The following is a 144,179-nucleotide window of genomic DNA, read 5'->3' as shown; positions in this document are numbered from 1 at the left end:
TTCAAAGGTTGTTTTGGATGTCAAGGCTGTGTTACCGGCCGTTCGTCTCACATAAGGTGGGACGTACGGGTTGAGTGGAGTACTCTTTTTATAAGTTTTATCTTTTTCTCCACCAGTGGGTAACACTACCTTCTCTTTTGTCTTACCCGATTCGGCCAACTTATCCGAATCTGATGAGACTGGACTCGTAACAGAAATTTTCACACTTGAAACAGGCGAACTCGTTTCGCCACTACTAACACTTGGTTCTTTACTCATAACCTTGATTGGAACTGTCTGAGGAACTTCAAAATCAACAGATTTCTGAACACTAGGGTTAAAAGTGTAATTGTGGTTATAAGGTGGTGGAACCTCGTGATAACCAATTCCTCCCCTCTTCGCAGAGGAATCTTGACCACTAACCAGGTGATCAAGAATAGCTGAGGAATTTCTGAACTGCTCAAGTTTTCGGTTCAGTTCCACCACTTTCACCTGGTGGTCAGCAATCTGCTTTTCTCGTTCAGCAATCAGTTTAGTCTTTTCTTCTAAAACCTCATAACTTAGATCAATTACTTCAATTTTTTCAGCAAGTTTTGTTTTTAAGCTTTTAACATCTTTTTCACACGCTTTTATCTTAACTTTGTAACTGTTTTCTCTTGCTTTCATAAAGTGATGATCTTCTTTAAGAGTTTTAAATTCAGCATCTAAACGAACATACTGATCAGTTATGGTAGCAAGTTGCTCAGACAAATTCTCACATTTAGTACAAATAGGTTTAGAACTTACCTCGGAGAGTTGATCATTGTTATCTGCCATGAAAGCTTTTTCCTTACCAGTAGCTTTCTCTTCTCCGGTAATCTTCTCACATTCTTCATTCTCAACCTTAGCCATATTTGCCTGCTCACTAGTTTCATTCGAATGCAGGTTCCAGTTGTATTCACCTGCTTCTCTGGACATCATGGCATTGACTTCTTTACTACTCCCAGTGTGTTGTGCAGACCGGCCTAGACCACGTTCAACTCGCTCGTTTCTGCACTCTTTGGCAAAGTGCCCGTTTTGTTGACAGTTATAGCACCTCACCTTAGACTTGTCGAACCCTGGCCTGCCACCCACAAACTTTCTCCCCGTCTTTCTCATAAACTTCTTCACTCTCCTCACTATCATGGCCATCTGCCATTGTAAATCCATTTCCTCCAGATCATCAGCATCGATCTGGTCATAGTCTTCATCCAGCATCGCTGGATCAACAACCTTTCCTTGAATATAGTTTTCATATGAAGCAATAAACGAAGCATAGAGGCCAAACTGCTCTTCAGCAGATTTGACGCTCATTGGCATCTTAGAGTAATTATTGCTTGAGGAACTTGAAGATCCACTAATCTTGCTTGCTGTCTGTTGAGTACCATTTGTTCCACCCGCAACAAAGCAAACATCCCCATTTGAGTTTACTGACACATGCCCCTCCTGTGAAGAATTGGCACTCGACTCGCCCTTCGAGTAGTAGGCGGAAGAATCAGTCTTTGAACTTGAATTGGAGTTTACTTTAGCACCGCACATGCCTGGATCTTGAACCTGATCCATAGATGTTTCTTTTCTTACCATATTAAGCTCAAAAGTTCTGAGCTTGTTGACAGTGGTTTCAAGATCATAAGTAGGGAAGTCCTTGTCTTCCCTCATCAGTACAGTATACATCTCCCATTTTGGTGGGAGGGCATCGAGAAGCTTTTCCACAATCTCTTCTTCTCGGTACGAAATGGAGTAGTTACTCAATTCAGTCATTAGATGATAATATCGAGTGATAATATCATCAAGAGATTCGTTCTTCAAGTACTTAAAGACTAAAAATTGAGTTTTGAGCAACTTTATCTTTGAAGCCCGAATACCTACATTCCCTTCAAATCTGTTCTCAAGAGCTTCCCAAAGCTCTCTAGCTGATGTATACTTTCTGAATGTATGGAGGATCTCCTGTGGAAGAGCCATTGTGATTGCAGCATGGGCCTTGCTCTCGGCCTCATACATCTTTTTCTCCTCCTCTTCCATTTTACTGTATTTCTTGATTTGGTCTCGACCCTCATACTCCATGACTGGTGGAATATATCCATCTTGGATGCATACCCACATTTTCGCATCCTGGTACTTAACGTATTGTATGAACCGATCCTTCCACGCGACAAAGTCGGTTCCCTTCAGCAACCTTGGGGCCTTTGTAGCTGACCCCGCTTCAACTTCCATCTTTACAAGCTCCGAAATGTTGATCGACGACATCCTTCTTAAAGACTAAGAAACCCGAAAAATTCTGAGTAGGCGAAGTTAAAAAATTTCCTCTGAACAGTACTGTAGGCGAAGTTAAGGATAACTTCGCTTAAGTAATAACTTCGCTGGATCTTTCTTAAATTCGCGTGACTGGGCGAAGTTGAGAATAACTTCGCTTAGGGTAAGCGAACTTAGAAAGTAGGCGAACTTGAAGAACAATTCGCTGAGCTAGGCGAACTTGATGAGAACTTCGCTGAGTTAGGCGAAGTTGAGGAGGTAGGCAAAGTTGTAAATAACTTCGCTTCTCCTTATATCTTCGCCGAAACCCTACGTATCCTGACGGCAACTTCGCCTGATGAACAGCAACTTCGCCTGACGAACTCAAACTTTCTGCAGATCTGAAAATCGGATTTTAACGAGGTTTTTGACGGTTTAGAGGCTTGAACACACTGGTAGGAGTCTAGAACAGTTTGCCGGACAACTTCGCTTGTTCATAACTTCGCTTGTTCAACAAGTTCGCCTAGGCGAACTTGTTAACAACTTCGCTTGGTTAACAAGTTCGCCTAAGCGAACTTGTCAACAACTTCGCTTTAAACAAACAAATACATAAACAATATTACAGACTCGATTACAGACACTAGACATATGAACTACTGACATTTATGCACCAACAGACTCCCCCTTGGAAGTAGCTTCATATCTTGATCTTTCAGCTCTTGTCTTGTAATCCTGTATCTTCACGCGTGCACTCATTCTCTAAAACACACCGACACAACTCGTTGATACTTTCTTGCTTCGTCCTTCCAAGCTGGAATATAAAAGATTTTCTTCTCGTTAAGCACCTTCAGATCAGCTTGCGATAAGTTAACAAGATGCATCGGATCGTAAACTCTAAGAATCTCTTGTTCATCCTCATCTTCCATCACTGCCTCCGCTGTCTCACAATCAACGAACCACCACTTTAGGTCTTTGAGCACATCCTTGGGCATAACCTTCATCGGTACTTCTTTAAGGCACCGGATTGGTTTATACTTCATAACCATCCAAGGCTTTCCATCAGCTCTCAAACCTCTATCCTTGTCTTCAACAAGTTTCCCTTTCTGTGGTTTCAACAGCTCAAACTTCTTTTCCTTTATGCTCTCTTTCCATACGATTTTCCCTATGACTCTAGCCATATTATCATCACTTCGATTGATCAACCCCAATCTGGCTAAGTCTTTAACCTCACATTCAGGCAGTGTGTTTAACGATCTCAACATTCTTCTAAAGTACTGAACTCCATCATATCGTTTAATCACGAAGAGCCGCAACTGCTCATCATAAATCCAGCATATAATCCCTTTCTTTGCTTCAGCATAGCCCTTAATGTTGTAACTCTTTTTGAACATGGTAAGGACTGCCAGTTTCTTTGTTTTGACGAACCATTGAGCGTATCCTTCCTTCCACCTCGGCTGCTCTTCCCATTCAGTATCTTCAACTTCCGTCTGATCACCCATATCGACCTTCTCAACCTCTGGAATGTCATGTTCGACGTTTTCCTCTACTATCTCTCCTTCCTCAATCTCATTCTCAATCTCAATCTGCTCACCGATCTTCTCAATCACATCACTCGGCAGCACATCTTCATCAAACAACACATCATCGCTGAACATATCATCGTCAAGTTCTTTCAACGCATCAATAACGTCATCATCAACCAACACCACATCATCACCACCAGAACCACCAGCCGCGTCGGCAGACTCCCCCTCAGCTGTGGAAGTACCAAGAGCTTGAGAAGTTCTTGGCAGCTCACCACCTGCATCTTTCGATGCATTGGGATCATCATCTCGGTCATTTCTTCTTTTCGTCCTTAGCTCGTCGCCATTACAGCTCATCTCCCCCTGAGATGCCAAGAACTCCTTCAAGGCATCTATAATTTTCCCATGCTCAACCAAAAGGGATGACTGTAATTGATTTGCTTCTACTAGGCGTTGAATAGTCTTCGATTGCTCTGCCACGATCCGCTCTAGTGAAGCTATTCTCTCTGAGTCTGACATAGGCGTAGGCGAGACACCAGAAGCAGGCGTAACCGCAGGTGGTACCATACCTGATAACCCTGCAGTAGTGACGACCGTTGACTCTACAAATCGTGCAGCTACCACCGACTGAGTAAGCGTTAGAGGTGGTAGAGACACAATCTCCGGAGTCGACGTCTGGATGGTAGTGGTAGATGGAATGCCAGCAGATGATGTAGCCACCACGGAAAAAACCGCAATGCTTGTACTTGTAACCTGTACAGAAGTAGGAACGATAGACATACCAGACAGTGAGGCCGGAGCAAAACGTACCATCCTTGAAGTCTCTCCAGCTCCGATACCAGCACCTGTCCTTTCCCGTCTTGAACGTCGTATCAGCTTATGTATATCTTCTTCCTCTTCTGACTCATCATCATCCTCCGTTCTCTTTCTCTTCCCAAACGTTCTCTCTCGAGACACCATCAACCGTCTCCCCTCATTCATGATCTCATCCAAATCTGAGTCAGCCATCGACATTGCTGCTCTAGTAACACTCACACCCGAACCTTGTGCAGCAGAGACCTGCACCTCTTCATGTGTATCAACTTGATCCATATCGAAATAACCTTGACCTCCAAAGACAGCATCAAGATCTATATCCTCTGCAGCCGACACAACAGGCACAGCGGATGCAGCTTGAGTTGCTCTTGCCTGTCGCGGTTGAGGATCTCTGAACTCGTCCCCACCAGCAGGAACATACTCTGGGTTGATTAAAAACCCAAACAGTGGAGTATGCCTTGGACGACGTTCAGGATTGCTCCTCGCACTCGAAGTGCGGCATTGAGTAAAGATACGTTTGCTCACAGATTCCACGTATCTGATCGGTCGTCTCTGAGGTAGATTCGGAGCCACATGGTTCAATATCATCTGGATGAAACGTGGATACATAATGAACCGCTCCCGAGCCATCGCCCTTCTCTGCCTGTCAATCTCGTAAAAGACCATCTGACTGAAACTATAGCGTTTATTGTAAGCCAGTGCAGTCATTGCGGACTGCATGGTCGCACCCATACCGTAAGTGCCCGCCTTCCTTCCTGACATGCAAACTATCATGACGTGCATAAGGAAGCGCCACTGATCAAGTAGAAAACCCTTCCGTCTCTGTGTATCGCCTAATGGACCAGAATAGCCCATTCGGAGAAACGCTCCATCACGAAACGGAGCCACAAACTCAGTTGGGTCGTCCCTCGTCTCTTCTCCAAACCGTAACGCCACCCGAATCTGTTCAGAATTGAACCGAACCTGTTGATTGTTCACAGTCGCTCGCATGACCGGGGGCTCAACACGACAATCGTATTCTACCGTCTGCCAAAAGTCTTCGATATTTGGTAAGGATATCGGCAGAGTGTTCGTGATAGCATGAAAAATCCTCGAGCGTATGAGGAAAGTAATAATCTCGCGGTAATCCTCAACGCCGCTCGCTTCCGGGTCAAGGGTGATGTACATATTGTGACCCGGGAAAAATTGCCGTTGGTTATCACCATCGTCTCCTCCTGCACCTCCAGCACCAGCTACTGCAGCCATATCTGCAACAAACGAACCAAGTTAGATAAACGTTAATTAATAACACAAGTTTGCTAGTTACCATGAGCGAAGTTGTGATAAACCCTGTATAGGCGAAGTTAAAGATGAGGCGAAGTTGGGAACAACTTCGCTTCAGCTTTAAGTTCGTCTCATTAATATTAAGTAAAAATGATCTAAGCGAAGTTAATGTTAACTTCGCCTCATCACAACATCGCCTCAGGCGAATTTAAGTTTCAGGCGAAGTTAAGCTTCAGGCGAAGTTACGGATAACTTCGCCTGAATCTGAAACGGCGACTGTAAGGATTATGGAACAACGTGCAGTTGATGTTTTCGTGATTAAGGAAACCGGAAAACATGATGTTAAGGTTATCTAGACGATCAAAGTGGTTCTTAACACGTAAAAACAAGTTTTGAAAATCGGTTTTTAAATTCCGATGGTCCGAGGTTTCGAAATCGGTCCAAACGACCCCTGATTAGCATGAACGAACATGGAATATATGATAAATCGACATCTCGAACCTTGAATCTGAATGAAATCTGGGAAAAATAACTCGGAATCGAAATAAACAATAACTTCGCTGTTTTGAAAAGTGATGAACAGTTTGACTGTTGAACATCCTTATATAGGGTCTGTGTTATACAGGCGAAGTTACGGATAACTTCGCCTAGGCGAAGTTATTCACAACTTCGCCTGTTTAACAACATCGCCTATATTTACAAAATCAAACCTTATAATTTGAACATTTTTCAATTAACTCTTTAAAACTTCCTTTTAAGAAATAAATGACATGATCAATTCTAAGTAACCAGTTAAAAAATCATAAAACTATCTAAGTACAAAAACTTAAAAAGTTTAAAGTATAAGGGATCAAATTTCAGTCTAGTTAGGGACTACCACGTTTTTAGAAAAGATCCGAACAGGAATCATACTAATTACGTGACTGTCACATAGATCCAGGTTTAGCTGTATTATGACATATAGAGACAGGTTGTAAGCAGGTATAACTTAAAGTGGTTTTCATCGTTTCTGTGATACGAGTTAGGTTCGATTAAGCCTCAAAATTTATGTGGGCAACAACTCAGAGATTTTGATGCCTCCTATCTATTCTCAAAGCGTATTTGGCTTTCCCCAAGTCACCCCGAATTGACCTCGACCCATAGTGTCTGATTAAGTTGTAAGTATTCTTGATCTGCTTCCCGTTCTTCTCTCTTACTCAATGATTGTGAAGTCTTGATTTTGTCATCTCTAATATGTTTCAATAACTCCAAATATTTTTTTTTTACGTAACTCGAATTAACATAGACTTCAAAGTAGAAATTAACTGCAAGTCCCGAATCTGGATCACTGCAGTATCTTGAGACGCTATCTTCACGGGAATCAGAACACACATGGGCTCGTGTATGACTGGGTAATCGCTTTTCTGCCTATCATTCGGAAAGATATATATGAAGAAATGCAAAACTCTTAAGGAGTTTCCACGTAAAATCAAGTAAATTTAGTTTGTATCACATCTACTTTTACGCACCATTAAGAAGTTACCATGACATACAATGACTGTTCTAAATCCTTTTAAGCCTAATAACTTCACTAGTTAAGCACACAGAATCAGTATAACTATCATTTTCCAAGGTTGGATCAATTTTCTATTAAACGTAGCAAATGAACTTCTTACGAAGTAGTAGACTTGAAAAGTAATTTCATTTCCCATTTCTTTCAAAATTTTAACACTAATCGCCTCGACCAAAACAAAGTCTTCAGGTAAACGGCTATCCCGAAGATCCAATGGATCAGCTGGACCAACCACATACTAGTATGTGTCCTTCTAACTAAGTATGATCGACTAATTTTAAGCGAAAGAAAGAAAAACTCATCATAAACCGCCCCGATCACTATCAGTAATCTGGTTAATGGCTATCCTCAAAATCTACAAGTAGAAAATGAGGACCAAAACATATCCGAAGACAAGTCCTTCAAACTTATGTAACCGACATATTTTTAAGCGATTAGTGACGTTTTTTTTTTAAATATCACAAGAAAAGCATGGTTACTCGGGATTGATCATCCCATTCAGTTCAATAAGGTTTTGAAATCTGGATTTGTCAAACGCTTTAGTATATAAATCAGCGAAATTATCAAGCGTATCCACCTTTTCAAGCACAATCAATTTCTTCTCAGCACAATCCCGTATAAAATGATGACGTATGTCAATATGTTTAGTTTTACTATGTTTCACGGGATTGTTAGTTACTGAGATAGCAGCTGTGTTATCAATGCAAATAGGAGTAAGTAAGAAATTCAGACCATAGTCGCGCAACTGTTGTTGAATCCAAAGAACCTGAGAGCAGCAGTTGGATGCTGCCATGTATTCTGCCTCACAGGTTGAAATTGCGACTGAAGTCTGCTTCTTGCATTGCCACGACACCAATATGCCACCAAGAAACTGACATCCTCCGGTTGTTGACTTCCGACTCTGATTGCACCCTCCATAATCAGAATCTGTGTAAGCGACCAGCTCCAAGTCTCCTCCTCTCGGGTACCACAACCCCTGCTTCGGCTTGCCCTTGAGATACCGTACTATCCTCTTTGCACCTTTCAAATGAGATTCTTTTGGATTTGCCTGAAAACGTGCACAAAGACAAACAGCAAACATTATATCAGGCCTAGATGCAGTTAAGTACATTAAAGAACCTATTATTGCCCGATATTGAGTTGGGTCCACATCTGCATCACCGTCTACTTCAGCACCCAATTTGTGATTGACGCAGATTGGAGTATCATATGGAGAACTGTCCTCCATCTTGAAGCGCTTGAGCACATCATGAACATACTTCGTCTGATGAATGAACATCCCGTCCTTCTTCTGATCAACCTGCAATCCTAGAAAGAAAGTTAGTTCACCCATAGCACTCATTTCAAACCTTTTCTTCATGACGGCTTCAAACTCCTGACACATGGAGACTTTTGACGCAGCAAATATAATGTCATCCACGTAGACCTGTACCAGCAGGAAGTCGCTTCCATCTCTTTTGAAGAACAACGTGCTATCAATTTTCCCTCTTTCAAAACCATTCTCGAGCAAGTAATCCGATAAAGCTTAATACCAGGCACGAGGTGCCTGATGTAATCCATACAACGCCTTGCTCAACCTTACACGTGATCTGGAAAGTCTGGGTCAGGAAAACCCGGAGGTTGCTCAACATACACAACCTCATCAACTTTCCCATTCAAAAACGCACTCTTCACATCTAGCTGAAACACCTTCATCTTTTCATAAGCAGCAAACGCTAAAAACAATCTTATGGCTTCCAACCTGGCGACTGGAGCGAACACTTCGTTATAATCAATCCCCTCTTGTTGATTAAAACCTTTAACGACTAGCCTCGCCTTGTTTCTTATAATAATCCCCTTATCATCTCTCTTGCACTTAAACACCCATTTTGTGCCTATCGCATGCACATTCTTTGGTTTTTCAACCAAAGTCCAAACTTCCATCTTCTCGAATTGAGCCAACTCTTCTTGCATGGCTTCGACCCACGAGCTGTCCTTTAAAGCCATTTGATAATTCTTCGATTCAATCTGGCTTATAAAGCAGGTGTACAAGCATTCATTGATTATTCCTGTCTCCTTAATGCTTGTATAAACACAGGTGTGCTCATTCAAGCTACTTCTTGTTTGTACACCGGAGGACACATCACCAATCACATTATCCAAAGGGTGATCTTTATGAATTCTCGTGGTCAGAACAGAACCGACATGCAAATTATCTTCCAAATTAGAAGAGATCTCGTCAATGGTTGTTTCATGCTGAGAGTGAAAAGGATTGATAAATTCTTCTTCAGCTGAGGCAGCAGGGGTACCGATAGTGTTTGATGAGGAAGGTTGACATTTATCAATCAGCTGTCTTTGCAATAGATTTTCTTCCTCATCGAGTATCATCTTCGTCGCAACTCTTTCTTCTTCTTCAGAAATTTCCAAATCTGGTATGTTAAAAGACTTAAAAAGCTTAACATAGTCGAAAAGCTCAGCAGGTCCATTGCTTGGTTTTGGCTGTTGGTAACTTGTGATGTCGGTGTTACACACCACCTCCACCTTGCAGGTCGAAGTATTGAAGACACGTCTGTTGGGAGTACCAACAACATAACCGACTAAGATTCCTTCATCGGCTACTTCGCCAAATTTAGAATTTGTCTTCAAGATCGAACAAGGGGACCCGAATGGTTCAAGACCACTCAAGTTGGGCTTCCTTCCATGCATAAGCTCGTAACACGTTTTACCAAGTCTCTTAACGGTTAACACTCTATTCAGAACATAGCAGGCTGTAGCAACTGCTTCAGCCCAGAACATCACAGGAAGCTTCGAATCTGCCAGCATAGTTCTGGCTCCTTCAATTAAAGTCCGGTTCTTCCTTTCAGCCACTCCATTCTGTTGCGGAGTATACGGAGCGCTGTATTGGTGTTCAATTCCTTTCTGAAGACAGAAGATCTCCATCTCAAAATTCTTGAACTCCGTTCCATTGTCACTCCTGATGAACTTAACTGTTTTACCCATGACGTTCTCAACTTTGGTAATCAAATTCTTCACCATTTGAGCCGTCTCATCTTTCGATTTCAGAAAATATACCCACGAATATCGCGAGTAGTCATCAGTGATCACCAAGCAGTAAGAAGTACCTCCTAGACTTTTTGCATACACGGGACCGAAAAGATCCATATGAAGCAGTTCTAGAGTACTGGCAATAGAGTTGACCTTCTTGGTGAGATGGGATTTCTTGTGTTGCTTTCCCTTCTTGCATGCAATACATTTTTCTTCAAAGTTAAAACTTTTCAAGGGAACGCCCATCACAAGTCCATTCCTGACAATGTGGTTCATCTTCCGAAGATGAATGTGCCCCATCCGACTGTGCCACAGTTCGGATTCCGATTCGCTTGCTTTCGTCATTAAACATGATTCTTCCGTGGCCATTTCAGTAGACCTCATATCCATTACATAAGTATTTGTATCACGTGGAGCTTTCATCACTATCCACTCGTCTGGTATCTGAAAACCAGGCTTCAACACCATCGCCTCATTCTTCGTGAAATGAACAGTGTACTCCTTATCACAAATCTGCGACACACTCAGCAGATTGTGCTTCAACTCTTCTACAAAGTTCACATTCTCAAGAGTCATTTTTCCATTGGAAACCGTTCCTCTTCCAGTAATTCTGCCTCCACTTTCACCGGCAAAGCTAACTCTCGCTCCTTGAACAGGTTTTAAGTCGTGCAACAAGTATTTGTTACCCGTCATGTGCCGGGAACAGCCGCTATCTACAATCCAAAGACTGTGGGCAGCCCTGTTCAACTGTTCCTGCACAATAAAGCAAAGGATTAGAATCTAGGGACCCAAGACCAATTGGTCTTGGATCTATACATCCCGTACTTCTGCTTTCCAAAGTTAGCATCTGGATAATTCCTGTCAGTCCTATTAGGAAATCTCCTTGGAAATTGAGTGTGAGGCCTTCCAAACCTATGTATATTGAAAGTATTATATCTCGTGGTTTGGTTATTAGCATTGTTAAACTGAGGTTTGTTTCTGTGAAAACCTGAATTAGTTACATTTCGGAACTTTGAAGGGTTTTTAAAATTACCATTAGGCTTATTCTCAGTTTTAATAGGCCTCACACCTCTGAATTTCGGCGTCAGAGAGCAATCTGCAACAAGATGTCCTAACTTATTACACCTAAAACAACACCTATGCTCCTTTTTCTTTTCAAAGGTTGTTTTGGATGTCAAGGCTGTGTTACCGGCCGTTCGTCTCACATAAGGTGGGACGTACGGGTTGAGTGGAGTACTCTTTTTATAAGTTTTATCTTTTTCTCCACCAGTGGGTAACACTACCTTCTCTTTTGTCTTACCCGATTCGGCCAACTTATCCGAATCTGATGAGACTGGACTCGTAACAGAAATTTTCACACTTGAAACAGGCGAACTCGTTTCGCCACTACTAACACTTGGTTCTTTACTCATAACCTTGATTGGAACTGTCTGAGGAACTTCAAAATCAACAGATTTCTGAACACTAGGGTTAAAAGTGTAATTGTGGTTATAAGGTGGTGGAACCTCGTGATAACCAATTCCTCCCCTCTTCGCAGAGGAATCTTGACCACTAACCAGGTGATCAAGAATAGCTGAGGAATTTCTGAACTGCTCAAGTTTTCGGTTCAGTTCCACCACTTTCACCTGGTGGTCAGCAATCTGCTTTTCTCGTTCAGCAATCAGTTTAGTCTTTTCTTCTAAAACCTCATAACTTAGATCAATTACTTCAATTTTTTCAGCAAGTTTTGTTTTTAAGCTTTTAACATCTTTTTCACACGCTTTTATCTTAACTTTGTAACTGTTTTCTCTTGCTTTCATAAAGTGATGATCTTCTTTAAGAGTTTTAAATTCAGCATCTAAACGAACATACTGATCAGTTATGGTAGCAAGTTGCTCAGACAAATTCTCACATTTAGTACAAATAGGTTTAGAACTTACCTCGGAGAGTTGATCATTGTTATCTGCCATGAAAGCTTTTTCCTTACCAGTAGCTTTCTCTTCTCCGGTAATCTTCTCACATTCTTCATTCTCAACCTTAGCCATATTTGCCTGCTCACTAGTTTCATTCGAATGCAGGTTCCAGTTGTATTCACCTGCTTCTCTGGACATCATGGCATTGACTTCTTTACTACTCCCAGTGTGTTGTGCAGACCGGCCTAGACCACGTTCAACTCGCTCGTTTCTGCACTCTTTGGCAAAGTGCCCGTTTTGTTGACAGTTATAGCACCTCACCTTAGACTTGTCGAACCCTGGCCTGCCACCCACAAACTTTCTCCCCGTCTTTCTCATAAACTTCTTCACTCTCCTCACTATCATGGCCATCTGCCATTGTAAATCCATTTCCTCCAGATCATCAGCATCGATCTGGTCATAGTCTTCATCCAGCATCGCTGGATCAACAACCTTTCCTTGAATATAGTTTTCATATGAAGCAATAAACGAAGCATAGAGGCCAAACTGCTCTTCAGCAGATTTTGACGCTCATTGGCATCTTAGAGTAATTATTGCTTGAGGAACTTGAAGATCCACTAATCTTGCTTGCTGTCTGTTGAGTACCATTTGTTCCACCCGCAACAAAGCAAACATCCCCATTTGAGTTTACTGACACATGCCCCTCCTGTGAAGAATTGGCACTCGACTCGCCCTTCGAGTAGTAGGCGGAAGAATCAGTCTTTGAACTTGAATTGGAGTTTTACTTTAGCACCGCACATGCCTGGATCTTGAACCTGATCCATAGATGTTTCTTTTCTTACCATATTAAGCTCAAAAGTTCTGAGCTTGTTGACAGTGGTTTCAAGATCATAAGTAGGGAAGTCCTTGTCTTCCCTCATCAGTACAGTATACATCTCCCATTTTGGTGGGAGGGCATCGAGAAGCTTTTCCACAATCTCTTCTTCTCGGTACGAAATGGAGTAGTTACTCAATTCAGTCATTAGATGATAATATCGAGTGATAATATCATCAAGAGATTCGTTCTTCAAGTACTTAAAGACTAAAAATTGAGTTTTGAGCAACTTTATCTTTGAAGCCCCGAATACCTACATTCCCTTCAAATCTGTTCTCAAGAGCTTCCCAAAGCTCTCTAGCTGATGTATACTTTCTGAATGTATGGAGGATCTCCTGTGGAAGAGCCATTGTGATTGCAGCATGGGCCTTGCTCTCGGCCTCATACATCTTTTTCTCCTCCTCTTCCATTTTACTGTATTTCTTGATTTGGTCTCGACCCTCATACTCCATGACTGGTGGAATATATCCATCTTGGATGCATACCCACATTTTCGCATCCTGGTACTTAACGTATTGTATGAACCGATCCTTCCACGCGACAAAGTCGGTTTCCCTTCAGCAACCTTGGGGCCTTTGTAGCTGACCCCGCTTCAACTTCCATCTTTACAAGCTCCGAAATGTTTGATCGACGACATCCTTCTTAAAGACTAAGAAACCCGAAAAATTCTGAGTAGGCGAAGTTAAAAAATTTCCTCTGAACAGTACTGTAGGCGAAGTTAAGGATAACTTCGCTTAAGTAATAACTTCGCTGGATCTTTCTTAAATTCGCGTGACTGGGCGAAGTTGAGAATAACTTCGCTTAGGGTAAGCGAACTTAGAAAGTAGGCGAACTTGAAGAACAATTCGCTGAGCTAGGCGAACTTGATGAGAACTTCGCTGAGTTAGGCGAAGTTGAGGAGGTAGGCAAAGTTTGTAAATAACTTCGCTTCTCCTTATATCTTCGCCGAAACCCTACGTATCCTGACGGCAACTTCGCCTGATGAACAGCAACTTCGCCTGACGAACTCAAACTTTCTGCAGATCTGAAAATCGGATTTTAACGAGGTTTTTGACGGTTTAGAGGCTTGAACACACTGGTAGGAGTCTAGAACAGTTTGCCGGACAACTTCGCTTGTTCATAACTTCGCTTGTTCAACAAGTTCGCCTAGGCGAACTTGTTAACAACTTCGCTTGGTTAACAAGTTCGCCTAAGCGAACTTGTCAACAACTTCGCTTTAAACAAACAAATACATAAACAATATTACAGACTCGATTACAGACACTAGACATATGAACTACTGACATTTATGCACCAACAGACTCCCCCTTGGAAGTAGCTTCATATCTTGATCTTTCAGCTCTTGTCTTGTAATCCTGTATCTTCACGCGTGCACTCATTCTCTAAAACACACCGACACAACTCGTTGATACTTTCTTGCTTCGTCCTTCCAAGCTGGAATATAAAAGATTTTCTTCTCGTTAAGCACCTTCAGATCAGCTTGCGATAAGTTAACAAGATGCATCGGATCGTAAACTCTAAGAATCTCTTGTTCATCCTCATCTTCCATCACTGCCTCCGCTGTCTCACAATCAACGAACCACCACTTTAGGTCTTTGAGCACATCCTTGGGCATAACCTTCATCGGTACTTCTTTAAGGCACCGGATTGGTTTATACTTCATAACCATCCAAGGCTTTCCATCAGCTCTCAAACCTCTATCCTTGTCTTCAACAAGTTTCCCTTTCTGTGGTTTCAACAGCTCAAACTTCTTTTCCTTTATGCTCTCTTTCCATACGATTTTCCCTATGACTCTAGCCATATTATCATCACTTCGATTGATCAACCCCAATCTGGCTAAGTCTTTAACCTCACATTCAGGCAGTGTGTTTAACGATCTCAACATTCTTCTAAAGTACTGAACTCCATCATATCGTTTAATCACGAAGAGCCGCAACTGCTCATCATAAATCCAGCATATAATCCCTTTCTTTGCTTCAGCATAGCCCTTAATGTTGTAACTCTTTTTGAACATGGTAAGGACTGCCAGTTTCTTTGTTTTGACGAACCATTGAGCGTATCCTTCCTTCCACCTCGGCTGCTCTTCCCATTCAGTATCTTCAACTTCCGTCTGATCACCCATATCGACCTTCTCAACCTCTGGAATGTCATGTTCGACGTTTTCCTCTACTATCTCTCCTTCCTCAATCTCATTCTCAATCTCAATCTGCTCACCGATCTTCTCAATCACATCACTCGGCAGCACATCTTCATCAAACAACACATCATCGCTGAACATATCATCGTCAAGTTCTTTCAACGCATCAATAACGTCATCATCAACCAACACCACATCATCACCACCAGAACCACCAGCCGCGTCGGCAGACTCCCCCTCAGCTGTGGAAGTACCAAGAGCTTGAGAAGTTCTTGGCAGCTCACCACCTGCATCTTTCGATGCATTGGGATCATCATCTCGGTCATTTCTTCTTTTCGTCCTTAGCTCGTCGCCATTACAGCTCATCTCCCCCTGAGATGCCAAGAACTCCTTCAAGGCATCTATAATTTTCCCATGCTCAACCAAAAGGGATGACTGTAATTGATTTGCTTCTACTAGGCGTTGAATAGTCTTCGATTGCTCTGCCACGATCCGCTCTAGTGAAGCTATTCTCTCTGAGTCTGACATAGGCGTAGGCGAGACACCAGAAGCAGGCGTAACCGCAGGTGGTACCATACCTGATAACCCTGCAGTAGTGACGACCGTTGACTCTACAAATCGTGCAGCTACCACCGACTGAGTAAGCGTTAGAGGTGGTAGAGACACAATCTCCGGAGTCGACGTCTGGATGGTAGTGGTAGATGGAATGCCAGCAGATGATGTAGCCACCACGGAAAAAACCGCAATGCTTGTACTTGTAACCTGTACAGAAGTAGGAACGATAGACATACCAGACAGTGAGGCCGGAGCAAAACGTACCATCCTTGAAGTCTCTCCAGCTCCGATACCAGCACCTGTCCTTTCCCGTCTTGAACGTCGTATCAGCTTATGTATATCTTCTTCCTCTTCTGACTCATCATCATCCTCCGTTCTCTTTCTCTTCCCAAACGTTCTCTCTCGAGACACCATCAACCGTCTCCCCTCATTCATGATCTCATCCAAATCTGAGTCAGCCATCGACATTGCTGCTCTAGTAACACTCACACCCGAACCTTGTGCAGCAGAGACCTGCACCTCTTCATGTGTATCAACTTGATCCATATCGAAATAACCTTGACCTCCAAAGACAGCATCAAGATCTATATCCTCTGCAGCCGACACAACAGGCACAGCGGATGCAGCTTGAGTTGCTCTTGCCTGTCGCGGTTGAGGATCTCTGAACTCGTCCCCACCAGCAGGAACATACTCTGGGTTGATTAAAAACCCAAACAGTGGAGTATGCCTTGGACGACGTTCAGGATTGCTCCTCGCACTCGAAGTGCGGCATTGAGTAAAGATACGTTTGCTCACAGATTCCACGTATCTGATCGGTCGTCTCTGAGGTAGATTCGGAGCCACATGGTTCAATATCATCTGGATGAAACGTGGATACATAATGAACCGCTCCCGAGCCATCGCCCTTCTCTGCCTGTCAATCTCGTAAAAGACCATCTGACTGAAACTATAGCGTTTATTGTAAGCCAGTGCAGTCATTGCGGACTGCATGGTCGCACCCATACCGTAAGTGCCCGCCTTCCTTCCTGACATGCAAACTATCATGACGTGCATAAGGAAGCGCCACTGATCAAGTAGAAAACCCTTCCGTCTCTGTGTATCGCCTAATGGACCAGAATAGCCCATTCGGAGAAACGCTCCATCACGAAACGGAGCCACAAACTCAGTTGGGTCGTCCCTCGTCTCTTCTCCAAACCGTAACGCCACCCGAATCTGTTCAGAATTGAACCGAACCTGTTGATTGTTCACAGTCGCTCGCATGACCGGGGGCTCAACACGACAATCGTATTCTACCGTCTGCCAAAAGTCTTCGATATTTGGTAAGGATATCGGCAGAGTGTTCGTGATAGCATGAAAAATCCTCGAGCGTATGAGGAAAGTAATAATCTCGCGGTAATCCTCAACGCCGCTCGCTTCCGGGTCAAGGGTGATGTACATATTGTGACCCGGGAAAAATTGCCGTTGGTTATCACCATCGTCTCCTCCTGCACCTCCAGCACCAGCTACTGCAGCCATATCTGCAACAAACGAACCAAGTTAGATAAACGTTAATTAATAACACAAGTTTGCTAGTTACCATGAGCGAAGTTGTGATAAACCCTGTATAGGCGAAGTTAAAGATGAGGCGAAGTTGGGAACAACTTCGCTTCAGCTTTAAGTTCGTCTCATTAATATTAAGTAAAAATGATCTAAGCGAAGTTAATGTTAACTTCGCCTCATCACAACATCGCCTCAGGCGAATTTAAGTTTCAGGCGAAGTTAAGCTTCAGGCGAAGTTACGGATAACTTCGCCTGAATCTGAAACGGCGACTGTAAGGATTATGGAACAACGTGCAGTTGATGTTTTCGTGATTAAGGAAACCGGAAAACATGATGTTAAGGTTATCTAGACGATCAAAGTGGTTCTTAACACGTAAAAACAAGTTTTGAAAATCGGTTTTTAAATTCCGATGGTCCGAGGTTTCGAAATCGGTCCAAACGACCCCTGATTAGCATGAACGAACATGGAATATATGATAAATCGACATCTCGAACCTTGAATCTGAATGAAATCTGGGAAAAATAACTCGGAATCGAAATAAACAATAACTTCGCTGTTTTGAAAAGTGATGAACAGTTTGACTGTTGAACATCCTTATATAGGGTCTGTGTTATACAGGCGAAGTTACGGATAACTTCGCCTAGGCGAAGTTATTCACAACTTCGCCTGTTTAACAACATCGCCTATATTTACAAAATCAAACCTTATAATTTGAACATTTTTCAATTAACTCTTTAAAACTTCCTTTTAAGAAATAAATGACATGATCAATTCTAAGTAACCAGTTAAAAAATCATAAAACTATCTAAGTACAAAAACTTAAAAAGTTTAAAGTATAAGGGATCAAATTTCAGTCTAGTTAGGGACTACCACGTTTTTAGAAAAGATCCGAACAGGAATCATACTAATTACGTGACTGTCACATAGATCCAGGTTTAGCTGTATTATGACATATAGAGACAGGTTGTAAGCAGGTATAACTTAAAGTGGTTTTCATCGTTTCTGTGATACGAGTTAGGTTCGATTAAGCCTCAAAATTTATGTGGGCAACAACTCAGAGATTTTGATGCCTCCTATCTATTCTCAAAGCGTATTTGGCTTTCCCCAAGTCACCCCGAATTGACCTCGACCCATAGTGTCTGATTAAGTTGTAAGTATTCTTGATCTGCTTCCCGTTCTTCTCTCTTACTCAATGATTGTGAAGTCTTGATTTTGTCATCTCTAATATGTTTCAATAACTCCAAATATTTTTTTTTTACGTAACTCGAATTAACATAGACTTCAAAGTAGAAATTAACTGCAAGTCCCGAATCTGGATCACTGCAGTATCTTGAGACGCTATCTTCACGGGAATCAGAACACACATGGGCTCGTGTATGACTGGGTAATCGCTTTTCTGCCTATCATTCGGAAAGATATATATGAAGAAATGCAAAACTCTTAAGGAGTTTCCACGTAAAATCAAGTAAATTTAGTTTGTATCACATCTACTTTTACGCACCATTAAGAAGTTACCATGACATACAATGACTGTTCTAAATCCTTTTAAGCCTAATAACTTCACTAGTTAAGCACACAGAATCAGTATAACTATCATTTTCCAAGGTTGGATCAATTTTCTATTAAACGTAGCAATGAACTTCTTACGAAGTAGTAGACTTGAAAAGTAATTTCATTTCCCATTTCTTTCAAAATTTTAACACTAATCGCCTCGACCAAAACAAAGTCTTCAGGTAAACGGCTATCCCGAAGATCCAATGGATCAGCTGGACCAACCACATACTAGTATGTGTCCTTCTAACTAAGTATGATCGACTAATTTTAAGCGAAAGAAAGAAAAACTCATCATAAACCGCCCCGATCACTATCAGTAATCTGGTTAATGGCTATCCTCAAAATCTACAAGTAGAAAATGAGGACCAAAACATATCCGAAGACAAGTCCTTCAAACTTATGTAACCGACATATTTTTAAGCGATTAGTGACGTTTTTTTTTTAAATATCACAAGAAAAGCATGGTTACTCGGGATTGATCATCCCATTCAGTTCAATAAGGTTTTGAAATCTGGATTTGTCAAACGCTTTAGTATATAAATCAGCGAAATTATCAAGCGTATCCACCTTTTCAAGCACAATCAATTTCTTCTCAGCACAATCCCGTATAAAATGATGACGTATGTCAATATGTTTAGTTTTACTATGTTTCACGGGATTGTTAGTTACTGAGATAGCAGCTGTGTTATCAATGCAAATAGGAGTAAGTAAGAAATTCAGACCATAGTCGCGCAACTGTTGTTGAATCCAAAGAACCTGAGAGCAGCAGTTGGATGCTGCCATGTATTCTGCCTCACAGGTTGAAATTGCGACTGAAGTCTGCTTCTTGCATTGCCACGACACCAATATGCCACCAAGAAACTGACATCCTCCGGTTGTTGACTTCCGACTCTGATTGCACCCTCCATAATCAGAATCTGTGTAAGCGACCAGCTCCAAGTCTCCTCCTCTCGGGTACCACAACCCCTGCTTCGGCTTGCCCTTGAGATACCGTACTATCCTCTTTGCACCTTTCAAATGAGATTCTTTTGGATTTGCCTGAAAACGTGCACAAAGACAAACAGCAAACATTATATCAGGCCTAGATGCAGTTAAGTACATTAAAGAACCTATTATTGCCCGATATTGAGTTGGGTCCACATCTGCATCACCGTCTACTTCAGCACCCAATTTGTGATTGACGCAGATTGGAGTATCATATGGAGAACTGTCCTCCATCTTGAAGCGCTTGAGCACATCATGAACATACTTCGTCTGATGAATGAACATCCCGTCCTTCTTCTGATCAACCTGCAATCCTAGAAAGAAAGTTAGTTCACCCATAGCACTCATTTCAAACCTTTTCTTCATGACGGCTTCAAACTCCTGACACATGGAGACTTTTGACGCAGCAAATATAATGTCATCCACGTAGACCTGTACCAGCAGGAAGTCGCTTCCATCTCTTTTGAAGAACAACGTGCTATCAATTTTCCCTCTTTCAAAACCATTCTCGAGCAAGTAATCCGATAAAGCTTAATACCAGGCACGAGGTGCCTGATGTAATCCATACAACGCCTTGCTCAACCTTACACGTGATCTGGAAAGTCTGGGTCAGGAAAACCCGGAGGTTGCTCAACATACACAACCTCATCAACTTTCCCATTCAAAAACGCACTCTTCACATCTAGCTGAAACACCTTCATCTTTTCATAAGCAGCAAACGCTAAAAACAATCTTATGGCTTCCAACCTGGCGACTGGAGCGAACACTTCGTTATAATCAATCCCCTCTTGTTGATTAAAACCTTTAACGACTAGCCTCGCCTTGTTTCTTATAATAATCCCCTTATCATCTCTCTTGCACTTAAACACCCATTTTGTGCCTATCGCATGCACATTCTTTGGTTTTTCAACCAAAGTCCAAACTTCCATCTTCTCGAATTGAGCCAACTCTTCTTGCATGGCTTCGACCCACGAGCTGTCCTTTAAAGCCATTTGATAATTCTTCGATTCAATCTGGCTTATAAAGCAGGTGTACAAGCATTCATTGATTATTCCTGTCTCCTTAATGCTTGTATAAACACAGGTGTGCTCATTCAAGCTACTTCTTGTTTGTACACCGGAGGACACATCACCAATCACATTATCCAAAGGGTGATCTTTATGAATTCTCGTGGTCAGAACAGAACCGACATGCAAATTATCTTCCAAATTAGAAGAGATCTCGTCAATGGTTGTTTCATGCTGAGAGTGAAAAGGATTGATAAATTCTTCTTCAGCTGAGGCAGCAGGGGTACCGATAGTGTTTGATGAGGAAGGTTGACATTTATCAATCAGCTGTCTTTGCAATAGATTTTCTTCCTCATCGAGTATCATCTTCGTCGCAACTCTTTCTTCTTCTTCAGAAATTTCCAAATCTGGTATGTTAAAAGACTTAAAAAGCTTAACATAGTCGAAAAGCTCAGCAGGTCCATTGCTTGGTTTTGGCTGTTGGTAACTTGTGATGTCGGTGTTACACACCACCTCCACCTTGCAGGTCGAAGTATTGAAGACACGTCTGTTGGGAGTACCAACAACATAACCGACTAAGATTCCTTCATCGGCTACTTCGCCAAATTTAGAATTTGTCTTCAAGATCGAACAAGGGGACCCGAATGGTTCAAGACCACTCAAGTTGGGCTTCCTTCCATGCATAAGCTCGTAACACGTTTTACCAAGTCTCTTAACGGTTAACACTCTATTCAGAACATAGCAGGCTGTAGCAACTGCTTCAGCCCAGAACATCACAGGAAGCTTCGAATCTGCCAGCATAGTTCTGGCTCCTTCAATTAAAGTCCGGTTCTTCCTTTCAGCCACTCCATTCTGTTGCGGAGTATACGGAGCGCTGTATTGGTGTTCAATTCCTTTCTGAAGACAGAAGATCTCCATCTCAAAATTCTTGAACTCCGTTCCATTGTCACTCCTGATGAACTTAACTGTTTTACCCATGACGTTCTCAACTTTGGTAATCAAATTCTTCACCATTTGAGCCGTCTCATCTTTCGATTTCAGAAAATATACCCACGAATATCGCGAGTAGTCATCAGTGATCACCAAGCAGTAAGAAGTACCTCCTAGACTTTTTGCATACACGGGACCGAAAAGATCCATATGAAGCAGTTCTAGAGTACTGGCAATAGAGTTGACCTTCTTGGTGAGATGGGATTTCTTGTGTTGCTTTCCCTTCTTGCATGCAATACATTTTTCTTCAAAGTTAAAACTTTTCAAGGGAACGCCCATCACAAGTCCATTCCTGACAATGTGGTTCATCTTCCGAAGATGAATGTGCCCCATCCGACTGTGCCACAGTTCGGATTCCGATTCGCTTGCTTTCGTCATTAAACATGATTCTTCCGTGGCCATTTCAGTAGACCTCATATCCATTACATAAGTATTTGTATCACGTGGAGCTTTCATCACTATCCACTCGTCTGGTATCTGAAAACCAGGCTTCAACACCATCGCCTCATTCTTCGTGAAATGAACAGTGTACTCCTTATCACAAATCTGCGACACACTCAGCAGATTGTGCTTCAACTCTTCTACAAAGTTCACATTCTCAAGAGTCATTTTTCCATTGGAAACCGTTCCTCTTCCAGTAATTCTGCCTCCACTTTCACCGGCAAAGCTAACTCTCGCTCCTTGAACAGGTTTTAAGTCGTGCAACAAGTATTTGTTACCCGTCATGTGCCGGGAACAGCCGCTATCTACAATCCAAAGACTGTGGGCAGCCCTGTTCAACTGTTCCTGCACAATAAAGCAAAGGATTAGAATCTAGGGACCCAAGACCAATTGGTCTTGGATCTATACATCCCGTACTTCTGCTTTCCAAAGTTAGCATCTGGATAATTCCTGTCAGTCCTATTAGGAAATCTCCTTGGAAATTGAGTGTGAGGCCTTCCAAACCTATGTATATTGAAAGTATTATATCTCGTGGTTTGGTTATTAGCATTGTTAAACTGAGGTTTGTTTCTGTGAAAACCTGAATTAGTTACATTTCGGAACTTTGAAGGGTTTTAAAATTACCATTAGGCTTATTCTCAGTTTTAATAGGCCTCACACCTCTGAATTTCGGCGTCAGAGAGCAATCTGCAACAAGATGTCCTAACTTATTACACCTAAAACAACACCTATGCTCCTTTTTCTTTTCAAAGGTTGTTTTGGATGTCAAGGCTGTGTTACCGGCCGTTCGTCTCACATAAGGTGGGACGTACGGGTTGAGTGGAGTACTCTTTTTATAAGTTTTATCTTTTTCTCCACCAGTGGGTAACACTACCTTCTCTTTTGTCTTACCCGATTCGGCCAACTTATCCGAATCTGATGAGACTGGACTCGTAACAGAAATTTTCACACTTGAAACAGGCGAACTCGTTTCGCCACTACTAACACTTGGTTCTTTACTCATAACCTTGATTGGAACTGTCTGAGGAACTTCAAAATCAACAGATTTCTGAACACTAGGGTTAAAAGTGTAATTGTGGTTATAAGGTGGTGGAACCTCGTGATAACCAATTCCTCCCCTCTTCGCAGAGGAATCTTGACCACTAACCAGGTGATCAAGAATAGCTGAGGAATTTCTGAACTGCTCAAGTTTTCGGTTCAGTTCCACCACTTTCACCTGGTGGTCAGCAATCTGCTTTTCTCGTTCAGCAATCAGTTTAGTCTTTTCTTCTAAAACCTCATAACTTAGATCAATTACTTCAATTTTTTCAGCAAGTTTTGTTTTTAAGCTTTTAACATCTTTTTCACACGCTTTTATCTTAACTTTGTAACTGTTTTCTCTTGCTTTCATAAAGTGATGATCTTCTTTAAGAGTTTTAAATTCAGCATCTAAACGAACATACTGATCAGTTATGGTAGCAAGTTGCTCAGACAAATTCTCACATTTAGTACAAATAGGTTTAGAACTTACCTCGGAGAGTTGATCATTGTTATCTGCCATGAAAGCTTTTTCCTTACCAGTAGCTTTCTCTTCTCCGGTAATCTTCTCACATTCTTCATTCTCAACCTTAGCCATATTTGCCTGCTCACTAGTTTCATTCGAATGCAGGTTCCAGTTGTATTCACCTGCTTCTCTGGACATCATGGCATTGACTTCTTTACTACTCCCAGTGTGTTGTGCAGACCGGCCTAGACCACGTTCAACTCGCTCGTTTCTGCACTCTTTGGCAAAGTGCCCGTTTTGTTGACAGTTATAGCACCTCACCTTAGACTTGTCGAACCCTGGCCTGCCACCCACAAACTTTCTCCCCGTCTTTCTCATAAACTTCTTCACTCTCCTCACTATCATGGCCATCTGCCATTGTAAATCCATTTCCTCCAGATCATCAGCATCGATCTGGTCATAGTCTTCATCCAGCATCGCTGGATCAACAACCTTTCCTTGAATATAGTTTTCATATGAAGCAATAAACGAAGCATAGAGGCCAAACTGCTCTTCAGCAGATTTGACGCTCATTGGCATCTTAGAGTAATTATTGCTTGAGGAACTTGAAGATCCACTAATCTTGCTTGCTGTCTGTTGAGTACCATTTGTTCCACCCGCAACAAAGCAAACATCCCCATTTGAGTTTACTGACACATGCCCCTCCTGTGAAGAATTGGCACTCGACTCGCCCTTCGAGTAGTAGGCGGAAGAATCAGTCTTTGAACTTGAATTGGAGTTTACTTTAGCACCGCACATGCCTGGATCTTGAACCTGATCCATAGATGTTTCTTTTCTTACCATATTAAGCTCAAAAGTTCTGAGCTTGTTGACAGTGGTTTCAAGATCATAAGTAGGGAAGTCCTTGTCTTCCCTCATCAGTACAGTATACATCTCCCATTTTGGTGGGAGGGCATCGAGAAGCTTTTCCACAATCTCTTCTTCTCGGTACGAAATGGAGTAGTTACTCAATTCAGTCATTAGATGATAATATCGAGTGATAATATCATCAAGAGATTCGTTCTTCAAGTACTTAAAGACTAAAAATTGAGTTTTGAGCAACTTTATCTTTGAAGCCCGAATACCTACATTCCCTTCAAATCTGTTCTCAAGAGCTTCCCAAAGCTCTCTAGCTGATGTATACTTTCTGAATGTATGGAGGATCTCCTGTGGAAGAGCCATTGTGATTGCAGCATGGGCCTTGCTCTCGGCCTCATACATCTTTTTCTCCTCCTCTTCCATTTTACTGTATTTCTTGATTTGGTCTCGACCCTCATACTCCATGACTGGTGGAATATATCCATCTTGGATGCATACCCACATTTTCGCATCCTGGTACTTAACGTATTGTATGAACCGATCCTTCCACGCGACAAAGTCGGTTCCCTTCAGCAACCTTGGGGCCTTTGTAGCTGACCCCGCTTCAACTTCCATCTTTACAAGCTCCGAAATGTTGATCGACGACATCCTTCTTAAAGACTAAGAAACCCGAAAAATTCTGAGTAGGCGAAGTTAAAAAATTTCCTCTGAACAGTACTGTAGGCGAAGTTAAGGATAACTTCGCTTAAGTAATAACTTCGCTGGATCTTTCTTAAATTCGCGTGACTGGGCGAAGTTGAGAATAACTTCGCTTAGGGTAAGCGAACTTAGAAAGTAGGCGAACTTGAAGAACAATTCGCTGAGCTAGGCGAACTTGATGAGAACTTCGCTGAGTTAGGCGAAGTTGAGGAGGTAGGCAAAGTTGTAAATAACTTCGCTTCTCCTTATATCTTCGCCGAAACCCTACGTATCCTGACGGCAACTTCGCCTGATGAACAGCAACTTCGCCTGACGAACTCAAACTTTCTGCAGATCTGAAAATCGGATTTTAACGAGGTTTTTGACGGTTTAGAGGCTTGAACACACTGGTAGGAGTCTAGAACAGTTTGCCGGACAACTTCGCTTGTTCATAACTTCGCTTGTTCAACAAGTTCGCCTAGGCGAACTTGTTAACAACTTCGCTTGGTTAACAAGTTCGCCTAAGCGAACTTGTCAACAACTTCGCTTTAAACAAACAAATACATAAACAATATTACAGACTCGATTACAGACACTAGACATATGAACTACTGACATTTATGCACCAACAGACTCCCCCTTGGAAGTAGCTTCATATCTTGATCTTTCAGCTCTTGTCTTGTAATCCTGTATCTTCACGCGTGCACTCATTCTCTAAAACACACCGACACAACTCGTTGATACTTTCTTGCTTCGTCCTTCCAAGCTGGAATATAAAAGATTTTCTTCTCGTTAAGCACCTTCAGATCAGCTTGCGATAAGTTAACAAGATGCATCGGATCGTAAACTCTAAGAATCTCTTGTTCATCCTCATCTTCCATCACTGCCTCCGCTGTCTCACAATCAACGAACCACCACTTTAGGTCTTTGAGCACATCCTTGGGCATAACCTTCATCGGTACTTCTTTAAGGCACCGGATTGGTTTATACTTCATAACCATCCAAGGCTTTCCATCAGCTCTCAAACCTCTATCCTTGTCTTCAACAAGTTTCCCTTTCTGTGGTTTCAACAGCTCAAACTTCTTTTCCTTTATGCTCTCTTTCCATACGATTTTCCCTATGACTCTAGCCATATTATCATCACTTCGATTGATCAACCCCAATCTGGCTAAGTCTTTACCTCACATTCAGGCAGTGTGTTTAACGATCTCAACATTCTTCTAAAGTATGTTCATGATGTGCTCAAGCGCTTCAAGATGGAGGACAGTTCTCCATATGATACTCCAATCTGCGTCAATCACAAATTGGGTGCTGAAGTAGATGGTGATGCAGATGCCTAAGCGAACTTGTCAACAACTTCGCTTTAAACAAACAAATACATAAACAATATTACAGACTCGATTACAGACACTAGACATATGAACTACTGACATTTATGCACCAACAGGCACATGAGTATATCTATAACAAATGGGTTGATTCGTTGTCTCATCATGACATAACGAATGACGAACACCATTCGTGACTTCTATAAGACGAATGAGGGGTTCATTCGTTACAAGACACGCGAATGTATCTTATTCGCTATGACTGCGTAACGAATGATTAGTCATTCGCTATTCATAACGAATGAATATTAGAACTTATCAAATCTTTGACTCCAATTGTCAAACTCAAAATTGATATGAACAAGAACAGTCAACAGACACCGGATTTGCAACTAACCTTCAAATCACGATGGTGCGTTTGATTGATATATATATAACCGGTTCTTTATTTGATTAATTAACCTATCAGATGTTAACGAATTTCAACGAGAACGTTGCGTTTGATTTTTTTTACCATTTATATATAGATGTAGGAATACTAAACGAGCTGAGCAAGTTTTTCGTTATTGATTGTACCTTAAACGAATCGGTTTCACGAACACGATCTAAGCTTGGTGTATGTCTTGCTCATCACGACGCTCTAACACCCACAAGCTCGGGTCTTTTCCTTCGGATCTTGGTCCGAGATGAAGGAAGGTGTTTGTGTGTGTTTTTAAGAGTGTATGGAAGCTTAGAGATAAGAATGAGGGTTTTTAGGGTTTTAGGGTGGTTTAAGGGGTTTATATACCCTTAAGCCCATGGACATAAGGCCCATCACCATCCCTTATTCCATCCGTTAATGTCCAACCCCACACTCAAATATTTCATTTATCTAAACTAAATAATGACACGTTAACAAATAAACGAAATTTCTTTTATTTATTTTTTATCAAAAGTAGCATGTTACAAAATCCCAAAACATCCCCGATCAACTTCACTGTAATCACAATCTCTTTTCCTTGAAAAATCGCCACAATGTGATTCTCTCCATAAACATATCGTGTTGTCTCCCAGAACGGTATAATGATACTATAATACACCGAGATATTTGTCGAAATAGCACGATGTATCCGTGATTGACGTAAGTATATAATTATATCACCAAGCATCTCTCTAAAAAGAATTTTTGACCCAAGATCCCCGGCAGATTATTCTTCATCTTATTCTTGTTGTGGTTTGATGTTAGATTGTCGCTATCTAGTCAAAAACAATTAAATCAAGTTTCTAATCACCTAAGAAAGCAAGGATAAGCAGGGTGTCGAACCATGAGGAGCATGTGATCAATGTAACATGGAGGAGCATGTGATCAATGTGACATGTAACCAATTTCTAATATTATGAAGTAACAAATTATATATATTGCTTATCACACAAGCAAACAAATTTTGGTTCTAATATTAAGCAAGCAATTAAACAACTTACAAACAATTAATAAAGACAAATCGCACCCGGGTTTCAAGTAAGCAAACATACAGTAATCTCATGTTCACTTAATATATTAATTGTCAAAGATCAAATCAGATTGACTAACTAGGCAAACCTTAGGTATCAACAATCGCTAACACACAACACCATGGTCGATATGTCTTCAATTATAATGAGGAACGCCATTAGGATTGATCAAGATATGTTTGGTAGCCCTGAAATTCACCCAAAATCTCCTAACAGCTGTTGAAGTCGTAATAACGGTTTAGGGTTCGTAAAATAGAAGATATAGGTCAAAACCCGTTTTTTATCGTTTATTAAGCCGATTGCGTATCGTGATAGCCATACGCACATGTTGTGTGTTACCGAGACCAAAGATAACCTCATATTTAGATTCCTCTCGTCGAGATACCTAAAATTCATATATTTTGGGTCTCGTAACTCATTTTCTAGCCCACGATATGCTCATTTTAATTCTTGGTCGCTTTTTGTCAACCCATCTTGTTTTCTTTTAGCATCGGCTTCAAGTTTCTCATCCAAACTCTTCCCAAATCATTCTATAACATCCATCTTCACTTTGTTATGCTTCATATATCTCAGATATGTTTAATCATCATCCTAACGGCTTCGGATTAACTCGTTTAAGCATCAAATACCTGTAATCATAAAAGAACTCAAAGTAATCGTGTTCGCCATATCTAAACTATTAAAATAAATGAAATAACACACAAATATATATACATGATTTTACTCAACCATCACATCCCCACACTTATCTTTGCTTTCGCTCAAGCAAACTCTAAAGTAAACATCAACTTCTATCATAGGTATGTCAATTATCACCATTAATACTAGTAAGGTTTAAGGTCATACCTAGTTTTCCAAACTGACACTTTCTAAATTAATAGCCCATAAATATATTTAAATGATGCTATAAAAAACAATAGATCCGGCCTGATGAGTGTACTTTGTTTCCGGTTAAGGCATACATGTTCATACCCCCCTCACACTATCAACACTTCTCTCAGTTTAATATCTAGACTAGCAAAAGATGTCATAGTATATGTCTCTGCCCTCAAATACCAAATATGAACCACAACTTAATAAGCTTGCAGTTCAGTCATATATCCACCCATAACCCACCGGTTTCATAAAGACTCGGACTAAGGGTTTTGCTGAGTCTTAGTTTTGGGTGCATAGTAGGCATATTTAGTGACTAAGGTGGAAGAACCTAGTTTTACAAATACATAAATAGACAATCAAATACAAACAAACTGCTATTTACATTGACGAAACATAAACTGATAACTTTTTTTTTACCAAACTGATAAACAATACACTGAAACATTATATACTGTTGGAAAAATTAGAAAATAGTGAATGGAAATTAATTTTTTAAAACTATTATTGTTAGACTTTTCATATGGTGAAACTCTTAAGTAGAGTTACTTAAGGAAGTTGATTAGTTTATTAGAGTTTATGACTCTAACTAATTTATAATTAAGAGAGATTCTTCATAATCTATGACTCTTGTATATATGGTAGGCTAGGTGCCTCATTTGAAAATGCTAGAAAACGTATTAGCTTGAAAATACAAGGAAAAATGTATGCATACATAAAAAGTTCTTGATGAAGAAGAAAGTCTTGAACATCCATATGTTGGAAACCTATAGAGATGAGTTTCTCTATTCGATTCCTCTACCTTTCATTCTTTTTATTTTTTTTTCTTTTTGTAAAATTGTTGGGAAAATAGAAATAGTGAATGGAAATTAAATTTTTGAAATTATTATTATTAGACTTTTCAAATGGTGTGTAAGCCCCCAGTCCCGGTGCCCTACTTTAACGTTGGATATACTCATAAAACAGTTCTAAATATCAGAGTTAATTAAAACTTTTTGTGGAAATAATAAAGTCAACCATATATTACATAACACTCTAAAACTTGTCTTAACATCTTTCTTATTTGTCTTACAAAATAAAACATAATTAAATATAACATCATATCATTCTCTTCAAGATGTCAGTATCTTCAGTCCATTGTCATGCGTTCTTATTCAAGCGAGCTGCCTTAGCCTATTCACCTGCGTGCATACTAAAAGTCAGCTACGATGAGTGAGTTCTAGTTAATCAGGCAACATACAATACATTCACATACTTACATATATACGCATCCGAAGATACATATGACATACTTAGCATGTCACCTTTCTTTCATAATTTCATTCTTACATAATTATTTATGTGTTTTAAAGAGCAATTAGCCATACAACCTTCGTAGATATTATTAGGGTATGTTCCCTACGTTCGCAGATATTATTAGGGTTTGTTCCCTACATTCGCAGACATTATTAAGGTTTGTTTCCTACATTCGAAGATATTATCAGGGTATGTTCCCTACATACTCGTACAACCATACATTCATACAATTATATAAATTCATCATTACTCATATCCTCTCACATACATATAACATTCATAAAGCATACACTTACCATTTAAGGTAAGTGTATTACTCTCACATAGAGTATGCACACAGCCCCGAAAACATAACAAGGAAATGGGGCTAAAATATCACCTTCGTCTTGTTCTTCTCTGAGTTAACTGTAATACCGCTTCTTAGCTGTGCACGACTAACTGTATATTAATTATAAGCATTCATTAACTACTTCTAACTATATCATAGGTAGATTAGTAGAACCCTCAACGAACGTGGGTCCATGGGCAGCGCCCCTGGTAGCAAGGTTCTAGGGGCGGCAGCCCCTAGCAGGGTCCAAGGGGCAGAGCCCCTAGCAGGGGTTAAGCGTTACCTCATCAGAAAAACTGAAGTTCAATTATTTAATCAAATCGAATCTTCATTTTAAACGTTACCTTACATTATTAATTTTTTACTTATTCTTATCTTAACCATCATATAAGTCCATATCTATCGTTTACATACGTATACGCCATATATCTTTCGTTTATTTGGAAAATCACTTAGGCCCGTATAAGTTTTAGGGGCGTATAAGTCCCCCCAGCGCATAAATTATGTGCCACATAAGTTATGTGTCCGTATATGTCACTCTTAATCATCATCCAATGTATAAGTTACACCACGTATAACTTATACGTACATACTTATGCGCCCAAACATATGCGCATGTATAACATATACGACGCATATGTTCAGTGCCGACCTTCTTCTTCGCATTTTTAGGGTTTTTCCTCGATTCCGGCACTGTCAGCCGCCGTTAGCCACCATGGTTGGCTAGATTTTGATTGTTCATAACCTAGGTAGCTTCGGGGTGTCCAGATCCAAGCTAAGGTGGCCCTTAAGCTCGTTTTTGGTTAATTAAACACCCGAATAAAGCTAGATCTAGATTCAAACAACTCATTCGGCATCACGGGGCTGAGGTGTCATGTTCTTAAATATTGGTTCAGTTGATATAAATAATTTTTTACCTTCGGTTAGTCTTGGATCGTTGAATAGAATAGTGTAGAGAGTGTTTGGCTTAAGTGTGTGTTTTTTATGGTGTAGGCTAAGGTGTAGAATGATGGACATGGAAAAGATTTAAGGTTTAAGGATTATTTATACTTCTTAAGCCCATGGACCTTAGACTCATCTTCATTCTAAGTCCATGATCTAATTCCATCTATTTTATCCTACCATCATTTTATCTTTATTATTATTTCTATTAACTCACATTAAGTCTTCCGACAAATTAATATTTTAATATTATTCATGGAAATTTCGGGATGTTACATGGTAAAACTCTTAAGTAGAGTTACTTAAGGAACTTCATTAGTTTATTAGATTTTATGACTCTAAATAATTTATAATTAAGTGAGATTCTTCATAATCTATGACTCTTGTATATATGGTAGGCTATGTGCCTCATTTGAAAATTCTAGGAAAAGTATTTGCTTGAAATTACAAGGAAAAATACATGCATACATGAAGAGTTCTTGGTGAAGAAGAAAGTCTTGAAGACCCATTTGTTGAGAACCTATAGAGATGAGTTTCTCTATTCGATTCCTCTACCTTTTATTCTTTTTTTCACAAGTTCTAACACTAAAATTTACTTGATGTAACCTCGGGCATGTGGACGTCTCTGGCAGTACAAATTGCTTCTGCCATTGTACCCTGGGAGACAGACGAGTTGTCATATGTAGAGGCGCGAAATCTGTTTTAAGGGAAACATGTTGAACACGTGCCTCAGCCTCAACAGTCAATTTTTGTTTTGTTCATTCTTGCAGCCAAAGAGACTACTAGAAGCCATTGTTGTGGTAAAAATTGGAAATTTTATTTTTAAGTTCTTATCAGGGAGAATACAAAGAAAATGTTGCTGAATAACAAGTTTAAGACTTTTATCATATGAAGTTTTTTAGTTGAATCATTTAACGTATTTTTTATGTTTTTCATTGCTTATTTGTATTTTGTATTACAGTATTTTTACTACTTATTTTATCATGTTAATAACGAGAGTATCGTTATTATTTGTATTAATTTTGATATAGAAAGTGACCAATATTCCTACAATCTTAAAAACATATTTTTGTGAGATTGTTAAGGGAATCTTAAACCTTTTTTACTAAGGATATTGGGGACACTGAAAATATTAAAATTATTTTGTGATTGTCGCGACAATCCTGCATATTTGTCTTTGAAAGTGCGTATGTAGTATAAATAGTTGTGTATGGATTTATAGAGATGTGGTAAAATCCTAAATCCTATACCGTGATACAAGATGTGGATTTGTAGAGATGTGGTATATTATTAAATCATATACCATGATACAAGATGAATGGTTTATGATTCAATCATTCGATTTAAGACGGTTTTACAATCGTTATTTTTCTAACGTGTGTGTTAGACCGGGTTTATTGGTGTAAACCTATGTTCTTTGTGAACATTAAATTCTCGAACGGGCATGTTAGACATGGATTATTCTATAAGCAACATGCATGTTAGAAATTCTTACAAGTTATAAATTGTATGGTTTAAAATGTTTGTCCAAGCGTCTCGTTTCTTAAAACGAGTGTTATTAGTAGTTTATTTTATATAAACTAATAAGCCTTATGATGATTTTTGTAATCATTTATTTCTTAATGAGCGTGTTAGATTTGGTTTATTTTATATAAACCAATAAGTTTTATAACGGTTTATGTAATTATTTATTTCCAACGAGTGTGTTAGAAAATAGTGCACGGAGACGTCCATTGGATGCATTTTAGTGAAATATAAATATAGACTTCCATGTTTGTGTTACAGTGAAAAGTACATATGAGACTTCCATGTGTGTCAATTAAGATTCATCCCATTATGTCACCAATTATCATAGTCTTAATCAAGTGTTAATGTAAGCTTTAACTAGGTGTTAATGGAGTGACATTGGGGATACAATAGAAAATTGAAAAGTTAAAGGGTTTTGGCTCAATTTTATTTGTCTAATGTGTGTTAGATGTGGTGTTGAAAAAAAGGTTATGTTTTAGGTAAACAGTTTATGGACCTATAATAGTCACTCTTACTATCTAACTTAAAATATGATTTTATAAAGTTTTTTTAGTGCAATTTAAAAGTTGGGAGTTTTTTCTTTCTTTTTGTAAATGTGAGTTATAACACTAGTTAAGATTTTAAAAACCATTGCATTAATTTGGGAATAGGAATTGATAGACTATTTATATCACATATGGCGGGGATCTTCCTAGTTATTTATACTACACGGGTTCTTTTCTTTGGACAACGTCATATTTGTTCAACAACATGAAACGGGGGTGTAACCTCTCGAAAAATATCATACATATTTTGGGTCAAAATTTTCAACTTTAAAAATAGGACCCAAAAATATTTTAAATATGGTAAGATTATAAGTTGGAAGAATTCAATAATTATTAAAATAAGGAAGATAAGTTACATCTCACATGAAAAGTGGGATAAACTTGGAAGCTATTTATAAGGGATGGAGTTTTCATAGTAATATTCTTTTATGTTTAGCATGCACCCAGTGGTCCTAATAGAGGGTGCTCCGCACCCGACGCGCACTCGCACGGGCTCGGACAAGGACGATGACGATTTCGAAGGAGAAGGCGACGACGATAGGCGTAAAGTGGCGCTTCGATGGCGCACTTTGACATCGCCTCGAGCCGCCTTTATGTTTATAGAAAGCGAAAACGAGATTTCTTGACTCATCACGATACGCGATGGATCAAGAGCCAACGTCATCGCGTATCGCGATTACATGGTGTAACACCCTTGGCAAACACAACATCGTCCCACTCTTAGGCTATCCCACATCGGCCGTGGACAAGAGATATCCTTGGTTCATAAGTAATGTCCTGCCTTTTAACATCACCAACGCGTTTTGGGCTTAGTTGGTTGTGGAGCACATGAAAACTCCACTGTTAAGCGTGCTTAGGTGGAAGTAGTACTAGGATGGGTGACCACCTGGGAAGTCTCTACCAGGGCAACCAAAAACAAAGCCGTGAGTTCCCGGATGGGCAACCCATCGGGGGCAAAGCGGACAATATTCGTCATACGAGAGGCCGGGGTGTTACAGGTGGTATTAGAGCCACTCTTGTGCCATTCGGGATGATGGGACATGCCTCATTGAGGACGATGAGTCCAAAGGGGGGTTGTTTGTAACACCATTGGCAAACACAACATCGTCCCACTCTTAGGCTATCCCACATCGGCCATGGATAAGAGAGATCCTTGGTACATACGTAATGTCCTGCCTCTTAACATCACCAACGCGTTTTGGGATTAGTTGGTTGTGGAGCGCATGAAAGCTCCACTGTTAAGCGTGCTTAGGTGGAAGTAGTACTAGGATGGGTGACCACCTGGGAAGTCTCTACCAGGGCAGCCAAAAACAAAGCCGTGAGTTCCCGGATGGGCAACCCATCGGGGGCAAAGCGGACAATATTGGTCATACGAGAGGCTGGGGTGTTACACGTGGTCTGACAAACGGTTACACGTGTCCACGTGGCACATGTGGCAAAGCTAGTTGTGACGCGACCAAGCTAGTCGTGATACGCTATGACCTACGATTGGTCCATCGCGTATCGTGATGCCTTAAAATAATAATAAATATGATGATGACCCATCGCTATACGCGATGGATCCAAGGCAAAGACCTATCGCGTATCGCGATGGGTCATCTGATCAGCGCCTATAAGCGGGGCCATCAACCCATTCATTTCATCATCACTCAGTCCTCTCTCACTACAAAACACTATCTCACTCTACCTCGAAAAGCGTGCCACCGAGCCGACAATCGTACCTGGTAATCCGAACTGAAACCCGACATTACCTCGAAGTGTGTGCTGCCACAAGACAAGCTGACACCCCGCCTCGAAGTGTGTGCCGATGAAGATCGACGACCAACGTGCCTCGATATATGTGCAAGAAAGTGTTTATCAAGATTCTCGAGAAACGTGTAGCGTTAAGGTGTTGCCCGAAAGTCTAAGAAAATATAAGACGAACAAGGTAGGGATAATACCCGAATAAAATATTAAAAAGGCTTATACCCTAGTCGAGGGTATACTCGATACCTCGAGAATAAACAGTAAGAATATAACAAAAAATTTATAAATAAGATATATGAATATATAAAGTTTCTTAAATAATAAGTAAAGAAATAAAGTATACGTTTCCTCGAAAAGAAGAAACATAGTGTTTAGAAAAGTAAACAAGAATAACTAAAGGTTTGAACTTAATAAATAAAGAAAAGATGTTTTGAACTAAATGTTCAAATAGAAAATATAATCGAGGTAAAGATTATACAAAATAGACTAAAGGTCTAAATCTAGATTATTGATCTAGTAATAACAAAGTGTTATCCTCGTACTATAGGTCCGAGATAGCAAAGACAATTCGATCAGTGAAGTGAAGTTGATCCTTTCAAAGGTGAATACGCCCCAAACTTCTAGAACTTGTTAAATCAAGTCAAATTAAATTGATTTCATGATATTACGTATATCTAAAACATTATGAACAAAATTAATCGCTGGCCCTCAGGTTGTCGTGTACGTTTGTTTGAATCCTTACATGTGTGGTTAGACGGTGGGCACACCGCGCCACACCTGATTATTTGCCTCCACCATGACGGGCCGGACCTAAATTATGTCCGAGAGAGGGTAATCATGTGTATACTGATGGTAGCTAAGTAACCTCGAACGCTGCGGTGTTTGCTGAGCGATTTCGAGTATAGCTTAAGTTTGTAATTGTGTTTTAAGTTTTAACTTGATTATTTCTAAGCCACGAGCCGAGACCAAAGTTATGTCTCGAGGTTAAGTAAATAAATTATTTTATGTGTCAGTTTATTCACCAACATGTGTTGCCGACGTATTTTCAAGCTGTTTTACAGGTAACGAAGGATAGGCACTTAGGAAAACGAAGTGATCACTAGGCGATCTGATTGCTCAGATCATTTTGTTAAATATTAAACTTGAATGGTGGTTTTGTATAAACAAGTAATCTTTTGTTAACATTATACGGGTATTTTATAATCTCGTATTTTGATATGTAAATATTAATATTTTAATCCACGCAAATATTTCGGCATTTAACCCGTAACTCTGATTTATTTACAAAAACGATACCAACTGCGAGTCACACGCCCAGGCCTAAGATGGGGGTGTGACAGGTTGGTATCAGAGCCATCGATCTTAGAAAATTAGGTATTAATTAATAATACCTAAGCTTCGATCCAAGTGAATAAGAATTTTTATTGTTATTTGCTTTATTTAAATAGGGATAAGATAGGTTGGTAACCCTTTCTATCCCTCCTCAATCTAAACCACCCATAGATGTCATTCAAGAAAGTGATAGAAGGATTTATGCGTGATGCAAGGAATGCTGGACGCCCTGAACCAATACTCTCAAAAGACAACATGAGTGAAGATTAATATGAAGACTTCTTTAACCAAGATCATCCGATTGACCGACCCACACCAGTATACTATCCTGGCACTAAAAAACTACGGATTAACCTACCAAACGATCCTCCGATGCAAGAATATCATCCCATAAATATCCCAGGTTATCAACCCTCTGATATCTCGATGTATCACCCATCCAATATCCCGACATACCACTCGTCCAATGAATTGCTAGCCAATAAACAAATCAAAGTTGAACCTACGTCTCACTCTTCCGATTGGATGCGATGCCATTCCGACCAAAGACGATGGCATTTTGGAACACCTGTCCATAACCCCGCCGACACTCACTCCAACTCCTACAATGAACCTTCTCAAAGGCCAAAGATGAGAGTCATTCACCCGTATGAAATGTATCACCTATACCCTATAGTGATTGATACAGAAAAGGCCATGGAAGAAGAGGAAGACCCAGAAGAAGAGGAAGATCTAGAAGGAAATCTCTAGTAAGTACACCAAGAGAAGAACCTTCGTTCAACTCAAAATGTGATTGTCCGTCCGAATAGGGATGTCAATATCCATTCTTCCACGTGTCTCCATGTTATGATCCTGAAGACCCTTATGTACAATCCATTCAAGGAATCAAGATCATATTTCCACCCGACTTTCCTCCATTCCAAGGTATGATTCTGACAATCTCTGAGCAAGCAAACGAAATCCGTCAACAAGAGGCAACAGCAGAAGCATTCTTCAATCATCCCTCTGAAGCAAATTCCGCACCTTATCCTAAACATCACTATGACATCGTAATGATAGGATATCGTTCTCCACCGCTGCAATATGGATATCCAAACATCATGCCACAATCCCAGGAGAAACATCTGGATAAGGCTCTGCATAAGACTGACGAGCTGAGAAAGAAGGTTGCTAAAGAAGGAGGTAAGAAGAAGAAGAAGATGGGAGATAAATCTCCACAAATGTAACAAGATGAAAAAGATGGTCAAGAAGTTCATGAAAGATTAGGAACTCCTACGGTGTTGTCAAAGAAAATGTATCTGTTGTTCTTGTAATTTTGTGTTGTTATGTGAAAATAAGAACGTTAATCGTTCTTGTTATGTGAAAATAAGAAGTAATGATATGTATATATAAGTTGTGTGTTATATGTGTAATAATATATATATGTATATATATATATCTTTTACTGATATATAGATATATAAAGATAAATAAAAGTGTATGCTTAAGAAAAGAATATAATTATTTCATAATGTCGAACCAAGGATCTCATAATGCGAAAGCTTCTCAAAGAAGAGAAGGCAACCGTGCTCAAAATGAAAATAATCAACAACTTCCCGAGCAATACATGAAACAAATACAAGAAATGATAACTAAAGCCGTAAGAGCTAAATCTCATCTTAGAACCGAATCTAGGCAAATTCATCACACCGACCAATCTCAAAAATCCATAAAATCCAAGTCACGCCCTAACCCGTCTCATCACGAGGAAAGTGTGCATGAATAAAATGCTGGAGGTGAATTTAATCGAAAATTTAAGAAACTCAAAATTGAAGGTTGTTCATTCAAAGACTTCAAGAATTTTGGCCCTAAAGAATTCTATGGCGACAAGGGGGCCATTGCAACGCTAAGGTGCCTGGAGGAGATGGAATCAATCGTGATAATCAGCAAATGCGCCGAACAAGAAAAGATTCAGTAAACGGTGCAAATGTTCAAAGGAGAAGCTTTAGAGTGGTGGAACACTCTAATCATGAGCAAGGGGAGAGAAATGTTGTATCAACTTATGTGGGAAGAATTCAAGGAGATGGTGCTGGAAAAATTTAGCCCAATGCACGAAACCGACCAAATCTAATCTAATTTCCTTAATCACAAGGTGGTTGGAACTAATCTTCGTGAATACAATACCAAATTCCACGAGTACTGTAGACTCGGACCCCAGCTGGAATCCAGCAAGGTGACCTGATACATCTGGGGACTTCCATGAGAAATTCGCGACATGGTAAGGTCTCACTTACCCCAAACCGCTGATTCCGCCATGGAATTGGCCGGTTACTAGATGACCGGTTTAATCCATAACAAGGAGGAAGACAAGAAGGTGGTGCCATCAAGCGACCACAAGAAGTTGGGAAGCACCTGATTCAAGGGCAAAGGTGTAGAGCAACGAAAATCTGGATCCAACTCCAACTACACTCAATGCAAAATCTGAAAGAAGTATCACAAGGGTTGTTGCCACTTCTCTATTCTACATCAAAAGTCTGTGACTCGTGTCACAAACTAGGTCACGCAATGGCCGACTGCTGGAAGAAGTCGATGACCTACTACAATTGTAAAGAGATGGGACAACTCAGTTTCGAGTGCAGGCGGAAGTGGTTAAAATAATGAACCAAAGAAAGGAAATGCAAGAGTCTTCGTCCTAGACACAAAGAAAGCGGCCAACATGCCGGAAACCATCACCGGTACGTTCTTAGTTAACGACGCGTATGCTAGAGTTTTATCGATTCAGGTGCCAACTTAAGTTTTATAGATTATAATTTTTGTAGTCTATTAAACGAAGCTCTAAAGATATTAAATAAAACTTTAAGCGTCGAGACCGCTATTTGCGAAGTCGTTAAAATTTTCGAAGCCTTAGAAAACGGGAAAATCTTGTTAGCTAATTACGTCTTACCTATCCAACTGTTGCCCATGACTCTTGTTGGTTTTGATATAGTACTTGGTATGGACTGGTTATCCAAAAATCATGTCCGTATCATTTGCAATAGCAAAACTATAGAACTTCGAGCCCCGGACAAACGAACCATTCGAATTGAAGGGGACAAAGACGTTGGCCAAGTTAGCATAATATCTATGATTAGAGATAATAAATGTTTAAATAAAGGATGCTTAGCATTCATGGCCTACGTCACCGAAGAATCCAAACCAAAGGAGATAAAGGATATGCCTATTGTCTCCGAACTTTCCGACGTCTTTCCCGACGAGCTACCAGGTATTCAACCCGATCGAGAAGTAGAATTTAGAATTGACCTTATGCCTGGAACTACACCAATCGCCAAATCCCCGAATCATTTAGCACCAACCGAGATGAAGGAATTGAAGAAACAATTAGATGATCTACTCAATAAAGGTTTCATTAGCCAAGTTAATCACCATGGGGAGAGCTAATTCTCTTTGTCAAGAAGAATGATGGATCAATGCAAATCTGCATCGACTATCGAGACCTGAACAAGGTAACTATCAAGAACCGATACCCACTACCCCGAATTAACGATCTGTTCGACCAACTACAAGGAGCAAGCTACTTCTCTATAACAGATTTACGTTCCGGCTATCATCAACTAAAAGTCCAATCCGTAGACATCCCAAAAACCGCGTTTCGAACAAGGTGTGGACAATATGAGTTCACGGTCATGCTGATTGGTCTCACTAATTCCCTAGCCGCATTTATGGAAATGATGAATCGAATCTGTAAACCTTACTTGGATAAATTTGTTATAGTTTTTATCGACGACATACTTATTTACTCTAAGTCAAAGGAAGATCATGATATGCATCTCAGAATCTTGCTTGAATTACTTAGAAACGAGAAGTTGTACGCCAAATTCTCGAAGTGCGAATTTTGGCTTCACGAACTGCAATTCTTGGTTACATCATAAACCTGAATGTAATTCAAGTCGATCCCGCAAAGATAAAAGCCATCTCAAAATGGGAAATTCCAAAATCGCCAACCGAGATCCGAAGTTTCTTAGGTTTGGCCGGCTACAATCGAATATTCATGGAAAATTTCTCTCGAATAGTCGTTCCTCTAACCTCGTTAACCCGTAAGAATATCAAGTATGAATGGGGAACCAAACAACAAGAAGCGTTCGATTTACTTGAACAAAAACTCACCAATGCACCTATACTGGCCTTGCCAGAAGGTACTGAGGATTTTGTTGTCTTTAGCGACACGTCCCATTCCGGCTTGGGATGCGTACTAATGCAACGAAAGAAAGTAATCTCTTACGCTTCTCGACAACTCAAGGTACATGAAAAGAACTACACAACTCACGATCTAGAGTTAGGCGCCATAATATTTGCCTTAATGTTATGGAGGCACTATCTCTATGGAGTTAAATTCATTGTGTACACCGATCATAAAAGTTTGAAACACATCTTTGAACAAAAGTAAATCAACATGAGACAACGAAGATGGATGGAAACGTTGAATGATTACGACTGTGAAATCGTTTATCACGAAGGGAAGGACAACGTTGTGGCCGACACCCTGAGTCGTAAAGAACATGAAAAACCAAAAAGAGTTCGAGTGCTACGACTAGAACTCCAAGTAGATCTAGTCGAACAAATCAAGTTAGCTCAACACCAAGAAATCGAAGAAAACAAGACTTTCGAAGAAAAGCGTAAAGGCACCATTGACTAGTTAGTCAAAGGTGATGACGGTATACTCAAACTTGGAAACAGGATTTGAGTACCGATCGTTGGAGAGTTACGTGAAAAGATAATGAGCGAAGCCCACAAATCCAAATACATGATGCACCCCGGTAGTGACAAAATGTACCAAAATCTCAAGCCAATCTACTGGTGGAATGGAATGAAAAAATATATCGATTTGCCTGTTGCAAAATGTTTAACGTGTTTGAAAGTCATGACCGAACATCAAAAGCACTCGGGATTGCTTCAGCAACCCGAACTTCCCGTTTGGAAGTGGGAAATGATAACCATGGACTTCATCACGAAACTCCCAAAAACCACTCGTCAACATAATGCAATTTGGGTTATAGTTGATAGGTTAACAAAATCCGCACATTTTATACCTATCAACGATACCTATCCCATGGATAGATTAGCATGAATCTATGTAAACAACATCGTTGCATTACATGGAGTGCCTCTGTACATCATTTTTTATCGAGACAGCCGATTCACGTCTCACTTCTGGAAAAGTTAACAAGCGTTGGGAATCCGATTGAACCTTTGCACTGCTTATCATCCTCAAACTGATGGGCAAACGCTTAAAGATTTGCAGCTGAAGCAATTTGTTGACCAGGTTGAGAAAAGAACACGAGAGTTAGTTGTGATGGTGTCTGTGACAATTGACTTTGAGCAGGCTTAAACATAGAAAAATTATTTTGAGACTGCGGAGTGTACTGCCATTGAGAAGACTATAACATTGAAAAGTTGTCTTGCAAGATGAGGGCATTGTTAGAAGCAACACTATAGTTGGCTGCATTGTAGGAGTTTGCATGATTTATGGCACGCTCGCTTGTCATCCATGTCGCAAGCCTTGATGATTGCCATGACTTCTGACATAGTTAACCTATTGAGATCCTTCGTCTTCTTAATAACTGCAATCCCAGCTTTGTGGCAGGGAATTGACCAGTTTATTATTTGTCTCAACTTTGGTAACAATTCAAATCCCGAAATATCTGGGATTTGAATTTTAACCAAGATTGAGTCAATCTTCAAACCAATAAAACCTTTATCCTTCTCCGACGAAAGTATCACCGGAAAAACAACCACTGAGAACACTAAAACAATCAGAATAATACAATACTTGAATCTATGATATCACAACCGACCCTAGAATAGGACAATAGGTTCTGATACCAATTGTAAGTCCTTAGAACGGAACTTTTAATGTGATATCACACAATCTCGTGATTATGCGGAAACTAACACGAGATGATTTAATATTATGTAAACACACACTCGAAGAACACAAAGAATATGCTTCAAAACACACGTATATTAAAGGTCAAGTGCTTAAGCACAACCGATTACACAAACACACCGATATATATCTTGTCTATGTTATGAACGGCCAACCTATAATAAACCTAAATACATTTATATAGGCACTACACACAAGCCCAAATCAACCCAAAAGCCCACCGAGATCCAATAGATCTCGGTTTACAATATAAGCCCAATATTAAATACAAGCCATACTAATACTAGCCTAACATAAAATTTTAATCTAAATAAAATTAAATGAATTTTTGTAAAATTCTGAGGTTGTTATTTACAATATTAACCTAACCCTACACAAAGTGAACAGAAAATAAAAGACATGTAAATTAATTATGCAACATAACAAGAATCATTCAAAGCATATCAAAGGTATGGCGTACATGAGCACTGATGTATAAAATGGCTATGAAATTGAACGAAGATGAAATTGACAACCAACGATGACCGGTGATGATAAACTAGTTGAGCTCTGATTTTGATTTAGAAATTGTAAAATATTACACTAAGTTAAAATTACTCTCGGCTATAAAAATTACTCTCAATAACAATTACTCACAACTAAAATTGCTCTTAGTTATAAAAACTATGTCCATTTAAAATTACTCTATGTTATGAAAATTGCTCCCGGTTATGAAAATTACGCTTAGTTAAAATTACTCTTAGTTATTAAAATTATCCCTAGTTATTAAAATAACTATAAGTTATGAAAATTACTCTCAATCAGTAAACTCACTAGGCGGTCCCTAGACGGCCGACCCCGTTGTAGGGAGTATTCGGAGTATTCGGGGAATACTCGGACATGATAAATATATCATAAAATAATTATTGGATATTATATATATGTTAAGACAAGCATAATTCACGTCAAAATAAGCATAATTCATATGAAAAAAAAAACCATAAGTCAAAAAATTCATGTTTTGTTGTTATTTTTAATTTTTTACTAAACAAAAGTAAAACAACAAATATGGTGGCCAAGTTGACCTTGGAAGCCAAGTAATCCAGAGTACTCCGACTTTTGACCGAGTTAGACCTTGGTGAGTAATGGTGGCCGAGTTGAGAAAGGCGGCAAAGTTGATGTCCGAAGACCTTGGAATTCGACTTTTGCAACACTACTCTCAATGATGAATCATGCGTGAAATTAAAATCACACTAAATATTACAAATGGCAAAATTTGTATTCTGAATCTAAATTGACATTCAATATTGAACGTTGTCTTCAACTGATCAATTAATCTAGTTAACAAGATTAAATTAGTCCAGTTAATCAATCAAGTTTATTGAATCAAATTGCAAACTGATTCAGGAAATTTTGCTAGGTAGTTTTGGATCGAAGTTTGTTTGATACATTCGATTTGATTCACGCAAATGTTTTATTAGGACGAAAACGGAATCTGATGTATTTACAATTTTTCCACAACGTGTTTTTAAAAGCAATGGTATGGGTTAAATATTACGTAATGTATGATAAGTCATTATTGTATTGGATTATTTACCATCATAAATAATGCATTAAATGAATTGATTAGCCGAAGATTACACCGGAAGTAGAAAAGATAAAGATTGCGCCGAAAGCAGATGTAGAAAAGATTCACTTAACGCGTGACCTATATACGTTACTTATTATATTTAATGATTACATTTCATATTTTAAAAAAACAAAATACGTTAAAAATGCATTTTGGTATGTAAAACGAGGCATATCTGGTTAACACAACTTTTAAACAGATGAATAAAAATTAAATGAGGTGAAAATTGTCTAAGGTATCATAATTTTTTTTAGTTATTTAATTTTGTAATATTTTATTATCATGTTAATGTAACCGTTCTTATCTCAAAAAATTCATCATTGTTCTTTTAATATAATATTTTATTCTCGGTTAATATAACTGATCTTATCTGGAAACAGCTTGTCATTGTCTTTTTCTAATGATAAGCAAACGTTACGCCATTTTTCGTGTTGTAACTATGAAAAATAAAACCTACTCACGATATATCTGTCAAACACTTTATATATACATATATAGGGAAAGGTTCAAATACAAAGGAAAACAAAAATAAGAAGTGGGAAAAAGATTTGTGGCCACATAAATACTCCTCAACAAAAAATTCAAAAACAAATAATAAAAAATCATAACTCAAAATATAAAAAAACGAAAAAATATTTAAAAAATCAAATGTTTCCTCCGTCATTCTCATTCCAAAAAACAACACTATGAAAAGACGCAATGCCGAGATCAAAGATAGGGAAAGTTAACATACAAATATTTAAAAACTCAAATATTTATCAACTTTCACAAAAAAAAATCATAATTAACATAAATATATTTTGGGGAAAGTTAACTTACAAATTAATTAACGTACTACTGTGGTAATCAAGTAGTGTAATTATATAATTACATCGTAGTGTAATTACACTACTTGATTCTCACAATTAACACGTAATTTGTATTTGATCCAAGTCCTCTCTCTCTCTCTCTCTCTCTCTCTCTCTCTCTCTCTATATATATATATATATATATATATATATATATATATATCCTAATAATTTTAAAGGCAAATGCATTAGTAGAAAAGTAAAAAAAAAGTTTCTTAGCCAAATTTGTTCTATTCTTTAATCTTTATACATAATCTCTATAGTTGTTTAAAATAAATGTGCTCAAGCAAAATATTTAAAATAATAATTCATTATTTTATTAAATTATTAAATTTTGATAAAATAACATCCTTTCTTTATAATACTATAAAAGATGAGAGTCATTACTTTAAATATGTCTCACATACATTCTTTCAAACAGATATGAGAAAAAAAAATAGATAAAAGAATAAGTTTTTCATATTTTCAAATATATAATGACTAAATTATATTAAATGACTTTTTGTAAAATTCTTAGGTTTATTATATTAACCCTACACAAAGTTAACAGAAAAACAAAGTACATAGTATATGGTACATTAATTATGTAGTATAACCTGAATCATTCAAAGAATATCGAAGATGAGCACCGATGTGTGAAAATGGTTGTGAAATGGCTATGCAATAAACAAAGATGAAATTGACAAGCCGACGATGATCGATGATGATAAACTAGTTGTAATACACCAACAATTAAAGATTTTGGTGCATAATTAGTAGAATATTACACTAAGCTAAAATTACTCTCAGTTATAAAAATTACTTTCAGTTATAAAAATTACACGCAGTAATGAAAATTACGTTTAGTTAAAATTACTCTCATTTATTTAAATTATCCCCGGTTATTAAAATAAGTATAAGTTATGAAAAATACTCTCAATCATGAATCATGCTTAAAATTAAAATCACACTAAATATTTCAAATGATCTAACTTGTATTCTGAAGCAAAACTGAACATTCAGTATTATTTGATGTCTTCAGTTGATCAATTAGTCTAGTTAACAAGATTCAATTAGTCTAGTTAATCAATCAGGTTTATTGAATCAAATTGTGAACTATTCCAGGATATTTTGCTAGGTAGTTTTGGATCGAGGTTTGATTTGATACATTCGATTTGATTCACGCAGATGTTTAATTAGGACGAAAACGGAATCTGATGTATTTATAATTTTTCCACAACGTGCTTTTAAAATCAATGGGGTAGGTTAAATTTTACGTAATGTATGATAAGTCATTATTGTATTAGATTATTTACCATCATAAATAATGTATTAATGAATTGATTAGCCGAAGATTACACCGAAAGTAGTGGTAAAAAGATAAAGATTGCGCCGAAAGCAGATGTAGAAAAGATTCACTTAACGCGTGACCAATATACGTTACTTATTTTATTTAATGATTACATTTCATATTTTTTTAAAAGAATACGTCAAAAATGCATTTTGGCATGTAAAACGAGGCATATCTTGTGAACACAACTTTTATACAGATGGATAAAAATTGAACGATGTGAAAATTGTCTAAGGTATCATAATTTTTTTTAACTATTTAATTTTGTAATATTTTATTATCATTTTAATGTAACCGTTCTTATCTCAAAAAATTCATCATTGTTCTTTTAATATAATATTTTATTCTCGGTTAAGTAACTGATCTTATCTGGAAACAGCTGTCATTGTCTTTTTCTCATGATAAGCAAACGTTAGGCCACTTTTCGTGTTGTAACTATGAAAATAAAACCTACTCACGATATATATGTCAAACACTTTATATATACATATATAGGGAAAGGTTAAAATACAAAGGAAAACAAAAATAAGAAGTGAGAAACGAATTTGTGGCCACACAAATACTCCTCAACAAAAAATTCAAAAACAAATAATAAAAAATTATAACTCAAGATATAAAAAAACGAAATAATATTTAAAAACTCAAATGTTTCCTCTGTCATTCTCATTCCAAAAAGAAAACACTACAAAAAGACACAATGCTGAGATCAAAGATAGAGGAAAGTTAACATACAAGTATTTAAAAACTCAAATATTTATCAACTTTCAAAAAAATCATAATTAACATAAATATATTTAGGGGAAAGTTAACGTACTAACTGTGATAATCAAGTAGTTCAATTATGTAATTACATCGTAGTGTAATTACACTACTTGGTTCTCACAATTAACACGTTAATTTAATTTGTATTTAATCCAAGTCATCTCTCTCTCTCTCTCTATATATATATATAGGATTAGGATCATGTGAGAACTATTTTGAAATTAAAAACTTTGAGAAATATTTTAGACCATAAAAAACACTCTTCTTAACAAAAAATAAAAAAAAAGTAAAAAAACCAAAAAAAATTATTTTTCATTCCAGTTTTATAAAAAAAATGAAAAAAAAATATTGGTTTAACAAAATTATACACATATGTATAACACTTATTTTTTAAATTTTATACACGTTTTTTATACACATACGTACAATTTAAGGTAAATGATAATGTACATATGTGTACATTACGTAACTAGAGATTTTATGAAATTATACACATGTGTATAATACAAAGTTTTTTTTTATCAAACCATAATGAAATATAAGAATTTTGGTTTTTTTATTTTTTAAATTTTTTTTTTTCGTTTTATGATTTTTTTAAATATTTTTTAAATGTTTTTTATGGCTCAAAATGGTTCTTAAAATTCTTAATTTTCAAAAGGTTCTCTTAAGATTCTTACCACATATATATATATATATATATATATATATATCAATCAATCAATCATACCCAGTGAAGTCCCACCAACAGCAAAGCTATAGGTAGGGTCTGGGGAGGGTGGGATGTAGGCACACCATACCTCTATCCAAAGGGATAAAGAGGTGGCTTCCAGAGAGACCCTCAGCTCTAAAGTCCATATGTATGAAGTAATACAAAGGAAATCAAAGTTTAAAAGTAATAATAATAATAATATTAATGATAATAATAATAATAATAATAATAATAATCATCATAATACTAATAATAATATATATGAAAAGAATATACTAATACTATGTATATGGGAAGAATAATACTAATAGTAATACTAATACTAATACTATAAATGTGACCAAAATAAGGTAAATAGAAGCCCTAAGGAATTCATTTCTCACTAAAAATCCTTAACTTTAATTCTACTTCTCCATGAATTCATATCCTCAACTATGTCCTCAGAAATGTTTAAGTCTATCAAATCATGCTTAATCCTCTCATCTCACGTCAGTTTAGGTCGTCCTCTACCCCTCCTCTCTTCTATATATATATCATAATCATTTAAAAGGCCAATGCATTGGTAGAAAAGTAAAAAAACGTTTCTTAGCCAAATTTGTTCCATACTTTAATCTTTATACTTAATCTTTATAGTTGTTTAAAATAAATGTGCTCAAGCAAAAATATTTAAAATAATAATTCATTATTGTATTAAATTATTAAATTTTGATAAAATAACATCATTTTTTTATAATATTATAAAGCGTGAGAGTCATTACTTAAATCTGTCTCACATACATTCTTTCAAACAGATATGAGAAAAAAATTTAGATAAAAGAATAAGAGTTTCATATTTTTGAATATATAATTAAATTATATTATATGACTTTATTTTTAAAATTCTTAGGTTTATTATATTAACCCTACATAAAGTTAACAGAAAAACAAAGTACATGTATATTAATTATGTAATATAACCTGAATCATTCAAAGAATATCGAAGATGAGCACCGATATGTGAAAATGGTTGTGAAATGGCTACGCAATAAACAAAGATGAAATTGACAAGCCGACGATGATCGATGATGATAAACTAGTTGTAATCAATCAACAATTAACAACGGTGTCTAATTATGAACATTGCTGAAATACACTCAGTTGAGCTCTGATTTTGGTGCATAATTTGTAGAATATTACACTAAGTTAAGATTACTCTCAGTTATAAAAATTACTCTCAATTATGAAAACTACGTTTAGTTTAAATTACTCTCATTTATTTAAATTATCCCCGGTTATTAAAATAAGTATAAGTTATGAAAATTACTCTCAATGATGAATCATGCTTGAAATTAAAATCATACTAAATATTTCAAATGATCTAATTTGTATTCTGAAGCAAAATTGAACATTCAGTATTATTTGATGTCTTCAATTGATCAATTAGTCCAATTAACAAGATTCAATTAGTCTAGTTAATCAATCAGGTTTATTGAATCAAATTGTGAACTATTCCAGGATATTTTGCTAGGTAGTTTTGGATCGAGTTTTGATTTGATACAATCGATTTGATTCATGCAGATGTTTAATTAGGATGAAAACGGAATCTGATGTATTTATAATTTTTCCACATCGTGTTTTTAAAATCAATGGCGTAGGTTAAATTTTACGTAATGTATGATAAGTCATTATTGTATTGGATTATTTACCATCATAAATAATGCATTAAATGAATTGATTAGCCGAAGATTACACCGAAAGTAGTGGTAGAAAAGATAAAGATTGCGCCGAAAGCATATGTAGAAAAGATTCACTTAACGCGCGACCCATATACGTTACTTATTTTATTTAATGATTACATTTCATATTTTAAAAAAAACGTCAAAAATGCATTTTGGCATGTAAAACGAGACATATCTTGTGAACACAACTTTTATACAGATGGATAAAAATTGAACGATGTGAAAATTGTCTAAGTTATCATAATTTTTTTTAACTATTTAATTTTGTAATATTTTATTATCATTTAAATGTAACAGTTCTTATCTCAAAAAATTCATCATTGTTCTTTTAATATAATATTTTATTCTCGGTTAAGTAACTGATCTTATCTGGAAACGGCTGTCGTTGTCTTTTTCTAATGATAAGCAAACGTTACGCCACTTTTCGTGTTGTAACTATGAAAAATAAAACCTTCTCACGATATATCTGCCAAACACTTTATATATACATATATATGAAAAAGTTAAAATATAAAGGAAAACAAAAAATGAGAAGTGGGAAAAGGATTTGTGACCACACAAAATACCACTCAACAAAAAGTTCAAAAAAAAAATCATAACTCAATATATAAAAATAAAAAAAACTCAAATGTTTCCTCTGTCCTTCTCGTTCCAAAAAAAACGACGAAAAAACACAATGCCAAGATCAAAGACACAATAACGAGAATGAACAAAAGACATAATTATAACTAAAAAAGACACAATAGATAGCAAAATATTATACAATGATAAACAAAATATAACACAATATCAAGAAAAAAAATACACAATGTTAAGGGAAAAAACACAATTAATTACGAAAATAAAAACAAAACACAATGAGAAATAAAATTATAAAATGATTTTTTCACTATATAACAGGTGATGTAAGTTTTTTTATTGTTAAATAGTTTGACATTGCAAAATAGTTTTTTAAAATTTGACAAAATTAGTAAAAATTGAAAAAAAAAATTTAATTGTGGATTTTGCTAAAAAACTGAAAATTGCAAAAAAAAAATACGATTTTTTTCAATTTTTCAGATTTATTTATTTATTTATTTTTGTAATTTTCCATTTTTTTTATCTTTTGTAATTTAAAAACTATTTTTCTCAATTTTTAAAATATATTTTGCAATGTCAATATATTTAAAAATAAAAAAAACCTACATAACTTGTTATTCAGGTAAAATATATTGGATTAGAACAAAATGAAAACTTTAATTACCTGACTAAAACAAAAGATTTTACAAGTAATATGATTGAAACAATTTTAAAAACTTGGTTATTATTATACAGCGTAATCCCAATAAAATAAAATAAAATGCATTATTTAGTCTTAAAATAAACATTAATTATGCGATATAACTTGTAAATCTGAAAGACCCACCAAGTATCCAGCCAGCTATAAATACACTTACCCTTTCACCTCTGCAACACCATCACTCTCTCTCTTTCAAACAACCATTTGTTAAGATGCTCTCAAGAGCCAACAGCAGCAGTGTCATCTGGATGGATGATGAAACACAAACCCAACCAAACAACACAAACACCACCACACACACAAACACAAACACTAACCAAGACATCAGTTCAGTCTCAACTTTCAAATCAATGCTTGAAACTGATGAAGAACCACCAGAAGACCAAAACAACAACTGGTTCTTACCCAATTCCGCTTTTCCAAACCTTGACCCGACCCAGACCCAGACCCATTCCCTTAACGAAACCTTTGATCTCGGGGTTTCTGATTTCGACCCACCACAGTCGCAAATTGACGGGTACCCGTTTTCGGAACCCGGGTCGTTTGTGGTAAGCCGGCCGAAGTTTCTTAAGCCGTTGGATGATTTGGTGTCCACCGGAGCCACACCGCCGACTTTGTTTCAAAAGAGAGCTGCTTTGAGGCGAAATGGAGATGGGGTGAATGATGTGGATGATTTGAATTTTGATGGGTCGGGTTTGAATTACGATTCGGATGAGCTTGATGGCAGCTTTGAGCAAAATGTGGTGAAGGTAAATAATGGTGGTGGGGGTAGCAGTAGTACTGTGAATGGTGGTGGTGGGAATGATCAAAAGGGGAAGAAAAAGGGGCCGCCGGCGAAGAATTTGATGGCGGAAAGGCGGAGGAGAAAGAAGTTGAATGATCGCCTTTACATGCTCCGCTCTGTTGTTCCCAGAATCAGTAAGGTAAGAGGAAGAAGCTTAAGGTTTAAATTTTGAATCTTTAGGTAGATTTTAGTGGTTTAAAATAATGAATTTGGGTCTAAATTATTTTATTGATTGTAATTAATTGATTATTATACGTTTGGGCTAGGGCTGTTCAAAATGTTTGAGGCTCGTGGTTCGCTTGAATCTAAACGAGCCAGCTTGGCTTAGCCAGGGGTCGGCTCGGCTCATTGGCTTGTTTAGATCAAACCCAAAATTTTAACACGTATATGTAAATAATAATGGCATACCAAAATATAAATAAATAAAAATAATGCATATATTATGCAACTCAATCCTTAAAGCATTATAAAAAAAACAAAAACAATTTAATGTTTTAATTCTATTTTTTATAAATGTATGTTACAAAATATTATTTTTCTTTTATATATTAATATCTTAAAATAAATTTAAAAAATTTGACAAGCTTGGCTTGATGAGGTAGCCAGCTCGTTTAAGTTCGAGCTCGAGCCCTAGCTCGGCGCGACTCGGATCGATTACAACCCTAATTTGGGCTAAAGTATTTTAGTTTCATATTTATTAATTCTAATAAATTACCTAAAATGAAAATTTTATAAATCAGGGTTCGGGTTGTTCGGTTTTTATTAAATGCAAAACCAAAACCGAATGATAAGTTCAGTTTTTACACAAACATAAAATCAAACCGTCGGTTTCTGTTTCGGTTCGGTTTTTAGTTTTTTATGGTTTTATGTACACCCGTGGATTTTTTATAAACTTCATGAAAAGCCTTTAATGTTTGTTTGTTTGTTTGTTTATTTCAGATGGACAGAGCTTCAATTCTTGGAGACGCAATCGAGTACATGAAAGAGCTTCTTCAAAAGATCAATGACTTAAACCATGAACTTGAAACAACCCCACCTAGCTCAATGTTAACACCAACTGCCCCCGCCACAATGGCGGCCCCCGGAGCCGGTTTCTACCCTCTAACACCAACTCCCACCAGTCTCCCTTCAAGGATCAAAGAAGAACTTTGCCCCACTGCGATCCCCAGCCCAACTGGCCAGCCTGCAATAGTATTTACACTCCATACCTTAATTATATTTGTAGAATTATGCTAATTTATTTGAAGTTAAAAACTATTTGTAAATTTCCGGGCTTTAATGATAAGCCTTTTAACTAGGTTGTAAACGGGCCAAGCCGAGCCCGAGCTTGGCTTGTTTCAAGTCATATTTCTAAAGCTCGTGCTTGGCTCGTTTTTTACTTCATTTATATCTTATTATTTATTTATGTGTATTTATAACTATTCTTATATATATATTCTAATTAATTTTTGTACATAACGTTAAACATATTTAATTATTTTTATCATTGTAGTATATAATAATAATAATAATAATAATAATAATAATAATAATGTAAACATATATTTATCATTTCTGTTGTCGTCTTTAGGTTGAGGTGAGCCAGAGAGAAGGAAGAGCAGTGAACATCCATATGGTTTGCAGTAGGAGGCCTGGTTTGCTGATGTCAACCATTAAGGGGCTAGAGGATATTGGTTTGGATCTTCAACAAGCTGTTGTCAGTTGCTTCGATGGTTTTGTTCTTGATGTTTTTCGCGCTGAGGTTATAATTTATATTGTCTTTGATTTATTTGTACAATTCGTTTTGATCCATTTTGTGATTTTGACTGCGGATTTTTTGGTTGTGTAGCAATGCAAAGAAGGTCAAGATGTTCATCCTGATGAGATAAGAGCTATGTTGCTAGAGTGTGCGGGTTACCATGGTGTTGCTTGAGTCGATTGCCGAAGTGGTTTAGTCGTTAGTGGTTTGGTTCTTTGGTTTTTAAGTTTGGTTGAGTAGGTTAATGCAATCCTGATGAACTAGCTGAAGGGTTTTGGAATGTGGATTTAGAGGTTTATTGTTATTTAAATTTGGTATTTTTTAATCACAATTTATTTGTTGATTAAAATTTGTGGTTGATTAATGATTATGCTGAATATATTTATGATTTTTATCTATATTTTGATGATTTTTAAGCAAAATAAATAATTGCTAATCTAAATTAAATTTAAAGAGAAGTGATGAGTGTTCGATTTCAAGGTTAAAATCACTTGATAATAGCTATAATTTCCAAAAACTTTTTAAACACGTCTTTTATAAACCAAGTCTTACAAAATACTTTTACGCTTATAAAACATGTGTCCAATTTTACATAAGATACAAAGTTAAAAATTGATCACTAAGAGAAGTGCTATAAAATCAAATTAGTTTTTTAAGACAGAATTTTATAAAACGTAAGTTAGAACAAAATGGTTGTTCTATAAGAGAGAATCTAATCATTTAGAAACTGACTGTATTTTTGTTTTAAAAATATTACTTCGAAGAAATGATCAACTAACGTTTCTTTGAGTACAAAGATATGGAGACGATGAACGTTGCTTGGCTGTTAAACTTATTGAATTTGAAGTAAAACCCACTAATGCAGTTATGCTTCTTGTCAATTGTCATTTAAGTCAATAGTGTTGTTTTGTATAAGAGAACAGATTATTCAAACACAGTAACATGATGCATAATAAAGTAATTTATCTGATACATTTGTTTATACTTTCACAGTTCCACTTGTTAGTTGTTAAGTTATGTTATAAGGTACAAAATCACAAACAGAAAGATACTTAAAACAGAACATACAAAATCAAAAATCCTAAAATCAACATCTAATTTGTTCGTTGCACTTTATGGAATCGCTCGCAGTACATCAACTGCAGTGATGTGTTTTCATCACTAAGTCGTGCATTACACGATTAAACAAAGCTAACAAGTCTCAAAACATAACTTTATTGATTTCTTAACCAAATAAACTACACATACACGTGATTAAACTAGCAACAAGACAAGAGTTCTCCAACCGACTCTTGAAATTCACATACAACTTCTAACATACGTGCATGCAAAAACTGGGGAACACATACTGTACAGAATAAAACGCTTACCCTCGCCAATAGTTATATTACATTTTTCATATATATATATAATCCAAAATATTATATTACCCGAGAATCTTGTCCATCCAGAAGTTACTTATTTCAGTTCTCAATTGCCGCTCCCTATAACATCAAACCTACAAAACCCATAACCATAATTAAAATCATAAAACACACTTTTAAACACAAAATGCAATAATCAGATGAACTTTTTACCTAATTATTCCTGGTCTTTTTCAGCTATTGATGACGTGTCATCATCTCTTGAACTTAGAGTCCCGGGATTCATCCTCTGAACCTCCTCTCTGGTATAAATAAAGATCTTCCTAACCATGCCACAGAATTCCCTGCCCCACAGACACGCGCACATTAGAACATATATTGTTTTATTCAAAAAATAAATATATTATTGTAAAAGACTAAAAACTGAAAATACTTACGGCCAGGGATCATCTCCAACAAGCATCATGTCACCTTCATCATCCGTATACACAACAAGCCAGTTTCTGCTGTGGCTCTTTAGTTCACCACCAAACTCAAATAAAGCATCTAGCTCAGCGATCAATTCATCATAGTTGTTAAACTTAGTGAGGTCCACAGATCTACCAAGGGCAATCCCTTGCTTATGAACCTGAAAAGGTTAACCATCAAAGTTAGCACAGCAATTATAGTCAATGGATGTAAAAAAACTGACTTGTCAGTAGTAAACGAGTCGAACATTCAGTGAACTGTTCGCAAAACATTCGACTGAAAGTTCGTTTATGAACAATAAAACCTTTTCATTTGGTTGAACAAACAAACATGACCAAATGCCTCATATGTTCATTTATGTTCGTCATATTCTGTTTCCGAACAGATTTGTCCATCAGTAATGGAGATCACATTAGTAGGAATATAGGCTGATACGTCTCAAGCTTGTGTTTCAAAATTTGCTTATGTTCATTCTATTACATTCATTTATTTTTGTTAGATTACGTTTGTTTAAGTTCTTTCGTTAATATATTCATTTAAAATTTTTTTGCCACATTACTACTTAGTCTGGTTTTAGTAACTTTTTAGACCCAACAGATTATTTTTAACATTACTTTTAATTGGTTTTAGTACGGTTATGTCCGTTCATCTTCGTTTACGTTTGTGAACCGTTCATTTATACTGTTAAAGAACGAACTTAACGAATGAACATGAACAAGAAACCCCTGTTCGTTTAACTGTCTGCATTCGTTCGTTTGTTCGGTTAGAGTTAAAAGAATGAAGATGAGCATGCTCCAGTTCGTGTTCGTTTACAAGCGTACTTGCCGGGCAGGTTACACGTGTTAAAACTGTAAATACTTTGCACGGTTGCTGACCTGGTTGCCCAGAAAGTAAGTCAACAGTCAATATGACTACGAAGTAGTAAGTACTATGACTTATTTTTTAATTAACAATTTGATTTCTTTAGTGAGGAGATTTAAAAGCTTTATTTGTTAATGATACACCATCGGCTCATTTGGCCCATTTCATTTTAAACTATTTTACCAAACTTGACCCGTCAATGCATTTATTAGTAAAGGGGTCAAAATTGTAACTGTAAAATAGAATTACCTTTGTGCAACTTCTTGTTGAACCACTGTGAGCTTTAACGTTAACATCCTTTACAACTGACTGGAAACTTTGGTAATCTTTCTCTTGCTCTTCATCCATTACCAAATTGTTAACAGCTTTCAAGTGCATTGACTGTTCCAACCTTAAGTCAGAGTCAAAGGAGAGATTTTGTTGAGACTGCAAACTGTTGCTTACATCAGATGCATTTGTGTTACCAGCAAGCGGTACACCAAATATTTTGCAGTTTCCATCTTTGGGTTTCACGGGTTCATCATGTTTAACCAGTTTTGTCATCAGGTCACTGGTATAAAGTGGTGGTGGCATCAGCCAGTTCCCGTGTTGCTGACTAGGATGAAGGGCGTAATCGTCGTAAGCACTGTACCTACCATCTCTTGTTGTCTGGTATGATATTTCACTTGATTGAATACCGGTTTTTGTACCACTGCCTAATAGACTAAGGGAGAGATTGGAGGGTAAAATGGACCACGGATTTGTTTGGCCACTGGTTGGTGTAGAATCATTGGTTGTGCCAAAACCCGACAATAGATCTGTGAAGGAGGATCCAATAGTCCTAATGGGCATAAGTTTATCCGGCTCGTAACCCGACCCATAATGTTGAGAAACAGAAAACGGGCTAAGTTTTTCATCATTTGTTACAGAAGGTGTCCATTGAAAGGATCGGTCACAAGAATCTGGCTCTTTACATTCCATGAAAGTGGTTCGCAAGGTCGATTTTTCTTGACCTTGACCTTGCAAGACCCTTGAGAATGCACTTGCGGGTGAAGGGTCCGCTGCAGCCATTTTTGATTGTCCTGCATAGAGTCAACTTGTTGAAAATAATTTTCATACTTCAAGATTACTCAACTAATGAAATTGTTATGGTAAAATATTGTTCTCTGAGGGATAATGTGTCTTAAAATCATCTACTGAAGAGAGTAGAGAGAGAAGGTATGATTTCAATTCATTGTAAGTGTTTCATAAATAGAGATCTAGGTACACATATAAAAAAAGAATGATCTCAAAAGTGTTAGTAAGTCAACATAACTAACTCACAAACTAAGTCCACCCTTCTCTACTTTATAGGCCATCTAGTAGTTTCATTTATACCAAATTTAGCCAAAAACACGCGTACATAGAAAATGCTTATAAAAATAATGGAAAGACGATAATACCTTTGTATCGATCTATCAATGATTTGATGTACAAAAAACTAGGGTGTTTTGTCTTTTTACAATATTATAACATGTTGATTGAATTCGGCATAAACGAGACAGGATACATAAAGTAGTTTGAATAAACAGGTGGCCATAATGAATTTTTTGAATATTTTGATAACCTTCAATTCTCCAAATACATTATCCCTTTTTAATCATGACTAGTGCGTTACTTATTTATAACAAAAAATACAACTGACAAAAAAGTACCTTCTCTAGTAAGAAGAGAGGAATCAGGAGATGTAGGCAAAATGTTTGCCGGGGTCGTTTTTGCCTATGCACGGGAAGTGTATTAATTGTAGGAGGCATAAGAGCAGGTTCTATTTTCCAAGGTGAAACCCTGTCTGGACGGGGTATTGAGGAAGTTTCATCCCAACGTACCTTCAACCGATACAAAATATTTTATAGTTTGTGACACTCATCACAAAATAAGGTACAATTTGATAAGAATATTAGTAGTACCTTCAAACATCTCCATTTAGATTCAGGCCACATTTTCGAAGCACGCTCTTCAATCCCAACAATGGTTCCAGTAAATCTAAATATTAAACAAATTATAATGCATTAATACCAAAATGAAGAGATGCAATCCATAAGATGTTTTTTGGAATAATTCTAGTCAACTATACCTTTGCTCAGGTGCCTCTTCACCTTCAAACCTCATGTTGAATCTCATGCCTATAGAATAATTGTTCTTGACAGATTCCATGTATTGATCATATGGAACAATGAACTCTGCAGGACTAGTCCTGTGGAATTAAAGAAAATTGTTATTAAATACCGGGACTAGGCCTGTAAATGAACCGAACGTTCATTGAACATTTCATGAACTGTTCGACAGAAAGTTCTTATGTTTGTTTATTTAATAAACGAACGAACATGAACAAAAATATTTTGTTCATTCGGTTAAACGAATAAACATAAACACATTGTTTGTTCACTTACGCTCGTTCACTAAATTCGTTTATGTTTGTTCGTTTACTTTATTCGTTTACGTTCACTAATATAATCATTTAAATTTTTTTGCCTCATTGCATATTAGTCTAGTTTTAATAGCATTTTAGGCCCAACACATTGCTCTTCACATTGCTTTAAACTAGGTTTAGCTCATTTATGTTCGTTCATCTTTGTTCAGTTAGGTTCGTTCGTAAACCGTTAGTTTATACTTTCAATGAACGAACATAAACGAACACAAACATGTTCATTTTCTTAACAAACGAACACAAACAACAAAACTTTGTCTGTTTAAATGTTAGTGTTCAATCGTTTGTTCGGTTAAACTGTTAAAGTCAAACAAACACAAACATGCCGCGTTCGTTTACACGTTAAATGGGACGGTTGAATGATAAAAATGTTGAAATGCCTCTTAAAAAAACATAAAACGATTATCTCCAACTTTTACATACCTGGGTTTGTAATAAACCGTAAAGAATGTTCCGGTTTGATTGGCGTGCCAGGCTGTCGCAAGGACTCCAAGGTGCATGCTATGACTCGATATAACAGATGAAGGAACGTTTGTTTGCTGTCTCATTGCACGTCTTACTCCAACTCGAAGTTCACCATTCTCGCCTCTGCATATTATCATGAAAGTGAAAATAAACTTATAAATACATGGATTCTTAAAATTAAAAGTGAAATTAATTATTATTATTATTATTATTACTACTACTATTACTATTATTATTACTACTACTACTATTACTATTACTATTACCTTAGAAAAATAAAAGCATCACCAGCTACAAGTCTTTTGGAACTAACAAAGACACTCCAACCACTTTGAAGCAGATGCCTCCGCGGTTGACCTGCCATTTACAAACAATTATAAATGTTTATTTCTTACAACTAAACAAGTTTCCATCTAATCAATCAATAACCATTTCAACGTACCTCGGAAGATGTGCCTAAAGCGCCATTCATTTCCGTGTAAATCCTTAGCCACCAATTCCTGAGTTGGAGGTTGCCTAGACATGTCCTGCACAAAAAGAACAAGAAAACATCCATCACCAACAACACAAATTAAGATTGAGCAAAAACACTAAATAATAAAACTATAACCAAAATAACCAGCTAGTCATCCGGTTATAATTTTTTTGTAACCAATTTTGTTGGTTTGGTTATGGTTATATGTGAATAAATAACCGAACTATGACCAACATAAGAACGTACCTTTATACTTACTTTTTATAACTAAACATTTGAAAAAATTTTGTTATATCGTTTCATGGTAATATATTAGTTGTGATTTATTCTCATATATAATTAAAATGTATTACTAAAATTATTTTAAAATTAGCTTCAATCCACCCATGTTCAAAGACAACAGTTAACTGATGGTTAATGAAACTAACCAAACCAATTATTCTAATAACCAAGTTAACCGAACCGTTTACAACCGAAAATGATTTGTTACGAAAACCTATAAAATGAAACATCTGTTATAGCCCATAACCAAACCGCGTTTACAAATTAAACTAACTCGGGAAAGAAAAGTAATCTTTTCAAGTAAGCTACAAACCAATGGAGGAAGACATTCATCAGCATGTCTTCTCAAAACTGAAAATCCACCATGAGTGCTAGTATCTGAAGCAGTCAACGTCTTGCAGAAAGAATGCACACGAAACTGTGGTTCTGGTGGCAGCGCTTCTTTCTTCTCAACTGCATATTCGTCTTGCTGCCATAACAAAAACGATGATTAAACCATCAACGATCTAAACAACATATAAACAGATCATCCGAACTCGTCAAGTTCATGATACTCACATTAGGTTCAGGCATCAGAGTAATTTGTGCAAACACCTCATCTGTATCCGGTTCCGCCTAAACACGCACAAAACAAAAACTCAATCAAACTAACAACCATAACACAGAATCTACCTCAATTTTCAATGATTGTACTTTCAACTGTGATAGAACACGATAGTTAATTGTGTATAGGGGTATTATTGTACTTTGGTATAAAGATTGTCAGGGTGACCAATAACCGAACCAAAAACCAACATAACCAAACCAAAATTAACCGAAAATTGGTTATCGGTTATCTTTTGTACCCTCGGTTAACCGAAAATAACCGAACCATTCATATTTTCATATAGTATTTATACCTCTATTTCATATATTTAACTCTCCATTTCATGTATTTATACCTTCATTTCACGTATATATGCATTCATTTATGTACTTCGAAGTAAAAGTTTTAGCCTAAATTAAACGTTGGTTATTAATCGAAATTAACCAAACCGATTAACCGTAAACCGATTGGTTAATTCAGTTGAGCCTAATAACCAGACCAAGCTGTGCACACCCCAATAGTTTGTTGATATTTTCTTGTATAGATTCTCTACCTTCAACTCGACGTTAAGAACTCGGCAGAGTATCTTCGCCGGAAGGTTATACACCGGCATCTGTTGATCAGCCACCTGATTCGTAGACGCCTCGACCTATCAAAACCAATAATCAACAAAAAAGTATATATAAAATCTCAAATAAATTCACAAAAAATATATATATAATAACTTAATCTGATTAACAACAACAAACCTGCTCGATATGTCCTTGAGGAAAGTAAAACACTAGGTCGTCTTTACGAGGCACGGTAACGAGTGGACCAGCACAAGCTCGCCATAGATCCTTATATAGAGCCATATCCTCATCAGCTACACACACACACACACATATATATATATATATATTATTAATTAAGCAACAATTCAGATTCAAGTGAAATCAAACAGATAATAATATCATAACCGTAACGGAATATACCTTTACTGTGACCGGAGACGGAAACTCCGTTAACTTTGGTTGAAGCAACTTCAGAAGACGTCATAATATTAATTATTCGATGTAATAAGACTCTCAAATCATCAGCTTAGCAAGCAAGAGATTAAGTGTGAGAGAAACAAGGATTATTCTTGTGTTGCTAAATCGGACACAAAGACAATTGGCGAATCAATCTATAAGCAGAAGAAGAATATAATCTTAATATTATTATTTGTTTATGAGGATTACAGATTTGACGAATTTAGAGAGAGAGAGAAAGAGGCTTTTGGAGAGACAAAGGGGTCAAAACTGGTAGTGCAATTATTTCATTTTCATTCGCAGGTCCTCATTCTGAGACAACTGTGTGTGTATGGTCACCGGTTATTGCCGGTTATTCAACTTTTCTACGGGGTCTACTCTTTTTACACCCTAATTGTTCTTGACATACAACGCGTTAGGTTTTTTATCAATGACGAAACTTGAACAAAAATGTCGTCAACCGGACTCAAAGTATATATAAACTTTCATAAATGAGGGGGAGCTGGATTCAAATTTTTGGTCTAAAACAAATAAATTTACACTACGTATAAAAATTTTCAGACATAAATAGGTATATTTACACTACTGCGCAAAAGAACAAGGGGGCATTCGTCGTTGTTTGTTATGTAATTTTAACCATGAGAACATTTTGTTGAAAAAATCATAAACCTTATGTATCCTACTACCTAATGAGATTATATAAGAAGATTAGAGGCGGAAAAAGTTAGTGAAACCCATGACAATTTTTGATATTATAACATGTTATTAGAGCCGGGGTTTTAAAAAGAGCAACATCTGTAGATTCCGTAATAGAAAAAATTGTTTGCTCATATCTTACATTTTATAGACCCTGTCAATTTTTGTTTGTTATAAGTGGAATTTAGTTAATTTATTGAGTAGGTGTGAGTGTGTGACTGTTTGCTTTGTATATGGATTAAACTAGAGGGGCTAATTATGGTTACCAACAAAACTTATTTGGGCACATTTATATATAAACAAAAGTTAAAGGTTTTGTTGTATTTATAATTTCAATAAACCGGCCAGTAACAGTGACCCCCGGTTTCCAGACCGCAGTGCTGTGTGCCTTTGGAAGGACCGAGAGTGCAACTTGGAAACTTGTGTGCAATGATAAATTATGCTAATTTAATATTTCTTATATAATGAAATATAATACTTTATACAATTCTTTATTTGTTTGTATTTAAAAGGTGGGCAAATGTTTCTCTCTTACCTACTACCTAGGGCGTTCTAGTCGCCTCTTATTCGGGTACCCGAGTTGATCAAGCACACCAGCCTGCCCAAGGCGAGTTGGGTAGCGGTAAAGTAAACTCAAAATCAATTTAATTGCAATTATAAAAATAAAATAATTAATCCCATTCTTTATACTATAAATGCTCATTTAAATACTTACAGAAAAAAAAGCTGTTTCCTTCTCCCACAACAGTGGTAATACTTGTGCCAGTTACTGTCCCAGTGTCCCACCAGCTTGTAGGGGTTAGAAAACTCGAACTATTAACCAAAATAAACCATAACTAAACAACACCAACGGGTATTGTCAAATAAATTTAATAACTGGCCATTCGGTTTTGAGAGATGTTTGGAATTGAGTTTGAAAAACGTTTATTGGCTTATTGGTGTTTTTAAAAATCGAATAAGTTAAAATGTGCTTGGCAATCAAAAAAATCTTTTTTATTTTAGTTTTTTGAAATGGTTAAAAAGCAGTTTTCTAAAAGCCCAAAATCATCATTTTTGAAAATGACTTTTTGAAAAACTAATAAGCATTTTCCAGACTCAATCCCAAACATACTCTTTGTTACGATTAATGGGTCTTCGATACCGACTTTAATCGAAACCGAACTATACTTGTATGTTTGTGTTCCCATCTTTTACATATTTATCTTTTATACCTCATTTTTCAGCTCCAAAAAATTAAATATACTTCGCAAGTTGCAACTATATGATGTTTGGAACAGCAAAACCAAGTTTGGAGTCGATATATTTAGCTTCAAAAATTCATAATTGAGCTTTGAACACCATAGCCAAATCATTTTCAATTGCACAATTGAAAAAATAACAATCAAATGGCTTGGACAATTATCCGAACTTAACCAAAACTGACTCGTAATCGACGCTTAAATGACCATTTAGCCATGGTGCTGGTTAAGCTATCCTCCATAGCCGAAGCTCGATTATGGTGAAGTCACCATAACCGGACCAACTTTGTGCACCCCTACCAACGTATATAGTCACACCACCTCCAAAATCGTAATCGTCTCTTGGCCCGTTTGCATCACCACCACACCCCGACACCTTCGAACCTACTTTAGTCCTCACTGGTCACTTTTTTTTTGTAGTCTCTCCCCCCCCCCTCTCTTCTAATTAATAATTTTCTCAGTATCGTAAACTTATTTGTTTTCGTCCGAAAATTTTTATACGCAATGTAATTTTATCTGTTTTCGTTCAAAAATTCAAGTCCCCCATCCCACCCCGTCTAGAGTTTTCGTTCAAGCTTCGACACTGCCCACAAGCCCAAGTTGAGACGTTCCATAATCACCTATTGTATTTCTTTACACTAGACGGGTGCCCGCGCGATGCAGCAGGTGTTTGAACATGTTAATCACGTACAAATATAAGTGTTTATTGTTCGGTTAAAACTTTGAAATCGTTTAAATCGGTCATTGGTTTGACTTCTTTTTTATTTTTCTTTTTTACTTTCGGTTTGTTGGTCGGTTTCAAAATTTTCAAAACGTAGTGAATGGTTGGTTCGCGGTTTATATCGGCAACCGGCCATATGAAACCAGAAAAGACTGTAAATTAACCTAATTGCAATATGATTTCTTTTGTAATATTGGTTGTTATTATTTCGCGTCCTAGATCTTCCATTAATATTTACCATTTATGTGGCTAAAATTATCAATTTTTATTTATGATCATCTCAAGTATCATATTATGTTGGTTTTTAGTTAAAATTGACGGTACATTTAAATTATTAATTCTTTTAAACTAAATTTATTATTAAAGTTTAAACTGTGAAACCAAGCTGGAACCATGTCGTTAGTAACGATTCGGTTTCAACTTTCAATGGTTGAGTTTGGTTTTGGACGACAAAAAATCAGTATTAACGGTTGGACTCACAAGTTTAACTTAAAAAACATCAAAACCGACACTGAACACCCCTACGTAACATATTAATTTATTTAAAATGAAAAAAATTACAACAATATCGTATCCAAATTAAAGAGAATATAATACTCGTTTTTATGGTGCAATTTGTTTATAAAAATATTAACGTATGAAAAAGCTATAGTCGTTTAAAATAACGGGTGGGAAGTTAATTTACAAGTTAAATTAAAAACATAATATGGTTAAAGATGAGGGACCAAACTTGTAAGTTGAATGGATTGTGTTTAAAAGACATGTTTACCCTTACTAACACATGTACCTTATGCTTTAAGTGTTGTAAATTACTTAAAAATAGATGTCTTAATTTGCCATTGTTTGGTGTATTATATATAATATAGATATTATTAGACTATTAGTTAATTCCATTATAGAATAATAAGCATATTTCCTTTATGGTGGGTTACTTAATCCACGTTTCCTTCTAAATTCTAATCATATACATGAAACTCTTGCATGTTAGGTACTAGTTGATTGCTTACGGCATGTGTAAATCATCTATATCATAATAATAAGTGAAGAAAATTGGTTCAAAGTCTTGTCCTTCTTGTGTGATTATTTTTTGAGTCTCTTTGACCCAATCAACGTGTTACTATCAGTTGGTTTGTGGAATGACACCCTCAAAGCGGACTTTGATGTACGGGAGGTTAGAGTCGTTTTTTGTTTTTGTTTTTTTTTTCTTAGGGTCATGAGACTGATAGTTTTGTGGTTTTTAATGGTTGTGCTTTTTAGATAAATTATTGTGGATGCTTAGTTTTTAAAAGAAGATTAACTTCGATAATCTTTTATCAGTTTATTTGTTATATATTCATATTTACAAGTTTTAAGATTTCTTAATAACTATATATATACTTATATTTTACATCAAAATCGACTAACTATATTTCCTATTGGATTTCCTAAATACATGTAAACTTATAAATTTACATGTAATAACTAATAACGATGATTTGCTTGATTATCTTTTTTCAATTAACAATGAGAGGATATTGATCTTTACTTCCAAAGTCCCATATTAGCTCATATAAACTTAAAAAACTTGTAATATAGAATTTAGTTATTACAAGTAATGTATTACATTTTCATTATGCATTCTTGTTACGTAACTGTCACACATTTCTCTTTACGCTATTTTAATTATCTTTTATGCACCAGACAAAAACGTGTTATACGGTTATTATAGTTCTTAAAATATTTATCGGTTATTCCACATCATATATACACTTCATAACTAATAAAAAGGGTGGTTCATTAAAGACTAGAAAATTTATGGCTTTAAAAGACACTTAGTTAAAGTCGAAGGACAATTAAAAACAACTATTTGAGTGTCTAACCATGATACCAGTCGGTAGATACGTGACATCAAGGGACCATATGTTTGTCACAACTTGGTGACGTGGACTTATTACGGAATCTAAACGGAGTTGAATTCCACTTTATATTTTATTATTACAATTAAATTAATAAATGGCGGACTTGAAAACGGAATTCAAAGTAATTTTACTCAAATAATTTCAGTAGAAACAACATACTTTAGCAACAACGAATGAGCATCCGCCATGTGTGTTGCACGAGTGGTGCATTTTCGTGGAGGGTCCCACCTTATTGCCGCCCCCTGTACTAGCCGCGTTTTTGGACGGCTTTTTCTTTGACCATCATTCTCTCCGAACTCAGGTCAATCAGTTACCTTGTACGGATGCTCCAATGACGAAAGATCACCGTCAGCTGGCCCTAACTAAATGTACGGAGCCTTAAACGCCTCTAAGTCATCTCCAGTTCCGGGAAAACCCAACCGTTCTAATGCCACTTCTGGTAAAACCCGGACGCCCTTAAGATCGAATTGGATATTAGTCTTTATTCATTGAGTCACTCATATCCATCCAAAGTGTTGTTTACAAGGATTGAACCTAGGTCTACATTGAGAACCTAAACTTTCTGCCACTACATCACATTACAAATGATTAAATTCTTTAATTCAAACATGGTTCATGATTTTGTTTTGGTTAAAAAGATTAATCCTAACTTATTTATATTTACAAATTATAAACTCTATAAACTCTGATAACCCAAACAAACATATTTAACTTATATGTTTAAACTTCCCAAACAAATAGACAGATAAAAATCAAATTATAAATGTGTTAACTTGGTCATAAACATGTTAACTTGTCATCATGTTTTATTAAACATGTTGATAGGTTGATCTATTTATTTAAACGCAATAATGATTAAACAGTTCAAGCATAATGAGCCAAGCTTCTTCGAACTCGAGCCGAACACAAGCCTCAAATACTCCTTTAGTTACCGAGCCTGAGTTTGAGCCTTGTGTATTCTTTAGTTTAGCACTTTTGGAGTTTGGACTGCTTTATATCAATTTCACATCGCACAAACCGTGTTGGAGCCGAGCTTTTGTTCGTTTAAGGTACTACACTAACTCAAGCCGAGCTTAAGCTCATTTAAAGTTTTCCTAAAATGATACAAAAATAATTAAGAATGTATATAAATTAATTAACATATACTACCTCCGTCCCAATTTAAATGTCCTAGTTTGACATTTTCGGTTTTTCTTATTTAATTTTGACCGACAATATTTTTGTTGTGTTATATAATACTTGATGTAAAATATATGAATGGATTGGGTTTTAAATGTATTTTACATTGATATAATTTTCATCAAGTATTATATGACACGAACAAAAATAATTTCAGTCAAGGTTGCAAAAGAAAGACTTGAAAAGTCAAACTATGACATTTAAATTGGGACGGAGGGAGTAATAAACAAGCCGAGCCCGGACTTAAAATAACAAATCATGAACTAAACCCAAACTTAAAAAACACAACTCACAAGCCGAGCTCAAGCTCTAGTAAGTCAAAATGAAGTAAACTCATACTCAGCTCAACTTGTTTCAGCCATAGTTAGGTATTTAATCAAACGAGTTAGTAGGTGATCATGAAATTAAATATTGTTGCCAATTTGCCACCCTGTTGATGTTCACTCTATATTATTATTTATAATTTATAAGTAGGAAGCGGTTAACCAACAAAGTTTAAACAAAATATGTTCGAAGCATGCGAATTGAAGAGAAAAACCAAGCAGTGAGATTTTGGTTAATAAGTTAAAACTAAGTGTATAATTAATTAAACTATATCACGAAAATCAAGTGGAGTAATGTATTTACTCCGTGCAAATTTACAAGTAGAGTAATAAAAAGACTCTACTTGGTGTTTGTGATACAATATAATTATGTTATACAATAAATTTCACTTATTTACCATTTTTCTACCCAGTCCATTTTCTTTTAGTTGGTATTCTTCGAACGAAAGTGTTAATTTGTATACGATCATTTTTAATATTCATTTTTCAATTGAGTTTATGCACAAAAACAAGGATTAACTTTGCTTCTCGCAGGTGGTGAGGCTAGGTAAGGGGAGGGTTGGGTGTTGAAAAAGAAATATAAAAATCGTTTTTGGGTGATAATGTGATAATGTTTTTTGGTGTTTTTAAAATTTCTTATTGGGTGTTTTTAAATAATTGTGTTTTCATGGTATGGCGGCTAAGTGGCTAATTAGACCGTTCCAACGTTTTTGGTGGCCCTAAGCAAACTAATAAGTTGAGGCATTTAAATTTTTTTTTTTTAATATAAACCCTCCTCCTTTATCCAGACTTGGAGACCGGCAATTATAAACTAAAAAGGTTTATAGTTGACGGAGTTACAAAGTTTTTTTTTAAATAGGTTTAGATGAAATATATAAATAAAATTTATAAAGATCATTTAGTGTGTGTGTAAATATGAAAATATGTTTAGATAAAATTTATTTTTTTAGCTTTAATCGTTGCAAATTGTTTAATAAAAAGATTATAATCAATTTCTTTTAAAACTCCTTTTCAATTGACAAAATAGCTAAACCATTTAACTTTTCTTGTGACATTGTAGATCTTAAATAATTTTTTAACAATTTTAATTTGAAAAAGCCACGTTCATCGGAAGCAACTATTACTAGAACACTTAACATAATTCTATAGGCAATGAATGCATACGAAAAACAATTAAAAATTTTAATATAATTTAATATATCAACTTGTGTGTTAGATTCTACATGTATATAATATCTCGAAGTAATTTTAATTCTTGAAATAGATCTAAAACCATCAATATCTACTTTATCATCATGGTTCAATAAATTTCCTAGATGAACGTACCTTTTTTTTAAAGTTTCTTCGTTAAAAGAGTTTTAACTTTTATATACTACCTAGATCTCGCGCTGTAGTTATTATGTTTGATTTCTTGTTTTTTATAAACTATGTCTACTCCCATGGCACTAAATTCAGGTTTTTTTTATTATTTGAGCCTCTCTATTTAACTCAAATTAGTCCAATCCAATATATATATATATATATATAAATTTTTGGGGGCCTTATTTTTTAATGGCCCTAAGCCCTTATGCTTGGTTAGGATGAAAGTCCAACCAAGCTAACTATACATATTTTTTTCTTTATGTTTTTATGCTTCCTTGTTATGGATGCTTTCACTACGTACATGTTTCTCACGAAATTGTATTATAATATTTAGGTGAACTTTACTTCCCATTGAGGGATAAGGGATTAGTGTTTTATGAATTTAAGCTTTTTAAATAAAATCTGAAATTGAAAACAAATGTAATAAATTGGCGTCTAAAGTTATGCGGGTCCTTATTTAACTGAATATTTAAGTACTCTTATTTCGATGTTTATATTTGAAATATGTTTTATAAACCGCACTTTCAATGATCAACACTAAAGCGAAAATTTAGTGATTAAATCTTTCTCTTGTATCCTTTGTTAGTGGAACACATGCTTCACTTTTTTTAGTTTGGCTGTAAGACGAGTACACCATTGGGTGGGTTATTCATCGCTAATATTCCAATGAACACTATATCTAAGTTATTTGTAGTGGCGGTCTAAGGTTTTTGGAGGCCTCAATCAAACTAAAAAGTTGGGGGCCCTTTCTCAAAAACTTTTTGATATAACCCTCGTGTTTCCCCAAGCTTAATACCGACAACATTATTATTAGTAATAATTTTAGCTATTCAACAAACTTCTAATTTGTAATGTTCAAGTTTTTTACTAAAAAGCAAAGAGAATATTAACAATGCTCTAATCACTAACTAGCAAATAACAAGCAATTCACATAATTGAATTGAAATTAGATTTAGACACTAATCTTTAAAGTTTGACATAATTAATTTAAGGGCTGTAAAATAGTGTAAACCCCTTCGCAATTTGGCAACTGGACGTTTGATCCACACAACACAATAAGTATAATTTAATTTGAAGGCAATTGGAAATACATATTTTATAATGACAGTTTTCAATTCCAGTATTAATATTAACTAGTATTTAAACCCGCCACATTAATGCGACGGGGTTGTTAATTTTTTTTAAGAGATTTAAGACTTTCGTTTTAGCACCTTGTACTTGCTACTCAAAAATTAAACACGATCGTATTAATTTCTAGTGGAACTTCATTTCATATCTATCATCTAATGTGAAGGGGAATTAAACCGCTCACAGTTTTTAACCATAATTACCAAAACATTCGAAATACAAATAACATTACTGTGACATCTGACCCGATCCGACCCGACCCAGGTACCCGTTTCTCTGACCCGATCTCTTTCTTTTATGATTTAATATTTATTTATACTTATATTTTACTTTTAATAATAATAATATACTTTTCCTTCCCGCCTCTTTCTCTCTCTTTCTTTCCGCCGTCCCGTCCCTCTCCTTCTCTCTTTCCGCCTTCTTTTCCCTTTTGTCGCCGTCCCGCCCTTAAGCCTTGTTTCCCTCTTTTTCTTCTAACTCTTTGCTTGTCCTTTGTTCCTTCCCGCCTAAGGTTGACTGCGCAGCTCCACGCGCCAGACTCCCTTGCAAGGAATCCTGCGTGAAGACCACCTGTTTCAGCGATACGCGAGACGAACTCTTCTCGCAGCGCGCTAAGAATTGTAATTCTTCTCGCAGCGCGCTAAGAACGGAAGTTCTTCCCGCGACGCGCTAAGGATTTGTAGTTCTTCTCGCAGCGCGCTAAGAATCGTAGTTCATCCCTCGACGCGCGAAGAATTATAGTTCTTCCCGCGGCGCGCTAGGAATTTTAGTTCCTCCCGCGGCGCGCTAAGAAATGTGACTCTTCCCGCGGCGCGCTTAGAAATGGTAGTTCTTTCAGCGACGCGTTAAGGATAGTTCTGTCTGCCTTCGCGCTCGCGCTCTCTTGACCTTCTGTGTCTGCCTTCGCGCCTTAGCCTTCTCGCGCTGAACCCTTTGAGTTTCTTCTCGCCGTTTGCTTTTGTAATGTCTTTTCTTCTGAGCTGTTGACCTAACCTATCTAATGTCTGAATAGTTACTTTCGGCGCAGCATGCGTACCAACCCCATTGGTTGGTAGAAAAAGTGACTGACATTATCTTTTGAGATCTGCTTTTCCATGCTTTAACCAGTAACTTTATCTGTCCTCTCCCATGCCTTTTTCTGAATCCTGTCAGCCTTTTTCTCTTTTTCCCTGCTACCATATCTTTTGATATCTTTACTTTTCAGAACTTTTTACTGTTGATATCTTTTCTTTTACTTTTGGAGATCTTTTCTAGGGTTTGTGTCCCCTAGGGTTTGCCTATATATAGTACTATTTTCTTAACACTTCACACACTACACTTATTCTCTTCCTCCCTTTTTGCTCTCTGCCGTTGTTCTTCAGCCGCCTCCCTCCTCTCTTGCCTCCGTTTTCTCCTCTCCTCTGCCCTGTTTTCCGGTAATATATTATATATAATAACTTATTAATTATGCTAACTTATAATCAAGACTTAAAACAAATCATTAAAACAATAATCTTGTTTATAGGTTAACTTGTGCTTGTTTAAAGTTGGTTCTTGCTTTATCTATCATCGCATCTTTCTCAAGTGAGTAATCTCGTACCTAATCCCTTTTTGCTTTTAATGTTTTGGGATGTTCATGTGTTCATACAAACTTAGAGTCTTAACTTGTTTATGAGCTTTAGTCGCGCAGTATCCCATGTGTTGAGGACGTTTACTTGGCTGTTTATTTGTATGTGTATCATTAACCGCTTTGTTCGGCCTATTCCGCAGTTTTCATGGATCCATTAGATGAACACGGGAGACCTATCGTTTACGGTTTTCTTTGTTTACACTTGCACAGATGTTTTCTCGTTTTTGTGCTCAATTGGGAGCACGGATTGAACTATGAACTATGAGCTATGATCTATCTAGGCTTGATCACAATCTGATTGCACCCTTGTTAAACACCAGACATACACGTGTTGCGCGCAGATTTATTGCTATCTATGTATTGTATTAAACTTGATTTCTCACCAACACGCAAGTGTTTGACGTTTATTTTAACACATGTTCAGGTTTGCAGTAGCCGTTTTGGAGCTTGTGGACACATAGGACGTTTTTACTTTTGGACCTAGATTAAAATGTATCAAGACAAGTTATTGCTGTTCGAATATTTTGATTTATAATATATTGATTTATGTTGATTTATATTATGTGTTTGCTTTGCGCGTGCGCGAATGAATGTATTTATTAAATATTGACACCCAATAGTGTCACGAGTAATGAAACAATATGTGGCGCCCCGATGTATAATCCGCCTTTGGTCGGGGTGTTACAGATTGGTATCAGAGCTCGTTGACTTTAGGATAGGTGGTTAGACGTAACGGCCTAGAATACCTAAGAGTCCCTTCTCGCGCATGAGAGAAATCTCATGTTTGCGCGCTTATTGTTAATTACTCGTTATTTATGAATATGCTCGCGCTTGCGCAGTATATGATTTTATGTTTTATTTCGCGATATTTCGATTTTTGCTGAATTTCGATTTTTATTGATTTTACTTACATATTCGTTTGTTGGGATTGAAAATCCGAAAAGTCATGGTGATACATGAATAGTTGATTTTCAATTTCCATTTACGATTATGTTCTGAGGTTGGAGACTTGAAAAGTCATGGTGATACATGAATTGTCAACCTCCAATACTCATTTTCTTGTATGTTTTATATTGAGGATTGAAAAGTCATGGTGATACATGAATCGTCAATCTCCAATACTCGTTTGCTCGTATATTTTAAATTGGGAATTCGGAAAGTCATGGTGATACATGAATTGTCGATTCTTGATTCGAATTTGTTACCTTTATTAAGTCTGCATTTAGGATCATTTATTTTACTTTAACTGTTGACTGTAACTGACTCCGTGAAACCAAGCTTTATAAGATTAAAACTTTGCGCTAAAACCAAGATATTAACTAAAATTAAAATTTTTATAGAATGCCTCCGCTATCTCGCCGATTTCAGAGAAGAGAAGCCTCGCGCATGCGTAGACAGCAACGTTCCCAGGAAATGGCCGCCGCGATAGCCCAAGCCTTGAGCCAAAACAATACCTCCAGTTACAACATTAAATCCTTTAACGCGGGTAACCCTCCAAAGTTCACAGGTCTTGAAGGAGCCACCGTGATGCTCCAGTGGCTTGAGAAGATTGAAAACACTTTCCTCCATACCCAATGCCCCTCAGACAGACGAACCCTATATGCTTCCAGTGTCCTGGAATCCAGAGCGCTTACATGGTGGAATGGAGTAGCTCATGCGCGTGGCGCAGAGGCTGCTTCTAGCATGACATGGGAGGAATTCAAGGAAATTCTTACGCGAGAATTCTGCCCTCCCAACGAAGTTAAGCGCCTGGAGGAGGAATTTTGGAATCTTAAGCAGTACAGTGGTGAAGCGCGCGAGTACGCGACGCGCTTCCATGAACTAAGCCTGCTGGTCCCTCACCTTGTTACCCCTTCACGCCGAGCAATCGAGAAATTCCTTGGGGGTCTCCCCATGGAAATTCAAGATTCTGTATGGGCCAGAAACCCAGTTACCCTCTCTGACGCCATTGAGTTGGCCGCTGTGCTCAGCGACAACCATGTCAGAGCAGGAACCCTGTTCCTGCGGGGAACTGAGAAGACCAAACTCACCAAGACTGCCCCTGAACCAACAGAAACCAAACCTGAACCCTCAAACCGTAACAACCTCAAGCGCAGGCGCAAGGCCTATGCGCTTACCAACCCGCCCATTGCCCAGCAACCCATTTATCAACCTCCAGTTTACGCGCCTAACCCACTGACAGCCTACCCAACTCCCCCTGTAGTTCACAACTATGCCCTAACCAATCCAGCACTCCCTGCCCCACCAACTAAGAAACCTTACACAGGAAATCAACCCTTTTGCCCAACCTGTAGACTTCACCACCCAACCCAAACCCCGTGTCGTCAATGTAACCGATGTGGCCGCGTTGGTCACTCTGCTGAGTTCTGTAAAATCCTTCCCGCCAACCCAATTGCGCAAACACCACCAGTCTACCCGCAGAACCCACAATCAATCTACCAAAACCCACGACCCAGGTCGTGCTATAACTGCGGTGATCCCAGTCATTTCCGGAACGCGTGCCCGAGACTACAAGTGCAAATCACACAAGCAAATCCGGTGAACCAGATTTCAATCCAAGTGACGCGTGGACGAGCTTTTAACATAACCGCGCACCAAGCGCAAGCGAATAATGACGTAGTTAATGGTACATTTTTGCTTAACGGATTTTATGCTTCTATACTTTTTGATACTGGCGCCGATCGAAGTTTTATCTCTCGCGCCTTCGAGCAGAAGCTTGCGCGACCGCGCAACGATTTAAAAGAAAATTTTTCAGTTGAATTGGCTAATGGTGAAACTGTTTTAATAAACTCAGTGATTAAAGATTGTACGCTTAACCTTAACGAAAACGATTTTCTGATCGACCTCATCCCCATGCCTCTTGGAAGCTTTGATGTTATCATTGGTATGGACTGGCTCTCGAAGAATCGCGCCGAAGTTATTTGCGCCAAGAAATTGATTCGCATACCTCGAGAAAATGGTGATCTTCATATTTACGGCGAAAAACCCTCCAGTGGTCTTAAACTTATGTCTTGCGCCGAAGCCCAAAGACTCATGCGGAAGAAGTGTGTTGCATTCTTAGCCCATGTGGTTAAACCTGCTGAAGAGAAGAAGCTTCGCGATATCCCTGTTGTGCGTGATTTCCCTGAAGTTTTTCCTGATGATCTTCCTGGTATCCCTCCCGCTCGTGAAGTCGAGTTCCGTATTGATCTTGTCCCTGGTGCTTCCCCCGTGGCTAAATCTCCTTACCGTCTTGCGCCCGCTGAGATGCAAGAATTGGCAAGTCAACTTCAAGAGTTGACCGCTAAAGGATTCATTCGCCCTAGCTCTTCGCCCTGGGGTGCTCCGGTGTTGTTCGTTAAAAAGAAAGATGGATCGTTTCGCATGTGTATTGATTACCGCGAGTTGAACAAACTCACCATTAAAAACCGGTATCCCTTACCGCGTATTGACGACCTCTTTGATCAACTCCAAGGTGCCTCTTGTTTCTCGAAGATTGATCTCCGCTCTGGCTATCACCAGTTGCGCATCCGCGATGAAGATGTTCCGAAGACTGCTTTTCGAACTCGTTATGGCCATTTTGAATTCTTGGTCATGTCCTTCGGTTTAACCAACGCACCCGCCGTTTTCATGGATCTAATGAACCGGGTGTGTAGGCCTTTCTTGGATAAATTCGTGATTGTGTTTATCGATGATGTTCTGGTGTATTCTAAGACCAAGGCCGAGCACGAGCAACATCTTCGGTTGGTGTTGCAAAAGCTTAGAGCTGAACAACTCTATGCTAAGCTTTCCAAGTGTGAATTTTGGTCTGATGAAGTACAGTTTCTTGGTCATGTTGTAAACAAGATGGGTATTCATGTCGACCCATCCAAAATTGAAGCAATCAAGAACTGGATTACGCCATCCTCTCCTTCTGAGATCCGTTCCTTTCTGGGCTTAGCTGGTTATTACCGGCGCTTCATTTCGAACTTCTCGAAGATCGCTTTGCCTTTAACAGCTCTAACGCACAAAGGTAAACCATATATTTGGGGCTCGAAGCAAGAAAAAGCCTTTCTAACGATCAAGCGTTTGTTGTGTGAAGCTCCTGTTCTTGCGCTACCTGAGGGTAATGATGATTTTGTCGTGTATTGCGATGCATCCAACCAAGGTCTCGGTTGTGTTCTTATGCAACGAGGCAAGGTTATCGCTTACGCATCAAGGCAACTTAAGGTTCATGAAAAGAATTATACAACTCACGATCTCGAACTAGGTGCAGTTGTTTTTGCCTTGAAGATCTGGAGACACTACCTTTATGGTACTAAGTGTATCCTCTACACTGACCATAAAAGCCTTCAGCATACCTTTGATCAAAAGGAACTTAACATGAGGCAACGCCGATGGAACGAACTCATCAGCGATTACGATTGTGAGATCCGGTATCATCCTGGTAAGGCTAATGTGGTAGCCGATGCGCTCAGCCGAAAACCCTGCCAGCTCAACTGTATTTTGCCGCGCACGCAGCTTCACTTTGCGCCGATTCAGAGCAATCTTGAATCACGCATTCGCGACGCGCAGCGCGCATCCATCAGTAATGGTAACCTTCGCGCCGAGTTAGCGTGTGGCGCGGAAGCGCATTTTGTCCCTAATCTGAGTGGAATTCTCTGCTATCTCAATCGCATCTGGATTCCCTTTGATGAGAATCTTCGCGCTGATATCCTGAGTGAAGCGCACAAATCTCGGTATTCCATTCATCCCGGCGCCGATAAGATGTACAAGGATTTGCGCATTACTTATTGGTGGCCCGGTATGAAAAAGGATATTGCTGTGTTCGTAGCTAGATGTCTGACTTGTTCTAAAGTAAAAGCTGAACACCAACGCCCATCTGGTTTACTCGAACAACCTGAAATTCCTACGTGGAAATGGGAATGTGTAGCGATGGACTTTATTACCAAGTTACCTTTGACAGCAAGCAAACATGATAGCATTTGGGTAATAGTGGATCGATTGACTAAGTCTGCTCACTTTCTGCCCATTCGTGAAAACTACCGTGTTGAGCATCTCGCGCAGCTTTATGTCAAGGAAATTGTCTGCCGCCATGGTACTCCTTTGAGCATCATATCCGATCGCGATGGCCGTTTTATATCTCGCTTTTGGAAATCTCTCCAATCTGCGCTAGGAACTCGCTTGGACATGAGTACGGCATATCATCCTCAGACTGACGGTCAGTCTGAGCGAACTATTCAGACTCTTGAGGATATGCTCCGATCTTGTGTTCTTGATTTTGGAGGTAATTGGGATTCGCACCTGCCTTTGATCGAGTTCTCTTATAACAACAGCTATCATTCCAGTATTGGTATGGCCCCATTTGAAGCACTTTACGGTCGTAAGGGCCGCTCCCCGATTTGTTGGAGCGAAGTGGGTGAAACTCAAATCACAGGACCCGAACTTGTTCAAGAGACAACCGATAAAATCGCCAAGATCCGTGATCATCTGCTGACTGCCAGAAGCCGACAGAAGAGTTACGCAGATCGTAGGCGGAAGCCTCTCGAATTTCAAGTTGGTGATCTTGTTCTCCTCAAAGTGTCGCCTTGGAAAGGTGTTGTCCGCTTTGGGAAGAAAGGTAAGCTTGCTCCTCGATATGTTGGACCATTCAAGATTCTCGCGCGTGTGGGAAAAGTTGCCTACAGACTTGACCTGCCGCCCGCGCTCAGTAATGTGCATCCAACGTTCCATGTATCCAATCTCAAGAAGTGTTTAGCTGACGAGAACCTTCACATTCCACTTGATGAAGTTCAAGTTGATGCAACTATGCATTTCGTTGAGAAGCCTGTTGAGATTATGGATCGCGAGGTTAAGCAAACCAAGCGCAGTCGTATCCCTATCGTGAAAGTTCGCTGGGAGTCCAAGCGCGGAGCCGAGTTTACATGGGAAAGGGAAGATCAAATGAAGATCAAGTACCCGCACCTGTTCTCTGCGCAACCTACTTCGAGATAAATTTCGGGACGAAATTTCTTAAAGTAGGGGAGACTGTGACATCTGACCCGATCCGACCCGACCCAGGTACCCGTTTCTCTGACCCGATCTCTTTCTTTTATGATTTAATATTTATTTATACTTATATTTTACTTTTAATAATAATAATATACTTTTCCTTCCCGCCTCTTTCTCTCTCTTTCTTTCCGCCGTCCCGTCCCTCTCCTTCTCTCTTTCCGCCTTCTTTTCCCTTTTGTCGCCGTCCCGCCCTTAAGCCTTGTTTCCCTCTTTTTCTTCTAACTCTTTGCTTGTCCTTTGTTCCTTCCCGCCTAAGGTTGACTGCGCAGCTCCACGTGCCAGACTCCCTTGCAAGGAATCCTGCGTGAAGACCACCTGTTTCAGCGATACGCGAGACGAACTCTTCTCGCAGCGCGCTAAGAATTGTAATTCTTCTCGCAGCGCGCTAAGAACGGAAGTTCTTCCCGCGACGCGCTAAGGATTTGTAGTTCTTCTCGCAGCGCGCTAAGAATCGTAGTTCATCCCTCGACGCGCGAAGAATTATAGTTCTTCCCGCGGCGCGCTAGGAATTTTAGTTCCTCCCGCGGCGCGCTAAGAAATGTGACTCTTCCCGCGGCGCGCTTAGAAATGGTAGTTCTTTCAGCGACGCGTTAAGGATAGTTCTGTCTGCCTTCGCGCTCGCGCTCTCTTGACCTTCTGTGTCTGCCTTCGCGCCTTAGCCTTCTCGCGCTGAACCCTTTGAGTTTCTTCTCGCCGTTTGCTTTTGTAATGTCTTTTCTTCTGAGCTGTTGACCTAACCTATCTAATGTCTGAATAGTTACTTTCGGCGCAGCATGCGTACCAACCCCATTGGTTGGTAGAAAAAGTGACTGACATTATCTTTTGAGATCTGCTTTTCCATGCTTTAACCAGTAACTTTATCTGTCCTCTCCCATGCCTTTTTCTGAATCCTGTCAGCCTTTTTCTCTTTTTCCCTGCTACCATATCTTTTGATATCTTTACTTTTCAGAACTTTTTACTGTTGATATCTTTTCTTTTACTTTTGGAGATCTTTTCTAGGGTTTGTGTCCCCTAGGGTTTGCCTATATATAGTACTATTTTCTTAACACTTCACACACTACACTTATTCTCTTCCTCCCTTTTTGCTCTCTGCCGTTGTTCTTCAGCCGCCTCCCTCCTCTCTTGCCTCCGTTTTCTCCTCTCCTCTGCCCTGTTTTCCGGTAATATATTATATATAATAACTTATTAATTATGCTAACTTATAATCAAGACTTAAAACAAATCATTAAAACAATAATCTTGTTTATAGGTTAACTTGTGCTTGTTTAAAGTTGGTTCTTGCTTTATCTATCATCGCATCTTTCTCAAGTGAGTAATCTCGTACCTAATCCCTTTTTGCTTTTAATGTTTTGGGATGTTCATGTGTTCATACAAACTTAGAGTCTTAACTTGTTTATGAGCTTTAGTCACGCAGTATCCCATGTGTTGAGGACGTTTACTTGGCTGTTTATTTGTATGTGTATCATTAACCGCTTTGTTCGGCCTATTCCGCAGTTTTCATGGATCCATTAGATGAACACGGGAGACCTATCGTTTACGGTTTTCTTTGTTTACACTTGCACAGATGTTTTCTCGTTTTTGTGCTCAATTGGGAGCACGGATTGAACTATGAACTATGAGCTATGATCTATCTAGGCTTGATCACAATCTGATTGCACCCTTGTTAAACACCAGACATACACGTGTTGCGCGCAGATTTATTGCTATCTATGTATTGTATTAAACTTGATTTCTCACCAACACGCAAGTGTTTGACGTTTATTTTAACACATGTTCAGGTTTGCAGTAGCCGTTTTGGAGCTTGTGGACACATAGGACGTTTTTACTTTTGGACCTAGATTAAAATGTATCAAGACAAGTTATTGCTGTTCGAATATTTTGATTTATAATATATTGATTTATGTTGATTTATATTATGTGTTTGCTTTGCGCGTGCGCGAATGAATGTATTTATTAAATATTGACACCCAATAGTGTCACGAGTAATGAAACAATATGTGGCGCCCCGATGTATAATCCGCCTTTGGTCGGGGTGTTACAATTACGTCCACACAGTCGTTTCTAATTTAAGGGCCAAAAACTTTACAAAAATATATTAAGGCACATAAACTTTACAAAAGCAAGTTTAGTCATTGCCTAATTAGAGGGTGGCCATATTTGTCATTAGCAAAAAGAGAGTTTCCCCTGTTTCAGTTGGTGCTCTTTTGATGTTTCGGTGTTGCCTGCAATTGTCAAGAGTTATTTTTCTAATCAACAGCAGAAACAGAAAAAGTAACAGGAGAATAGGACCCGGGGTATCAGGTTCATGCATTTTCAAGGTGGTGTTTTTGGGATTAGGTGTTACTGGTGTGATTTGAGGGGTATTTGAATCATTTTGTGTTTTGACCGGCTAGTTGAATGCTATGTTTGTAACTTTGTTGGCTAGTTGAATGCTATTTTTGTAACTTTGTTGACAATGATACCGCCATCTGGTTTTATTGTCATTGTCGGGTCAAGGAGCTTGAGTTAGCCGATGTGTGATGCGAAATTTGGTTCATCAACTCTTCATAGCTACCAAACCAAATAATTTGTGTACACAAATAAAAATTGCAAGCAAATTGATAGGCAAATACACGTATCTCATGTGCGTATTTTATATAAATAAACGTGCACTAGTCATTTGATAGCGGTTCTGGGTATGTGACAAAAGGTAATAAAGTTCAATGTATCAAAATAGGCTCAGGTTCACACCATGCCAGCAACATGATATAATGCCTGTAACATAACTATTATGACAACCATACACGAATGACACTTAAAAAAGTAAAAAAGTTAGGTCGAAATTTCGAGAACTTAACCGAAATTAATTACCAGTCTTTTTAAAACTCAGTCTAGGACAAACCACACAATGTTTAACACAATGAATTTTCCAAGAACTATCGTGTTACTGAATTGTTATTGCTCCACTTGTAAGAAAATCCAATAATTGTGAAGAGGACTTGTCTTTTTTTTTTCCTTTTATAATAAGGAATTATATCAGCTATTTCGTAAATAGTTTCTTACTTGATCTCTTTATAGTTTATCCTTTTAAGATTAAGTAACCTGCAACAAACACACAAAAACACAATCAATTTTTTCTTCTTCAAATCTTTACATAAATACTTCCTATCAATTTGAAACAAAGATTTATTGACCTGAAACATCCCGAGGATCCATAAACCGATCTAAAGAGGCAAAATCACAAACATAACCATCATACTTCCAAAAAGGTCGTTCCGAGTCAAAGTCATCGCCGGCGAAGAGAGGCGGGAAGAGGCCATCGAACCACCGCTACCTAGGGTTTCCAAACACAACCCGACAACAATAGGCCAACAGCTTCTCCCGCTCGACTCCCAACACACTGCAGCACCACGAACCCTGCAAAACACCGCCACCACACAACCGGCCACTGAACCCACACCGTCAGCGCACCACCTAAGGTTTTCAAATCGACCATATTCCCATTGCCTCCACACAACCAGCCTTTTACCATGACGAAACCCTAATAAAATCAGGTGGTACTAAAGCCGATGGTGGGAGATGCGAGAACGGTGTTGTCACACCCCGACCAAAGGCGGCGTAACATGCCGGGGTGCAACATGATTGGACAAATACACAAGACACTATTTAAAGTGCCAATATTTAAACAACTCATTTATTTCATAAATCAATAAACAAACACATCTCGTTTATATAAACAAATTTGGAAACAAGTAGTAATCATATTGTTTGTTTTACTAATACCCTAATAGTCTTGGTAACGTTTTTCATCAAGTCCTCGAGTCAACAAAGGTCAAACCTGTAACATGCATAAAATAATATTCTGTCAACACGTATGTTGGTGAGCAATTTCACAGTTTGAGTATATATATAATATGAGCGAAATCCACAAACGTATATGAGACTATAAATAAAAGTATCAATCGTGGCATATAAAACATATGTAAATGAGGATCCTTTCTACTCGGTAACAACCGACATACTCGGATAATGAGGCCCTATTCTACTAGCACAAGGCTAAGTAGTTAGGGGAGCGTATGATCATACTTAATGAGGCTCAACAACAACATAAAAATAAACACTTGCGCACGTAAAGCATATGAGGCATATAACACACAAAAGAGCAAGTATTCCAAGTATCATATATCCTAAAGTTTGTGGTTTGAGAAAAGTGTATAATAAATCATTCTTGTTTTAAATAAGTATGCATGTTACCCCCAAAACATAAAAGGGAAAACGGGGGATGAAATGTACTCACATCGATTGACGAATCGAGAAATAATAAATGATCGAATGTAGAAAGCTTGCGAACGAAACGAACGAATCCAACTTGAAAGCTAAATGAAAACGAATAAATAATATATATTAATGAACTTGAACTTTAGTTGAAACTTCATTTGAAACATTGAACGAGAAGGTTCGGTTGTTAATCGGGTTACCGGTTAGTTTGTTAATGATTAGGGACTCGAACATAATTGATAATTAGAATAAAAATAATATCATATGATTGAGCTTTTAAATGGCTAAACCAATATTGAATAGAAACAAGACGGGTTTAAATCCGGAGTTCGGTTTTATAAAAATGAATTGATAATAGGGTTTATAATAATATTATTAATGGTAAAGATAGAAATGATAATAATGATTTTAAAATATGTTATATATATAGATATATAAGATAATGATGATAATAATAATAACAATAATTATTATTAATATTACTAATATAGTATAATAATTATAACAATAATTATTATTAATGATACTAATAATAATAGTTAAAAAATAAAAATCTTGGTATTAATTTGAAGTGTTGTTAATAAAAATAGTAATAATAGTAAATAATATTGATAATAAATAATGATACCATACTCGATGTCGGTTCGAGTTCTAAACGAGTCCACAAAATAAATATAATAATATTATTGCTAATAATAAATGATAAGAAATATAATTTTTAATAAATAATAATAATATGCTCCTTTAATAATATTAATAACAACTTTAATATTTATAATAATAATGATAATAATAATAGTTTTGTTAAAAGATAATAGTAATAATAATAATAATCACAATAATAATGATAATAATAATCTTGTTAATAATAATAATGATAAAACTAATAATTATCTTAATAATAATTAAAATAATAATAATCTAGTTAATAAAAATGATGATAATAATAATAATTAGTTAATGATAATGATAATAATAATAATAATCTAGTTAATAATAATAATAATGATAATAATAATAATTAGTTATGAGGTTTATAATAATAATCCCAACAAAATACTCTCCAAAGTCGGTTTAGGGGGAAAACGAACTCGCGACTCGATTACTAGTTAAGAGTTAAACACAAAAATGATTGAAGCTATAAATCTCCTTACCATGATGTTTGGCAGAGAACAAACATCGGAGCCGAGCAACGGTCGTCGGAGAATGTTCCCACCAGAGAGAGATAGGCGGTGGGAGAGAGTGAGGTAGAGAGAGAGAGACCGAGATAGAGAGAGAGAGAGACGAAGAGAGAGAGAGAACCGGTGCATCGGGGCCACTTCCGGTCGCCGGAAAACGACAGAGGAGAAGACGGGGTGGCCGGCGTGATGGGGTTACCGGGGAAACGAGTAGGGAAAGGGGAAGTGGTGGTCAGTGGTGACCGGAGAAAGGGGAGACGGGGTTGTGTTGGGCTCGCTGGAGGTCGAGGGGTTTGGGAGTGGGGTTACCGGAGAACGAGAACGGAAAAGGGGGAGTGGCCGGAGGTTGGGCTGGGTTAAAGGGAGGCGGGGTTGGCCGGAAATGGCATCGCCGGAGTTGGTGGCCGGAGGGGTGGCTGCGGCGGCGGCGGGAAGGAGTGGGGAAGAAGATGGGTGGTTAATATGTTAGGTTTAGGATTTTATCTATTTATATATAAAAGTTACATTTTGGCCCCTCAAGTTCTAATAATGGTTTAATACAAGTTTAAAGGTTTCTAAAGCTTGTAACGAGTTTACGAAAATCATTTTAAACCCCTTATGTTTTTCTTAACGACTCAATAGTGTGACCAACATCGATTTATTGGTGATCTAGATATATAATAATATTATATAATAATTAAATAAGGTTCTAAAAGATGTTGGGTCGGTTTTACAATATGAAAGTTTACAAAACAAATATTAATCGAGACTCAAATTTGACAAATGTCACAAGTGTGGTGGTGATGGTCGCAGTTCGTAGTCGAAGACGGTGATGGTAGACGGCTGCGATGACATCAACAAAGAATAAAGAAAGCGATGGTGTGATAATTATGAAGTATATAGACAGTTGCAGAGAATGAGAAATGGTCAAATACGTAAAAGGAAAAATACGTGGATGTCAAATAAGGCAACACATATCTATGGTTAAAACACGTGTAAAGAGAAAAGGAGGTTACAAAATTGACAGCAGTATGTACAACCATTTATACATCATGTACAACAAAAGTAGCGGAAACTACAACCTTCAAAGCACGTTTCATGTTAATAAAGTTCAAAATTAATATATATATAAATTGCAATTTAATTTGATGGATGATTAATTGCATTTTCCATTAAATGCACTTTCCATTTCAGCAAAGGCAATTCATATTTCTTGACTTCTTGGCACAATTCTAGTTAAAACATCAATCGCAGAAAAAAAAAACAATTAATTTTTTTAAAAAATAGCTTAAAAAATGGGGCCTTTGTTGTTTGGAGGCCTCAAGCCCTAGCTTGACCCACTAAAGCTATTGGACCGGACCTGGTTATTTGTACGAATGCATCTTGTACTTACGTAATTGTATATTCGATAGTTATTTATAACATGGGTGGTTGACAGTGACGGACCCAGAAATTTTCTTTACAAGGGTCGGAAATTTTAAGGGTGGTTGCATATCATCATGTTAATATTTTTTTTTGTTTTGCCAGCCCGGGTCAGGTCGTGTCACATAATAAAAAGACGAACAAAATTCAATTGTAAATACATAATAAAATCACGTCAATTGTGAGGCGCAATACACTTTGATTGGCTTAATTATTTTATTGTAAATTTAACTACCAATTTACCGATCGAATTGATTTCAAAAACTAAACTACTAATAGTTTCTATATATTTTTCAAACATAAAAATAACACCTATATAACTTCGACAAAAGTAAATAACAAAGGAAGTGTATTTAACGTTTTTGAAAGTGAAATTGTGTATATGATAATATGAATGACATAATAATTACATAAATGCTAAGAAATAGATAGTATAAATAGATATAGAAAAGATAGGTGTAAATTTGGAAACTTATAGGGGCTAAACTGAAACTTAAAGATTAATTCATCCTTTTTTTAACATAGGAGGCCGTCATTCCCCTGGTTATTTTCCGATCGTCAAATGTACAGACGCATGTTCGACCGTCCCTCTCACTCGTTCAACTCCTGTGGTTTCGCTGGTGGCCGCTCGACGCCTCTGGCAACTGTCACAATATTTTTGGATATCATTTCTTTTCCTTTTCCTGTTTCAGTATTTCACAGGGGTCGACGCCAAAATCGTACAACGGTCGGTCGGAATTTTATCTAATATATAACACTAATTTATTTTTTCCAACAGGGTTGGCCGACCCCCGTAGCTTAGGCATAGGTCAGCCAATGGTGGTTGATGGGTGCCCGAGATGCCCCTTAACTTTCACGACAAATTGCTTGCAATTTTTTTCTCTGTTTTATGTATTTAGATACCATAAGTAGATATTAGGATACTCCTGGGTCTACTTTTTTTAGAAACCTCGTAATTTATCTTCAAAATCAGACAGTGTTTATGGACATGTACAATTAGTTAGAGCATTTACATCCCTTCACATATCTCAAAGCTCAAAATTACACTAAAACCACTATTTTTTCTAGAGAGAATTACATATATCTCCTTATTAAGTAACCTAATTACTTATATATCCAACTCAAAACTTAAAATTACATATATCAATTTTTTTTATAAAAATATACATTAACACAAAAATACCCTTTTTAAACTTATAATAAAATACTTTTCATCTTTGTTAATTCTCATCAAAAACCCTCATCTTCATCACTTCTACACATCTTCGGTAAAATCTCCCATCGGAGACATCTCCAGACCACCATGTACTGGACAAGGATGGGGCTAGCTAAGCCCGCGGAACTTAAAACTTGGATAACGCTTTATCCAAAGTTGAATCCTCACTTTAGGATTGTATCCCCGAGAAATACAATCCCCCTGTGAATCTCTAGCGAGATTCCTCCGTGGCCACCCGGCCGATAGAGTATTATGTACGTCATTTTGCACCTATCCTCCCGACCCTCTCTCATTCGTCGGCCACCATCAACATGCTGACTAAATGAAACCCTTGCCGCGTCTGTCGGTTATCGTTGGAAAGTCTTATGCCACCGTTGTGACCCTGCGTTTGAAAGTCGTACTTCACCGGAACAGCAGTTTCGGGTCACCGACTATTGAATATGCAACATCCAATCCATCATGGAACTCGTTTATGCTTTTATATGAGCACAGGACTATCTCCGTTGTCGAATCCACGTCCACCCTCATCACTGCGGAGTGGCGAAAACCTAGCAGCCATTTAGTTCATGGATCGGCCACCGCCGACGCTATGTTGCATCGTCTCTCTCTCTCTCTCTCTCTCTCTCTATCTGTGTCTCTCCTTGCTTTCTACGAATTTTGTCACACCCCAACCAAAGGCGGCGGAACATGCTGGGGTGCAACGTGATTGGACAAATACACAAGACGCTATTAAAGAGACAATATTTAATCAACTCATTTTATTTCATAGAAACAATAAACAACACATTTGTTCATACAAAACAAATCAAATACAAGTAAACAAATATATATTGTTCGTTTTGCTAATATCCTAATAGTCTTGATGTAACACCGTGAAAATTTCGAGTTCAAGTTATCAACTTTCCAAAGTCTAGGGACTAAAATTTGCCAAAATCCAAACTTGAGGGTTTAAATTGAAAATTCTATTTTCTTGACCCATAGCGGTACGCGCCGGGTCAAAAGAGACACCCATCGCGGTACGCGATGGGATGTCTGACAGGTTGTGACACGTGTGCCACGTGGCACACGGTGGCACTACGTGCTACCACGTGGCAACACTGCTGCCACTTGGCGCGGTGCCTGTCACGTGTCGCCACGTGGCAAGCCTACATATTGACTCAGCAAGCCTACATCGCGGTACGCGACAGGTTTGCGAAGAGGTGGGCGCGGTACGCGATAGGACAACAGAATTGGTCTATAAATAGTGGCCAAGGGCTGCTCATTTTCACTCATCCAAACACAGTTCTCACCTCTCTCTACTCTCTCACTAGAAATCCAATAATCATATAAACGATTTCCTCGATAAGCGTGCCTCGAATATCACGTTTGTGTAATGGACGTTTCCTTTAGAAGTTGTGCCATCCTCAACTCACATACCAAGAAGGTGTTGTTGAAATGGCAATGAGTCTCGATACGCATGTCAATGAGTATTGAAGTTTGGTGTATTCGTTTGACGATCGAGAAGTAAAGCAGCGTCGGAGTGCTGCTCAAGTCCCTAGTATTTCTAAACGCCAACGAGGTTAGGCGTAATAATGAATTTAATATAATTGAATATTATATTCAAGGCTTAAGCCTTAAGTCGAGGTTATACTTGATGCCTCGATAAAAGAAAAGAAAACATAACAAAGAAATGAATGAAAGATTGAATGTTGAATATGTAATAACATATATATATGTGTAAGTATATATGTATATATTCTTTGTTATGAAAATATTATTTAAAGAATAAAGAGTATTCTTAAATAATAAAAGAAAAAGATTGCGTTTCTTGGAGAAGAAGAAACGTCGGGTTTTGAATATAAACTAAAGGTTTATAATTTACTTTTAAACAAGAGGTTTTCAAGTAAATAAGAATTGAACTAAAGGTTCAATCGAGGATTGAGATATAAGACTAAAGGTCTTAAGCCGGATCGTGTATCTGACTAAAAATATTTATACTCGTAACTATAGGTTCGAGATAAAGAAAGGGAAAGACCCTTGTACGGTGAGTGAAGTCGATCCTAAAGAGATAAGGTGAATACGCCCCCAAAACTTTTAAACTTGTTTTCAATTGAGTCAAACTTGTTATGTGAAAGTGTTTACAAGGAACTATGTGTTCCTAAAACTGTTATAACTATGGGTATAAACCTAGCCCTCAGGCTGTGGTATACGTATGTCTGGATCCTTACATAGGTGGTACTATGCGATGTAATGGCATGATCGCACCACCCTTGGTCGTAGGATGCTCTCCTGCAGGGAGTACGACCTTATGTGTATATTTACGGGTACTTAATTAAGTCGAACACTGCGGTGTTTGCTGAGGTGACCTAGCGTAGAGGCTCTAGTTTATAATGTGTTATTTGACTTTGTTATTCCTAAGCCACGTTGGGCCGAGGCAGGCGTAGTCTCGAGGGGTAATAAAGTAAAAGAGTTATTTTTGCGTCAGCGTGTTCACCAGCATTCGTTGTTGACGTATTTTCTTACATTTTGCAGGTGAACATGTTTAGCACTTAGAGTGTCGAAGTGCTACTAATATTCGATGGCTCGGATTATTTTGTAATAACTTAATATGGTGGTTTGTAATCATAAACACATAAATATTTTGTAATAACTTAAACGGGTATTTTATAATCCCGTCTTTTGATTATATATATAAAGTTACACTTTCGATCCTTAAAGTTTTATAAGTCTTCCGCAACTAAATGCAATTCTGATTTATTTACAATTACGATACCAACTTATGGGTCACGCTCCTAGGCCCTAGACGGGGTGTGACACTTGATAACATTTTTCGTAAAGTTCTCGAGTCCACAAAAGTCAAACATGTAACATTGCATAAAATAAAGTTTGTCAACACAAAGGTTGGTGAGAAATTTCATAGTTTGAAAAAATATGTATATAATAAGAAAATATCACAACTTGTATACGAAACAATAAATAAAAGCAATAATTTGCATAAAATTGAGGTCGCTAATAATAATACATTAGCGGTAACGTCTATAAGAGAATACCAAATAGATTCGGATTTCATGAGGTCGTTAATAAGAATACATTAACGGCACCGTGATATAAGAGAATACCAGATATTTCACGGATTTATGAATCAACCAACCAAAAGCGGTAAACACATAAGCATATACGCATGTAAGCATAGAACACCAAATCGAGCATTTATTTAAGTAAAGTATAAAATAAAGTTTGTGGTTTACGACTCAAGTATAAAGCATTTAGTTTGAATAAGATGCAATATCACCCCCAAAACGAAAGATGGGAAAACGGGGTATGAAAGTACTCACATTCAAGTAACAAACTTGATTCGGTAAAAGTGACGAGTACCCGGAAGGATGAGGTTTAACGAGCAAAGTCTAGACGAAAAGAAGTCTTGAATTATAATGGTTGTCTAGGAAGTCTTTAAATAAAATAATGATAATAGATGCAAACAATTTAAAGTTTAAGGTTTAAAAATGTAAATATTTAATAAATTGTAACTATAGTCCTTTAAAAATATAAGTTTGCTCGAAACCGGGTTAAAATATCTAGCCCTTAATATTTACTCAACCTATGTTAAGTAATAAGGTGGGTAAAAATGCGAGAATGAATGTCCATTTGTAATATAGATATTAAAACGGGTTTTAACGAGTGTTTCGGGTTGTTGGTTCGGGTCTTGATAATTGGTTAAACCCAAAGTCAACTTTCCAAACTCATAGATGTTATGAGATAACTCAATAAAATTTAATAAGACTTAACCAAGTATGTAGTTCTGTTGTTTTAGAACTAACAACGTCCTTTAAGCGAGTGTTCGGTTTTGTCGGTCCAAACTTTGTTATGAGATCAAGTTGGATCCAACATTTTGAAGTACTTAAGAAGATAATCAAAATCATTTTATAAAGTATTTTTAAAGATTTATACAAGTCTTGATAGCTAAAAACACACTTGTTTGTCTTAAGTGAGTGAAAATCGGTTTAGTTCGGTTTGGTTCGGTTTCCATCTCACAATAAGTTCATAGATGGTTTCCACATGTCCAAATATCAAAGAATTTGTATAATAATTTATAAATGAAGAAACTTAAGTTTTACAACCAAAAGTTAACAATAAAGTCTTTAAACGAAAGTTTGGTTTGGTTGGGTTTCCATCTCACAATAAGTTCATAGATGGTTTCTACATGCCCAATATCAATGAACTTGTATAATAATGATTTTTTAAACTTAAATCTAACATAAAGCATGTTTAAATAATTGTTTAACAAAAATTAGTAAACAAAGTTCGGTTTACGGTCTAGAGCTATTTACGGTTAAACCGAGGCTAGACTCTTAGAACCCTTAACCATGGAACTTGTAAATATGACAAGCAAACTAAAATGAGCATAATTTAGTAAGCAATAATAAAGTTAAATGGTTAGATGCGGAAAATATATAACAAGGACCACGAAAGTCCTCCATGTAGCCTTGCCTTACGAGGCCTGAAACTTAACCAACCGGGGCCGGATAAGTAACTACCAAAGGTAACAAGGGGTGTATATTATATATATGTTGTGCCATATGCTTCAAGTATTAATTTAGACCAAGATATACAAATAAAAATGAAGAACTAACTTAGTTTGACTTTGGAAGTCAAACTTGACATAAACATGAAAAACAACCTTGAATGATTTTTGGATTTGAGTGAGAAAATAGTTTATGAGCAGAGATTTATGTGGAAAAGGATTGGGTATTTATAGGAGGTGATTAAAGAGGTTAAACAAGAGGTTTAATGGTTAAAATTTGGATTCGTTGGACAATAGAACAAACAAGGGAACACAAAAAGTAATCTGCAGGTCTGAGGCCGTTCTACGCGACCAGCCTAGTCTCCATGTCCGCGCGGCGTGGCGTGCTAGGGGGTTTGGGTTGGTCAGCTCGTCTTGCGTGGTTCGTTTTGCGTCCCGAAAGTTTGTTTTCGATGTAGTTTGAGCGTTTTAAAGGCGTTTTCGAATCCGTAAAATGGGGTTTTCAAATTGAACAAGTGGGAATGATTTTTTAACATAAAATCCAATATTTTATATATTTGAAATGTTCGGGATAGAAATCGGGTCGGTTTACATGATAAAAGAATACACAAACGAATACAAATAGGACCCCGAAATTGACGAATGTCACAGTATCCCCAACTTATTGGAAATTTCATCCCGAAATTAAAATAAACTTAAAGAAAAAAGGTAATTACTAACGAATGTCGCTTTTAGTAAAATAATTGCATGAAAAATTTTAAGCAAAAGAATAACGTCAAATTATTGCATGACTTAAAAAACGCCACAAATGAGGAACATAATAAAGACACTTATATATAGGATGTACCAGCGGCATATCCACCATGCCCTTATCATAACTCGCATTTCTACCGTCTTTCCGCTATCATTCTCGGGTCTGAGTTATCACACAAGCGTACTTACTATGGCTTCCATACGAGGATTTCGATAATTAAGTGTGCACCCATAATTATTTATATCGTCGTATAGTCCACATGGTTCGTTTCATTGTGTGGTTTAAAAGACATATTTATTTTGAAATCTTAAACATTAGAAGCGTAAATAAAATCTGTTAAATGTTACCAATATTGACAAACCGATACTAGTGGTTGAACATTTTGGGATTGAGTTTTAAATAAGTAGGAAAAATGGGATAAATAATTAAGACAACTAAAAATCTTAAGATATAAACGAAGGTGAAAATAATAATTTGGTTTAAAATAAGTAGAGACGACCGAATAAATAAATAAATTAGGGTAAACAATATGAAATAAGATTTGAAGTTAAAAGTCATCAAGATAAACGTCAAAGTCCGTAAATCAAGGTACTAAATAAAATCGATAAATGAAACCCGATTATAAGGACTCCGGTAAGTGGAAAGGAAGAATCCAATAAGTGAAAATGAGAAAATCCAATAAGTGAGTACATGAGGTTGGGATAAACAACGATACCATTAACAATAATATCGTACGATAAATTTCTTACGTGAACAAACTTGAGGTTATAAGTATTTGCGGATATGATTGCATGAAATGATTAAGTATCAAGAGAATGCGGTGAGTTCTTTGGGGTGACGTATACATGTATCAAACTAAAAATAAATAGAATTTTGATTAACAAACCAATCGATGAAACGTGATAAAATGCGAATACGACCTCTATTGTGAAACCATTTACATAATCGTCATTATGGTAACAGTTTCCAATATCGCCAAAACCTGCGGACAGCCACACATAGGCCATTGATAGATTAAACGAAATGATGTAGAATAATGCATAGAATTTGTGTCTTGCTTGAAAAACATAAATGCTCAAACATGAACAACATAGTTATGAAAATATCGTTTAAAATGTAAATGAGATTGTTTTAGCAAAAATAAGGTTTTGAAAGTAGTACACCAATTGTTATTGAATAACTTGAATTCGGTCATAAATAGTCAAAACACGAAATGAAATCTCATGTGCATAATATTACCATCGAAACATCTCATCAATTGAAAAGAAAATCACAATAATCATGAGACTCGAATTAATGACGAAATATGTAAATCGCGTATCATATACTCTTTGAAAGTATAAGAATAAAAATCGAAAATGAAGTCTCAAGTAAAGTCGTTTTATTGTTTCCAAGAAAATGTATGTAATAACAAAGCATCGCGGTAGAGCGTAGCTAGAGAGACATTAAATTGATATCATATGAAAATCTTGTAAGTTAAATTGTTAAAGAAATTTTGTATACGTAAAGTTGTCACGATGATAATAAATCATGAATGAAATGATGTTTGTGATAATAAGGAGTAAATATTCGCATAAACTGTTATAAAAAAAATTCATGTTACAATATTTAATGTATGAAGATTTAAGGTTGGGTATATATGTAATATCTGAACTTAATAGAGAATATATGTAATTGCCTTTTTTTTCTATCCCTCTTTTAATTAAATAATATTTTTTATACCTGTATAATTATCAATTATCTTTTATTCACTCACAGTCACTTTCAAAATTAATTAAAAAGTTATGGGGCGTGAACAATAACTTTTTAAATATACAGAAAAATCACTTTATTTCTCTATCCTCTACTCACAACACCCTAAACCTAAACCACTCCCTACATTATAAAAATTTTACTCATATTTTTTGTTGAATTGAATGTGAATGCTATAAGAGTTAAAAAAAATAAAATTATTTGAAGATAATTGAAAATGTGATTGTGGGTTTCTGTAGTGAGAAATACAAATTGGGTCAAATGAAAGAAAACTGTAAGGAAGAGTATGTTTGGCTTCATGTCTTTGGTACTTTAACACTGACTTCAAAACCCATTGAACTTCTTTTTTTGCAAATTGGATTTTAATAATCCTAACTTAATGCAGTTGGCAGATAATAATCTCAATTTAGAAAATAGCTGTCATCGGTCCCATCTTTCACATTGTCTGTTTTCATTGGACCCCTTTAAAATATTAAGTTTTTTCCAAATTTCAGTTGATGTTTTAGGGCTTTCGTTCGAAATACGAGTCGATTTATGTAAAACTTACCTCAAAACGGTGGTCCAAACGAATAAAGGATGTTTCAATTCTAGTGTGTAAACTTTTAATTAACAAAAATCAAGCTGTTTGAAGCACCGTTTGTAAGGCCCCGGTTCCGGTGCCCTACTTTAGCGTTGGGTTTACTCACAAACACAGTTCTAAATATCATAGTGAATTAAAACTTTCGCGGAAACATTAAACTTCAACCATATATTACATAATCATTCAAATATTCGTAACAACCAAACTCTTTTCTTTAAACACAATTTAAAAAGTCATTTTAAAACATCATAACATTCTTCTCAAGATGCCAGCCTCTTCAGTATAATGTCATGTGTCTTCATTCAAGCTAGCTGCCTTAGCCTATTTACCTACGTGCATACTAAAGTCAGCTACGCTGAGTGAGTTATAGTTAATCAGGCAACATACAATACATTCACATACTAGTCATACGTATCCGGAGATATGTATTACATACTTTCCCTCTTTATTTTTCTACCATACATACATACATTCATTCTTTCTTTCAACTTTCGTACTTTCTTTTGTTAACACACATAGTGCATACATAACTATCTCTACGTTTTACAGAGCATTTTGCCCTACATACCTCGGATATTATTAGGGTCTGATGCCCTCCATCCTCGGATATTATTAGTGTCCAGTGCCCTTCATCTTCGGATATTATTACGGTCCAGTGCCCTCCATCCTCGGATATTATTAGGGTATGTTGCCCTTCTTTCCATACAACCTTACATACATTTCATCACATATATAAATATACACTTTCATACATACATTTTACTTTTGCTATATCATTCATCAAACATTCACATAACATACACTTACCACTTAAAGTAAGTGTATTGAATAATCGCATTGAGAATGCACACAACCCCGAAAACATAACAAGGAAATGGGGCTATAAACTCACATGTGTCATGTTCTTCTCTGAGTTAACTGTAATACCCTCCTTTAGCTGTGAATGGCTAACTGTGTAATAATTATAAGTATCAATTAACTACCTCTAACTACATCATAATTATATGTTAGTGAAACCCCTAGCTAACGGGAATGCGAGGGCAACGATCCTGGCAGCGGGGTTTGTGACATTTGTCAGTTTTTCGTATTCGTATTCGTATTTGTTAAACCGACCCATTTTGTCATTTCAATGTATTTGTTTTTGTAATATATCAATTTATATCAATTTCAATGATTTAATTTTCGAATCCGTTCCATTTCTATTCGCATTGTTCAATTAATGAATCTCCGAGCCTTAAATGTTTATAAAGTAATCAAGTTTCAAACTATTCGGGTATAAAACATAAACAATCTAAAAATATTAAAATATATCAAGTTTTAATCTAGTAATGTATATTTATAAAGTTCAAGGTGTAAAGAGTAAATAAATTTTAAAAACAAATTATAAAGTTATTTAAAGTACATGGGTTAATTATATAATATGTATTTAAATTATAATAAAAAAAATCCCAGCCCTCTTTCCCCCGTCCCTAGACCCGTTTTTCCGACGAAAAGTCCGGCGGCCGGAAACCGGCGCTGGAGAAAGCCCAAAAGTTGCGTATAACCTCTAAACAATAATACGTGATTAATTCCATCGTTTACAACCTAATAAACTCGTATTAATCACCAAGACCATCAGATTATATTAAAATTCTAATAACTTGAATTAAACTTCAAACGGTTCAATTGAAACTATAAATAGTACCCTTACCTTCATCTAAACGTGCTGCAAACATAAATTTATATAAACAAACTACCTAATATCATCAAATCGTTCGTTAAAGTTTCATTCCGGCCAAATTACCGCTCTCCATCAGTTCGTGACCTTTAGAGGTAATTGTTATATGCATTCTTATTGTTTTTAAGCGGCTAACAAAACCCCTAACCTAATCTGAGCAAACATAGAACCAATTAACGTATTAGAATTTTAGGGTTTGGTAATGTAGGAGATGAACATGAGTTATTGAATAAGTATTATTGTTTATGATAATAGCACACAAATAATGTCTGGTCTGGTGGTTGTGTATGGTTGTTGTGGTTGTGGAGACCCGGGTTCAAACCCGGGTCACTACACTAGCTTTTTATATTTTTTTAAAAATCGTATTTATTAATTATAGTAAACCATATATATTTTTATAAATCATTTTTGTAACATCCCAAAATTTCGAATAAAAACATTTAATATATTATTTATTTCAACGGAAAAGTTTACTCGAGTTAGCAAATAAATAATAAAATAATGATGATAGAAAGATAAGTAGGCTAATTAGATGGAGCTAATTATGGACCAAAAAGGGAAAGATGGGCTTAAGGGAGTATAAATACCCATTAAACCCTAATCCTTTCCATTTACATCCATTCTACACCATAGCCTACACCTTAAAACACACACTTAAGCCAAACACACCTCCCCTAGCAGTCGGCCACCATCCGAACCCAAAACCAAGCATCATAATATAGGATCTTCGATTATACAAGTGAGCTATCAAGTCCAAGATTACGTATCAAGCTAGCCGTGACCATATAAACGTCTAAAGGTATGTTCTTTACGTTTAAAGGTTACGTTTTTGTGAACGGTTTGTCATGAAACTTAACCCTAGAGTAGATCGGGTCTAGATGTTTCATAAAAATGCAAACTTGATGACTAAAGTGGACTTAGCGAGCTTAAGGTTATGAACGGTTCATCAAGTAAACCCTAGATATAGCTTAAAGGACGTTTTTATGCGTAAAGGTTCAAACTTTATACCTAAAACGGACTAGATCTTGATGAAGGGCTACTACCAGGCGTAAAACGGTTAATGAAAATGGGAAATGGGTGGTTAAAGGTTGTGATTATGGATCGTGAACTGTTATTTAAGCCTAGAATGGATTTAAAGAATGAAAATATGGGCTGTAAGCATCAGACAAGGGTTCTCGATGACCTGAACCTCCACCTTGAGTTCTCGGTCAACGCGAGAACCCGATCAACGAGAGTTCTCTGCCGCCATGCGAGTTCTTAGTCGAAACCAGGTTCTCGGTCAAAGACATGGGTTTTCGGTCAAAATAGGGTTCTCGGACAGCACGGGTTCTCTGCCAAGAGTTCTCGGCCACGTAGTTCTCTATTTACCTTGGGTCTGGTCAGTTGGGCCCAGAGGTTAGGATGAACAGCGGGCCTGATCTAACTAATTGTCCCATATGCAACAATTAGGCAAACAAGCCCAACTTATAGAAAGTGTTAGTTAATTAAAATACCAACTTAATTAGTTATACGGTTAATTAACAAATATATATTTAACAGTTAGCCGGGCTCAGTTAAAGAAAGGAATAACGATAAACGGCGAGCGTCACAGGATCCAGGTGAGTTTCTAGCCCCATTTTTGTGTTTGTTTTCGGGGCATTGTGCATACTCGATGTGTTTGTTAATACATTTATCCTAAGTGATAAGTGTATGCCTTACGTGATTATGTGAAGGTTAGGAATGATTGCTTGTCAATACGTAAACGATCTTCGGATATTGCACGTGTTGACAAGTTTTAATGCTATGTATAATGAAGATATGGTATGTATGTTTATATGCATGAATGTGATAAAGATTAATAAAAGAAGGTTAAGGTATGGTTGTATGGTACGAAGAGGGAACCGGACCCTAATAATACTCGAGGAAAGAGGGAATCGAACCCTACTAATATTCGAGAACTAGGGAACCGAACCCTACTAATATTCGAGGAAAGAGGGAACCGGGCCCTAATAATACTCGAGGAAGGAGGGAACCGGGCTCTAACAATACTCGGGGAAAGTAAGGCGTAATGCTCTTTATAACGTTAGATATGAAGGTAAGTAAGTAAGGATAAAAGTATGAAAGTATGAATGAAGTATGTAAGTATGTATGTATAGTATGATATGTAATTAATTAGAACTCACTCAGCGTAGCTGACTTTTAGTATGCACGTAGGTGAGTAGGATGAGGCAGCTCGCTTGAGGGGAACACGTGGCGTTGAATAAAAGGCTAGCATCGGAAGACTCGAGACGTTTATCCGTTTATGTTTAATGTTTGTTTATTTTAAAAAACAAAGATGTTTGTTTAAGTCAAGATTGTGAAATGTTTTATGAAAGTTTTATGTTCCGCGAATGTTTTTATTAACTCTGATTACTAGAACTATGTTGATGAGTAAATCCAACGTTCAAATGTGAGACAACGGTAGCGGGGCCTTACAATTTTAAATCTAAAATATTTTTAATCAATTAAAAATCAATGTAAGATATGTAGTAGCATTTTTTATCCAAAAAAACAAGCTTTAGCAAACCCGAAACATTCGTTAAAACTCGTAAAATAAATATAAAAATATATATACATAATATCGTCATAAACTTTATAAATTCTAAACGACAACATTTATACTAAAATAAAATATACCGGTAAGATAAAATCCCGTAAACAATATTATATTTAATATTAATCTCATAAGTAATTGGAACCCAAAGGTGTTGGGACCCATGGCTTTCAAATCGAGCGTCTCTACAGATTTGACGAGATGGGAGTAGTGTGAGTAAAAAATCATTTGTAGGAACCTCGGGTACATAAAAAACATCTCCTTCATCTTTCCCTTGAGATTGCTCATCATCTCATCGAACACGAACTTAGAGTAATTATAGTTCCAGTCCATGATCAGAGCAACCACAGCCGATATCTGAATGTGGCTAATCTCGTCTGAGCCCCTCTTTCGTCTTGAGACACACGTGAAGAACGTGTGAATCAAGAACCTCCAGTAAGGATGAAAATGTTTCTTGATAGCTGGAGGATAAGATCCTTAATATCCCATCTTTAGTGCGATTTTAGCAACGACATCTGTGAGGTATTCAGTTGGATAGTCTAGTTGATCGTCGAATAGTAAAACTTCACGAATGATGGACTCTGAAATAACGACCGACTTCTTTTGAATCTTGGATTCAATTGTTACGACTCCCCGGCACTCCCTTGATTAATGGAGGCGTTGTTCAAGAACTCCGTCACATCTTCTTGCAAATAACAGGTTTTTCTCATATAGCTTGAGAAATCCTGCACATTTCGAGCCCCACAATCATAGACTTGAATTCTTTGTGTACAATGGGCGGATGATATATGCATCCGAAAATATTGTAAGTATCCACAAACTTCAATGGTGCTTGATCAGCCATGACTGCAACAAACGAGTCAAGTTAATAAACCATTCACTTAACTTAACAATCACTCAATATTATAGGGATAAATATTTAATTTACAAAAGAACAAGGACCAAGAATGTTAATCTAGATAAAATTGGTCATTAAATGTAAATTAGTGTCCATTTTAGCATGTTTTTGGTCTAGAATTGAGTTTTCTGTTTAAATGATGGGTTTTCGGTCAAGAAATGAGTTATCTGTCCAGATCCACCGAGAACAGGAGTTCTCAGTCACTCAAAATGAGTTCTTGGTCAACAAGTTAACCGAGAACCCTTGGAATTTCAAGTGAACTCAGGAGTCCTTTGTTTGACCACATGTTTTCGGTCAAATGTCCCGAGAAAACCCTTTGGGTTTCTCCTCGAAGTCCGGGTCATCTTCTCCAAAATAACAAGATCCACCATTGATATTATACCTGCAACCTAAATCACTCACGACATGTTAAGCCTACAATGTCACAGACATCATAATCTCCATTCTAAACAAAATTCATAACAAGGTTAACAACAATTTGTCAATTTAGTTTAGTTATAATTTACTTAAGCATTTGTTTACCTATCAGCAATGATGATCACGAGAGAATTTGAAATATAATAGTTAAGAGGCTTGATAACACAGAAGATCAAGGGTTTTCGACTTTAGATAGAGTCTGAAGATTATAGATTTGGAAATATGAGACCAATAATGCACAGAAAAATCTTTTGTATTTCAAAATTTTCAAAATGGGCTGAAAACCCTGATGGGCCGAGAACTAATTATGAATCAGGACCAGGTCATCAAACCAAACCAACTGTTTATGGGCCATATGGGCTGAAAACAATTTTATACCCAAGAAGGACTTGATCCATGGTTTTTAAAACCGATCCTTTATAACATCCGTTTCGACAAGAGTAATTAAGAGGTAAAAAAAATAAGTAGAATTAGAAAGGAAATTAAAAAAAAACCAGAAATAAAAAATAACTTAATCACTCGGTCTTCTAGTAATTTAACAAAATTTTGGGATCACATTTCAGTTTCGATAAAAACGCAACCTCTAAAGAAAAGATCCGAACATGGAATCATATTGATTAAGATGCTTTCACAATGATTCGTGTTCAGCATTATTATGACATAAAGAGACAGGTTGATAATAGGTATAATGCACTTAGCATGATTTTCATTGCATCAGTGATACGAATTAGGTTCAATTTGGCATAAATCTTAGATGGACATCACTCATGGACCTGTGATGCCTCCTATCTATTCTCAAAGAGTATTTTGTTTTCCCCATATCACCCCAACTTGACTCCAACCCCCTGGTGCTTGATCAAAAAGTTTTCATAGATAACCAAAAAATTTAAGCTTTAAGGTTGAACGTTGGACTTACAAGCCGTCTGGACTTACTTAACTTTAATTCAGAGTGTTTAGGACTTATTTGAATGCCCCACCCTTGTGGTTATAATTTGAACCTTTAAGCTTTTGAAAACTAGATTTAGTAACTCAATATTATATATATTACTAAAATATTTTTTTTTTATCTTTTTTATCAAAATAACGCAATAACATTTTGGAGAACAAGACACTAACGGGCTCGTGTATGACTAGGTAATTACTTTTCTGCCTATCATTCGGAGAGATATATCTGGAGACATGCACATTTCTTCAAAATGACTCTCCATAGTAAGTTTAGCAGATTTAGTTTATATCACTTCAACTTTTACGTATCATGGAAAGCTACCATACAAATCAATGACTGTTCTAAAGCCTTTTAAGCCTAGTAACTTCACACGTTAGACACACAAAATCAATTTTTTCTATTATTTTCCAAAGGCTGAATCAGTTTTCATTTGAAAATATTTTGAAATTCTAAAGAGCTCTTAACTGTATAATCATATCACTTCCCATAGAATTACAAATGACAATTTTTCAAACTCAGTCGCCCTAGCCACATTTAGCTCTCAGGTGAATGGCTATCCCGTATGTCTATAGATAGATAACAGGACCAAACATATATATATAGATACATGTCCCCCAAACTTAGAGTGACCGACATAATTTTAAGCGAAAGAATTAAAACCAAAACCCATCACAATCACCCCAGATGATTTCAGTCTTAGGTGAATGGCTATCATGCATGTCTACAAGTAGATGACATGACCAAACCTATACAAGTGTATGTTCTTCAAACTTAAGCATTCGGCATAATTTTAAGCGAGAGTGAAATTTTTCTTTAAATAAAACACACACACACTTTTTGAATTTTTTAAGTTTCTCCCCATAAATATGTGAAAATTTTTTTTTTAAAAGAAAATGAAAATATTTATGTACAAATTTAACCTCAAGAAGACTCAATCGTCGAAGAATTTTAATAAATCCCACAAGCATATTAAATCTGGCTGTTCTGGCCAGTTTTGTAAATAAGTCCGCCACATTATTATTATTGTGAACTTTCTCAAGATGAATCAATTTTTCGGTCGTAACAGTCATGAATAAAATGAATTTTAATGTCAATGTGTTTGGTTTTCGAATGCTGAATATGATTTTTAACAATAGCAATAGTAGCATCATTATCACAAAATATTGGAGTGTCAAGAAATTCCAAACCGTAATCCAGCAATTGATGTTGCATCAAGATAACCTGTGAGCAGCAAGCTGATGCAACAACATATTCAGCCTCGGCAGTGGATGTGGACACCGTTTGTTGTTTCTTGCACTGCCATGAGATGAGTCGATCACCCAAGAACCGGTTCCAGCCAATGTAGATTTCTTGTCAATATCATCTCCATTGTAATTGCTATCAACAAAAGCATATTAATCAAAATCTGAGTTCTTGGATACCAAAGACCAAGATTTGCTTGCCCTTTCAGATATCAAAAAATGCGTTTAACGACAATTAAATAAGAGAGTTTAGGATTAGCCTGGAAATGGGCGCATTGACAAACACCAAACATGATGTCAGGGCGACTGGCGGTGAGATACATTAGGGATTCGATCATTGACCGATAGTAAGTCTGATCTACGGGATTCCCTTCTTGATCAGAAGATAGAAGAGGTCTTTCCGCCGTAGGAGTTGCCGCGCTCTTAGAGTCTTGAAATTCGAACTTTTCAAGGATGTCTTCAACATACTTTCCTTGATGCAGCAAGACTCCTGTCGAACTCTGACGAACCTGTAATCCCAGAAACGTTATCATCTCCCCCATTGAACTCATTTCAAATCTCTTCTTCATCACCTCTTCAAATTCAGAACATAGTGCAACACTAGTAGACCTGAAGATGATGTCATCCACATATATCTGAACCAGAATCAAATCCTTCCTAACAATTTTAATAAACAGAGTCTGATCAATGGTTCCTCTCTTGTAATCATGGCCTAGAAGATGAGCTGTCAAAGTTGCATACCATGCCCGAGGTGCTTGATGAAGACCATAGAGTGCTTTATCTAACTTGTAAACATGAGTTAGATTCGTTGAGTCTACAAACCCAGGTGGTTGATCCATATAAATCTCTTCCTTGACTTCCCCGCACAGAAACACTGTCTTGACATCCATATGATAAACCATGAATCCAATGTAGGAAGCATATGCCAGAAAAATCCGAATGACCTCGAGTCGAGTCACGGGAGCATACACTTCAGTGTAGTCTAAGCCTTCAACCTAAAGAAAATCACGAACAATGAGTCATGCTTTATTTCGAACAATGACCCTCGTATCATCTTGCTTGTTGTGGAAAACCCATCTTGTATCTAACTCTTTCTTTCCAACAGGCAACTCGACCAATCTCCAAACTTTGAGCTTATCAAACTGATTTAATTCCTCATGCATGGCATCCAACCAGCTTGGCTCTTGTAGAGCCATTTCCACTGACTTAAACTCTATCTGAGAGATGAAACAAGAAAACAAACTATTGAAGTGTCCGATATGGCTTCTGGTGGACACGCCTGTTTCAAGAGGACCTATGACATTGTCAATTGGATGGTCTCGTTGAATTCTCGATGAAATTGAATTCCCGGGAACCGAACTAGTGGAAGGTAAGTTTGATAGATCTTCAAGGATTTCAGTGAGAGGGTTCTTCAATCCAGATGTCACCATACCGTGTGAGTACGAGGCACTGGCAATGTATTCATTGGGTATTAAATCTGGGAATAGAGTGCTTCCAAATATTTGACGAATCAGACTCTTCCCTCATCTGATGAAGCATTGACAGCAGGTGCTGGTGAAGACACAATTTCGGTAACTTCTTCTTGTTGATTTTCTAGACAATGGCTGAGTGGTATCCAGTGATTCTGAAGGGTCAAATACCCAGCACTGGAGATAAGTGAGAATCAGCAGGTAACTCTTCTTCATCATCAACAGAGTTTGAGACATCAGCACCCGAAGATTCTGTATCTGAGAACACCTCAGATCTAAACGATATTGATTACCGAAATTAGATCTAATACCTTAACGGATCTAGTTCATGATATGTTACTTAATTATCTTTATATATATGTATATTAATGTTTATAGTATGCGTGATTGTAATAGATTAGTGAAGAATTGAGAGAGAGAGTTTTGACAGAGGTTCGATACTTTTAATTCTCAAAAATTCAATTAACAAGGGTATGAACACCCTATATATAGACGATGGAACCAATTCGTTACACATCTCATAACGAATTGGTATCTAGTTCGTTAACTTACAGACTCTAAAAATGAAAGCATAACGAATCTTTGATTCGTTATGCCCCCATTCGTCAACATTCCATGACGAATGGGAACACACATAACGAACTAGCAGTCCATTCGTTAAACATCCTTAACGAATGGACTTTACATTAAACGAACTGGCTAATTCGTTAAACATCCTTAAAGAATTAGCCTTACATTAACGAACTAACTTATATTTCATAAATATCCTTTCATTATAATAATAATAAATACAAAATGATAAATACAAAGACTCGAGATGAAAAAACCATGCATTAACAGTATCGACAGCTGGAAATACATTAAAAGCCTTAAAGAGTTCATTATAATTGAATAACCAATCAGGACAGACACGAGCATTAGTCTCATTTTCTTCCAGCCAACGCACGTCATACGATTCCGCTATCTGCTTCGTTGACTTGTTGTAGACCCTGTAGGCAGTACGTCTAGCATATTCGACAAAGTAATAGTCATCAACTTTGGCCCCAAACTTTGGAGTAGATTCAAGATTCAGCAGAGTACAATGACAACCAAACGCCCGAAAATGAGCAACTGTGGGCTTGTGACCATAGACAATCTCATATGGAGTCTTCATTTGAGATTTGTTGATCATCACTCGATTTTGAACATAACATGTCGTGTTAACAGCCTCTGCCCAGAAAAATAATGGCAGCTTTGAATCACACAACATAGTTCTTGCTGCCTCAATCAAAGTTTTGTTCTTCCTTTCAGCAACACCATTTTGTTGCGGTGTTCGTGTTGAGCTGTACTGTCGAAGCACCCCCTTTTCGACACAAAAGTAGTTCAGTGTTGAATTCTTGAATTCTGTGCCATTGTCATATCTAATACCCTTCAACTTTAAGTTGAGCTGATTCTCCATAAGCACCACGAAGCGTTTAATGAATTATGCAGTTTTACTCTTATTTGACAAGAAAAACACCCAAGTGTAACGTGAGTAATCATTAGTAATAACAAGACAATAAGAGCTGCGATAAAGACTCAAAACATGAACGGGACCAAACAAATTCATATGCAACAATTGAAAAACTGATGAAATGGTGTTGATGAGTTTTGGCGTGTGAGATTTACGATTGTGTTTACCCAAGGCACAAGCCACACATTTTTCAACAGTAACGAAATCTTTGACAGGTAAACCACGCAGCAAGTCATTTTTAGCAAGACGGTTTAGGTTTTTAATGTTGGCATGACCAAGACGACGATGTCAAAGCATGGAATTATGTTCTGAAACTTTTGAAAACAAGCTGGTTATTTCATCAGGTACATTTTTATTCATATCGATCACATAAGCATTATTTTTTCTCTGTGATCTAACAAGAATCCAATCCTCTGGTATGATGATACCGGGTTTTAATATCAGACACTCTTTGTTCGTAAAGTGGGTTGAAAAACCTTTATCATAGATCTGCAAGACACTCAGCAGACTGTGTTTCAACTCAAGAACAAAATTAACATTTTCAAACTTTAGAACACAATTACTTACAGTAACCTTTTGAGTAATCTTCCATTTCTCTCCTCCCGCAAAAGGAAACATACCCATCAAGAATTGAATGTCATGTAGTTGGGAGATGTCTCCTGTCATGTGCCTAGAACAACCACTATCAACATCTCAAGGTCTGATAATATTCCTTCATAGTTGTTCCTGCATGATGTGTGAGAGCAGTTGGTTTTTGGTACCCAGTCCATAGTAAAACTGGGTAAACCTGCACTGGTGGCCTTGACATGTCTTCCCGGTTATCTCATATAGAATTTGATAGATTGATCACTGGAGATTTAGGCAACCATTCTTAGAAGATTTACTGTTGTTTGTATGAATGGATGACTTAATCTCTGGTATGCGAGCGGGGGACACAGATGACTTTGTTTTCCTAACTTGATTCGGTCCAGAAACTGAGTTGGCTCTTGAGACCGAAGCATAGTTTCTATCACCTTTTCGAAACGTGTTAGGCTTGGTCTGATGAGGACTAAACCTACCAACTTTGTTTCTTCTCCAGTCACCGTAAGAGGGATTTGCCTTATAATACCTTGATTCTCCTTGATGGGTATTTCGAGGCATATACCTCTAATAATATCCATAATATGGAACATATGGACGGTGTGGACAATTTCTAGCAATATGAACAGGAGTGCCACAATTAAAACATGTTTGATGTTTTATGTGGAATTCATTATGGTCAACTCCTTGTCTGGAGCTGTTTTGTGAGTTTTTTTGCTTTACTTGGAGTTTACCACTTGATTTATTGCTTGGTTTGTCACAGTTTTTGAACATTTGAACTTCCTTCTTTAACAACTTAGGTGATGAACATTTGAACTTCCTTCGTTCCAATTCTATTCGATTCCTTTTTCCAAACAAATCGAGTTTCTCCAGAACTCGATTCAAACATGGTTTTTCGTGTATTCCATTCAGAATCATATTTTTACATCTCATTATGCGCGTTTTACTGATATAACGAATTCCAGCCCATAACAACTTCATTTTTCTCATTCTAACACGGTCCAAACGTCAATCGTTTGTCCCGTTTCATTCCAAACATCTTGTTTACGTTCAAGTTTACATTTTTCTTGCATAAAAAGGCCTGATTTTCCTTAGCATCAAATCTTAAAGCAAGCTGATACTTTAAACTTAACCTTTACATCTAGAACGTACCTTTTAGGGTTTCGGTTTGGTTCGGATCTGGAGCAACACATTATCTTTGTAAGGCCCCGGTCCCGGTGCCCTACTTTAGCGTTGGATTTACTCATAAACATAGTTCTAAATATCAGAGTGAATTACTCCACTGTAATTGGAGCCACATAATCAGGATTCAACAAATGTCCAAACAAAGATCTGAATTTTGGAATCTGATCTTCCTCCTTATTTCAATAAGTCTTGAGCATTGCACAACCAGGAACAGATATATGTGCAAGCTTCATTACTTCACCGGACTTATCAATACCAGGAAATTGATGGTCAATAATTAGTTGAATAAATCTTGGGTACATCAACCATTTGTTGTTGAAATAAAGGTTCATCTGCTCAAAGGTAACTTTTGAAAAGTTATACTCTAAGGTCAAACTCAGAGCAGCCATCATGCACATCTAATAATCAAGAATTTCCTCGTATCCACCCTTTCTATTCTAAATATCAAAGTGAATTAAAACTTTTCGCGGGATATAAAAACATTAACATTCATTAAAAAATATTAAAATCTTGTCTTTAAACTTTCAAATTGTCTTAACATAAAACATCATAACTTTTCTTCACTATATTCCAGTCAGCTCAGTCAATGTCATGTGTCCCCCTCAAGCCAGCTCTTTCAACCGATTTGCATGCGTGCATACTAAAAGTCTGTTACGCTAAGTGATATCTAGTTAATCAGGCAACATACACTACAATATATATATAAACGTATCCGTAGATACGTATTACACTTAACCTGCTTCTTTCATTCATTCATACATACATACATACATACATACGTACGTACGTACGTACGTACGTATGTACGTATATTCATACTTCTATATTTTCATACTTGCATTCTTTACATTCATACTTTATACTTTCATACTTACATTCTTTCATACTTTCAGACTTTATTGTTTTAATACTTACTAATACATACATAACTATCTCTACGTTATAAAGAGCATTTCGCCCTACTACCTCGAGTATTATTTGGGCTTGGTTCCCTCATGCCTCGAATATTATTAGGGCCCGGTTCCCTCATGCCTCAAATATTATTAGGGTCCGGTTCCCTCATCCCTCGGATATTATTAGGGTCTGGTTCCCTCATGCCTCATATATTATAAGGGTCCGGTTCCCTCATGCCTAGGATATTATTAGGGTCCGGTTCCCTCATGCCTCAGATATTATTATGGTCCGTTTCCCTCATTCCTCGGATATTATTAGGGTTCCGGTTCCCTTATGCATCGGTTAACCACACAATCATACAATAGATATATATATATATTCATATACGTTTACTTGTATACTTCTAATTCTTTCTATATTCATTCATTATATCAATATCATTCATATATCATTCGTTAAACATTCATACAACATACACTTACCACTTAAGGTAAGTGTATTAACTAAACACGTAGAAGTATGCACACAGCCCCGAAAAACATAACAAGAAGAAGGGCTGGAAACTTACCTATGTCCTGCTTCTTTCGGAATTGATGGTAACACCTCTCTTCAATTGAGCACGACTAATTATTCAACACGTACGAGTTAACTACTACTTTTGTATTCTTACGTGTCTATTCTAGATTCTGTCTTTCTTTCTAAGTCATTCTCATTTTAATAATTACCTTTATGTATTTGTATATCATTTATTCTTTTCTTATACACCGTATAATTTCATACGCGCCATATACGTATTTATTCGTCGTGTATTTTTCTTTTATTCGAAAATCCACTTATCCAGCGTATATGTCCTCAGCGTATATTTATCCAGCGCATAAGTACATATACGACAGACACCTAGTACATATACACCCACATGCTTCCATACATATACGCCGTATAAGTGTGGAACTTATGCGCCCGTATATGCATAACACATATCCTCCGTATAAGTTAAGCCTACATATCCCGCCATATAAGTTAAGCATCATATCCGCCGTATAAGTGTTGCCTACATATCCGCCGTATATGTATTACCTACATATCCGTCGTATATGTACATACATATACGTCGTATATTTTCATACATGTAAGCCGTATACGTGTATGTGTACACATATACGTTCCCCACTTATCCACTGGGAATATATCAGTCGGATATTTGCAGGTCAGCCGTTAAACACCACGTTTGGCCGAATTCTGATTGTTTATTCCCCAGGTAGCTTCAGGTGGTCAGATCCAAGCTAAGTTGACCCTTAAGCTCGTTTTTGATTGATTAAAAACCCGATTAAAGCTTGAGCTAAATTTAGACGGCTCATTCGGCATCTCGGGGATGCAGTGTCGGGTTCTACAATGTTGGTTCAGCTGAGATAAATGGTTCCTACCAAGTTCCATGCAAAACCGACTTTGTTTATTTGTCATTTTCATGAACCGAACACAACACGTTTTACCCGAAACGAGCCAACTAATCCATTTACTAGCAAGTTCCTTACTTTATCAATAATCGTGACCCGTTCTATCATCCTACTAATTATCATGAAAATCCATTCATGAAAACCAAACCTTTTAACAAAAACACACCTTTGAGGATTATGTTCGAAATCACTCGAATAGACCAAAACCATATCAAACGAACTCGGAATTGAGTGATTCATACGGCCATTGAACTTTATCGCCGCAATATACAAACCCATCAGCTCTCCTCCATTGGAAACCGCTGCTATAGTTGCCGGAGAAGCTGAATAGTTGCTGGAAAATTCCATATTCCACTGTTATGGTTTGCGTGATAAAAACTGGACTTCCCGATTTTTGATCATATATCCAACTAGTGGAAATATTCATTTATATGCTATGAACACTATGTAAAAATTTGAGACCAATCCAACAGTTAGATCTCCTGGAATCGTCGGGTATTTATGGGTGGTTTTCTCAAAAACGGGAATTTGGTTAAGAATGAAGAAGTGTGTTTTCTTGAGGTGTGGAGCCAATGATGGAATGAAATGAGATGATGGCTATTCTTATAATATAGGGTTACTGTTTCATGTTTAACTTTCCATCTAATGACACTTATTACCCTCATACTTTATATAATTACATTTATCTTTTATACTTCATTTAACCCCAGATTCATTTAAAATATCAAACGAAATTTGGGATGTTACAAGACTACCCACCTTATAAGAGGTTTCATCCTCGAAACCTGATTAGTCATTGTAAAAGGAATACTTCCTGTATTCACATCCTTTATTGAACCGACTTAGCTTCCTATCTTATCGGTTTATCCTTTGTCTAAGAATCATCGAGTGATGTTCATTAGTTTTAGCTGTCTTAGGTAGCTTGTCTATGACGTCCTTGAAAATACGCTTCCTTATATAGACTTAGCAAGTCCCAACCATTTCACTATGAAACTTCGTGTGTGTGTTAAGGAAAATCTTTTACATAGACGAAGGGGAACCTCTCATGGACAATGGCGGATTTAGTTAGCAATTAGGAGGTTCACGAAACCTCCCGAGTTTTGAAATAATTGTGTAATATTATATAGAAAAACTGGAGTGAACACCTTTATAAAACTGCAATGAACCCCCTTTTTGAAATTTTTTAATATATTTAAGGTTTTCTAAAACTTTTCAAATCTCACGATGCACACTGTTGGCTAGTATTGATGTGGTTTGTACTTAGTTTGGGCTTACATTGTAAACCGAGATCACATGAATCTCGGTGGTCTTTTTTTAGTATTGGGCTTGTATGTAATCTCTATATAAACCATGTAATTAGGTCTAGTATAGAGCTAGCGGTGTGAGACGTAAGAAACATATATCAGTTGTGTTGTGTAACCTATTGTGCTTAAGCACAAGACGTTCAATATACATGTTTTTTAAGCATATTCACTGTGTTCTTGCTGTGTTTGTTTTACTTAATATTGAATCATCTCGTGTTAGTTTCCGCATAATCACGAGATTGTGCGATATCACATTGAAAGATCCGTTCTAAGGACTTACAATTGGTATCAGAGCCTATTGACATATTCTAGGCTCGGTGGTGATATCCCAGATTCAAGGATGCTTGTGTTAATTGTTTTGGTGGCCGTGGCACTTGTTTTTCCGGTGATTTACTCGTCGGAGAAGGAAATGGGTTATTTTTGGCTTGAAGATTGACCTAATTTTGGTTAAAATTCAAATTTCTTTGATTTCGGGATTTAGTTTGTTACCAAAGTTATCTGGTCAAAGACTCTTTGGGTTTCTTGGGAGTTCTCGGGCAATCTTCATCGTTTTCGGCCATCACTTGGTCGTTCTCGGTGAAATCTGTAAGTTTTCAGCCAAATTTGCTTGTTCTCATTTAATCAGAGTTGGTTCTTGGTGGATCTTGATCATTCTCGGTCAATTATTGTAGTTCTCTATTGACTTTCCAAGTTCTCAGCTATTGTTTTAAGGTTCTCGATTGACTTTCTGAGTTCTCGGTCAACGTTGGTTCTCGGCTGTGACTATACATCTAGGCCAATTCTTATCGGGCCTTAGGAAAATTGATATATTATTTGGACTTATTTAGTGGACCATACCATTAATTGTTTATCCAAGACGGACCAAGTAACTAATAGTTCATCAAATGTTGCACTGCTTCAAGAACTGGACTCCATAATGGGAAGTGATATGATTATTCAGTTAAGAGCTTTTTAGAAGCTTAAAATATTTTCAAATGAAAATTGATCCAACCTTTGGAAAATGATAGTAAAATTGATTTTGTGTGCTTAATGTGTGAAGTTACTAGGCTTAAAAGGCTTTAGAACAGTCATTGATTTGCATGGTAGCTTTCCATGATGCGTAAAAGTTGAAGTGATATAAACTAAATCTGCTTAACTTATTATGGAGAGTCATTTTGAAGAATTGTGCATGTCTCCATAGATATCTCTCCGAATGATAGGCAAAAAAGTAATTACCCAGTCATACACGAGCCCATTAGTGTCTTGATCTTCAAAAATATTATGCCTTTGAATTATATAGATAAAAAATTGTATATATAATATTGTGTTAATAAATTTCGTTTTTCAAAAGCTTCAAGGGTCAAACTAGAACTATAAGGGTGGGGCATTCTAATAAGTCCTAAACATTCTAATAAGACATGTAAGTCCGGATGGCTAGTAAGTCCAACGTTCAACCTTAAAGCTTACACAATTTTTGTTTATATAAAGAAAATAATTTGATTAAGCACTATGGGGTTGGAGTCAAATTGGGGTGATCTGGGGAAAATCAAATACGCTTTGAAAAGGGATAGAAGGCATCACAGGTCCATAAGTGATGTCCATCTAATCTTTATGCCTAATTGAACATAACTCGTATCACTGATGTAATGAAAATCATGCTAAATTCACTATACCTACTATCAACCTGCCTCTCTATGTCGTAATAATGCTGAACATAAATCATTGTGAAAGCATCTCAATCAATATGATTCCATGTTCGGATCTTTTCTTAAGAGGTTGCGTGTTTATCAAAACTGAAATCTGATCCCAAAATTTGGTAAACTACAAGACGAGAGTGATTAAATTTGCTTTGCGTCATTATTTCTACTCTTATTTTTGTTTTTATCATTATTTGTTATTAATTTTATTCTTACCTTATGAGTACTCTTGTAGAAACAAATGCTATAAGAGATCATTTTTAAAACCATGGATCAAGCCATGTTTGGGTTTGAAAAACTGTTTTCGGCCCATGCCTTGGTGACCCATAAAAGTTTTGATGAAGAAAACTTGATTTTGATGGTTTGGCCCAAATACTACACATGTTTTCAGCCCAAAAGGTTTCTCGACCCAGAAATCTTTTGAAGTTTAAAGGCCATTCACCTACATTATTGATGTTATTATCCTAGATCTCAGATTATCTAATTCTCTCTATCCAAAAACCTTAATCCTCTAAGTCATTCATTTTTGTTTTCATCAAAACTTACGTGATCATCAAATTGTCGATAAATTATAGGTAATTGAAATCTTGAGAAAAAAGGTTCTCGGGTCACTTCTCACTGTTGAATGTTATCTGGACGAAACAAACAGTTGGGATTCATTGGATAATTGAGCTGTGAAACTTGTTTAAAATAAATGTTTGTGTGTTGCATGTTTGATGTGTTTTGAGCTTTCTTTGAGTTGCAGGTTTCACTGATAATGGTGTTTTCAATGGTTTAGGGAAGATGACTCTTATTTCGAGACGGAACCCAAAGGGTTTCTTAATGGGTCCAAAGCCAAGATCTTCAGAGATCTTGGTTTAGGGTTCTCGGGGAGGTTTGACCGAATACCATTGGTCAAACAGAGAACCCTTAAAAGATTTTCAGAAATAGCAAGGGTTCTCGGTCAAACTTTGACCGAGAACCAACTCCGATTAACCGAGAATTCATGTTCTCGGTTGTCTGGGACCACTCATGATCAATGTTGGACATAGAACTTATTACTTGGACCGAAAACTCCGTTTATTGACAGAAAACTCAGTTTATGGACCGAAAACCACCTACTTTATCAATTAAAATTGACATTAATTTACAAATAAGGACTAATAATATCTAAATTTGCATTTTTGGTCCCTGTTCTTTAACCAAGTTGTCACTTATCTTCCTAATACTGAGTAATTATCTAGTTAAGTGAATACACTATTAACTTGACTCGTTCATTGCATTCATGGCTGATCAAGCACCATTGAAATTTGTGGATACTCACAACATTGCTGGATGTTTATATGATCCACCTCTCGTACACAAACAATTTAAGTCCATGATAGTGGGTCTCAACACATGCATGATTTCTCATGCTATACGAGAAACCCCTGTCATTTGCAAAAAGATTGTGAAAAAGTTTTGGAATAATGCTTCCAATAACCAGAGGGGTGCTGGGGGTGCTGTGACAATTGGCTCAAAGATCCAAAAAAACCTGTTGTCATCTCAGAGGCTATTATCAGTGAGGTTATATTGTTTGGTGATCAACCCGACTACCCAGCAAAATACCCCACTGATGTTGTTGATGAAGTAGCTTTGAGAATGGGATATGAAGGATCCTAACCTCTAGCCATCAAGAAGCTATTATATACCTAATGGAGGTTTTTGATTCACACATTCTTCACGTGTGTCTCAGGACGAAATGGGGGGTTCAAATGAGATTAGCCACATTCTGACGTCGGATGTGGTTGCTTTTATCATGGACTGGAACTATAACTATTCCAAGTTTGTGTTAGATGAGAAGATGAGCAACCTCAAGGGAAAGAAGAAAGAGATGTTCCTGATGTACCCGAGATTTCTACAAATGATATTTGACTCTCACTATCCAGACCTCGTCAAATCCGTGGAAACGCTCGATTTGAAAGCTATGGGTCCCAACACATTTGGGTTGATGAAGCAGTCATGTAAGGGGGACTGAGTTGTATACAAAGGACTTCACAAACTAGTCTAATTTGGAAGATTTGGTGAAACTGAGGTTGTCCCTGCAGGTGCCAGTTCCCCAATTGCTGATGAGCATGCGACACCTACTCAGAGGTTCACTGCAGCTTATGAGACTATTTCTGACGATGATGAGCCAGATAGTTTTCCATCACAACACATGGATATTGAGCTCCAGGAAGAACAAGCTATACCTACTCCTAATCAGTTGAAAGACTTTGAGATGTTTAAATATCTGCTTCAGTCGACTGCAATGAAGCCTCCTCAATAAGTCACTGCGACACAAGATTAAGATCTTCAAGAAGAACCAGCCACCGATCTCATTCCAAGAAAAAGGAGAAAGAAAGATCCGAGACCTGGTGTACCGGTTATAGAAACTACTCCAACAAGCCAACAAAAGGAAGCTGAGCCTGAAAATACTGAAGCTCAAGTTGATACAAGTCCATTAATTGTTGAACATCGAACTCAAGACCAGTTCTTTAATAATATTTCTCATGAGTTCGAGTTTGAAGCAAATATTAAGTCCACAGACGAGCCATCGGGATCGTCTGACCCGATTGGTCAATCAAGTTCAAGCACCGTTGACAAGATTTCCCACATTCTGGTGATGTCAGACAAGTTTTTGCAAGACAAGGTCAAGGGAATCACTCTTGATGCTGAACCTGTTGATGAATAGTCCTTACAATGACGAGTCTTTGAACTTGAACTAGACTCGGTTGTGAAGGATGTACGAAATCAAGAGCTTGAAGCAAGCAACTCTGATAAAGATTTAAACATCAATGAACTTCAAGCCAATGTGGGTGGCCTCACCACTATGTACTTAGACCTCTAACAAAAGCATATTCAGAAATTTGGAGATGAATATAAAAGCGGTGAAGACATTATTGATAAGACAACCATTGATAGTCAAGGTGGTGGTTCCAGTACGCGTCCTTCTTCAAATATAGACGCTTCTGAGACACTGGAACAATATCTTGCCGCCCATCCAAAGACTGCCGAAAAAAGTGCAAGAATACAAAAGAAGATTATGATCATGAAGATTTCGAACTAGACTGTGGAGTCTTCCGATCACCCTGATAAATTTATCATTGAATTCGAAAAGGGATTTTCTGACAAGTATGGTGATCAGTCAGGCATTGTGTTGTGGGGATTTGATGTTGATAAAGCCATGTGGTGGGTGAAAAGGAGGTCTGGCAACACGGAGTACTACAAGAAGATGAAAGACTTTGGATCATGGACGAAAGTTGATCTGAGTGACTTGATCAACGCTCCTTTTCACAACCGCAACAACGACAAAAAGACAATCGACTTCTGGAACTTCTTAAGGAGTCAAGTTGATCGAGGGTTCCCCAATATGACCACAACAAAATCATTCTTAAGGAAAGCCAAAGAGTTACGAGATCCAAAGACCGGGAAAACAACGGTCAATGTAATGTGGCTGGCAACCAAAAAAGGTAAGTCACATTCTGCTTTCTACTAGAATTCTTGACGGTGCTTTGGATGAGATGAAGTTCTGGACGTATGACGGTGAGACAACAATTGTTGTCATTCGTCTACAGAAAAGGCAGTTCGATTTGTTGATCCACGAGACTTATTGAAGTTTGGAGAGAAAGATATCAAAACTCTTAGCAAATTTCAGATCATGGCTGAACCACTGTACGAGCCTGCTGCTAATTAAGAGTATACAAGAATTGTTGGATTGATTATTCGTACAGGTTTATGGGCTAGTGCTTACAAAGAGGCAGACACAAATATTCTTGAGCACGATTAATGTTGAAGATACAAACCAAGGGGGGGATTGTTGGGCTAGTATTGATGTGGTTTGTACTTAGTTTGGGCTTACATTGTAAACCGAGATCACATGGATCTAGGTGGGCTTTTGTTTAGAATTGGGTTTGTATGTAATCTCTATATAAACCATGTAACTAGGTCTAGTATAGAGCTAGCGGTGTGAGACGTAAGAAACATATATCGGTGGTGTTGTGTAACCTATTGTGCTTAAGCACCAGCCATTAATATACGTGTATTTTGAAGCATATTCATTGTGTTCTCATTATGTTTGTTTTACTTAATACTGAATCATCGCGAGCTATTTTCCGCATAATCACGAGATTTTGTGATATCATATTGAAAGATCCATTCTAAGGACTTACACACACAACTCTCGATTTAAGTTTTTAATTTGTGGTAGATATCACTCCAATTTGGTAATTTGCTAGTTTCATATTACAGCTAACTACTGTAAATGCTCATAGTTTTTAATACATAATAATTAAATTATCTCTTTTAAGATCATTTAAAATGCTTGTCACTTAAGTTCACTTAACTAAGCAAGTAAATTATTTTAAATTACCTTAAATGTGTTTGAATGGAAATCGTATCTTCCATGAAGCATCCAATTCTATTGATATTCTAAAACCATGTGTTTGATTTTAAAATTGGTTAACCTTAACTGTTTGAATGGAGATCGATCGGGTGTTTGAGTAGAGTTATAATTTCTCATAAGGAGTTAGCGTTAGACCATGCAAACAACCAAAATTTTATTCTATTTTATCGAATTTTCATGCTTTGATTATACTTGTTCATCCTACATGTTTTGATTACATGATATCATTCATGGTTGTAATGACGATGTCCTTTTTATTATTGTATCATGTTTTTATTATGTGATGAATCTTACCGGACTCGAACCGACCTGAAATTTTTTATATCCAACTCTATGGAATTGGACCATCTAAAAATCGTGACCCCCCTTGAAAAACCCATGCTTCTGCCACTGTCATGGATTTGGAATTGCGATGAGGGGCTTTTCTATGGCAGTGTGAAATGGATTATTCGGCAAATGAACTGAATTTGATTGTAAAATGCAAATTCCTCTTCGCTGCCATTTGTTGTATCACCATATTGTCCTTTCATATGTTTTCTATTTTTGCTTCATGCTCAAAAGAAGGGAACATGAGGTGTGGAAACATACGTGGCACACAAAATGCAAAACACATGAGGGGGTCTTAAGGTTTAACTACTACACAAAAAGAGACTAAGACCGACTTAATGGTTCTATTGTTCCGATGGAGAGAGGAAAATATGACTAGCTTTTCGGGACTATAAATGGATCATTTTTTTCGAACAACTTTCTATAATGGGAAAGCCTTATATCTTGAAATTAATTCATCAAGTTGGGCGAGATGTCACATTGTTTGAGGAATCCAAGATGTTGTCGGAGTAAAGGATCATCAACAAGGGTGTTCTAGTGCGTTGTAGATTCTTATCCAAGACTTGTATCATTTAACGATGCCATGTGAATCACTAGAAACATGTGTAGTGTATGGCTACCCCAATAGCGAAAGTTTCGTAAGGGGACTGGAGTAGGCTACCATGAGGCAAAAGATCTTCTTTCTAAAGAGATTCTATTCGGGACTATTATATGCCTAAGGTTCAATATTGAAAAATATTACTCAAACGCATGTTCATTCAGATTATAAAAATAACCTAATTTCATGTACTTATGTTCAAACCAGAGCAAGTAATTATCAATTTCAGTTTCAAATCGTGAACTAGATGTTTAAGATGCAGAGTGAATTGTGTAAGAAAATTGAATTACCGTTGTCGAATATACCTGTGCGGACCAGTGGTTGTTAACAGGAGAACACAAATTGGAATCTAAGACGTCGTTGAGAATGACTTCGAGCTCGTTTCAAAATTTGCTGGTTGAGGCATAATGTAAACATCTGTTTATCAACTATGTTGGTGGCTTTAGGTTGAATTAATGCAGAGAGAAGGAAGAGCAGTGAACATCCATATTGTAACATCCTACTTTTGATAATAATAAATAAAGAACTTTGTTTACTTAATGGTGTGTTATTATTTAGTTAAGTTAGATAAAAACAGAGTGTGGGAGGCGGAAGCTCCACGTACGGTTTTGAAGCCGAGCCTTTCCAGCAATGGGGCCTAGGGACCGATATGATGATTGGTTTAGGTAGGGCGGCCCTTGGACAATAAAAGATGGAATAAGGGATCGTGATGGGCCTTAGGTCCATGGGCTTAAGGATATATAAACACTCTTAAACCTTCCTAAAACCCTAAAATCGTCATTTCTACATCCAGCCTCCATAACACACTAAAAAACACACACAAACACTCCTCTTCCATTTCGGCTCTGATCCGAATCCGAACCAAGAAAGGGTTCGTACTAGATCATCGTCATACAAGCAAGAAACAAGTATAGATTCACGTGTTAAATCAAACCCGAAGCTAGAAGTGAACCAAAAAGGTACGTTTTAGGTTAAATCTTATGTTTTTAAGGTCGGTTTGCCTAAGATTTGATAAAAAGGCAAATCGGGCCTTATTATGTAAGAAACATGTAAACTTGAACGTAAAGAAGGTGTTTGGAATGAAATGGGACAAACGAGTGACGTTTGGACCATGTTAGATTGAGAAAAATAAAGTTAATGGCTTGGAACTCCTTTTATCAGTAAAAACGGGCATAACGGTATGTACGGATGTGATTAGAGTGGAAATACACGAAAAACAATGTTTAAATCGAGTTTTGGAAGAAACTCGACTTGTTTGGAAAACGAATCGAACTGGAAACGATTCAAATTGAATTGGAAGAACGAATCAAATCGAACCAGAAAATGAATCGAATCGAATTGGAAACGAATTGAATCGAGATGGAACTCGATTCGATTGGTTTGAAAACTCAATTCAATTGGTTTGAAAACTCGATTCGATTGGTTTGATAACTCGATTCGAATGGTTGAAAACTCGATTCGAATGGTTTGAAAACTCGATTGGATTGGTTTGAAAACTCGATTCGAATGGTTTGAAAACTCGATTTGAATGATTTAAAAACTCGATTTGAATGATTTGAATCGATTCGAATGGTTTGAAAATCGATTCGAATGGTATGAAAATTTGATTTGTTTAGTTTAAACTTTAGTTTTCTGATGAGGTTTTAAGTAAATGCTTATTAATGAAAATAAAAGTTTTCTGACATGGCAGCTCGACCCTAGCCAGGGGCTCTTCCCCTTGGACCCTGCTAGGGGCTGCCCCGGACCCCCGTTAGCTAGGGGTTTCACTAACCTAGAAGTATGATATATTTAGAGATAATTAATTGATACTTATAATTATTACACAGTTAGCCATCCACAACTAAGGAGGGGGTATTCCAGTTAACTCAGAGAAGAACTGGACACAAGTGAGTTTCTAGCTCCATTTTCTTATGTTTTCGGGGCTGTGTGCATACTCGATGTGATTAGTTAATACACTCACATTAAGTGGTAAGTGTATGATATATGAATATTGTATGAATGATATATAAAAGGTTAAGGGTATGTATGAAAGTATATAAATATAAATATAAAGAAATGTATGCATGGTTGTATGGTAAGATGGTGGCCGACATAATAATATATGTGAAAGTAGGTGACAGACCCTAATAATATCTATGAAAGAAGGGCGACATACCTTAATAATATCAATGAAAGGAGAGTGACAGACCTTAATAATATATGTGAAAGAAGGGTGACAAACCCAAATAATATATGTGAGGTTATAGGGTGAAAGACTCTTTAAAACGTATAAGTAGGTATGTAAAGTAAGATAAAATATGAATGTATGAAAGAACGAAAGTATGAAAGTAAGAATGAAGGTATATGCTTATGTATGTACAAAGGAAAGTAAAGCAAGTTAAGTATGTAGTATGTGATCGTAATGTATGTTGCCTGATAACCATAACTCACTCAACGCAGCTGACTTTTAGTATGCACGCAGGTAAATAGGTTATATGAGCTAGCTTGAGGATGAAACATGGTATGGACCGAATGGCTGGCATCTAAGGAAAGGAAACATGATGCTCTATTTTATGTTTTATGTTGAGACAATTTGTGATGTTTTGAAACAAGTATTCTATGGTCTGTAAGAAATTGTTGACTTTTATTATTTCTGCGAAAAGTATTAAATCACTCTGATATTTAAAACTTTGTTTATGAGGCATGGTGTAAGTTATCGGGACCGGGACCTTACACATATGGTTTGCATTTGGAGGCATGGTGTAACAACTCGGGTTTTCGTTAAATCTATTTATAGCTAATATTCGACCCGTTTTCGTTTTCCTTTTCGTTTTCGTAAATTAATCAATAAAATATTATTTTACATATATATATATTATTTATATTCTTTTAACTTTAATGTATATACACTGTTCACCAAAACTATAACTTAAACTCTTTGTTTGTATCCACAAAATAACTCCAGGGTCCTATCTACAACATTTATTAAATATTATAATATCATATTACTAACCCAAACCCATATTTCAAGTCTGGAACCCGTAACCCGTTAACCGTTTTGTTTCCTTGGACCATAATCTTCGTATAATAAACAAAATTTGATTCACCAAATCATTCTTTAAGTTTGAACGATCTGCACGGTCATTTCAATTTAGGAAAAAGGATCGTGTATTGATATAATTGATTAAAATAACTAGCGGGCTTAACTATTTTGTATAATACGACATAAACATAATCAAGGGTTAATTAAACTGGTTTACATATGCTTCTTGGTCTCACGAAGCTAATCCTTAATCATAATTGCACCAAAATCCCCTGCAACTCACTATTCTTACTCGATTTTGGCCGCTGTTGATATTTCATCGTTCATCATCAGCATAACATCATATGAGGTAATTAAATACATCATTAAGCTTGTCGTTAAGCATACTACAATAGCCCCATGATTGATTAAGCAAATACAAACATATTTAATCAATTTAGAATTCTAGGGTTCATGATTGATTTGGGGGAACTCGACTGTGTACATTTAATATATCGTTTTCATATTATCACCAAATGATTAACCAGTCCAACGGGTTTGGCCGTTGTGCGTGATTCTCTTAGGTCAGCGAATGGCGCGGGTTTGGGTCCCGGCCAAGGCAGTTTTAGCTTCTTTTTTTTAAATTGTTGTTAGTTATTATAATTAATTTTAACAAATGATAAATTATATCAATTATTAGATAAACATTATTTTATTAAAACCGACATCTTGAAGTTATGTTTCTTGTCAAATATCGTTTAAAACTTTCGTTTACGTATATATATATATATATTATAAGTATATATATATTTTATAATAATATATCATCGTTACTTCATTAAAATCCGAAACTTTTAACTCATGTTTTCTTGTCATTGAACGTCAAACTCGTCACATATATATGTGTATGTATATATATATATATTATATTAATTTTTAAACGATAATCTAATAGACATATTAAACACGTTAAATAAAACTTTATCTTTAAAGCTTTGTTGACGATTCAATGTATATTTTTATTTACACATTATAATTTTAATTTATTTATTTACTTATATTTATTTTATCTTAAACCATGTTTATATATTTTTTGTGCACAGAAATTTGACACCGTGGATAAGTTATCCTAACATATGTTCTTGGATCAGTTATCCTTAGTCGGATCCCGTCAGGATCAAGGATCCTCAGTACTTATTATTTACTAAGGGTTGTTTCTTGTGTATAACATTATATTTGACAGATGTAACGGCTAAGAGACCTGGTCTACCCCTATTTCGCAGCCTGAGTAATGGAGCACGTGGTCAAAGTGGCTGTTACGTTTATATTGAAGACAATGGCGGATATTTAGGAAACTTAATTAATACCTTTATTATTCATAAAGTCATTGAGTTATTATCTTTTATGTATATATTGAGGCTATGATCAGCTAGGAAACACACTCTGCTCTCTATGAAATTAGCAATACACACACACACTTAGAAAATATTGTATCACTGATCATAATCTCCACCATTGTAACCCGGGTTTTTTTTCCTTTGATCTAATCAAGATCAAGGGGTTTTTCCTCACAACAAATCACGGTGTTCATCTCTATTTCGTTCATATATTCATTATTGTCATCATAGCACGAATCCTCACATAACATATTTGGATACATTTTCCTTAGTATATTTTTGTCCAAAACAATACTAATATAATTTATTATTTTAATTGTTTAATTAGTTATTTTATCAAGTATAAAATCAATGGTATTTTGTAATAATTCCTCCAAACAAAGGATAACAATAATATTGGTTTGCAATAATAATAATAATAATAACCGTAGAAATTAATTGTTCAATCAATAACATTCTAATCCCAAACATAATTCAATTCCATCAAAATCTTATTTTATTAAATCATGTTATATCTTTATGATTAATCTTATTACAATTATTTAACTAAGAATCCTTGACGGTATATTTCGAAGGATTTATCTTTCTCATATCATCACTTTTATTTCGTTCATGCGGATCAGGTGAGTAATCACTCTCCTTTTTACTTATTTTTAAATCCTTTTACGGACATATGCGTACTTACAATATTTATATATTATCTAGTATTCAAAACCGCAACTGTTTAATCCTTGTGTGTATATCAGTTTATGCCTAACTTGCCATATGCTTACTTTCTTTATTTGAATACATTTCGGAGAGGTCCAACATATTCTCAGTCTAGTATGATCATACGACCGTCGTAGTGGCCGGCGTCCGACGCATTGACAATGGTTTCACCGACATCTCATTCTTGGTAACCAATGCTCATTCGCATGGCAACGATTTAGCCCTTTCTTTATGGTTTGGTTGATTATTTATATGCTATCGTTTAACTGTTTATTCTCACATGAATAGTTAGTATCTTTAATTTATTATATATTATTACTATTGTGTCTTAAACTGGTGTTTTACTCACTCAACATGTGTTGTTGACAAAAATATATTTTATACGCATTTGCAGGTTATCAGTTTGGTTGTTTAGCAAGATGAAGATCACGTAGAGATGCCCTTTTAGAATACAAACTTAATTGATCATTGTTGTAATTTCTTTATACTTGATGTACTTAACTGTAATTGTTTTATTTAAATAAATTAAATAGATATGGTCATTTATCAATATTGTATAATAGTACCTTGAGAGCTGTGGACAATCAGCTCACACCCCGGCATTTCCGCCGTAGGTTGGGGTGTGACACCTGGTTTGACGTTGTCAGCCATAAAGAGGGTCTTAAGGTTTAACTACAACAAAATAAAAGACAAAAACCGACTTAACGACTCTATTGTTTCGATGGAGAGAGGAAACCATGATTAGCTTTTCAAGACTGAAATGGATCATTGTTTTTATTTCGAACAACTTGTTAAAATAAGAAACCCTTATATCTAGAAATAAATTCATCAAGTTGGGTCAGATGTGACATTGTTCGAGGAACCCAAGATGTTGTCGGAGTAAAGGATCATCAACAAGGGTGTTCTAGTGCGTTGTAATTTCTTATCCCAGACTTTTATCATTTAATGATGCGATGTGAATCACTAGAAACATATGAAGTGTATGGCTAACCCAATAATGAAATTTTTGTAAGGGGACAAGAGCAGGCTACCATGAGACAATAGTTCTTCTTTCTAAAGATTTTCGATTCGGAACTATTGTAAGTCTAAGGTTCAATACTGAAAAGCTGATGCAGCGTATGATGAGAATCCGAAGGCTAATCACATTGATTCTTGGAATACCCGTGAAGATCCTTCCCCAAACCCCCAAATTCGACCCAAAAGTCAAGAACTTGAAAAGCCAAAAGTTTTTTTATTAATTCTGATCAGTGATCAGTTACGTTACATTCATATCATATTAATAGAAAAGACAAAATAGGTTTGGGCCGAAACAAACAACCAAAGGCCCTACAACAGCCCAAAACAATACACAAAAAGTAGATGAAAAACACAAAAGTGGCCCAAAAGTGTATCTAGAGGCCTGTTTTCGGAAAAATAAACGGGATACGACATGTTACCACAACATGGCCCACGTTCCAATAATTGTTATGACCGGTAGCCCAAGTTAAGCCCATTTTCGTGTAGCTCCTTTTGAAGCGCGATCTTGGGCCTCCAGAAACATAATGGCCCGGTCTTCTATACTTGGGCCCACATCATTCCCCCTGGATAGAAAAAATTCGACTTCGAATCAGTAGAACATTCATCATCAAAAGTGTACCCGTAATAAGGTAGTAAATGTTTCACATTAAACACATCAGAACAACGAGTGTGACTCGGCAACTTTAGACGATAAGCATTTTAGTTTATCTTATCCACAATTTCCACGGGTCCAATATTCTTAGCTGATAACTTGTTGTATTCCTCAACAGAAAAACGTCTTTTGTCAAAACAGCCCAGACAAAATCACCTTCTTCAAATTCAACACGTCGTCGCTTCTGATCAGCAGCCTGCTTGTACTTTGAATTGGCTCGAACCAGGTTGTCATGCATATCTTTATGAATCTCATGTAGCCCTTCAACAAAATCTTTCACCTTCTTGGGAACAGAAACAGGAACGGGAAGTGACATCAGGTCAAGGGGTGCCCGTGGCTGAGCATAATAAACCACTTGAAAAGGACTTAACCCGGTACTTCGATTGACAACATGATTATGAGCAAACTCAGCTTGACATAGTTTTTGATCCCAGGCCTTAACATGTTCACCCACAAGGCACCGTAGTAAATTTCCAAGTGAACGATTAACCACTTCAGTCTGCCCATCTGTCTGAGGGTGGTAGGCACTACTGAAATTGAGCTGAGTATTCATCATCTTTCACAAACTATGCCAAAAATGACTTAAAAAACGAGTGTCCCGGTCACACACAATAGAAGTTGGTAACCCATGCAATCGGTAAATATCTCGAAAGAACAATTGAGCTACATTAACTGCACCTGTCCTCTTCTTGAAAGGAACAAAGTGAGCCATTTTAGAAAACCTATCAACAACAACAAATATTGAATCATGACCACGCTGAGTACGTGGTAATCCTAACACGAAATCTATGCTAATATCAACCCAAGGCTGTGAAGGAACGGGTAAAGGCATATAGAGCCCAACATTAGTAGCGGTTCCCTTTGACACTTGACAGACCCTACAACGTTTCATAAACCGGTCTACTTCCTTGCGCATAGTGGGCCAAAAGTATGAAACTTGCACCAACTGTAAAGTACGGTCCTTTCCAACATGCCCTTCACCATGTAACTATTGAATGATTTGAAGGCGAAGACTTGAATCTGGAATACACAATTGATTTCCCTTGAAAAGGAAACCGTCATGCACTAGAAAATCTAACCTCTTCCCATATTGCACATCCTACAAAACAACAGAAAAATAAGGGTCCACCATTAGTTGTTCCTTGAAGGTGTCTAGACCCGACACACCAACCCTCATACAGACAAGCAAATTACTCCTCCTACTCAAAGAATCTGCCACCCGATTCGAAACCCCAGACTTGCGTTTCAACACAAAAGTAAATTTTTCCAAGAAAGCCATCCATCTTGCGTGCTTATGAGACACCTTGTCCTGACTACGAATATGCCTCAAGGAATCATGATCCGTAAAAAGAAAAAAACTCCTTATGGAACAAATAGTGGGTCCAATGTTTCAGAGCCTGGACCACTACATGAAACTCAATATCATAAGTGCTATAACGAAGCTTAGCACCTGTCAACTTTTCACTGAAATAGGCAACGGGCCGCCTCCCTTGACTTAGAACTGCCCCAATTCCACCATTCGAGGCATCTGTATATAGCTCAAAAGCTTTAGAAATGTCTGTTAATACTAGAATCAGCGCCTTTGTAAGTTTTTCTTTAATTAACTGAAAAGCTGACTCAACATCTTCACTCCACATAAAGTTCTTCCCTTTCATACAGTCTGTCACTGGTGCCATAATGGAACTGAAATTTCGTATGAATCGCCTATAAAATGAAGCAAGACCATGGAAACTTCGTACTTTAGTTATTGATTTTCGGGTTGGCCACTGCTTAATGGCTGCAACTTTTGTAACACCCCGTAACCGCAGCGGAAACGTACACGGGATGCAACAGACACATCTGATATCGACAGCATTGCTTATAAAGAAAATACCACTACATTAATTTATAACATATTACATTGTTGCGAGTTGCGTTACTGTCTAGGTGTCACACACATATATTACCAATAAGACATTAATATATATTCATTACAAAACATAGAGCAGCAAGCTTCCAACAGGTAGCACAGATAGTTAAGCACATATCAATCATTCCAACTTGGGCATACCTAGAAAACATGTAAAGAAAACGGGTCAACTACGAATAGTTGGTGAGTTTCACTAATTTAAATAAACACTGACAAATCATTTTAATAATCATTTATTAACAATATAATCATGCTGGGAACTATGTTACCCCAGGACATTTCCATTAACTTTCTGGGAACTATGTTACCCCAGAACAATAATAACCCCTGGGAACTATGTTACCCCAGAACAATAATAACCCCTGGGAACTATGTTACCCCAGAACAATAATAACCCCTGGGAACTATGTTACCCCAGAACAATAATAACCCCTGGGAACTATGTTACCCCAGAACAATAATAACCCCTGGGAACTATGTTACCCCAGAACAATAACACATGATAAACATTTTATATATATTCTGTGCATCAGACCATATATATATAAATGTACAAGTATTTCCATACGATCGGTATGTACTTAAATACTTTAAATAAGACATGTTTTCCGCCCCGGGAAAATATAATTAAAACAATTCATTAAAAGGGGCTCGTGAAAACTCACCTTTTGTGAGTCGGTGAGTAATACAAGGAACAGCTACGTGCCTGGATCTGTAATATAATATCTAGTCGTTACTATATAATTCCCATAACTTAAATACGTATCAATCGGTACATCTGGGAACATTGTTAACCCAGTACTGTACTCGATTCGGGGACTATGTTACCCCGTGACACTTCTAAGGACTCAGATTGTGACATTGCTTAGAGTTTGACAGTCAATTTAGTTAAGGTGATGAAATTATAGCTCGGTTTAACACCCCGTTTGGCCGTGGGGCCCGTTTCCGGTATTTCGGTGCCGGAAACGGTAAAATCGGGTAAAATTACCCAAATCATCCGAATTATTTTCGGATGATTTATTTTTACTTAATTTACTTAGATTTATGAAATAGTCCATTTTTAGAGTTTTCATGTACCAGTCAGCTCGCTTATGCGAACTTTGCCGGTTTACACGTTTTAAGCTTTAAAAACTTGTTTTTATGTTCTTTTTAGCACAAATAATTACCCGATTAGTCTCGGGTCTTGAAATTTTGCACAAAACTTAATTTGACAGTAAGGAATTTTTGTAAAAATTTTCCAGATTTATTTTCTTATATTTACATTTATTTATCTATTTTTAAATCACATTAAAATACTAAATATATCAAAAATACCAAAACACTTTAGAAAAATCCCAAATTTTTCTGGGATGATCTCTATCATCCTCATAACTTTCTGGAATTTTTCCAGATTTATTTTCCTATATTTACATTTATTTATCTATTTTTAAATCTCATTAAAATACTAAATATATCAAAAATACCAAAACACTTTAGAAATATCTCAAATTTTTCTGGGATGATCTCTATCATCCTCATAACTTTCTGGAATTTTTCCAGATTTATTTTCCTATATTTACATTTATTTATCTATTTTTAAATCTCATTAAAATACTAAATATATCAAAAATACCAAAACACTTTAGAAAAATCCCAAATTTTTCTGGGATGATCTCTATCATCCTCATAACTTTCTGGAATTTTTCCAGATTTATTTTCCTATATTTACATTTATTTATCTATTTTTAAATCTTATTAAAACACTAAATATGTCAAAAAATACCAAAACACTTTAGAAAAATCCCAAATTTTTCTGGGATGATCTCTATCATCCTCAGAACTTCCTGGAATTTTTCCAGAATTTAAAACTTATTTTTCAAGCCATTTTCACCCAAAACCGAGCTAGAAAGCCCTAGAACTCGTTTCACCGAAAAGCCTACTTAGGCTTTTCCAACTGAGCGCAAATTTTGTGGGTGACTTTTATATGATATAAAAAGCTTATCTTAAATTTTCCGGAATTTTTCATCATGTTTTGTTATTTTTCATTATTTTTGGCCAAAACCGAGCATTAAATTCACCGAATATTCCTTTTTTATTTAAAAATTACCAAAAATTCACAGATCTCATATTTCCATGTGTAGATCATCTCTGTGAAATTTCGTGACCCAACTCTAAGCACACGAAAATCTGTCCAAATTTCATATACACACGAAAACCGAACTATTTTGTGTTTTCTAGCTTTAGATCGCAAGGATCTCGGTTTCTAGCCTTTGCTAGCCGCTAGATACAACACTTACAAGCACCTCAACACCACACCAAGCAAGTTATACCCACAATCAAGCCATTTCTTTCCTAGTGTCGGTTTTTATGCAAAAACAAAGGTTTTAACCGTAAAAATCCGTTCTCGACTCTTTTTACTCATTTCTTGGACCAAGATCCCTTGTATAACATGTATACATCTCTTGATCATGCAAGAGTCGGTTTCATCTCGGGTTTTCACCCATCTTTCACTTGGAAATCCATTTTAACAAGATTTTAACCGTAAAATTTTATTCTAAACACTTTTAACTCATTACTTGGATCAAGATCCTTTGTATAACTTGTATACATCCCTTGATCATACGAGAACCGGTTCCATCTCGGGTTTTCACCCATATTTCACTTGGAACCTCTTGTTCTTGCAAAACAACTCAAAGTAAAGAAACCAACACCAAAGATCATGTATTATAACATGTTTATACCTTGTGTTCTTGATTAGAAGAGATGGATTTGATGAACACTTGAAAGTATGAAAGGATTTGAGAGAGTTTTTATGTGAAATGGGTTGTAAAAAAAAGAAAATGAAATGAATGATAATATCAAAGGACCGATCGGTCCAATATGGTGGATGGGGGTGGGCCCCACAAATCCATTCTAAGCCACATATTCGGATTACGCAATCCGGATAATGTTGTGGATAATCTGGCTCAGTTCGTTTCTCGTTTAAACTCGTAATTCGGCTTAAAACGAGCATAAAATGGTTGTTTTTCGGGTGAAAATAAAATTTACATAAAACTGATTTAAAAACTTTAAAAACTTAACCCATGACATTAAAACATCATATTATTAATAATTACGCATCTTTTTCGGCTTGATTGATCGTCTCTTGCTTGGTTTGGTGTTAAAGGTTTCGTTTATCGTACCGACGTACCAATAAATCGAAATCCTTTTTCTGTGCTATAATTCACTTATCCCGAAGCATTAATACTTCATAAATATCACTAAACATTATATATTTCGTCTATAATGTAATTCCCGATTCGTTCGGGTTTCAATAATCGTTCATTGGTTGATTGTAATTCCAATACGATTCACTATATAATTGAGTATGATTCATACTGTGAACCATATATATTCGTATAAACGTGCTATAACTCATATAATCAATATTAAATAACACGCAAATAGTATATACCGGCTAGGGTATACCTGGATTTGCAGGAATCGTTACATTCTCCCCCCGTTATAAAAATTTCGTCCTCGAAATTTTACGCGTCAACTACTTCCTTTTGAGGAAATAGGTGGGGGTATTTCTTCCGAAATTCGTCCTTTCGTTCCCAAGTAAATTCTGGGCCTCGTTGCGAATTCCATCTAACTTTGACCAACGAGATCTTATTGTGTCTAAGTTGCTTGATTTTACCGTCCACTATTTCGACGGGCTCCTCTACGAAGTTGAGCCTATCACTTATTTGCACACCCTCTAAGGGTAACACCGATGTCTCATCCGCCAGACATCTTTTCAAATTCGACACATGAAACACGTTATGAACTGCACTTAGTTCCTCAGGCAGTTCTAGTCGGTAAGCTACCGGACCGATCTTTGCAGTAATAATGAATGGTCCAATATATCTAGGGGCCAACTTCCCCGCCTTTCCAAATCTGACCACCCCTTTCCAGGGTGATACTTTTAGATATACTTTTTCACCCTTCTCAAATGACAACGGTTTTCGACGGTTATCGGCATAACTCTTCTGCCGGTCCCGCGCGGCTTTTAGGTTGTTCTTAATTTCAAGAATCTTGCTGGTCGTCTCCTGGACCAGATCCGATCTAATGATCTGCGGGTCTCCCACTTCAGACCAGCAAAGTGGTGATCGGCACTTCCGCCCATACAATGCTTCATAAGGTGCTGCCTTTATACTGCTATGGTAACTGTTATTATAGGAAAATTCAACGAGTGGGAGATGTTGATCCCAATTTCCCTTAAAGTCCAGTACGCAGGCACGAAGCAAATCCTCCAAAGTTTGAATGGTCCTCTCAGACTGGCCATCGGTCTGAGGGTGGTAAGCTGTGCTTAGGTCAATACGTGTTCCCAACGCTTCTTGGACAGCTTGCCAAAGTTTGGAGGTGAAATGGCTATCCCTATCGGAGATGATCGAGATGGGGATGCCATGACGAGACACTATTTCATTTATATAAATTTGCGCAAGTCTCTCAGTGTTATAATTATTCCTAATTGGAATGAAATGTGCTGATTTGGTTAATCGATCCACGATTACCCAAATTGCATCATGACCTCGGGGCGTCTTGGGGAGGTGTGTCACAAAATCCATTGTGATCTGCTCCCACTTCCATTCCGGAATTTCCGGTTGTTGCAACATTCCCGAAGGTTTCTGGTGCTCCGCCTTAACTCTCGCACACGTCGTACATTTGCCGACGTATGTGGCTATATCCTTTTTCATTCCTGGCCACCAGTAAAATTCTTTCACATCCTTGTACATTTTATCTGATCCCGGATGTATGGAATATTTCGATTTATGTGCTTCATCCATGATCAAATCACGAAGGTCATGGAGGGTCGGGATCCAAATCCGATTTTTGAAATAAAGAATTTCGTCCACACGCTGTTCGAAATTCTTCTCATTCCCGTAAAGTCCTTCTTTATCCAATTGGCCCTCTTTCAACGCCTCGCGTTGAGCGACTCGAATCAAATCTGAAAGGTTCGACTGGACTATCATCCCCAACGCTCGCACACTTAGTGGCTTGACTCGATCCTTTCTACTCAAGGCATCGGCTACAACGTTAGCCTTGCCGGGGTGATATCGTATGTCACAGTCATAGTCACTCAGCAACTCGACCCATCTTCGTTGCCTCATATTCAGTTCTTTCTGATCGAATATGTGTTGCAAACTTTTATGATCAGTGAATATGGTGCACTTTGTACCGTAGAGATAGTGTCTCCAGATTTTAAGTGCAAAGATGACTGCTCCCAGTTCCAAGTCATGAGTAGTGTAGTTTTTCTCATGAACTTTTAACTGTCGAGACGCATAGGCTATGACCTTTTTATTTTGCATTAACACGCATCCTAACCCTTTACGGGATGCGTCACAATATACAACAAATCCATCGTCTCCGTCGGGGAGACTTAAGATTGGCGCTTGACACAACCTTTGCTTTAGTGTTTGAAAAGCCGTTTCCTGCTCTTCACCCCATTCATATTTCCGATCCTTTTGAGTCAGGAGGGTTAAAGGTTGGGCGATGCTGGAAAAGTTCTCTATAAATCGACGATAGTATCCAGCTAAGCCTAAGAATTGGCGGATTTCCTTTGGAGATTTAGGCGCTTGCCAATCCTTAATTGCTTCAACTTTACTCGGATCAACGTGTATTCCTTGGTGGTTTATAACGTGACCGAGGAATTGCACCTCTTGTAACCAGAAGTTACACTTGGAGAATTTTGCATACAACTTCTCCTGATCCAAGAGCTCCAAAACTAACCTCAAATGTCGCTCATGTTCTTCTTTACTTTTTGAATATATCAAAATATCGTCAATAAATACAATGACGAATTTGTCGAGATAGGGTTTACAGACTCGGTTCATGAGATCCATGAACACCGCTGGCGCATTTGTTAGCCCAAAAGGCATAACTAGAAATTCGTAGTGGCCGTAGCGAGTCCGAAACGCAGTTTTTGGGATATCCTCCTCTTGAATTCTAACTTGGTGGTATCCCGATCTAAGATCAATTTTTGAGAAATAGCTCGCACCTTGTAGTTGGTCGAACAAATCATCGATTCGGGGAAGAGGATACCTATTTTTGATGGTTAATTTGTTCAATTCCCTGTAGTCAATGCACATTCGAAGGCTTCCGTCCTTCTTTTTCACAAATAGTACAGGTGCACCCCACGGGGAATAACTGGGACGTATAAACCCCTTATCCAACAATTCCTGCAACTGGTTGGATAGTTCTTGCATCTCGGACGGTGCAAGTCTGTAAGGGGCCTTAGCAACAGGGCCGGCTTGAGGTAATAAATCGATTCTGAATTTGACTTGTCGGGTTGGCGGTAAACCAGGAAGTTCCTCTGGAAAAACTTGTGGAAATTCGCGTACTACGGGAATATCGTCCACCCGTTTTTCCTCAGAATCAGCGGCCGTCAGGCTCGCTAGATACACCACACATCCCTGACGTATATATTTCAACACCTTGAGATGGGATATGAATGGTATCATGGTGCCGGATTTTTCTCCATGCACTAATACCTCCTCGTCATCCGACACCCGGATCTTGACGGTTTTCTTTTCGCAGTTTATTTCTACCCTGTTACGTGCCAACCAATCCATTCCCACTATCACGTCAAAACTACCCAATTCTACCGGTAACAAGTCAATCAGGAAGGATTGTTCGCTCAGAATAAAAGGGCAATTCCGAACAATCCGATTAACTGTCATGGTTTTACCGTTAGCGACTTCTACGGTGTAAGGTTCTATGGTTTCACCAATAGGAAGGTTTGCTATCGAAAGGAATCTAACGGAGACAAAACTTCTATCGGCGCCTGTATCAAATAATACAGAAGCGTAATGATCAGAGACGAGGAAGGTACCTGTCACTACGCTGGGGTCCTGGCGCGCCTCGTTCGCTCCCATCACAAATGCTCGGCCTCGCGCCGGTTTGGACGACGATGGCTGACCCGCGAGTTGTCTCCCGTTTCCTTCCTGATTCAGTTTCGGGCAGTTCCTTTTGAAGTGATCCGTGCTGCCGCATTCGTAGCAAGCACGGCTAGTGGTCAGCATCTGGTTTCCTTGCGGGTTCTGCTGTCGGGCTGGTTGAGTTCTAAATGGTTGCGCCCGAATAGGTTGTGGTTGACGGTTCAGGTTGTTCAGATTTGTCTTACAATTTGGTGCGTAGTGTCCAACCCTGCCACACCGGTGGCACACCACCTCCTTGCACACGCCACTATGGTGGTAACCACATTTCCCACATTTAGGAAACGTTCCCCTCTGCGGTTCATGCCTTCCGCCCGAACTAGTCATGGCGTAGTTCTGGGCAGTAGGTCTAGCACGCTTACCTTGCTGTTTCTCTCGGATCCTATTGTCATACGTACCTCGCTTTCCCCCAGCCGACTCTCCTGTTGCCTTTATCGATCCGCTCCGCAAGAAATCATACGTGACTATGCCAGCCTGTGTCACTGCACCCTCATACGTCTGGTGCCCTCCCGCGTTAACTATACTCCTCACTACTGGAGTAAGTCCCCAAATATAACGTTCTACCCTCTTTGACTCTGGGGTGACCAACCACGGCACTAATCGTGACAGTTCATTAAACCGGTTGGTATATCCCAAGTGGTCCGCCCCATGCATCTCTAGGTTCCACAACTCATGTTCCAGTTTCTGCAATTCATTCTTTGGGCAGAAATGTTTCAAAACAAGATCCTTAAGCTCTGCCCAGGTCATGCGGTTTGTCGCCGCCTGACCTCGAGTCTGTACTATGGTGTTCCACCATGTCAAGGCATGGTCTGTGAACGTACAGGTGGCGTACTTAACGACACAATCCTCGGGACAGTTGCTGATATTCACCACTGACTCTATTTTCTCTAACCATTTCACTAACCCATTCGGTCCTTCCGACCCGTTAAACTCTAAAGGCTTGCATAACATAAAGTCCTTGATTGAACAACCCCTGGATGGTCCAGTGCGGTTGGTCTCTACAGTAGGGATAGGGCCATTACTGTCGGTAGCGACCACCGTAGGCGGTGCGTCATTACTCGGCATAGTGTTATCATTCCTTGGAGGATTAGCATTTTGTTCCCCGTCATTATTTATGGGCGTTTGATTGCTCGGAGGGGTTGGATTAGATGAATTATTAATACTGGCAGCGATGCGAGATACTATATCCGGTATCGCCGCCTCCAACTGTTGAGCAATCAAACGGCTCACATCTACTTCCGATATTTTCGTGGATCGTTTCGGTGCCATTCTACACAATCATCAAAGAAATATATATAATCAATACCATCTCAAAATATAAAACACAATACATATTTCATTCATTAGTAAACATTGATTCATATTACACAAACATCAATTTACATACTTTCAGTCAACATTACATAACTAGTTTTATTACAAGGGCCCTATGTTGGTATCATCTCGACATAACCCGTAAAGGGGTCAGTGCTTGAATGATACCCAAAAGTATCGATAATGATATGCCCTACAAGAGACCCCCTATGGGCCAGTGGTTGTACTATAACTAAACAAGATTCACTCCGTGTTAGTATCACCACTAACTACTTACACGGAGTATCAAAAAGCGGTTCAAGATTCTACCATCTAACACATCTACACATGGTGGTAAACCAACCCCACCAACACCGCCACCAGCACCACCAACACCGCCACCATAACCCGCATTCGGGTTTCCATCTGGTCGATCAACCAGTGGGAGTATGAGCACTCCCTCTTTAACTGGTTAATAGCATACTGGTGGTCCTGTATGCTGTCCCCGAGGTACGCTCGCCTCTGTACCCCCACGACCAGGGCGGCAGAGTGCTCGTTCACCTGTTCGGTGAGAACACGTAGCCAAGCCGCCAAGTCCCGTTCCTGCCTCGGAAGACCCCACACAGGTAGGGTCGCAGGCTCGGGTTGGGGGCGGGAAGACTCGCCCCGGTGGTATGTGGATCTGGGTGGGGTAACGGTGGGCGGAACATACGGGGCACTGATCCGCGCCGTGAGGCGGGGACCGTGTCTGGGGGGAATCGGGGCGGTCTGTGGTGCGGGCGGGGTAGGAGACCTGGTAACCCTAGCAGGGGAGGGTAAACTAGCACTCCTAGCTGGGGTGGTCTGTCTAGAAGTACTATGACTAGCCTCCGAAGGCTCGGAGCTGGGTGCTACACTTGGGCTTCCAGAGGCCCCGGAACTGACCTCTTCCGGGTCCTCTTCCGTCGACACACTAGGTGTTCTTGCCATTTTTACCTGCACACAAGTTAACAAACATATAGTCCCTTTTCATAGTGTAATTCATAATTAAATTAATCATGCACTTACTTATACAATTTTACCACATAATAATATTATCATATACTTACACATATGTTGCCAATTTTACCTATTTAAATTCCCCGTGACTTCCCCTGAATTCCCTCGTGCAGACAAGTCTGTTATTATGTTCCGGACCATAATAACCCACTTGTCCATCCAAGTTCATCCCGATCTCGTCACAATATATTATTAGTTGATATTCAGATCCTATAATACTTGAGCTACTGGTTATATTTTAGGTATCTTTTTCAGACATCCTAATTCTTTATAACCAATGGCTCTGATACCAAGTTCTGTAACACCCCGTAACCGCAGCGGAAACGTACACGGGATGCAACAGACACATCTGATATCAACAGCATTGCTTATAAAGAAAATACCACTACATTAATTTATAACATATTACATTGTTGCGAGTTGCGTTACTGTCTAGGTGTCACACACATATATTACCAATAAGACATTAATATATATTCATTACAAAACATAGAGCAGCAAGCTTCCAACAGGTAGCACAGATAGTTAAGCACATATCAATCATTCCAACTTGGGCATACCTAGAAAACATGTAAAGAAAACGGGTCAACTACGAATAGTTGGTGAGTTTCACTAATTTAAATAAACACTGACAAATCATTTTAATAATCATTTATTAACAATATAATCATGCTGGGAACTATGTTACCCCAGGACATTTCCATTAACTTTCTGGGAACTATGTTACCCCAGAACAATAATAACCCCTGGGAACTATGTTACCCCAGAACAATAATAACCCTGGGAACTATGTTACCCCAGAACAATAATAACCCATGGGAACTATGTTACCCCAGAACAATAATAACCCCTGGGAACTATGTTACCCCAGAACAATAATAACCCCTGGGAACTATGTTACCCCAGAACAATAATAACCCCTGGGAACTATGTTACCCCAGAACAATAATAACCCCTGGGAACTATGTTACCCCAGAACAATAACACATGATAAACATTTTATATATATTCTGTGCATCAGACCATATATATATAAATGTACAAGTATTTCCATACGATCGGTATGTACTTAAATACTTTAAATAAGACATGTTTTCCGCCCCGGGAAAATATAATTAAAACAATTCATTAAAAGGGGCTCGTGAAAACTCACCTTTTGTGAGTCGGTGAGTAATACAAGGAACAGCTACGTGCCTGGATCTGTAATATAATATCTAGTCGTTACTATATAATTCCCATAACTTAAATACGTATCAATCGGTACATCTGGGAACATTGTTAACCCAGTACTGTACTCGATTCGGGGACTATGTTACCCCGTGACACTTCTAAGGACTCAGATTGTGACATTGCTTAGAGTTTGACAGTCAATTTAGTTAAGGTGATGAAATTATAGCTCGGTTTAACACCCCGTTTGGCCGTGGGGCCCGTTTCCGGTATTTCGGTGCCGGAAACGGTAAAATCGGGTAAAATTACCCAAATCATCCGAATTATTTTCGGATGATTTATTTTTACTTAATTTACTTAGATTTATGAAATAGTCCATTTTTAGAGTTTTCATGTACCAGTCAGCTCGCTTATGCGAACTTTGCCGGTTTACACGTTTTAAGCTTTAAAAACTTGTTTTTATGTTCTTTTTAGCACAAATAATTACCCGAGCTGTGAAATTTCGTGACCCAACTCTAAGCACACGAAAATCTGTCCAAATTTCATATACACACGAAAACCGAACTATTTTGTGTTTTCTAGCTTTAGATCGCAAGGATCTCGGTTTCTAGCCTTTGCTAGCCGCTAGATACAACACTTACAAGCACCTCAACACCACACCAAGCAAGTTATACCCACAATCAAGCCATTTCTTTCCTAGTGTCGGTTTTTATGCAAAAACAAAGGTTTTAACCGTAAAAATCCGTTCTCAACTCTCTTTACTCATTTCTTGGACCAAGATCCCTTGTATAACATGTATACATCTCTTGATCATGCAAGAGTCGGTTTCATCTCGGGTTTTCACCCATCTTTCACTTGGAAATCCATTTTAACAAGATTTTAACCGTAAAATTTTATTCTAAACACTTTTAACTCATTACTTGGATCAAGATCCTTTGTATAACTTGTATACATCCCTTGATCATACGAGAACCGGTTCCATCTCGGGTTTTCACCCATATTTCACTTGGAACCTCTTGTTCTTGCAAAACAACTCAAAGTAAAGAAACCAACACCAAAGATCATGTATTATAACATGTTTATACCTTGTGTTCTTGATTAGAAGAGATGGATTTGATGAACACTTGAAAGTATGAAAGGATTTGAGAGAGTTTTTATGTGAAATGGGTTGTAAAAAAAAAGAAAATGAAATGAATGATAATATCAAAGGACCGATCGGTCCAATATGGTGGATGGGGGTGGGCCCCACAAATCCATTCTAAGCCACATATTCGGATTACGCAATCCGGATAATGTTGTGGATAATCTGGCTCAGTTCGTTTCTCGTTTAAACTCGTAATTCGGCTTAAAACGAGCATAAAATGGTTGTTTTTCGGGTGAAAATAAAATTTACATAAAACTGATTTAAAAACTTTAAAAACTTAACCCATGACATTAAAACATCATATTATTAATAATTACGCATCTTTTTCGGCTTGATTGATCGTCTCTTGCTTGGTTTGGTGTTAAAGGTTTCGTTTATCGTACCGACGTACCAATAAATCGAAATCCTTTTTCTGTGCTATAATTCACTTATCCCGAAGCATTAATACTTCATAAATATCACTAAACATTATATATTTCGTCTATAATGTAATTCCCGATTCATTCGGGTTTCAATAATCGTTCATTGGTTGATTGTAATTCCAATACGATTCACTATATAATTGAGTATGATTCATACTGTGAACCATATATATTCGTATAAACGTGCTATAACTCATATAATCAATATTAAATAACACGCAAATAGTATATACCGGCTAGGGTATACCTGGATTTGCAGGAATCGTTACAACTTTAGACTCGTCTACCAGTATTCCTTCCCCCGAAACAACATATCCCAAAAAGAGAACTTTTGGGGCCATGAAGACATGCTTCTTCTGGCTGCATAAAAACTGTCTTTTCGGAGTAAGGTCAAGACATGTCGTATATGGCTAACATGCTCACCAATATTAGCACTATAAATGAGAACATCATCAAAATACACCACCACAAGTTTACCGATAAAGGGCCTACACAACTAGTTCATGACTCGCATAAAAGTGTTGGGGGCATTAGATAAACCAAAAGGCATCACCAACCACTCATACAACCCTTCACGAGTCTTGAAGGCGGTTTTCCACCATCACCTGGTCTAAGGCGAATCTGATGGTACCCACTCTTTAAATCCAGTTTCGTGAAAATAGTGGAACCACATATTTGGTCAAGCAAATCATCAAGTCGAGGAATTGGAAATCTGTACCTGACAGTAATCTTGTTGATGGCACGACTATCAACACACATACGCCATGTTCCATCCTTCTTGGGGGTCAACAGAGCAGGGAAAACACATGGACTCATGCTTTCCCGAACATACCCCTTAGAAATCAAGTCTTCAACCTGCCTGCGCAACTCCTCATGCTCATTAGGACTCATTCTGTAGTGTGGCTTATTAGGCAGTTGGGCACCTAGCTCCAAATCAACATGGTGTTGGATGTCACGCAACGGGGGTAAACCATTTGATAATTCATCAGGAAAGACATCAACAAATTCATCAAATAATGGAGCCATAGCTTCATGAATTTTAGTCTCCTCAGACACTTCTCTCCTATCAACACGAAAACCGTTTCTGCATCTTTTAACTCCTCTTCAAACTGACTAATGGTCAACAGGTTACCTGAGTGCTTTGTGGCTAGCTTCTTGGGCTTGCTAGGAACAAGCGTTATCTTCACCCCAACAAATATGAAGCTATAAGAATTGGACCGCCCGTCATGTTCTATACTTCGATCATACTCCCTAGGTCTACCCAAAAACAAGTGACACGCATCCATAGGAACCACATCACACACAACATCATCTTTATATGTGGCCCCGATAGAAAAGGAAACAAGGGCCTTCTTACAGACCGTTACCTCTCCCCCTTTATTAAGCCATTGAAGCTTGTAAAGCTTGGGGTGGCTCTCCGTCTTCAAGGCCAACTTTTGGACTGCCTCTTCAGAAATCAGATTGTCACAACTTCCAGAATCGATAAAAAACGTGCAAACCATCCCCAGAATGGTACATGTGGAGTGGAAGATGTTACGCTTAAGCCATCCGTCCCCGTCAGCCTTTGGTGTATAGCAAGAACGCCTAACCACCAAGTTCACCCCCATATCACAGGTCAGAACAACCTCCTCATACTCAGGTTCTTCATCATACTCTGGGGCCTCTTCATACTCTTCATACTCAGATTCAACAAACAAATGCCTCTTACCAGCTTGTTTACAGCCAACTTGCCGATGGCCCGTCTCACTACACTTGAAACACTTCACCCCACTACTACTAGCCCCCTTAGAAGATGAACTGGCATTGTTAAACCACCCCAGTTTCTACTGAGTAGGCACGACACGAGGTCCTCCACCACCCGACCCCGAACCTCCTCCAGTAAGGGCTGGTGAATCTGAACTGCCCACCCGATGGTTTTGTTTTTCAAAAGCCAATGCCCGTTGGTGTGCCTCGGGGATTGCTAACGGATCAAAAAGACTTACCGAGTCCAAGATATGAACCCTTAAACCCCCAATATACCGAGTAACAAGTTGTTCATCTATTTCTTGAATATCGTTACGAGCCACCAATTGGTAAAACTCGGTTGTATAATCATCAACTGATCGGGATCCCTGCTTCAGATTCTGCAAATGTTGATACATCAACCGTTGAAAGTTGTGAGGCAAAAAGCTAGACCGCAAACATTTTTTCATCTTGGGCCATGCCACAATCCTTGACTTCCCAAGCTTGTTTCGTGTCACCTTCAATTGTTGCCACCACGCTGATGCCCTCCCACGTAGCCTGGTAGTGATCAAAGGTACCCGCTTATTTTTAGGCACCTCCTTGAATTCAAACACCTACTTTATCGTGGCCAACCAATCAATGAACCCTTCTGGATCCAAACTAGTCCCATCAAATTCTGGAATATCGATTCGCATCCCAAAATCCCATTGCCGATTGCCATCCCCATGTTCACGCCTTGGTTCCTTCTCATGAACCTCATCGGAAAACGAATCATCATCACCATAAAAAGGATTATCAAAGGGACGCCCATCCCTGTTTTCAGGTGCCTTCCTTCTATGATTCATCAAGTCAGCCATCGATCAGTCAGTTGATCGACCACTTGATCCAATCATTGCCCCACCCGTGCCATAAACTGTTGTTCCAACTCTCGTTCATAAACCTCATCGATTGGTTGCCTGTTTCTCCTTGGAGGCATTTTTGAGCCAGGAATTCGGCTTTGATACCAACTGATGCAACGTACGATGAGAATCCGAAGGCTAATCACGTTGATTCTTGGAATACCCATGAAGATCCTTCCCCAAACCCCCAAATTTGACCCAAAAGTCAAGAACTTGAAAAGCCAAAAGTTTTTTATTAATACTGATCAATGATCAGTTAGGTTACATTCATATCATACTAATAGAGAAGCCAAAATAGGTTTGGGCCGAAACAAACAACCAAAGGCCCAACAACAGCAAAAAAAAACACAAAAAGTAGACGAAAAACACAAAAGTGGCCCAAAAGTGTATCTAGAGGCCCGATTTCGGAAAAATAAATGGGATAACCCGCCTATGTCATGTTACCACAACGTGGCCCACGTTCCAACGGTCGTTATGACTGGTAGAACGTCTGAAAAGGAGGTCCGTAGCCCAAGTTAAGCCCATTTTTGTGTAGCTCCTTTTGAAGCGCGATCTTGAGCCTCTAGAAACATAATGGTCCGGTCTTCTATACTTGGGCCCACATCAAAAGTTTTATTCAAACACACATGTTAATTCAGATTATAAAAAAACCTAATTTCATGTATTTAGGTTCAAACTAGAGCAAGTAATAATAATTTCGGTTTCAAATAGAGAACTGGATGTTTAAGATGCAGAGAACTTCTGTAAGAAAATTGAATTACCGTTGTCGAATATACCTGTGTGGACCTTTGGTTGTTTACAGGGGATGACAAATCAGAATCAAAGACATTATTGAGAATGCCTTTGAGCTCATTTCAAAATTTGTTGGTTGAGGCATAATGTAAACATCTGCTTTTCATGGACAACAATTGCAATTATAATGATACTGTAAACATCTATTTATCATTTATTTTGGTGGCTCTAGGTTGAAGTGATGCAGATATAAGGAAGAGCAGTGAACATCCATATGGTTTGCAGCACGAGGCCTAGTGTGATGTTGTTAGCCATAAATGGGGTCTTAAGGTTTAACTACTACAAAATAAGAGACTAAAACCGACTTAACGACTCTATTTTCTGACAACGATAGGAAACCGTGATTAGATTTTTGGGACTATAAATGGATCATTGCTTTTTATTTTGAAAAACTTGATATAATAGGAAAGCCTTATATCTTGAAATTAATTCATCAGGTTAGGTGAGATGTCACATTGTTCGAGGAACCCAAGATGTTGTCAGAATAAAGGATTATCAACAAAGGCGTTCTAGTGCGTTGTAGAATCTTATCCAAAACTTGTATCATTTAATGATGTGATGTGAATCACTAGAAACATGTGAAGTGTATGGCTAACCCAATAATGAATGTTTCGCAAGGGGACAAAAGCAGGCTACCATGAGACAAAAATTCTTCTTTCTAAAGAGATTCGATTAGAAACTATTATAAGTTTAAGGTTCAATACTGAAAAATTCTACTCAAACACATGTTAATTCAGGTTATAAAAAATATAATTTCATGTATTTAGGTTCAAACTAGAGCAAGTAATAATTAATTTCCATTTCAAGTCATGAACTGGATGTTTAAGATGCAGAGTGAATTGTGTAAGAAAGTTGAATTATCGTTGTCGAATATACATTTTGTCACACACCGAAAATCATAATTAAGACAGCGGAAGACTTTAACTTAAGTCATTCGGGTCGTGACAGATGCTGATAGCCAATAATAATAGAACAAGAATATTTAATAATATAAGTTTTATTTTATTTAAAAAAATATCCATTACATTATCAGAGTTATACACGTACTACCACACGGTTTATTAAAATCTCAGTTTCCTACATTATTCAAACACACAACCCACATTCTCTTTTCCTTGTCCCAACGAAGCCATCACTTACCTGAAAAGCATATTAAAATAAACGTCCACACGAATGTTGGTGAGTTCGCTTTATTGAAAATAATATATATATATATATATATATATATATATATTATAATGAAATAAGGCAATCGATATTTCAATATAACTCATTATGAAAATCATAATAAACAATATTATACCAATTTATCGAGTAACACAAAAATGTAAACGAATACTGATAAATTCTTTCCATATCATGGTTCAACGACCATTATTTTCATAATCCATTACCATAAGCAACGGTGATGGCCTCTTCCTACCGTTCTTTTAACATGGTAAGCATATCTTTAAAATTTTCATAGTAATCAGACTTAGCATAAAAAACTAAGCATTTTATCTTTTAAAAAAATTGCACTGTTGTAGACTAGCAAGGACGTGTGACTATCAAAATTGATAACTCGATACCTATCATACTTAAAATATTCCCATTTTTAGCCCAACGCGATTGGAAATGGGGGGGGGGGGCGTCACCCTGATAGATCTACCAATATTTCTCTGCCCTTGTTAATTCGGTTAACAGTTATTTAACCAATTGTTGACTCATCCCACTTTTTACACGGTTTGTAAAACAAAATGCTTTAGAAAAACTTCAATAAAAATCGATTAAGAATATGCTTTTCCCACCAAAACACAATAAAAACATTTCGAAAACGAGGGGTCGATAGAGAAACTCACGGTTGAAGCTTTTCGTTACGAAAATCTCGTGTCCAATATTAGTTCACGTTTTGCTAATAAAACTTGGTTTTAGTTTATAAAAAATCATTTATTTGTTAGTCCTAGTCTAGTGTCCACACAAGCACATAAGCAAGTAAGTTCTTATGAGGTTAATGAATTCGTATAGTTCGGTTTTCGTGAACTACTGTTTAAATAACTAAATAAATTGATAATAAATTAAAATATATAAATATAATAAAATATTTAAAGTTTCAGTTGCTGGAAAGTTTTAAGAAAATATTAATTTATTATATTAATTTTGTTGGTTTTGTCGGTTTCGTGTTTAAAACGATCTGTTTGACTTTTCTTGTTGTAAGGCCCCGTTACCGGTGCCCTACATTTGGTGTTGGAGTTACTCATAAACGCGGTTATAAATATCAGAGTTAATTAAAACTATCGCGGAAAGTATAAAACATCAACCATTCGTTACAAATATCCATAGTTTGTCTTTTAAAATATAACATAAAATAAAACATTCAAACATCATGACGATCTTCAGATGTCAGCCTCTTCAATCCTGCCATGTGTCCATCTCAAACCATCTGTCTCAATCTGTTAACCTGCGTGCATACTAAAAGTCAGCTACGCTGAGTGAGTTCTAGTTACTCACACATTATACCATACATACACTTACCTTCAATTACGCATCCGAAGACACATAATAATTACTTTATTATTTTTCTTTCATTACATAAGTTCATACATACGTTCATACTTTATTACTTTCATACTATATAAATTACTGTCCTTTTCCATCTCGGATATTATTAGGGTCCGATCCCTTCCTTTTCTATCTCAGATATTATTAGGGTCTGATCCCTCTTTCCTTTGTCTATCTCAGATATTATTAGGATCTGATCCCTTTCTTGTCTATCTCAGATATATTAGGGCCTGATCCCTTTTTACTTCTCTATCTCGGATATTATTAGGGTCTGATCCCTTTCTTCTCTATCTCAGATATTATTAGGGTCTGATCCCTCTTTCTTCATCTTCGTGCATACTGTCTTTACATACCCATAACATACATACTTTCTTTAATCATTCATACATATTCATATTTGTACATATATCTATCATACACATTCATCTATCATATAACTACCTCCCTTGATAACACGTGCAATATCCGAAGATCGTTCACGTACCAACAAGCTTTCATTCACATTTAAGATATACATACATAACATATAAACCATACAAGGCATACACTTACCAGTTAAGGTAAGTGTATTAACTATCACATCAAGTATGCACACAGCCCCGAAAACATAACAAGGAAATGGGGCTAGAAACTCACCTGAATGCGGTTACGTTCACCGTTAATAGTTATTCCCTTCTTGAGCTGTGCACGGCTAACTGTATAATATTTACATGTATCAATTAACTATTACTACTCATATCGTATTTCAATTTTTATATAACCCACCACGAACGGGGGTCCGGGGGGTAGCGGGGTTCTAGGGGCGGCAGCCCCTAGTGGGGTCCAAGGGGCAGAGCCCCTGGCTGGGGTTAAGCTTGGAAAAATTTTATTTTCATTGACTGTCTTAACACATTTTCCATTAGGATTTTAAATTATTTTTCTAATTCTCTAACTCATTTGCTATAACGAATTAAGCCTAATTTGTTATATAACCTTCCTTAGTTCGTTATCCAGATTCGTCCCTTATTACCATCTGATTCGTTATTCCAATGACTTGATTCGTTACCTCATTCGTAACGAATTGGCGAGTAACGAATCACCTAACTCGTTATCTGGTTCGTTAGCTGA

At 37.2% G+C, this 144,179-nt stretch overlaps 1 protein-coding gene and 1 pseudogene across 3 annotated transcripts; one reads left to right on the top strand and one right to left on the bottom strand.

Annotated features, from left to right (window-relative positions):
- The first annotated feature begins 51,290 nt into the window (after positions 1-51,290).
- LOC143613835 (transcription factor ICE1-like) lies at positions 51,291-140,771 on the top strand. Of its 2 annotated transcripts, none has more exons than XM_077087445.1 (4): positions 51,291-51,909; positions 52,710-52,961; positions 53,341-53,511; positions 140,714-140,771. In XM_077087445.1, exons 1-4 carry the CDS (start codon positions 51,337-51,339, stop codon positions 140,714-140,716), a joined length of 999 nt encoding a protein of 332 aa, XP_076943560.1. In that variant the 5' UTR covers positions 51,291-51,336; the 3' UTR covers positions 140,717-140,771. The 2 variants fall into 2 exon arrangements, with proteins under 2 accessions (XP_076943560.1, XP_076943559.1); XM_077087444.1 differs by lacking the exon at positions 140,714-140,771 and adding an exon at positions 53,599-53,896.
- Positions 54,708-61,715, bottom strand: LOC143613834 (auxin response factor 2A-like; annotated as a pseudogene). The gene is made up of 15 exons (XR_013150188.1): positions 61,430-61,715; positions 61,205-61,320; positions 61,009-61,104; positions 60,428-60,484; positions 60,183-60,338; positions 59,555-59,639; positions 59,379-59,469; positions 59,071-59,235; positions 58,294-58,413; positions 58,127-58,202; positions 57,875-58,045; positions 56,451-57,262; positions 55,310-55,500; positions 55,085-55,216; positions 54,708-55,004 (listed from the first exon to the last, which is right to left on the bottom strand). The product of XR_013150188.1 is annotated as an auxin response factor 2A-like (transcript).
- Positions 140,772-144,179: the final 3,408 nt, after the last annotated feature.

This window comes from Bidens hawaiensis, unplaced genomic scaffold (genome assembly GCF_021521415.1).
Source record: "Bidens hawaiensis isolate Kalapana, Puna unplaced genomic scaffold, B.hawaiensis_p1.1 tig00038460_1, whole genome shotgun sequence".
NCBI lineage: Eukaryota > Viridiplantae > Streptophyta > Magnoliopsida > Asterales > Asteraceae > Bidens > Bidens hawaiensis.
Note: the sequence above shows the minus strand (reverse complement) of the source record. Positions and strands in the feature narration are given on the sequence as shown.

Excerpts from the sequence above, each read along its gene's own strand:
- LOC143613835 (XM_077087444.1), top strand. The coding sequence starts at position 51,337 with ATGCTTGAAACTGATGAAGAACCACCAGAAGACCAAAACAACAACTGG. Across the intron at positions 51,910-52,709 it reads TTGTTCCCAGAATCAGTAAG|ATGGACAGAGCTTCAATTCT; the intron begins GTAAGAGGAAGA and ends TGTTTATTTCAG. Across the intron at positions 53,512-53,598 it reads TTGATGTTTTTCGCGCTGAG|CAATGCAAAGAAGGTCAAGA; the intron begins GTTATAATTTAT and ends TTGGTTGTGTAG.